Source organism: Nycticebus coucang, chromosome 21 (genome assembly GCF_027406575.1).
Source record: "Nycticebus coucang isolate mNycCou1 chromosome 21, mNycCou1.pri, whole genome shotgun sequence".
NCBI classification, from domain to species: Eukaryota; Metazoa; Chordata; class Mammalia; order Primates; family Lorisidae; genus Nycticebus; species Nycticebus coucang.
The window spans coordinates 52,116,250-52,253,016 of NC_069800.1; the positions used below are offsets into that span (position 1 = coordinate 52,116,250).

At 47.2% G+C, this 136,767-nt stretch overlaps 11 protein-coding genes across 21 annotated transcripts in view; 6 read left to right on the plus strand and 5 right to left on the minus strand.

The window, feature by feature from the left end:
- Positions 1 to 17,252: 17,252 nt before the first annotated feature.
- Positions 17,253 to 27,440, minus strand: WFDC3 (WAP four-disulfide core domain 3). The gene is made up of 6 exons (XM_053573996.1): positions 27,359 to 27,440; positions 26,779 to 26,910; positions 25,868 to 26,011; positions 19,464 to 19,601; positions 18,155 to 18,340; positions 17,253 to 17,577 (listed from the first exon to the last, which is right to left on the minus strand). Exons 1-6 carry the CDS (start codon positions 27,438 to 27,440, stop codon positions 17,561 to 17,563), a joined length of 699 nt encoding a protein of 232 aa, XP_053429971.1. The 3' UTR covers positions 17,253 to 17,560.
- Positions 27,441 to 30,090: 2,650 nt separating this feature from the next.
- DNTTIP1 (deoxynucleotidyltransferase terminal interacting protein 1) lies at positions 30,091 to 57,563 on the plus strand. Of its 2 annotated transcripts, none has more exons than XM_053573990.1 (13): positions 30,091 to 30,254; positions 30,815 to 30,885; positions 31,974 to 32,070; positions 36,587 to 36,685; positions 44,532 to 44,600; positions 44,862 to 44,918; positions 45,164 to 45,222; positions 48,461 to 48,509; positions 51,717 to 51,775; positions 51,876 to 51,936; positions 54,778 to 54,849; positions 57,045 to 57,100; positions 57,208 to 57,563. In XM_053573990.1, the coding sequence occupies exons 1-13, from the start codon at positions 30,150 to 30,152 to the stop codon at positions 57,344 to 57,346; spliced, it is 993 nt and encodes a 330-aa protein (XP_053429965.1). In that variant the 5' UTR covers positions 30,091 to 30,149; the 3' UTR covers positions 57,347 to 57,563. The 2 variants fall into 2 exon arrangements, with proteins under 2 accessions (XP_053429965.1, XP_053429966.1); XM_053573991.1 differs by having other exon boundaries at positions 48,464 to 48,509.
- Positions 57,564 to 58,414: 851 nt separating this feature from the next.
- Positions 58,415 to 62,906, plus strand: UBE2C (ubiquitin conjugating enzyme E2 C). Of its 2 annotated transcripts, none has more exons than XM_053573997.1 (6): positions 58,415 to 58,603; positions 59,472 to 59,499; positions 60,577 to 60,663; positions 61,661 to 61,865; positions 61,950 to 62,009; positions 62,657 to 62,906. In XM_053573997.1, exons 1-6 carry the CDS (start codon positions 58,503 to 58,505, stop codon positions 62,713 to 62,715), a joined length of 540 nt encoding a protein of 179 aa, XP_053429972.1. In that variant the 5' UTR covers positions 58,415 to 58,502; the 3' UTR covers positions 62,716 to 62,906. The 2 variants fall into 2 exon arrangements, with proteins under 2 accessions (XP_053429972.1, XP_053429973.1); XM_053573998.1 differs by lacking the exon at positions 58,415 to 58,603 and adding an exon at positions 59,044 to 59,053.
- Positions 62,907 to 71,619: 8,713 nt separating this feature from the next.
- TNNC2 (troponin C2, fast skeletal type) lies at positions 71,620 to 74,354 on the minus strand. Its single transcript, XM_053573999.1, has 6 exons — positions 74,258 to 74,354; positions 72,774 to 72,834; positions 72,515 to 72,658; positions 72,310 to 72,424; positions 72,038 to 72,174; positions 71,620 to 71,792 (listed from the first exon to the last, which is right to left on the minus strand). The coding sequence occupies exons 1-6, from the start codon at positions 74,258 to 74,260 to the stop codon at positions 71,761 to 71,763; spliced, it is 492 nt and encodes a 163-aa protein (XP_053429974.1). The 5' UTR covers positions 74,261 to 74,354; the 3' UTR covers positions 71,620 to 71,760.
- Positions 74,355 to 80,497: 6,143 nt separating this feature from the next.
- On the plus strand, positions 80,498 to 87,727 carry SNX21 (sorting nexin family member 21). Of its 6 annotated transcripts, XM_053573986.1 has the most exons (5): positions 80,498 to 80,749; positions 81,007 to 81,280; positions 81,771 to 81,928; positions 85,839 to 85,849; positions 86,009 to 86,477. In XM_053573986.1, exons 1-5 carry the CDS (start codon positions 80,729 to 80,731, stop codon positions 86,025 to 86,027), a joined length of 483 nt encoding a protein of 160 aa, XP_053429961.1. In that variant the 5' UTR covers positions 80,498 to 80,728; the 3' UTR covers positions 86,028 to 86,477. The 6 variants fall into 6 exon arrangements, with proteins under 6 accessions (XP_053429961.1, XP_053429963.1, XP_053429957.1 ...); XM_053573988.1 differs by lacking the exon at positions 85,839 to 85,849 and having other exon boundaries at positions 80,500 to 80,749; positions 81,771 to 81,921; positions 86,009 to 86,446; XM_053573982.1 differs by lacking the exon at positions 85,839 to 85,849 and having other exon boundaries at positions 80,504 to 80,749; positions 80,977 to 81,280; positions 86,009 to 87,727.
- ACOT8 (acyl-CoA thioesterase 8) lies at positions 87,152 to 103,441 on the minus strand. The gene is made up of 6 exons (XM_053573992.1): positions 103,224 to 103,441; positions 100,796 to 100,932; positions 92,034 to 92,259; positions 89,508 to 89,665; positions 88,811 to 89,005; positions 87,152 to 87,378 (listed from the first exon to the last, which is right to left on the minus strand). Exons 1-6 carry the CDS (start codon positions 103,349 to 103,351, stop codon positions 87,260 to 87,262), a joined length of 963 nt encoding a protein of 320 aa, XP_053429967.1. The 5' UTR covers positions 103,352 to 103,441; the 3' UTR covers positions 87,152 to 87,259.
- A 199-nt stretch (positions 103,442 to 103,640) lies between these two features.
- ZSWIM3 (zinc finger SWIM-type containing 3) lies at positions 103,641 to 121,370 on the plus strand. 2 transcript variants are annotated; one of them, XM_053573976.1, is made up of 2 exons: positions 103,641 to 104,029; positions 118,979 to 121,370. In XM_053573976.1, exons 1-2 carry the CDS (start codon positions 103,875 to 103,877, stop codon positions 120,939 to 120,941), a joined length of 2,118 nt encoding a protein of 705 aa, XP_053429951.1. In that variant the 5' UTR covers positions 103,641 to 103,874; the 3' UTR covers positions 120,942 to 121,370. The 2 variants fall into 2 exon arrangements, with proteins under 2 accessions (XP_053429951.1, XP_053429952.1); XM_053573977.1 differs by lacking the exon at positions 103,641 to 104,029 and adding an exon at positions 116,148 to 116,267.
- Positions 121,371 to 122,945: 1,575 nt separating this feature from the next.
- ZSWIM1 (zinc finger SWIM-type containing 1) lies at positions 122,946 to 126,095 on the plus strand. Of its 3 annotated transcripts, none has more exons than XM_053573981.1 (2): positions 122,946 to 123,232; positions 123,947 to 126,095. In XM_053573981.1, the coding sequence occupies exon 2, from the start codon at positions 124,093 to 124,095 to the stop codon at positions 125,461 to 125,463; it is 1,371 nt and encodes a 456-aa protein (XP_053429956.1). In that variant the 5' UTR covers positions 122,946 to 123,232; positions 123,947 to 124,092; the 3' UTR covers positions 125,464 to 126,095. The 3 variants fall into 3 exon arrangements, with proteins under 3 accessions (XP_053429956.1, XP_053429954.1, XP_053429955.1); XM_053573979.1 differs by having other exon boundaries at positions 122,946 to 123,131; XM_053573980.1 differs by having other exon boundaries at positions 122,952 to 123,083.
- Positions 126,096 to 126,696: 601 nt separating this feature from the next.
- SPATA25 (spermatogenesis associated 25) lies at positions 126,697 to 127,846 on the minus strand. The gene is made up of 2 exons (XM_053573994.1): positions 127,707 to 127,846; positions 126,697 to 127,333 (listed from the first exon to the last, which is right to left on the minus strand). Exons 1-2 carry the CDS (start codon positions 127,759 to 127,761, stop codon positions 126,711 to 126,713), a joined length of 678 nt encoding a protein of 225 aa, XP_053429969.1. The 5' UTR covers positions 127,762 to 127,846; the 3' UTR covers positions 126,697 to 126,710.
- A 1,986-nt stretch (positions 127,847 to 129,832) lies between these two features.
- NEURL2 (neuralized E3 ubiquitin protein ligase 2) lies at positions 129,833 to 133,464 on the minus strand. Its single transcript, XM_053573993.1, has 2 exons — positions 132,714 to 133,464; positions 129,833 to 130,075 (listed from the first exon to the last, which is right to left on the minus strand). Exons 1-2 carry the CDS (start codon positions 133,453 to 133,455, stop codon positions 129,960 to 129,962), a joined length of 858 nt encoding a protein of 285 aa, XP_053429968.1. The 5' UTR covers positions 133,456 to 133,464; the 3' UTR covers positions 129,833 to 129,959.
- A 260-nt stretch (positions 133,465 to 133,724) lies between these two features.
- The window catches only part of CTSA (cathepsin A), a 7,569-nt gene continuing 4,526 nt past the window's right edge, over positions 133,725 to 136,767 (plus strand). Inside the window, exons 1-8 of the mRNA XM_053573978.1 lie at positions 133,725 to 133,855; positions 134,044 to 134,225; positions 134,387 to 134,498; positions 134,764 to 134,814; positions 134,904 to 134,990; positions 135,226 to 135,381; positions 135,711 to 135,802; positions 136,456 to 136,540. Of these exons, the coding sequence (XP_053429953.1) occupies positions 134,044 to 134,225; positions 134,387 to 134,498; positions 134,764 to 134,814; positions 134,904 to 134,990; positions 135,226 to 135,381; positions 135,711 to 135,802; positions 136,456 to 136,540 (765 nt within the window). The 5' untranslated portion in view covers positions 133,725 to 133,855. The remainder of the gene's footprint in view (positions 133,856 to 134,043; positions 134,226 to 134,386; positions 134,499 to 134,763; positions 134,815 to 134,903; positions 134,991 to 135,225; positions 135,382 to 135,710; positions 135,803 to 136,455; positions 136,541 to 136,767) is intronic.

A 136,767-nucleotide genomic window follows, 5' to 3' on the forward strand; every position in this document is an offset into this window, starting at 1 on the left:
CAAACAACAATGACAGTTGCAACCAAAAAATAGCCAGGCGTTGTGGCAGGCTATTTGGTAGTAGTCCCAGCTACTTGGGAGGCAGAGGCAGGAGAATCACTTGAGCCCAGGAGTTGGAGGTTGCTGTGAGCTGTGATGCCGTAGCACTCTACCCAGGGTGACAGCTTGAGGCTCTGTCTCAAAAAAAAAAAAAAAAAAAAATCCATATATATGATATCTATAAGAGACACACTTTAAATTCAAGGTAAAAGGATAGAAAATATATATATATTTTTAAACCTCCCTAGGAGGCTGGGTGCCTATAGCTCAGTGGCTAGGACACCAGCGACTACACTGGAGCTGGTGGGTTCAAACCCAGCCCTGGCCTGCCAAACAACAATGACAACTACAACCAAAAAATAGCCGGGCATTGTGGCAGGCGCCTTTAGTCCCCGCTACTTGGGAGGCTGAGGCAAGAGAATCACTTAAGCCCAAGAGTTGGAGGTTGCTGTGAGCTGTGATGCTACAACACTCTACTGAGGGTGACATAGTGAGACTCTGTCTCAGGGAAGAGAAAAAACCCAACTCCCTAGGAGATTCTAATGTGCAGCCAAGGTTTGAAATTCATTAATTAAAACAACCCCACTTTGTGTATCTTAAAAATATAACATAAAATTGCCATTTTAACCATTTTTTCAGTGGTTTTTTAAACCACTTAATGTGGCATTAAGTGTAATGCCTTTACATGGTTGTGTAAACATCACCCTCCATCTCCAGAATTTTATTTTCCCAATTCATATTCTGTCCTCATTACATACAACTCCCTGATCACTCTTCCCCCCAACACCTGGCAGCCACCATTCTGCTTTTCATTTCTGTGAATTTGACCTCTCTGGGTGCCTCATGTAAGTGGACTCCTACAGTATTTGTCCTTTGTGTCTGGATTATGTCACTTAGTATAATCTTCAAGGTTTATCCGTGTTATAGCATGTGTTAATATTTCCATCATTTTAAGGCTGAATAATATCCCATTGTATGTAGGTACCACATTTTATTTATCCATTGATCCATTCATGGACCCTTCGGTTGTTTCCAAAAGGATCGAAAATATATACCATACAAGGAGTAGCCAAAAATTTAAACTACAGTTGCTATATCAGGCAAAGTAGATTGTGGTGGTTAATTTGATGTGTCAACTTGGTTATGTCATGGTGCCCAGATTTGCAAACACTAGTCTTGATGTTTCTGTCAAGGTATCTTTTATATGTGATTAATATTTAATCTGACTCTGAATAAATCAGATAACTCTCCATATTGTAAATAGAACTCCTCCAATCACCTGAAGGCCTTATGAAGAAAAAGACAGAGGTCTCCAAGAGGAAAAAGGGATTCTACCTCCAGACTGCCTTTGAAGTCAACTCTTCACTGAGTCTCTAGCTGGCTGGCATATCCTGAAAATTTTAGACTTGCAAGTCTCCATGATCAAATGAGCCAGTTCCCTAAGATTAGTTTTGTTTTATTGGTTCTGTTTCTCGAGAGAACTGTGACTAATACATAAACTTTAAGACAAAAGTGTTTACTACAAGGACAGTTAATAGTGATAAAAGAATTAATTTAAGGAAGATATAAAAACTGTAAGCCCATATGTACCTAATAACAGTCTCAAAATACATGAAGCAAAACCAAGAGAAATTAAGAGAAAAATAGATAATTTAAGAAAATTTTTTAAAAATAAAAAAAAGGAAAAAGAACTGGAGACTGCAATACTCCACAGTCTGATAACGGACAGAATGACAGAGAAGATCAACAAAGAAATAGAAAACTGGAACAGTGTAAACCAATTAGACCTACTAAACATCTACGGAATTCTTCATCCATCAATGACAGAAGAAGGTACATTCATCTCAAGCACACAAGAAACATTCTTCAGGATAGACAATATGTTAGGCCAAGAAACTAACTTCCATAAAATTTTAAGAATTGAAATCATACGAAGTATGTCCTGTAACCACATTAGAATGAAATTAGAAATCAATAACAGAAGGGGGCAGGCGCCAGCCACATATGCCTGAGCTGGCGGGTTTGAGTCCAGCCCGGGCCCACGAAACAATGACGACTGCAAGCAAAAATTAACCGGGCGTTGTGGCAGGTGCCTGTAGTCCCAGCTACTTGGGAGGCGGAGGCAAGAGAACTGCTTGAGCCCAGGAGTTGGAGGTTGCTGTGAGCTGTGATGCCACAGCACTCTACTCAGGGCAACAGCTTGAGGCTCTGTCTCAAAAAGAAAAGAAAAGAAATAAGTGGGATATCTGAACAGACTGATAAAAAGTAGAGATTGAATCAATAATTAAGAAACATTCCACAGGGCGGCACCTGTGGCTCAAAGAAGAAGGGCGCCAGCCCCATATGCCAGAGGTGGCGGGTTCAAACCCAGCCCTGGCCAAAAATTGCAAAAAAAAAGAAACATTCCACAGAGAAAAGTCCAAGGCCAGATGAATTCTTTGATAGCAAAATCTATAAAACTTTTACAGAATTAGTATCAATCATTAACTCTTCCAAAATACTGAAGAGGATGGAACATTTTCCAACTCATTATCAAATCAGGCAAAGATCATAAGAAAATTACAGACCAATATTCCTTATGAATATAAGCACAAGAATCCCCCCAAAAATAGTGAAAATGGGGTGGCACCTGTGGTTCAAAGGAGTAGGGCGCCAGTCCTATGCCAGAGGTGGTGTGTTCAAACCCAGCCCTGGCCAAAAACTGCCAAAAAAAAAAAAAAAAGAAATAGTGAAAATGTTCAGCAACATACAAAAAATATTACATACCAACCAGTGGCATTTATCCCCGGAATGCAAGATTATTTGAGCATTTACATCAACGTAATCCACCACATTCATATAAATAAGGACGTAACCAGCAGAGTCAACCCCATAGACATAGCAAAGCATGTGACAAAAATACTATCATCCATTTGAGTGGTGCATGTGGCTCAAGGAGTAGAGTGCCAGCCCCATAAACCAGGGGTGGCGGGTTCAAATCCAACCTGGGCCAAAACTGAAAAAAAAAAAAAAAGCAACCTTTTATAATAAAAACACTCATTGAACTAGGAATAGAAAGGAACTTCCTCAACCTAAAAAAGGGCATCCATGAAAAATCCAGATAACATAAAACTTAGTGGTGGAAAACTGAAAAATTTCACCCTAAAATCAGGATCAGGACTATTCTTGGCATATCTATATCTATCTATCTATATCTATATCTATCTATCTATATACATATATATATATATATTTTTTTTTTTTTTTGGCCGGGGCTGGGTTTGAACCCACCACCTCCAGCATGTGGGGCCAGCGCCCTACTCCTTTGAGCCACAGGCACCACCCTTCTTGGTAAATTTTTTATCTCTTCCATGTGTGAGTTCTATCCTTATTGATGAAGATTTATTTCATCTGTTTTTCTCAGCCATTCTTAGCAGAATTTTGTCTATTTTAGTGCTTTTTTAAAGTGCACTTTTTTGTTATTAAATCATAGCTGTGTACATTAACGCAATCATGGGGCACCATACACTGGTTTTATAGACCGTTTATAAAGTACACATTTTTAATTTTATTCGGCAATTTTAGTGGATTTTTTTCCAATCCATTAATTTTAACTACTGTCTTCATCAGTTCTTCTGCCTCCATTCTCTTGACTTCTTTTGCTGGTTTTGTTCCAGTTCCTTAGATTCAAATCTCAATAAAATTACTTTCATATTTCTATAGTAAAGTGTTAATAATAATTTCTTTGCAACTTTTCATTCTAGAGATGTTGATGACCTTCATTGTTGAGGAAAGAGGGGAGGCTGTGGCTCATCATTAGAACTCTGACAAACCATGGTCTTTAAAGCTACACGGCTGGGTACCCAAGAACTCACTGTCCTGCTCACTCGACTGATTCTGGATGCACCAGAAACCTGCCAAGCATTGAGGCCTGCAGAGATAATATCACAGATATGGGTTCAACTCCTCAAAAGAGAAGGAGCTCCGTCCCCAAGATACATTAATAGTCTCAGCCCAGACCAGGACTCTGCTACCTGCTATCTGCAACACCATGAAGCCTGAATGGACCCACTTTTCTCTGTGGCTCCTCATCTTCTCCATGCTGCCCCACACACTTTCAGGAAACTTATTTCCTGAGCATCTCAAGAAAGAATTGTGTGAAAGTGGATATCTTGGAAGTAAGGCAAAATAGGAAGGGCAAACCAGTAGGACGCTATGAAAGAGAAGGAGCTCTTGGCTGCTTGGGTGGTGTTGCTGTCAATAACCAGGATCGAATCCCCTTCTTATTCCAAACCATTCGGTTCTTCCCTTCATGGATTGGAGAAGGGGGAAGACAGAAAGTAGAAGACTTAAGTTTCCATCAAGAGATATCAACACCAGAGGAGCAGGGATTATGTAAATTGGATTCATGTCAGAGATGTCCAAGAAATTCCTTTGTCGGGGTGTGTATTTGTGTGAGAGAGAGAGAGAGAGAGAGAGAAAGAGTGAGTATTAGATGAGTTTCAGTTCTACTCAAAACATATGTATAGGACCACTGTTATATTCCACCCATACAGAGATGCAGAGACCACCATTCACACCTCTAGGGCATGCCAATTCTGTTTATTTAAATTAATTTGCTCTTGATTCAAATGATAATGAGGATAAGGATTGTAGTTGGACTTCAAGAAGACTGACAGTATCTCCCAATTTGCCTCCACTTGGTCATCGTGGCTCCTGCTTTAACCACCTACCTCCACGTTCTCAGTAAAACCACGTGAGTCTGGATGGGTAGGCAAAAGGGGGGCTGGCTGTAGGCATTTTAAGCCTATTCTTGGTGGTGGGGGTAGGTGTCGAAGGTGAAAGATCTTTTATAGTTTGCATGTTTGCAGACACTCTGGCTGGGGGAAAGGTGGGGAGTGAAAACAAGGGTCCTGAACTGTGTCCTTGGGGGAGCAAATGAGATGTTCCATTTCAGTAACATATGGAGAGGTAGGAAATGGGACGTATTTACAGTGAAGGAGAAAGACTGTGAAGGATGGAGGGAGCCTCTTTCAGCTTTCAGTTCTAAGGCAGAACAGATACCTTATTGTCCTTCTCCAAGGATTTCTCTGTGGAGTAGACTGAGGCTATCGTCTAGAATCATTGCTCCATATCACATAGACGTGTACAGTGAAATTTATGCTCAGGGAATTCTATCTTGTTCCCCAGTGACTGAAGCAGGTGGATTTACTTGGGCTGATGATCTTCAGTAGTGTGAGCCCAACAGGGCATAAAGAAAATCTAACTCTGGCATTCTTGTGCACAGAATACTGCAACTATCCTCCAGAGAGCGGGTCCTGTAAGTTATTTTTGACCAGATTCTACTACAACACTTTGACATTTTTATGCGAGCCCTTCATCTTCTCTGGCTGTGGAGGCAACAGAAACAACTTTAAACAAAAATATCTCTGTGAAAAATACTGTGTTGCTGAAGCGTAAGTCTCTCAGTACCTCACCCTAAACCCAATGACACCAAAAACTAAGGGGTGTCATTTTTCAATAAAGTAATAGGCTAGGGGAAATGGGCAAGGAGGCTAGAAATTATACTTAGCTGAGGGATAGTCAGTCAGAGGCATAAATTTTAGTGTCTTGTGTGACTTAGACTTCAACAAAACTCTTTTGAAATTAAAAAACAAAATCTACAACTCATCCAGGCACAGTAGTGTACACCTGTAGTCGCAGCTACTCTAGAAGATGAGATGGAAGGATTGCTTGAGCCGGAATTTGAGATCAGCCTGGGAAACATAGCAAGAGTCTCATTTCAAATTAAAAATTCAAGGTCGTGGCTCCGTGCCCGTAGCTTAGTCATTAGGGCGCTGGCCACATACACCGAGGCTGGCAGGTTCAAACCTGGCCTAGGCCAGCTAAACAACAGTGACAACTGCAACAAGAAAAATATCCGGGAATTGTGGTGGGCGCCTGTCGTCCCAGCTACTTGGAAGGCTGAGGCAAGAGAATCATTTGACCAGTGGTTCTCAACCTTCCTAATGCCGCAACCCTTTAATACAGTTCCTCGTGTCGTGGTGACCCCCAACCACAAAATTATTTTCATGAAGTAGCAACGAAAATAATTTTATGGTTGGGGGTCACCACGACACGAGGAACTGTTTGAAAGGGTCGAGGCATTAGGAAGGTTGGTTCTCAAGCCCAAGAGTTTGAGGTTGCTGTGAGCTGTGATGCCACCGCACTCTACTGAGGGCGACATAATGAGACTCTGTCTCAAAAATAAATAAATAAATAAATAAAATTAAAAGTTAAGGCCAGGCACAGTGACTCACACATATAATCCTAGCACTCTGGGAGGCCGAGGCAGGTGGATAACTTGAGCTCAGGAGTTCTAGACCAGCCTGAGCAAAGTGAGACCCTTTCTGTACTAAAAAAAAAAATAACCCAGGCATTGTGGTGGGCGCCTATACTCCCAGATATTCAGGAGGCTGAGACAAAAGATCACTTGAGCCCAAGAGTTTAAGGCATTGTGGTGGGGCCTGTAGCTCACTCGGCAAAGCGCTGCCCACATACACCTAGGGTGGCGGGTTCAAACCTGGCCCTGGCCTCCTAAGCAACAATGATGGCTGCAACCAAACAGCCGAGCGTTGTGACAGGTGCCTGTAGTCCCAGCTACTTGGGAGGCTGAGGCAAGAGAATTGCTTAAGTCCAAGAGTTTGAAGTTGCTGTGAGCTATGATGCCACAGCACTCTACCCAGGGTAACAGTTTGAGACTCTGTTTCAAAAAAACAAACAAAAAAAAGAGTTTGAGGTTGCTTTGAGCTACGATGACATGGCACTCAACCCCAGGCAGACTGAGTGAGACTCTGTCTCAAAAAGAAAAAATCTTAAAAATTCAAACTCAGAAAAAAAAAAATTCAAACTCAGGGAGACTAATGACTAGTCAACATTTACTCAGCAGAGGGACGTAGATCCTAGCACTCTTTTTTTTTTTTTTTTGAGACAGAGCCTCAAGCTATCACCCTGGATAGAATGCTGTGGCATCACAGCTCACAGCAACCTCCAACTCCTGGGCTCAAGTGATTCTCCTGCCTCTGCCTCCCAAGTAGCTGGACCTACAGGCACCTGCCACAGTGCCCAGCTATTTTTTGGTTGCAGCCATCACAGTTGTTTGGTGCACCCAGGCTGGATTCGAACCCGCCAGCTCAGGTGTATGTGGCTGGTGCCTTAGCCGCTTGAGCCACAGGCATGGAGCCCCTAGCTCTCCACTACTATCTCAGTACTACCATGATGGCCTCAGCTCTTTGAGATCCTGCCCAAAATTTTATTGTTTAACAGTCCAAAGAAAAGCTATGAGAATGTCAGGAGAGCAGGTGAGGACAAGGATCATGGATTGGAATCTATAGGGAATAGCTAAACAATGGTTTTATACTCAAGAGCAGAAACATCACTTTTTTTTTTGCAGTTTTTGGCCGGGGCTGGGTTTGAACCCAACACCTCCCACATATGAGGCCAGCGCCCTACTCCTTTAAGCCACAGGGACCACCCCATCACTTTTTTTTTAATTTTTTTTTTTTTAATTTCAACTTCCTTGTTCATTCTTCTTCATTTGAAGTACTCTTTTTTTGTCTTCCTCTGGCAATGTTCTTGATGTTAGTAGGGACGGGATCTTACTCTGGCTCACTGCTGTTCATACAGGTCTCGAACCTCTGAGCTCAGGCAATCCACCCGCCTCAGCCTCCCACAGCGCTGGGACTACAGGCGTGAGCCAGCACACCCGGCCCCCATCACTTTATTATTAATAATTTGTATATTCTCAGAGTCTGGCACTGTACTTGCTCATTAATATTTTATAAACAGATTTATGGATCTAGAGGGATATTAGCATTAAAGACAGCTGTGAAGTTATGCTGAGATGTTAAGGACCCATTGATTGTTAGTCTTTAACCATACCAATGAACATAGTAATCACTAAATTTTATGTATTAAACAGTGACAGAGATACTTGAAGACTGGACGCTTACTGTGGCAGAAGGAGGAAAAAAGGAGTATTCTCTATGAAAAATTATGCCAAAGTCATCTTGAGTAAATAAGATATTTCTAGAACACTTTTCTTTTTTTTTTTATTGTTGGGAATTTGATCTAGAACACTTTTCAATTGAGAATTCTCACTAATTTCCTTTCAAGTTTACCTTTCACATGGAATCATAAATTTTTACTAAAAATTTCCTGTATGGTCAGCTCTGGTCTGAATTCATTCATCTCTCCCAACCTAGATTCTTCCTACATAAACTACACATGACCTCTCTGCAGGCACCAACCTATCCATGTACTGAGTCAGTTTGCATGAAGTTTTATTAATGATATCTCCTTGGCATGACTTGCCCAAACTGAGTTCTTTCTGCATTTTGTCACTGATCCCAGTGAATTTCTATGTAAGAAGTGGTACCAAAATAATCATCATGAAATTCTTTCATTTGGCCAGGCGTGGTGGCTCATACCTGTAATTCCAGCACTCTTGGAGCTCAGGAGTTCAAGACCAGCCTGAGCAAGAGCAAGACCCCATCTCTACTAAAAATGAGCACAGTGGCTCACACCTATAATCCTAGCACTCTGGGAGGCTGAGACAGGTGGATTGCTTGAACTCAGGAGTTTGTAACCAGCCTAAGCAAGAGACCCCATCTCATTTAAAAATTAAAAAAACAGCCAAGTGTTGTGGCAGCTTCCGATAGTCCCCGCTACTTGGGAGGCTAAGGCAGGAGAATCGCTTGAACCCAGGAGTTTGAGGTTGCTGTGAGCTATGACGCCACAGCACTCTACCCAGGGTAACAGAGTGAGACTCTGTCTAAATAAATAAATAAAGCAGAATAAAAATAGAAAAATTAGCCAGGCATCATGGCAGGCATCTGTAGTCTCAGCTACTTGGGAGGCTGAGGCAGGAAGATCCCTTGAACCCAGGAGTTTAAGATTGCTGTGAGTGAGGCTGAGGCACAGCATCCAGCCTGGGTGACAGAGTGAGACTCTGCTTAAAAAACAAACAAAAAAAACCAACAGGCATTCAACCCCAACAAGGCTTGTATTCTAGAAAAATGTCTCTGGTGTCCCAGGTGCCAACAGATAGGTTGGTTGCAGGCACCAACCTATTCTGTAACGAGTCAGTTTGTGTAAAGGTTTATTATTGATACCTCCTTGGCATGACTTGAAATTCTTTCAAAACTATATTCTAGTCCAAAGAATTACTATAAGTAAAATACTCTCTGGAGACAAAGAACTGGAGACACTGACAACCCAAAGTTCATCCCAGCTTCAAGTTCTCATATTACTTCTGGGTGCCCAAGTTTTCTTCTCACTCAATCCTGAATTGGCCTCTAAAAAAAGGTATGTGTGTGCTGTCTGTGGTGCTGAAGCAGGATTTTCACAAATCCCTACAAAGATCAGTAAAAAGGCACAAAGCCATATGTGGTCTGCAGGCCTTCACACAGAACTACACACCCAAGGGCCAACACAGGACATAAGTCCACAAGAAGCTCAAGAGGGTTTCACATTAAATTCAAGTGGGAAGCTTTGTAGAGACTGTCACTCATAAAAGAGGAGCATGTAAAACCAAGTCTTAAGGTACATACCAAAGGCACAACACCGACCTTCTACCTTCCCTGAAATTAGTTTATGAAAGACAGAAAAAATAAAAGTGGTTTAAGAATGATTCTTTGGGCTCAGCGCCTGTAGCTCAAACAGCTAAAGCGCCAGCCACATACACCAGAGCTGGCGGGTTCAAATCCAGCCCGGGCCCCCGAAACAATGATAGCTACAACCAAAAAATGGCCAAGCAGTGTGGCAGGCGCCTGTAGTCCCAGCTACTTGGGAGGCTGAGGCAAGAGAATGGCTTGAGCCCAGGAGTTTGGAGGTTGCTGTGAGCTGTGATGCCACGGCACTCTACCCACGGCGACAGCTTGAGGCTCTGTCTCAAAAAAAAAAGAAAAAAAAAGATTCTTTGGGGCCAGGCGCAGTGGCTCACGTGTGTAATCCTAGCACTCTGGGAAGCCAAGGCGAGTGAATTGCCTGAGCTCACGGGTTCGAGACCAGCATGAGCAAGAGTGAGCTGCCTCTAAAAACAGCTGGGCATTGTGGCCATCACCTGTAGTCTCAGCTACTCGGGAGGCTGAGGTAAGAGAATCAGTGGAGCCCCAAAATTTGAAGTTGCTGTGAGCTATGACTTCACAGTACTATACTGAGGGTGACAAGTGAGACTCTGTCTCCAAAAAAAAAAAAAAAAAAGAATGATTCTTTGGTGTTCCAAGAGAAAGAATTTGGTGAAGCAGGCCATGGAATGTGGCACAAAGTTTGGCTGTCATTCGAGGGATACACAATGCATTTTGCCCTCGCATCTGGGTACAGAGCAGGTTCTGAGAAAAGACAGAAAGACGGAAAAATCCCACGATCAGCCTAAGACTGGTATCTTCCCCACTAACACTTGCGTTCCATCTCTTCTTGGGGGATTAACATATTAGGAGAAAGCCTCTAATCCTTCCCCAATCGGACCTTCCACGGCTCTGGTGGGTCACGCCCTCCTCATCATTTCCACTCCTACCTCCCTGAGACCAGTTCCATCTTCTCACCAGACTCCTTCATGACATGACCATTTCCAAACCTCCTTCATCTACCTGCTGTTCCTGGAATAATTGTACTCAAGTGCCATTTCTATTTGGGGGTCTGTGATCTAGGGCATGCAGTGTCCATGGATAAAATCTTAATTCTACACAATGTTCAAATTTCTCACATCTGTCTCACATTATTACTCATACTATAGTTTTAGCTCCACTTCACCAATCTTTTTGTCAGTATTATGGATGAAAGTGACCGAAAAGTTCATCTAGTCCAACTCTGACCTAAAAAAAGACAGTTTCAAAAAGGAGAATAATGTTTTTTGGGTTTTGGGTTTTTTTTTTTGTTTTTTTTTTTTGAGACAAAGTCTCATTTTGCACCCTTGGTAGAGTGCCATGGCATCATAGCTCACAGCAATCTCAAACTCTTGACCTCAAGTGATTCTCTTGCCTCAGCCACCCACGTAGCTGGAACTATAGGCACCCACAACAACGCCCAGCTAGTTTTTTTAGAGACTGGATCTTGCTCTTGCTCAGGCTGGTCTCGAACCCATGAGCTCAGGCAATCCACCCATCTCAGCCTCTCAGAGTGCTACGATTATAGGTGTGAGCCACCATGTCTAGCCCCCTAAGAATGTTTTTAAAGGGCCATTCAAAGAATTATGGTTCTGGTAATGGCACAATAGTTTATATTAGAACAACTATTTCACAAGTAAAAATTATATTATTTCAACAAAATGTGAAAACTGTCTTAAGGCATTAGACTAGCCTGAGCAAGAGAGAGACCCTGTCTCTACTAAAAATAGAAAAATTAAAGCTGGGCACGGTGGCTAACGCCTGTGATTGTAGCACTCTGGGAGGCCGAAGGGAGTGGATTGCTGAGCTCAGGAGTTCAAGACTAGGCTGAGCAAAAGTGAGACTCTGTCTCTAAAAATAGCAGGGCATTTTGGCAGGCACCTGCAGTCCCAACTACTAGAGAGATTGGGGCAAGAGAATCGCTTGAGCCCAAGAGTTTGAAGTTGCTGTGAGCTGTGATGCCGTGGCACTCTGCCAAGAGGAACAGAGTGAGATTCTATCTTAAAAAATAAGAGAGATGGGTGGCACCTGTGGCTCAAAGGGGTAGGGTGCCAGCCACATGTGCCAGAAGTGGCAGGTTCAAACCCAGCCCTGGCCAAAAACTGCAAATAAATAAATAAGAGAGAGAGAGAGAAATTAAAGAATTAACTGGGCACAGTGGCATCAGCCTATAGTTCCAGCTACTGGGAAGGTTGAGACAAGAGTATCACTTGAGCTGAAGAATATGAGGTTGCTGTGAGCTATGAGGATACCATGGCACTCTACCCAGGGCAAAAGAGAGAGACTAGGTCTCGAAAAAAAAAAAAAAAGATTCACTCGTGTTGTAGGGTGTATTAGTATTTTACTCCAATATTCTATTGCATGGAAAGATAACCTTTTGTTTACCCATTCATCAGTTGATAGGTATGTGGGTTGATTCCACCTTTTGACTATTGTAAATAGTGTTTCTCTGGACATTTGTGAATGAGTTTTTGTTTGAACACCTATTTTCAATTCTTATGAGTATATGCCTGAGAATGGAATTGCCGGGACTTATGGTAATTCTACATTTAACTTTTTGAGGAACCAACTTTTTACTTTTTTAATATGGCTACTAGAAAATTTGAAATTACATACATGACTCACATCCTATTTCTACTGGAGAGTGCCACTCTAGATGTTTCTTTCTGCTCAAGAATTCTGCTGGGGTGAACCTCTCATTTATCTTTACCCTCACCTTTTTCCAAACAGAATTCAGGGAGCTTAATACTATAAAATAGATTATATGGGCTTGGCACCTGTAGCTCAGCAGCAACAGCACCAGCCACACATACTGGAGCTGGCCAGTTTGAACCCCGCCTGGGCCAGCCAAACAACAATGACAACCAAAAAAAAAAAGTCAGGTGTTATAGCAAGAGCCTGTAGTCCCAGCTTCTTGGGAGGCTGAAGCAAGAGAATTGCTTAAGCCCAAGAGTTCAAGGTTGCTGTGAGCTGTGACACCATGAGCTATGACACCATAGCACTCTACTGAGGGCGACAGAGTCAGACTCTGTCACAAAAATAAATAAATAAATAAAATAGAGTATATGAAATTGAAAATTAGTGAACCAGTAGTGAAAAAGAACAGAGTCAAATAATAAAAGGAGGTAGCAGGAAGAGATTTTGTCAGAGTAACTGAACATTTTTTCCGTGTTTATTTTGTGCCAGGCGCTGTACTAAGAGTTTCCTTTATACGCTGACTTTTCACAGCAATACTGGGAGGTAGGTAGTGTGATTAGCCCCATTTTGCAGAGAGGTAATTAGCACCAGAAGAGTTTAGATTCAAACCCAGGCCTCACACCAACTCCCGGGCTCTTGATATATTGACAGCCAATGCCAAGGTGAAACCATCAGCTCTACAAAGCACCTGCCACAGAGGCTGGCAAGACTAGTGATACTCAACAAGTTATCTCCCTGCCTGTTCTCAGGTTAGCTCACAAAGAGAGAACTTTTTCCCAATTTTGAGTTTCACAAGGAACTTGACCCCTTGGCCTTGTGAGAGCAACGTTGATACATCATGATGAATAATTCCCTACTCCGAGATAAATGTTATCAGAAATGAAGAAGCATGCCACATCAAGTGAAAAAGGAAGGTGTAATGTTAGGTCTTAATTTATTAAGTACAATTCACCAGGGACCCAGGAATTCAGACAATAGATAGTAAATCTTTCCTTTAACAACTTCTAGAATGTTATTTTATAGACTTCTGCTGCCCTCTGGTGGCTCTGAGAATAAAGTGCCCAGCAAAGAGTTCCCACTCACTCACAAGGGAGCTTCTTCATGCTTGTATTTGTGAATCTGTGTGAAGCTGATCTTCTGTGCACCAATCCCCTTAACAAGAGTAGTGGACTTGGTAGTGAAGGGAAGACAGTCCTCAACTCAAAAGCGAACCCCCTGCCAGGCTACGTGCTGAGCCTCCCACCCTTCTCACATCACATACTTCAGTTACCAGTGACATTCATGCCCCACCGGAGAGAGCGGTGAGATCCAGAACAGCAGCAGGGAGAAGCTGCAGGTCCCAGGGTATTGCTGAAGCTAGAGGCACATATGGGGTCAGAGATTTCTACAACTTCGTGGTCAAGGGCAGGAGCTGCAAAACCCCCTTGGCTCTGACTAAAGAACAGGTCCTTGTGGGTCCATGCTAGAGAATGGCAGCGCCCCAGACATTCCAGCCACTGTGAGGAAACTGAGGATCAGGGAAGCGGAGGAGTGTGGCTGTTCAGCCTGGTCAGAGGCTAATTTCAGGATGTCAGGTTAAAGAGTACGACCAGGGTCTGCTGAGATCTGCTCCCTAGAGCTAAGGCTGAAATGGACTTAAACTCTGAGGAAGGAAAGGTTCTGAAGCCTTCTTTGGTTCGAGTGCAACTGTAGAGAAAGCTGCTCAGCAAGGCCTGAAGGTAGGGGCAAAACCTAGAATTTGGCCCCACCTCAACCCTTGACTGTCAGCTGCAACACAACCCCCCATTCAAATGTAATATTTCTACATTCTGTCTCTCCTCGTGTGTTCTCAATGTCACTACCTGTAAGCAGGTCAGCAGTGCCCACCTGATGGGGTGGGCTGCCCTGGATGGGAAGGGAAGTTCTAACGGGAGCCTCTCTCCCCTTGCCCAGCCTCTTTTTCCTGTGCCCAAGTTTCACACCTTCCTCTGCACCCTGGTAGAAAGTCATCCAATTTTTATTTTTTAAATAAACAATAAAATGATAAGCAAAACAGTGGCGGGGGGAGCTGCCAAAATGTTCAGCAGCACATCACTCCAACACCAGCGCTTCCCAACAACATGAGCCTGGAATGGCCACTGGGAGGGGCATGCCAGCCACTGTTTTCCAGGCAACACTGACATAGCTGCTCTACTCAAAGAGATGACTGTTCTGAACCAACAGAATCCAGAATTTCCCAGGCCAGTGTGAAATCACAGGCAAAGAAGGGGGAAGGGTACAAAAACAAAATAGTCACAGGAAATGGGGGAAGGGAGTTGTTTTAAAGTTATACTTCAGGGCAGCGCCTGTGGCTCAGTGGGTAGGGCACCGGCCCCATATACCAGGGGTGACAGGTTCGAACCCGGCCCTGGCCCAACTGCAACAAAAAATAGCCGAGCATTGTGGAAGGCACCTGTAGTCCCAGCTACTCAGGAGGCTGAGGCAAGAGAATCGCCTACGCCCAGGAGTTGGAGGTTGCTGTGAGCCGTGATGTCACTGCAGTCTATCGAGGGCAATAAAGTAAGACTCTGTCTCTAAAAAATAAATAAATAAATAAAATAAAGTTATACTTCACCTTTTTCCATTAAAGTGGGTTATTACCAAAGCATTTTTGTGATTTTCAGGTGAACACTGGCATCTTCTTTTTTCCTTATTATAAAATTTGGATTGAGATTGCTAGCGAGATAGCAATCTTGATCCAAATTTTAAATGCACAAGCCCTTTGAGCCAACATGGCACATACTATTTATTGCCTATCTACCCCAAAAACATTCTTTCCATTTTCCTTATTAATAGAACCTCAATTTTTATGTCCAAGTAGGCCCCTCCCCCAGCCCCAGGGATGAAACATGATTAATCTAAGTCAGGTTTTTCCATCTCCTTTTGTAGATATTTGCTTTCCCAGCCACTCTGAGGCAACTTCTGGGAGAAAAATCATCAAAAGAGAGTGCCATTTGAAGTCAAGGCCTTTTGCCACTGCCCACTACACACAGCTTCTTCCTGCAGTGACAGAGCTGCAGCAACCATCCTGTACCTGTGGGTGAATAGTACAAGGACGAAAGCCAACATCTTGAAGCTGAGGAAGAAGGAAGGAGTGAGCCTGGTGGCTGGGGTCATGGCTAAGCTACTCACCCAGCTTCATACCGCTTCTCTCACACTCCAATGTGAGAAAATTAAATGTCTTTGTTGGCTAAACCACCAGTTAGGTTTCCTATCACTTGTGAGCTCCTATCACAGCTCAGCAATTATTTAATTGATACATTAAGAAATTACAGTCATTCCTTCATTCATTCAACAAATATTTATTGAGAGGCTCTTTTTCTCTAGGCTCTACTTAAGAAACTGGACTTCTCCTAAAACTTTACCCAGATTCACCTGCAAATATAGGCCAAGATATATGTGTACAAAGATATGACTATCCAACAGGGCCAGCCATGGTAGCTCATACCTATAATCTCAGAACTTGGGGAGGCCAATGCAAGGGGATCACTTGAGGCCAAGAATTCAACACCAGGCCAGGCATAGTGGCTCATGCCTGTAATCCTAGCACTCAGGGAGGCCCAGGCAGAGGCCTGAACTCAGGAGTTCATGACTAATTTGAGCAAAAGTGAGAACCCGTCTCTACTAAAAATAGAAAAATTGAGGCCAGAGGATCGCTTGAGTTGGAGGTTGGAGGTTGATGTGAGCTATGACAACACAGCACTCTACCCAGAGTGGCAGCTTGAGACTTTGATTCAAAAAAAATAAAAATAACTCTTCGCCAGCCTGGACAACATAGCAAGACCTCATTTCTAAAAAAAAAATTGTTTTTCTTTAACCAGATGTGGCACATATCTGTAGTTTCAGCTACTGAGGAGGCTGATGTGGGAGGATCATTTGAACCCAGAAGTTCAAGGCTGCAATGAGCTATGATCATGCCACTACACTTCATTCTGGGTCACAGAACAAGACCCTGTCGCTAAAAAAAAATAATTTTAATAAAAATAAAAAAAATGTTTAAATGTCCAGCATGTAGGTAAATAAATTAGTCATTTCATGGAGTTACATTAAAAGAGTATGTATGTAGGGCCGTACCTATAGCTCAGTGAGTAGGGCGCGGGTCCCATATACCAAGGGTGGTGGGTTCAAACCCGGCCCCAGCCAAACTACAACAAAAAATAGCTAGGCGTTGTGGCGGGTGCCTGTAGTCCCAGCTACTGGGGAGTCTAAGGCAAGAGCTGGAGGTTGCTGTGAGCTGTGGTGCCACAACACTCTACCAAGGGTGACAAAGTAGGACTCTGTCTCTAAAAAAAAAAAAAGAATGAGATTGAGGTAGACAACATTTTTAAATAAATATTTAAAAGCATATATGTGATATCATGGAAGATCTCTAAGATATAGAATATCATCCATTTTATATGCATAAAAAATATATTTTTTAATTACCTTGATCCCAAGAACCTAGGGACATCCCTTCCCTGTAGTAAAGATACCTGGAAGGGACAAATTGCTTGTCTTCTCACCAAGGGCAGGCCCTCAAGGGAAAAAGTCCAAGATGGGAACCTTCCAGCAACCTACTCCTATTCCACTCCCAACCCATGTTCTCCAATAAAAGAAGGAGGTTCTGGGCAGCGCCTGTGGCTCAAAGGAGTAGGGTGCTGGCCCCATATGCCGGAGGTGGTGAATTCAAACCCAGCCCCGGCCAAAAACTGAAAAAAAAAGAAGAAAGTTCAGGAGGCCCAGAAAGAAAGATGATAGACTCCCACCCCCACCCCTGGAGCTTGAGAAAGACATCTATGGCAAGTCGCCCTCAGTTTAGCTTCCACCCATCTCCCTGAGCCACATCTCACCAACACCTATTTTCAGTGTTCTCAGAAAGAAGGGGTTACCCCTCCTTCCTAAATATGTTAGTCTCCAAATTCTACTGTCACACTCAGACACCCTAGTTCTCCTTTGTCATCTGAGTCCTCAAACAGCACGGATCAGAGGGAGAGTACCAGCCTTTATTGGGGAAGAGAAGCACCACACACCCACTGCCCAATCCCAGGGCTGTCCTGTGCTGCAGGCAGCAGCAGGAGGAGAAACAGAGAAGGAAGGGCCATGAGTGCTCCTGGGAGTGTCACAAGCCCCAGCATGTCACCCTCTCTCGGTCACTAAGACAAGCCCCTGGTGTTACCAAAGATGCTCCGGACAAATCAGTATAGCTAGGGCACTGGGTTTTCTGCAAGAAAAGAAATATCAAGTCAGCTGTGCTCTCCTCGCTCCAGCTACTCAACATGTTTTCTTTCCCCTCCACCCTACAGAAGCTTGTATATTGCTCTCAAAAGTCTTAAATGGCTCCCTTCTTCCTAGATAATTCAATCCAAACAGGCATTGAAGATTCTCATCCAGTTGTCAACCTTATACCTCCTTTGATAAAAAAAAAAAAAAAAAGAGGAGAGATGTCTGTTCCTTTATCCACCTTTCGCTGACTTCCCACCCCTCAAACATTCCCACCCTCTGTGCCCTTGCAGATTACCTGTCTGGAATGTTCTCTGTGCAGTCCTCACTTTGACAATCTGCCTAACCTTAGGGGCTAGATCAAATCCCATCTCTCCCAGACTTCCCAGGGAGCCGCACCCACTCTGAACTTCTTTAAGCCATCCTGTTTGTATGAGCATTCTGCTCTGTGATGTAGGATCTTTCTCTCCAACTAGATGCCTGTTAAACCTTCAAAAGTCCCCTTCCCAGCACCTAAGCCAGTGGTTTGCACATAGCAGTTAAGTCTATCATTGTTGATAACAATGGACTATACTCACCTAAACCAGAATCAGAACTGGTGGTCCAGTTAGGGTTCAATATCACTTTGAACTGCCGGACCGGTGTGACACAAAAGCGGCTACAGCCTGACTTACAACACTTTTCTCTAGCTGGGCAGTTCTCATCCAGGATGCAGTTGGTAATGCACATGCCAACCAGAATATTTGGACAGTAACCACCCCGCCCTGCAGGTATAGAGACAGGGTGTTGGCCCCACTGTCTCCAAGTTCCTATCTACAGAACTTAGACACAGAGGCTACAGGTAAATCAACCCCTGACCCTAACTAGGCATTATTAGCCAAACTAGGAGGGAAACCATGAAGCTGGAGGAGCAAAGAATCTGTAGAGACCAAAGAGACCTCTAAGGCAAGAGTTTTCAGTGTCCCAAAGGGAGTTCACTAGAGGTAACTCAGGGGTTAACAGCCCTGCAGGTTGTGGGGTGGGGCTGGGTGCAGTACAGAATGGGCAAGGGTCCCAGACCACCACCTTCTCCCACTATGCTCAAGCTTCATAGAGTCACTTCCTCAAGGCAGGCCTTCTCTGCCACCATGCATGAGGTTGGGTGCCTGAGCTTGGTACACCTGGGGCACCCTGTATGCCTCCTTTCATCCAACTTTGTCACAATTCATCATTGAATTGTCTATCTCCCCTGATAAGCTAAAGTTACATAAAGACAGGAGTATGTATCCAGCACCTTGAGCATTGCCTTGGAATCTAAATGGGGACTAAGACAATATCTAGATCAACAATTCTTTAATGGAGTTCCACAGTGCCTGGCACAAAAGGAATGCTCAAAAATATTTTTTTAATTGAAGAAACAAGGGAATCAGAATGGAAATGCTTTTATCTGTTTTATTTATGTTGCTTCCAACTAAGATTTCGTTTAGGGAAGGGAGGAAGCTTTGGGTAAAAAAAAACTAGATCTGAAAACTAGTGATCTTGGGCAACTGCTTCATTTTACAGATGAAGAAACTTGTTCTCAAAAAGAAAGATTGGTTCATTCAAGATCACAGAGCAAATCTGCAGCAAAATCAAGACTAGAAGTCACACTGCCTGCCGCCCAGCCTAGGGGTTTCTCACACTACCTCCCCTCCCTCCCCTTTCCCCCAGTTCTTTTAATGCCAACATGGGCTCCTTGGCCCTGCTGGGAGGCTGTTGTTTTGGGGGGTGGGGGATTAGAGAAACAGGAAGAATGAGAATTCTGGCTCCTCCCAGGAAGGGAAAGAAGGCCTCCACAGGTGGCTCCCATCCAAATCAACTCTGGGACTCAGGAAGTACTCAAGGATTTCATCCCCCAATGAAACATACCTCCCGGAATGTCTCCACGGCAGACATAGCCACAGCCGGTGCTGCAGCATTTATGCCCCAGGGGACAGGATGTGTCCCCATCACACAACTTCTGACATGGAAGGGGGTCAGCAGGACATCTGCCATAAAATTCTGCCATAGAATCAAAGCATTAGAGCCCAGAAGTGCTCCAGAATATGAAATGCATCTTTCATTGTGCCCATGTGTATGTAAATACATATATTTTAAGCATATATTTATGTGTATCATGTACACGTAATGTACCCAAATATGTTCCATTTCTCCTTTCCTAATGGTAAACTGATTGTGTGGCAAACATACAAATTGCCAACTCCATATTCATTCTCTCTTCTTTCTTCTTATGGTGGACATTTACAGTTATCGGCCCCCAGTGAACTACACCGCTGGGATTCATGCCCTTGGGTAGTTAGTTCCCTTCCATACTGACTCTGGGTTTGGCCACATGACTAACTTTGACTGGTTTTACTTCCATTGCTTAGATGAGCACTGTCTAATAGAAATGCAAGGCAATCCACATGTGATTTCCTAATAGCTATTTCATTGGTAATCAGTGAGATTTCATAACAGCCACAAATTCTCACTGACCACAATGTCTACCTAGAACTCCTTGCAAATGTGCTGTGCCTATCTAGCTCACATTGTAAACCTGGGTTGCTAATAACCAGCGGGTTTGCGTGGAGTGCGGTTAACTCCGGGAGGCCGGCTCTAGGACTCACTTATAATTCATAGATGATCTGAAAATGTAAAGTTACATGTACATGATTGTTATGTAGGAATGATAGGACAACTAGGGAGTAAGCATATTGAGAAGGGCTATCTTGAAGATAAATCTTGACTCTGTTGAAGAACTAAGGTGACCTTGGTAGAAAGTGAAAGGAATCACATGTAAAATTCCTTGAATAAAAACTTGTTGACTTTAACTAATTTTACTTAATTTACACATAATTTTTGAACTCTTTTTTGTGTGTTTTTTTACATTTTTTGAACTCTTTACACTGTGAAGAAAAGGAAAAAAAGAAAAATGAAATAGCTTCATCCCTGTTAGTATCATGGAGCCACCATACCAGCCCTGGTACCTAGTTCAGGACTTCTTGTTACGTGAGAAAAACAACTCCTCATATAGCAAACTTCCTGTTGTGCTCAGCCAGACACATTTCCTTTTTTTTACAGACAGAGTCTCACTTTGCCGCCCTCGGTAGAGTGCTGTGGCGTCACAGCTCACAGCAACCTCCAGCTCTTGGGCTTAGGTGATTCTCTTGTCTCAGCCTTCCAAGTAGCTGGGACTACAGGCGCCCGCCAAAACTCCTGGATATTTTTTTGTTGCAGTTTGGCCAGGGCCGGGTTCGAACCTGCCACCCTTGGTATATGGGGTCGGTGCCCTACCCACTGAGCCAGAGGCACAGCCCAAGACACATTCCTAATGTGCCCCTTCGTCAGCCTTATGAAGATAATGAAACTCAAAAGAGAGAAGGATCTTGCCCACAACTACAAAGCAAGTTGGGCCAAAGCAGAACAAAACTCAGCCTCTTGGTTTGCAATGAAGTAGTCTTTCTACTACATCAACCTTAAAACATGCAGGCAGCTGGCCAGGCCCGCAGGAGCAGGCACACCCAGAGAAGGCCACATCTATCCAAACCAACTCACCATGACTCATTGGTCCCCGTGTTTATTTCAAGTTTTTTTAAATGGAGAGAAATGTGACAGGCAATTAAAGGCTTTGTAGAAAACCAAAGCAGGACTGGCCCAGTGCCTCCAAGAAGGAAGAGTTAAGTTTGATTGCATACAGCTGGCTCCGGGAATGCTGCCATCATGGAAAAAGCAAGTGTGAGACTCCAAGAAAAACATATGCAGCTAAACAACTGAGGCATAATAACTTTGCATCTTGGGTCTTTCCTTAGCAGCCCCTATTTTAAGTATTCTATGCTATTGTGAGAGCACATCAAAACCACGTGTCTTGATTTTTGATTCAGAAAAGTTGGTCTCTGTAACCACCAGATGCATCTCCCTGCACCTCCCCACCTGCTTGACAAACACTGAAATTCACTTAACAAAGAACAACAACAACAAAAAAACGAAGGCTTGTATCCCACAACTGAGAAGACTGGCTTAAAATCACCTGATGGAAAAAAAACAGCAACATAAACGTCTCATGGAGTTACACTATGTACCCTTGAAAGTGGGGACTGAGAACAGCACCATACTTCCCAGATTTCACCATTTTGCTGAGCCTGGCCCTGAAGTGGGGCCAGCAGCACTGCGCTACTCTCTGCCCTCATCTCTAGAACCAGACACAGGGACCTTACCTCTGTTCTCTTTGGGTCTCACCAAAGTTTCAGAGCAATGAAGGGATTCTCTGGGGATAGGCTGAGGCCCTGAAGGTCAGAGCACAGCCCTTTTGGTCAGTGCCCAGGACGACCTCCCAGTTCAACACCCTATCTCATGCCTGAATCCCTGCTAAACAATCGCCCTCTCTCAGCTTGAATATCTGGAAGTAATGGGGCCTCACTACCTCCAAGTCAGATTATGCAATCCTTCTATGTAGGTTAGACAGCCTTCATATTCCATTATATTCACCTGAAATCTGGTTCTCTAGTTCTAGCCAATCATCTTTTTTTTTTGAGACAGAGTCTCAAGCTTTCACCCTGGGTAGAGTGCCATGGCATCATAGCTTTCAACAACCTCCAACTCAGGCTCGAGCGATCCTCTTACCTCAGTTTTTCTATTTTTAGTAGAGATGGGTCTCGCTTTTGCTCAGGGTGGTCTCGAACCCATGAGCTCAAGCAATCCACCAGCCTCAGCCTCCCAGAGTGCTACGACCAATAATTTTTTCTTATTTGCAGAGACCTTGAAAAAACCTGGTTCATACCACCCCTCATGCCAGGATCCTCTGCTTTCAGAGTTTCACTTTGTCACCCTCAGTCGAGTGCCGTGGCGTCAAGCTCACAGCAACCTCAAACTCTTGGGCTCAAACAATTCTCTTGCCTCAGCCTTCCAAGTAACTGGGACAACAGGTGCCCACCCCAACGCTTGGCTAATTTTTAGAGACGGTGTTTCACTCTTGCTCAGGCTGGTCTCGAACTCCTGAGCTCAGGCAATTCACCCACCTCAGCCTCCAGAGTGCTGAGATTATAGGTGTGAGGCCATAAAGCAAGCAAGCAGAAGAGCCAGGATTCCAGCCCACGTTGAGACCAGGACTGCCTCATGACAACAAGTCCCAGGGTCTCCCCTATGCCCTGTGCGATCTGACTGCCTGTCCACCTTGCTGAAAAGACCAGCACTGGCTTTGACAATGTCAGAGCTTTTAAAAAGCAGGAATTTTTCATAGCCCAGGAAGGAGAGCTTCCTGTGGAATTAGGTATAGGAACCAGACCCACAACATTTTACTAGGTCCTTCAAGCCAGCAGTGAGTGACCCGCCTGAGACAGACTCCCAGGCTTTGGTTCCAGAGCTGAGCTTCTAGGGTCCTGACAAGGAGTATAACCTTCTATTCTCCCTTATGGGCTGGCTGCCCAAGGCAGCTGCATGAGTGTGACACAGACAAACCCAGTGGGTACCGGGAAGGGACCTGCTACCTAGGTAAGTTTATGTGGAAGGAAAAAGATTGTCACATTTCAAGGTCTCAGAGAGGAATTGATCAGAGAGAAGAAAACTATCCTGGTTCTAGATAAAAGGAAATGATTAGAAATTGTACTCCTGGGCGGCACCTGTGGCTCAGTGAGTAGGGCGCCGGCCCCATATACCGAGGGTGGAAGGTTCAAACCCAGCCCAAGCCAAATTGCAACAAAAAAATAGCCGGGCGTTGTGCCGGGCGCCTGTAGTCCCAGCTATTTGGGAGGCTGAGGCAAGAGAATCCCTTAAGCCCAGGAGTTGGAAGTTGCTGTGAGCTGTGTGAGGCCATGGCACTCTACTGAGGGCAATAAAGTGAGACTCTGTCTCTACAAAAAAAAAAGAAAGAAAAAAGAAATTGTACTCCTCTAACCTAGCCCACTTTAGGAGGCAAAAGGAAGGAAGCTAATGTAACCGGGGGCCATATACTTTATATACTTTCAATCATTACAACAATCCTCTGGGGTTTATTCTTCCCATCTTACATGGAAGGGTAGAGAGGCTCAGAGAAGCAGAAGAGACTTTCCCAGGGAACTGCTGAATCTCAGGCTTGAAAACAGATCTCTAATAACCCAAACCTAGGTTTTCCAATCTGACACTCTGCCACACACACTCAGATGAGAGAATCGTTCCCATTCCTTTAGAGGACACAATAAAAGACCTCATTGAAGATAGCAGAAAGGAAAATATCTAGGTGTGTTTACAGAGAAATATTTTAAAACTATAAAACACCTGGAAATATTTTTTTTTTTTTTTGTAGAGACAGAGTCTCACTGTACCGCCCTCGGGTAGAGTGCCGTGGCGTCACACGGCTCACAGCAACCTCTTAACTCTTGGGCTTACGCGATTCTCCTGCCTCAGCCTCCCCAGCAGCTGGGACTACAGGCGCCCGCCACAACGCCCGGCTATTCTTTGGTTGCAGTTTGGCCGGGGCTGGGCTCGAACCCGCCACCCTCGGCATATGGGGCTGGCGCCCCACTCACTGAGCCACAGGCGCCGCCCACACCTGGAAATATTTTTCAAGTACACTTGAACGATGGAAAGACATAAAGATTCAATATTAAAATAATGGCAGCTCCCCCTAAGTTAATTTATATATCTAATATCACGCCAGTAAAATAGACAATGATAATAAAATACTTTTGAAAGCACAAATAAGCAAAAGCAGCCATCAAAATCCTGAAATGAGAGGAAAAATAAGAAAGGGCTAGACAGAGAATGTACACCGTCAGTTTCTAATGCCTTTTAGGAGTCTCTTGCGGAAATGAGGAAGGAGGCGAGAAGTACAACAGAAATTTCTATTACTCGGGCGGCGCCTGGGGCTCAGTGAGTAGGGCGCCGGCCCCATATGCCGAGGGTGGTGGGTTCAAACCCAGCCCCGGCCAAACTGCAACCAAAAAATAGCCGGGCGTCGTGGCGGGCGCCTGTAGTCCCAGCTGCTCAGGAGGCTGAGGCAGGAGAATCGCGTAAGCCCAAGAGTTGGAGGTTGCTGTGAGCTGTGTGAGGCCACGGCACTCTACCGAGGGCGGTACAGTGAGACTCTGTCTCTACAAAGAAAAAAGAAATTTCTGTTACTTCTAACCTCCCAATTCTCAATTGTGTCACCTTTCTCCCTTCCTACTGCCGCCTCCCCAGTCTCACTGGTCTCCATCCTCACCTGGCTTCATTGTCCCCCTTCTGCCTCTAACTATACCGATTTTCTTTCAGTTTCTCAAATTTGCAAGCTCCTTGTCATCTTACGCCCCGCACCCCTGGTTCTCTCCTCCTGGAATGTCTATCACGCCCTCCCCCTGACTAACGTCAGCTCCTCCTCCAGGTTACAGTGTGACTGTCAGCAGCCCAGACGTGCCATCTTTACCCCCCCAGTACAGAGGGAGTGTCCTCATCACTCTGTCTCTCAGCACCCTTTAATTTTCCTTTGCTATCCTTATCACAGTTTGAAATTATATATTTACGTTTATTTATTAAACTTCTTTCTCCCCTATTAGACCGTGAGCTACATGAAGGCAGGGATGGGATCGACTTTGTCATCATAATGTACCAAGATTCCACTTCTTGATCTAACAAATAATAAATATTTCTTTTTAATTTTTTTTTTTTTTTTTAGCGACAGAATTTCACTTTATCACCCCCGGTAGAGTGCTGTGGCATCACAGCTCAGAGCAACCTCCAACTCCTGGGCTACAAATAATAAATATTCAAGAAATATTTATCAAAGAAATGAATGTATAAATAGAGATTAGGTCATGGAAACTCTGCAAGAGGGAAAAAGAGTCCCTCTCAAATACCCCTTTGCCAGAACCCAGAATAAAAGAGAGTCCATTTCCGACAAGAGACGGCCAACGTGTGTATGTACAGAGGGGACACCGAGTCTCAGAAGCGAGTGAGGAAATGTGTTCTGCCTTCTACATGGGTATCAAGATTCAATTTTCCTATCTTTGCAGATTCTTGGGCTAAGATTTAACAGAGAATATCTCAGCTGACAATGGGAGTTAGGAATTACCCAACACTCAAATTTGCCTACAAACGAGGACATGCCAAGATTGCCCTCTTGACACCCTCCTCTGCCTACCTCAGCCACATACCACAAATCATCACGCCTTGGGTGCCCTTTGCATATCTTTTTTTTTTTTTTTTTTTTAGTTCTCAGAATACAGCAGGCACTTATTGTGTTTCAAAGTGAAGTAAAACCAACAACAAAATGATATGTGTATATTTGAGAAAGAAACAAGCAAGTCAAAAAGACCAAAGGGTACAGGGATGGGGTTCCTTACCCTGCTTCTGTTTAAAGTTTGGGACTACACAGCTCTTTTTGCAGCCCATCTTACAGCATTTCTTTATATTTGGACAGTTCTCATCAGTGTCGCAAGTTGATACACAGGTTCGTTTCCAAACAACCCTAGGACAATCTCCTTTCCTCCCTGTAGCAAAAAGGGAAATAACAACAGAAAGGAGGTAACAGTGCCTAGTGACACTGACAGGCATAGCTGAAGGAAAAAACAGAGGAAAGAATCCCTGAGCTTCACTTAAGCCTATCAACCCTGCTGCTAAAGCGAAGAGACAGTAACAGTAACACTAATAGCTAGTATTTACTGTCACATTTACTGATGTCTACCTTGTACCAGGAACATATCATTCGATACTCAGGACTATCCCCATATTACAGATGGGGAAACTTAGCCTAAAAACTTAAGATTTAAAAAGAGCTGTCTATTGGGGACAAGACATGATTGTAAGAGGGACTTTAGTTAATAAATGCAATCAGTGTAAGCTGGTTTCTTGTACCCTCAATGAATCCCCAACAATAAAAAATAAATAAATAAATAAAAAGAGCTGTTTAAGGCTTATGGAAGGTTTAAAAAGACCTGCCTAGCTCCAAGGCCTACTGTACTCTTAATCACTATGTTAAATAGGCTTCCCTTCACAACTCTGCCCTCCAGCCTTTTCAGGAACTCTAAGTCCAAAGTAAAAAACGTAGATAATCAGTGATGTGTTCTTTCCCGATAGGAGGCAAAAAACGGGGGGCACCGAATGATTAAAGAAGGGACCCCAAAAGAATAAAGAAGATGTGCTTTAGGCAATCCAGATTTCAAGAGCCAACCTAGGAAGTAGGAAGCTCTCTGGTTCTATCTGTCCCAGAGGCAAGGTCAGAGCGTACCCTGGGATTTTGCCCCACATGCCAACATACCCTTAGGAATGTCTCCTCGGCAGATCCGACCACAGCCTGTGGTGCAGCACTTATGCCCAGGTGGACATGATGCATCGCCTTGGCACAGGTCTTTACATGGGTTCCTATCAGGAGGGCATTCTCCCTCTTTCACTGCAAAACACAGCATGCGAGCGGGGGTGACTGGCCAGGCCCCAAGAAATGGGGAATGGAGGCCAAATGTACTTCAAGGACCTTCAGCACTCCCCCCACCAAAACATTCCTATCTGAAATCTCTGCAACCACCTTCCCCTCCTACCACACAGCTACTAAAGAACTAGCCAGGCTGCAGATACAGCAATCCCATTCTCATTTAAGGAGCTCTAGGGAAAAGCTAGAGCCTCTAGTAAACCCAACTGGAAGTCCTATCTCTTGTCCAGAGAGGGTAAAGAAACCCAGGAAGATCTACCCTGGCTGTACTGAGAATCTATTCATCCAGTCCTTTCCTACAGAGAGGATCATTTCCACAAACGAGCACCTTGCTCTGGGAGAAGGCAAGAGATGACTTCTCCTCTAGTCACTTTCTGTTACTGTTAGCCAGGGATCCCAAATGATAGCTCACCATAGTTATCTGCAGATACCCAGGATGCCAGGGACCCAAGAGCAAGAAGTGCCTTCAGAAGGAAGAGGCAGCTTAACATCATGATGATGCTGAGAATCGAGATGAGAGCTCAGTTCAGGTCAGAGGTATACTCCTTGCCCAGAGTATCAACCAAGAAAAGGGAATGACTAGGGAATTCCCCTAAACTCATTCCCCAAATCTTCCCTTCCACAATATTGTCCAAGAATATCTTCTAATAAGAAGAGAGATTGGCTGCTGCTACATGGGAAAATTCTTACCACTACCAAAGGGCACATGTGATGGGGTGATCTAACTCTGTAACGGGATATACACAACACTCCTGGACAACAATGAGGAATCTGTTGGGTAACTGGGAAAATGGAGGGATGACCATTGAATAAAGGATCAAAAAGAGCCCTGAAGGGCACTGGAAGGATATAGCTACAGCTTAAATAACAAAGGGAAGGACCAGAGACATGTCTTAAGAAGATAGCCAAGGTTAATAAAATAACCAAAGTATGATAACAGTGGTTCTTGTTTATCCTAGCAACCTGGAAATGACAGAATGGAACAGACTACTCAGAAAATATGAAAACTATTGAAAAACAATATTTCAGTTTGTTCAAAACTAATACAAATGCACCAAAAACCTACATCTTAGCACCTCTAGCCCACATGGGCCAGCTGACAGAACCCAAGAGAACACTTGCTATGACTCAAGTAGTCTTGCCAATATATTCCCTCTTTATTTATCTTTTTTCTGTTTTTTATTTTTATCTTTCCTGCTCGTGTCTTTAATCAGCTGTCATACATAATAGTGTCCACTGGCACTGCTTAGCCCTGTGTGATTAAAGGGCAGGGGATATTCAAGGCATAAGGTAAAAATTTCCTTTACAAGGCCAAAGAGTTTGGTGCCAGGAAGTTGCCCTTATTGTCATAAGGATGATGATGGTGAATGAAGATGATTCACATTTGTTGATGTCCTAATATGTGCTTTGTATACATTATTTTAATCCTTACAATAATCTTCTAGAGGTTAAAAAAAACTGATACATGCCAAGCATGGTGGCTCACACCTGTAGTCTTAGCACTCTGGGAGGTCGAGGAGGCAGGATCCCTTTTGCTCAGGAGTCTGAGACAAACCTGAGCAAAGGGAGACCCTGTCTCTACTAAAAAAAGAAAAATTACCTGGGAGTTGTGGTGGGTGCCTGTAGTACCAGCTGAGGAGGCTGAGGCAGGGGGATCACTTGAACCCAGGAGTTTGAGATTGTTGTCATGTAGGCAGAGGCCATGGCACTCTAGCCTGGGCAAAAGAGGAAGACTGCCTCAAAAGAAAAAAAGAAACTGATTCACAAGGGCTGAGAAAAAATGCCCATAAGTGGTGGCCACTGGAACTTCATAATAGTAAGGACAGATAGTGATGGTTGAGGGTTTACTTGTGCCACAGTTTTAAGCACTTTACCCGAATTAACTCACTTAATACTCATGGCAACCCTATAAACTTGGTGCTATTATCCCCATTTTATCATCAGGGAACCTAAGCCACAGAAAGTTTAAGAAATGTGGTTACATAGCTAGTAAGTGGTACAACAAAGGCAAGCAATCCATTTCCATAGTCAGCGTTCTTAACCATGACACCATACTGCATTTGAACCCAGATCTTTCTAACTGCAAGACTCATACACTTTCTACTACTCCATATTGTGACCTGGTAAGAGTAATGTACTCTGGCTCCATCCAATTCCATTGAGAGATGTCTTATCTCTGAGACATAACTAAAAGGACATCTAGGGAACTCGACATTTGTTAAGCACCTGCACCTCTCAGCCCATCCCAGAATCATCCGTCTGGGGAGGAAGGCTGAGCGTTCTGGGGCTAGCAAAGTCCACCAGCAAGACTCAACCTTCATTCTGATGCCTTCAGACACACGAGACAGCCCATGGGGTCAAACGGAGGCGAGACGTGAGTGTTTGGGACGGCCAGACTCCTCACTCCCTTTGCTGGGGTTCCCAGTTCTGGCAGTAGGCCTGCTCCCAACTCCGGGGACGAGGGCCGGGCATATTAGAATCTACAGTTTTCTGTTGGAGACAGAGTCTCACTCTGTCACCCTGGGTATAGTGCCACGGCGTCATCATAGCTCACAGTAACCTCAAACTCTTGGGCTTTAGCAATCCTCTTGCCTTAGCCTCCCAAGTAGCTGGGACTAGAGGTGCCCGCCACCACTTTCGGCCAGATTTTCTATTTTTAATAGAGATGGAGTCTTGTTCTTGCTAAGGCTGGTGTCGAACTCCTGAGCTCAAACAATCCAGCCCCTCAGCCTCCCAGAGTGTAATCCTCCCACAGGATTACAGGAGTGAGCCACCGCGCCTGGCCAAAATCTAGGGTTTTCAAAGACTGAACTTCTGGCGCCACTGTACGAAACCGCCCCCTCTGCTCCTCAGCCCCAGCCTGTGAAAACCTGCTGCTCTGCTTCTACCCTGCACTTATCCCCGGGCTTTGGTTCAGCCGGGAAGGGCCCATGACTGAACCGCCACTGAACACCTACACCGCACAACCGAGACTCCGCCTTCCCGGGGGGCAGGGTGGGGGGCAGGGTGGGGAGCCCCACCACCCCCACCACCCCCACACAGAGGGCGGAACCGGCGGTTAGCAGCGTTCCGGTTCCCATGGTAACCTCTTTGCTCTCCGCGTCGCACTTCCGGACCAGTAGACGACGCGCTCTGATAACGTCACGGAGCCACTTTCCGGCCGGTGGCAGAGTCCGGGTGAAGTTGTAGCGGTCGGGGACGCCATGGGGGCTACTGGCGACGCGGAGCAACCGCGGGGACCCGTCGGAGCCGAGCGGGGCGGCCTCGAGCTAGGGGATGCGGGCGCAGCGGGGCAGCTGGTTCTCACGGTGAGGGCGCCTTCGGTGAGGCCTGGGCTCGGGCCGGCAGGGCCTCGGGCTCCCGGGACCCTGGCCCGCGGGCGAGAGAACTCCGCGGCTAGTACTGCCCCGGGGGTTGGCAGTTTGACGACCTGGCTTCAAATTCAGGTGCCGCTCTCCAGCTGGGTGACCTGGGCCAGTTCCGTCAACCCCCTGAGCTCCGATTTCTCTCCTATAAAGTGGGGATAATTAGTACCTGCCTCAAGTTGTTGTGGAAATGGGATGATAAAGCGGCTAAAGAGCCCAGTACAACACCTGCCACTGAGTAGACCCTCTGTAGACACTAATTCCCTTAGTCCTGCCGTTCCAGAAGAGGTGGGGCTGGGACTTTTAAGGCAGGAAACTTCCTCATTCCTCGTCCCTGGTAGGGCGGTCCAACCAACCGCTCTCCCCTCCGACCCCAAGGTGGAAGCAGTGGTGGAAGGATCTGAGAACAGGGATGTCTAGGTTTAAATTCATACCCACCCTCCATCTCCACCCCACCCCAGTGTCGCAGGCCTCAGTGATGTTTACTCCCTTCGTCCCCACAGAACCCTTGGAACATAATGATAAAGCACCGACAGGTGCAGCGAAGGGGCCGACGCTCACAGATGACAACAAGGTAAGGCTGTCCTGTCCCTGGGTGGGACTTAATCTAAGCGCTGGCTTTGAGATCCTATCCACAAACCAACTGCACAAGACTGAGGAGATCTGCAGACTAGAAAGAGCAGGATTGAGAAGAGGAAACTCAGCTTCTGTAACTCTTAGTGTGACCTTGAGCAAGTCACATACCCTTTGAGCTCGTGTACAAAATGGAGAGGGAAAAGAGATGGGTTGTGGATTAAACAGTACCTAAGATCCTTAGCATTCACCAGCTTTGTGGTTCAGGGGTCTAAAGAGGTCATATAGCCAGTAAGTTAAGAGCACTGGCTCTCAGTCTGACAACTGTGTTCTTTGTTTTGTTTTGTTTTGTTTTTCAGACAGAGTCTCACTCTGTTGCACTCGGTAGAGTGCAGTGGCATCACAGCTCACAGCAACCTCAAACTCTTGGGCTCAAGTTAATTCTCTTGCCTCAAGCCTAATTCTCTTGCCTACAGGGGCCTATCTGCCACAACGCAGGACTATTTTTAGAGACTGGTCTTGCTCTTACTCAAGCTGATCTCCCAACTCCTGAGCTCAGGCAATTCCACCCACCTAGGTCCCCCAAACTGTAGGATTATAGGCATTAGCTACCTCTCCCACCCCAAACAACTGTGTTCTAATGCAGACACTGACATCTGTTAACTGAAAGACCTTGGAAAAGCCACTTAGCCTCTCTGTGCCTTTGTTTTCTCAACTGTAAAGTGGGATTGATAGTATCCATCTCAGGAAAGGGAGAGAACACAAGGTGTGCCATTGGGGTGCTGATTGTATATTTTGATCTGGTTAGTGATGAAAGGAATAATCACTATTTGTTCACGTATTTAGACTTTTCTATGTAAATATTATATTTTGTAAAACACTTTGAAAATACGCACTTCATAGAGTTATTACAAGAATGCAATAAAATAATGCATTAGTATGATTTGCACAGATTCTAAGCATCTTCTCAGTTTCTAATAAAACCTGTCTAGTATTGTTGTGAAAGGATTCTATGTCAATAATGGGGCATACTGGGAAAGAATATTTTGGGGACATGCCCCCTGACTCTTGTCTCCCTCCTGAATGTAGTTTCACAGATCCTGCTATCTCTATGGATCTCCTCCGAGCTGTCCTGCAGCCTAGCATCAATGAGGAGATCCAGACTGTCTTCAACAAATACATGAAGGTGAGAAGGATGCATGACAATAAAAAACAGGGAAAAAGACTCATGGGCAGCCTAGTGTGCTTCTCTCTTCCCTACATCACAAATCTCTCTCTCTCTGTCTCTCTCTCTCTCTGTCTCTCTCTCTCTCTCACACACACACACACACACACGAGATACCTGAAATTTCCCAATCCTGAACCTCCCAAGAATTGTTTCTTCTCTTTGGGGGTAATTTGAATATCTTCTTTGCTGAGGCTATTGTAAGGATAAAGTAACTTACATGTAATATGCTTGGAACATAACAAGTGGTCAACAAGTGTTTTTATTACTTGTTTAATAATATCACAAGTATTGTTATTTAAAAATTCTTTTCAGCCTTAAGTAAACTTCTACATGGCTCTGCCTGAATGTCCCATGGGTGTTTCAAGCTCTACATATTCAGAACTGAACTCTCTTTTTCTTCCTAAACCTCCTCCAATTTGATCTATGCATTTATTCAAGAAGGATCTATTCTTCCCCTCTTTCAATCCACCCTCTATACCGCTGCCTAAGTGACCTCTAAAATGTAAATAAATACAATGGTATCTCTCCTCTATTTAAAATCCTTTACTTCACTGGCAAAGCTGCATGAAAAAATTAAATTAAATCCCTTAATGACTTTCCATTGTCTTCTGGGTACAATCTAAATTCCTTAATACGGTTCACGTGGCCCATTATGAGACTCAGCCATATTTCCCTATATACAGTGGTTTTTACTACCACTCATTTTTGCACATCTGAGAAGGTACCATGACTCTCACACCTCCATACCTTTACATATGGAGAAATTAAGAGAGAAAGCCAGTAGGGAAAGGGTAGACCAGGATTCTTGCCACCAGAGCTCTTTATTGCTTCCTAATCATGGATATCATGATTCAGGAAATGTCTCTCCTGCTAGAGAAACACAGTTTGTGGCTTTGGGGTTCCCTCTTATATAGTCTAATAAGATACCTTTCGCTTAACCAATCATATCAAAGGAGTGGGGCACTGACCCCATATGCCGGAGGTAACGGGTTCAAACCCAGCCCTGGCGAAAAACTGCAAAAAAAAAAGATACCTTCTTACCATACTTGTTTTCTGACAAGGTACAAATGACTTGATTGTACCACAGCTTCAGATAAGTTCACACTCTTGAGTGGCCTTATCTGATCACTTTGACAATGTTCCCAAATCTCAGCTACCCGTTTTCTTGAAAATTTTTAGAAGAATAGACTCTAGGCATTGGGTATTAGATGTTTATTAAATAATTTTTTCCAATTTTCTATATATGTAAAATGTTTAATAAAATATTGGGGGAAAATACAGATATTTTAAAAATAAAAGCCAAAAGTCAATAAAACTCCTTCCCAGAGATACTAAACTGTTAACAGTGACAGTATAGTCTCCCAGCTTTACGTGTGTGTATCCACATGTGGTTTGGGTTTAAGTATCATTTTCCACACACTGTTCTACAATTTATTTAATACTTTTGGTCACGTTTCTAAGTCAGCGCATAATAGCTCACCCTGATGCTGTTGTAATAATTGTAGAGTATTCCTTTTTTTTTTATTTGTTGTTATTTGGTTTTTTGGGTTTTTTAGAGACAGAGTCTCACTTTTTTGCCCTCAGTAGAGTGCTGTGGCATCACAGCTCACAGCAACCTTCAGTTCTTGGGTTTAGGTGATTCTCTTGCCTCAGTCTCCCAAGTAGCTGGGACTACAGGTGCCCGCCACAACGCCTAGCTATTTTGTTGTCATTGTTGTTGTTGCAGTTTGGCTGGGGCCAGGTTCAAACCCACCACCCTCAGTATATGGGACTGGCGCCCTACTCACTGAGCCACAGATGTCACCCCTAGAGTATGCTATTTTACAGATCTACTATAACTTAATTGGAACATTCAGATTGTTTCCAGATTTTCTCTGTTACAAACAATACTACAAGGAACACTTTGTATGTACATCTTTGTTGACTTGTAAGAGTGTTTCTGGGGATAACTCTGGCAGGCCGAAGTGAGTGGATTGCCTGAGTTCGAGACCAGCCTGAGCAAGAGTAAGACCCATCTCTAAAAATAGCGGGGCGTTGTAGTGGGCGCCTGTAATCCTGGCTACTTGGGAGGCTGAGGCAAGAGAATCACTTGAGCCCAAGAGTATGAGGTTGCTGTGAGCTATGACACCATAGTAGTCTATCGAGGGCAGCAAAGCAAGACTCTGTCTCAAAAAAATTAATTAATTAAAAAAAAAAAGAGTATTTCTGGGGATAAATCTATAGAAATGGAATTGGTAGATAAGGGGAAAACATTTTTCTACAAAAAACTTGCTCTCTTAAAAGGTTGTGCCATTTTGCATTTCTAGCAACAGTGTTGGAAAATGCCTCATTTGTGATCTGATTTCATCCTTGGATCCAGAGGTAGCTTACATTCACCCCTATATTTCCTTTATGCTGCCCACCTCAAGGCTGGTTATAAAATATCCAAACTGGTTTTCGCTTAACCAATAGTATCAAACACCAGTATTCATCTCTAGTTTTTAGCTTTTTACTTTAAATTCAAACTCATCTGATCATTTAATTTGTCCCAAAGAATTCCTCCTAAAGTCTTGAGTTTTCTAATTAGAACCTTTTGCACTTTTCTCCTTCATTTGATGTTAAATATAAAATGACAGTATATCCCCATAGTTGTCTCCCACAGTAGGAGCATTGGTTATAGGTTCCAGAATTTTCTTTTTCTTTCTTTTTTTTTTTTTTTTTTGAGACAGAACTTCAAGCTGTCACCCTCAGTAGAGTGCTATGGCATCACAGCTCACAGCAACCTCAAACTCCTGGGCTCAAGCAATTCTCCTGCCTCCACCTCCCGAGTAGCTGGAACTATAGGCGCCCACCACAACTCCTGGCTATTTTTTGGTTGCAGCTGTTGTTTGGCAGGCCCAGGCTGGATTCGCCAGCTCAGGTGTATGTGGCTGGCACCTTAGCCACTTGAGCCACAGGCACCGAGCCAGGTTCCCGAATTTTCCTATACCCGACACTTTTTTCTAGACATGACTTGGATGTCTTTATAAATATGTTCCTAGATGTGTCTGTGGCCTCCATCACCTTGTCTCCTGGTGTGTTCAGACTTAACCTCTCTTTTTTACTCAATAAAGGAACCTTCTGCCTTCCCTTTCCCCAGCCAGTTGAACTGCTGGTATCCTGGGGCTCTTGTCAGGTCTCACAGCTCCCCATCCCACATGTGTTTCTTTCAGATTGGGTAGTCATAATCCAAAATTCAATTAGCACTGTCTGCTACCTTGATCTTTTCTAGCCTATGTACCTCAGGCACAGCCATTCTTTTTTTCTTGTACAGAAGTAATAAAATGTACGTTATAAAAATTGGGAGTATGTAGATAAGCCAAGAGAAGAAAGCAATCATTCATAACATTACCACTGTTACCTTTTTTTTTTTTTTTTTTGGTAAGAGAGTCTCACTCTGTTGCCCTCACAGCAACCTCAAACTCGTGGGCTTGAGCAATCCTCTTGCCTCAGCCTCCCGAGTAACCTGAGACTATAGGCATGTGCCACTAAGCCCAGCTGGTTTTTCTGTTTTTAGTAGAGACAGGGCTTGCTCTTGTTCAGGCTGGTCTTGAACTACTGAGCTCAATCAGTCTACCTGCCTCAGCCTCCCAGAGTGCTAGGATTACAGGCATGAACTACTACGCCTGGCTATAACACTGTAACTTTAATAGGTATCTTCTCTCTAGTATCTAAAGAGTGTGAAAAATAAATAACAAGAAATATACAGACCTTAAAAAAGAAAAGATAAAATATATCTTTATAGTTCTATTGTCTCTGTGTGTTCACTTTTTGCTGTTTTCCATAAACAGCCTCACATTGTTTTGAAAAATATGAATGCTTTTCAGGTCAAAATTATATTTTCCTATATCATCCTTACAGGGATTTTTAATATTTGCACAGTATTTCATGGTATGGATATAGCTGTACTTAGACATTTAGGTTATTCTTTGATTTTGTGCTGTTTACGTATTGATCCTTTGGACACCTCCATGATTATATTCATAAGAAAGGGAATCCAGGGAGGAGGTAGAGTCTGGAATACGAATATAAATCTGTCTGATTCCATAGCCATGCTCATTATCACTTTTTCTTTCCCTTCCATATCAGGACAGACTAAAAGCTTCTATTTTTATTCATTTTCCTTCAGGTTGATGCAAATTAGCAGGACTTCTCATATTGTCTTTTTTTTTTTTTTTTTTTTGTAGAGACAGAGTCTTACTTTATGGCCCTCTGTAGAGTGCCGTGGCCTCATACAGCTCACAGCAACCTCCAATTCTTGGGGTAAAGCAATTCTCTTGCCTCAGCCTCCCGAGCAGCTGGGACTACAGGCGCCCGCCACAACGCCCGGCTATTTTTTGGTTGCAGTTTGGCCGGGGCCGGGTTTGAACCCGCCACCCTCGGTATATGGGGCCGGCGCCTTACCTACTGAGCCACAGGCGCCGCCCATACATTGTCTTTTTTTCTACTCCCCTAGTTCTTCCAGAAAGCAGCACTGAATGTGCGAGACAATGTCGGGGAAGAGGTGGACGCAGAGCAGCTGATCCAGGAGGCCTGTCGGAGCTGCCTGGAGCAGGTGAGACCAGTGGGAACAAGAGATGTAGGCACAAGGTTTAGTTCTTGGCCTCTGCTGAGAAATGTGATCCTGGACGGCGCTTGTGGCTCAAAGGAGTAGGGCACCGACCCCATATGCCAGAGGTGGCAGGTTCAAACCCAGCCCCAGCCAAAAAAGAAAGAAAGAAATGTGATCCTATTGTTAGTGATATCCAGATACAGCTTGGAGCTGTTGCTGACAAGGGAAGGGAAGTAGCTACTGTATACCAGGTACTGTGATGGATGCGTTATTTCATTTTGTCTCGGAAGAAACCCTATACAGAAGATATTTTTTCATCCCTATTTTACAGATGAAGAAATTGTGGCTTAGTAAACTCATAGAAGCAGAGAATGGAATGTTGCTGGAGGGTGGGAAGAATGGGAAATATTGGTCAAAGGGCACAAACTTTCAATTATAACATGAATAAATTCTGGGAATCTAATGTACAGCATGGTAACTATAATTAATAATGCTCTATTGTTTACCTGAAATTTGCTGAGAGAGTAGATGTTAAGTGTCCTCACATAACACACACAATGGTAACTATGTAGCAACAGATTGTTGATTAATTGTGGTATTCATTTCACAATGCTCATATATGTGTATCAATTCGTCACATTGTATCCCTTGAGTATATACAATTTATATTTACCAATTATACATCAATAGACCTGGAAAAAATAAAAATTAAAAAGGCAAACCAAAAACAGAAAAAGAAATTGTAGCTTAGGACATGAATTGAGTGTAGCTAAGATCTGTCTCACCTCTGCCCAGTATTAGGATCACCTTCAAATAGTCACTGCCTCTTTTGGTATTATGGGGACTAGCATCCTTGCTACCTCCTTGTCTCTCAGATGTGGTCAGGAGGCATGACATTAGGTCTGTAAATGACTGTTACAGGTAGTAGAGAACCTGTTTACGTGTATCAGCTGCTATTATTAATAGGAGTTGTTGGCATCACTCAGATTGTGTTTAACTTTGAAACCATGGAAAAATGGAAATTTCTTCATAATAACCATAAAGACTTAGTTCTAGGCAGCACCTGTGGCTCAGTAGGTAGGGCGCCAGCCCCATATATTGAGAGTGGCGGGTTCAAACCCAGCCCCAGCCAAACTGCAACAAAAAAATAGCCAGGCGTTGTGGCGGGCGCCTGTAGTCCCAGCTGCTCGGGAGGCTGAGGCAAGAGAATCGCTTAAGCCCAGGTGCTGGAGGTTGCTGTGAGCTGTGTGACACCACAGCACTCTACCGAGGGCGATAAAATGAAACTCTGTCTCTACAAAAAAAAAAAAAAAGACTCAGTACTATGAGGGTAATTGTAGTGAGACTGGGTAGAAATGTCTTTTTATTTGTTTTTTCCAATTTTTTTTTTTTTTACTTTTGCTTTCAATTTCAGCTGGCTTGTTCACTCTTCTTAGTTTGAAGGGTTTTTTTTTGTTGTTGTTTGTTTTTCTTATTTTTTTTTTTTCTGTTCTTTAGCCTGGCTTTTTTATTTTTATTTTTTTTGGTAGAGACGGGGTTTCACTCTGGCTCACTCCTGCTCATACTGGTCTTGAACCTCTGAGCTCAGGCAATCCACCTGCCTTGGCCTCCCACAGCGCTGGGACTACAGGCGCCCACCACAACGAATGTGAGCCACCACACCTGGCCAGAAATGTCTTTTTGGGAGGCTGGCTGGCTAGCTACTCAAGCAGTTTTAGAAAGGACCAAGACCAGGACCTGGGCCTCAGCTTCGAAAGGGCAAGAACTCCTTCCCATCAGTGCAGTGAAAGCTGATTTGGTTCTCATAGACTGTTAAATTTAATCTAACCAATCCTTTTTTTTTTTTTTGGAGACAGAGTCTCACTAAGTTGCCCTCAGTAGAGTGCTGTAGTGTAACAGCTCACAGCAACCTCAAACTCTTGGGCTTAAGCAATTCTCTTGCCTCAGCCTCCCAAGTAGCTGGAACTACAGGTGCCTGCCACAACATCCTGCTATTTTTTTTGTTGTTGTTGCAGTTGTCATTGTTGTTTAGCTGTCCTGGGCCAGGTTCAAACCCACCAGCCTCGGTATATGTGACTGACGCCCTACCCACTGGTGCCGCCAAAACTAACCAAATTCTTAAGAGGCCAATTTATTAATTCATTCTAGGAATGTGTGTGTTATAATTCTAGTGTGTTATAATCAGTTATATTTGCTAATAATAAAACAAGTCTGTTAACAATCTTACAAGTTGCTATTAAAGCATTTAGATCAGTATAAAGACTCAGTAAAAGTCACCTGCTGTTGATGTTAGATTAAAATTGAAAATATAAATTATGACTAGGTGTGGTGGCTCCTTCCTGTAATCCCAGAACTTTGCAGGGCTGAGGTGGGAGGATTGCTTGAAGCCAGGAGTTTGAGAACAGCCTGAGCAGCATAGCTAGACCCTCTCCCTACAAAAAGAATTTAAAAATTAGCTAGGCATTGTGTCATGTGCCTATAACTCCAGCTACTCAGGGAGCTGAGGCAGGGCAATCATTTAAGCCCAGAAATTTGAGGTTACAGTCAGCTATAATGATGCCATTCCACTTTAGCCAGGGTGACAGAATAAGACTGTCTCAAAATAAAAAAGAAGAAAAGATAAATTATAATGAAGAAAATTAAAAGTTTTCATAATCTCGGGCGGCGCCTATGGCTCAGTTGGTAAGGCGCCGGCCCCATATACCGAGGGTGGCGGGTTCAAACCCGGCCCCGGCCAAACTGCAACCAAAGAATGGCTGGGCATTGTGGCGGGCGCCTGTAGTCCCAGCTGCTTGGGGGGCTGAGGCAAGAGAATCGCTTAAGCCCAGGAGTTGGAGGTTGCTGTGAGCTGTGTGAGACCATGGCACTCTACCGAGGGCCATAAAGTGAGACTCTGTCTCTACAAAAAAAAAAAAGTTTTCATAATCTCACTGTCTAGCAATAACTTCTATTAACATTTATTGTGCTTCCTTCCAGTCATTTTCCTGTGTGTGTAATTGTTTTCATGCATTGGGAATATGAAGGTGAACAAAAGGAGGCCTCTTTTGAGCCCTCACTCCCCTTAGCTGCCACACTATTTCTCTGTTTCTTTTATGGAAAGGTTTTGATAATCACTGGGTCATTTTCTCACCTCCCACTCTTTCTGTCCACTTTGTTTTGTGAAGCACCTCCACTGCTTCATTGGAACCCCTCTTCTCAGGGTCACTACTGACTTTCATGTTATCAGACCCTAACTGTCCTAAGTTTACTCAGCTTTTCTTTTTTTTCTTTTTTTTTTTTTTTTTGAGACAGTTTCAAGCTATTGCCCTGAGTAGAGTGCTGTGGTGTCCTAGCTCACAGCAACCTCCAACTCTTGGTCTCAAGCGATCCTCTTGCCTCAGTTTTTCTATTTTTAGTAGAGACAGGTTCTCACTTTTGCCCAGGCTGATCTCGAACTCATGAGCTCAAGCTATCCACCCACCTTGACCTCCCAGAGTGCTAGGATTATAGGCGTGAGCCACCGCACCCAACCCACTCAGCTTTTCTGTGGCATTTGTCACAGTGGATTATTTCACGTTCCTGGAACACTCCTCTCTTGTCTCCAGTGCCTTGAGTGTGCTCCAACCTCATTGACTCCTTATCAACTTTCTTGGCTAGCTCATCTTCTCTCACCAACTTCTGACTGTGGTGCATCCTTAAGTTCAGGCCTCAGACCCCTTCTGTGGCTTACTCTCTTATGAGGAGATTTCAACTAGTCCCCTGGCTTTGAAGCCAACGTAACTGCTAATAATTCACACACTCGTATGTCAGCCCTGAACTATAGCCACTCTTAGTCCCAATTTATCTTTCTCACAGCAACCAGACTGGTCTTTATAAAATTGAATCAGACTGTGTCACTCATCTCTTTTAATCCCTTTAGTGACTTCCCATCTTAGGCAGAAAAAAACGATAATGCCTTGGCTGGGTATGGTGGCTCATGCCTGTATTACCAGCACTTTGGAAGGCTGAGGCAAAAGGATCACTTGAGGCCCAGCGTCCGTACCCCAGTGGTTATGGCACCAGTCACATACACCGAGGGTGGCGGGTTCAAACCAGCCTGGGCCTGCTAGATAGCAATGACAACTGCAACAAAAAATAACCAGGCAGCTTGGAACCCATAGTACAGTGGTCACGGTGCCAGCCACATACACCAAGGATGGCGGGTTCAAACCCGGCCCAGGCCAACTAAACAACAATGACAACTGCAACAAAAACATGGCCAGGCATTGTAGCAGGCGCCTGTAGTCCCAGCTGCTTGGGAAGCTGAGGCAAGAGAATCGCTTGAGCCCGGGAGTTTGAGGTTACTGTGAGCTGTGACACCACAGTACTCTACTGAGGGTGAGACTCAGTCTCAAAAAAAAAAAAAAAAAATCAACTCAACCTGCAGCGCTCCCCACCTGCTCCGTGCTGATTTTATTGCTCGTATGTACTCCCTTGTGTGCTTCCCCCTGCTCCAACCCACACCAACCTTACAATGTAACCTAGCAGATCTTTGGGGGACCTATTCCTGGGGTCCGATCCGAAGAGTGGACATTGTTAAATTCTACTCAGGGGATACACCCTTAAAAAAAAAAAAAAATGCTTGGTGTTGTGGCAGGTACCTGTAGTTCCAGCTACTTGGGAGGCTGAGGCAAGAGAATCACTTGAGCCCAGGAGTTTGAGGTTTCTGTGAGCTGTGACTCCACAGCACCCTACCAAAGGCGACATAGTTGAGACTCTATCTCAAAAAAAAAAAAGAAAGGACCACTTGAGGCCAGGAGCTAAAAACCAACCTAGGCAACATTGAAAGACTCTGTCTCTACCAAAACAAAAAATAAAAATTAGCTGGGCTTGATGGCACGTAACTGCATTCCTAGCTACTTGGGAGGCTAAGGCAGAAGAATAGCTTAAGCCCAGGAGTTTGAGGCTATAACAAGCTGTAATAGTGCCAGGGCAACAGAGAGAGACCTTGTCTCAAAAAATAAATTCTAGGGCCAGGCGCGGTGGCTCATGCCTGTAATCCTAGCGCTCTGGGAGGCCAAAGCAGATAGATTGCCTGAGCTCACAGGTTTGAGACTAGCCTGAGCAAGAGCAAGACCCCATCTCTAAAAATAGCCAGGCATTGTGGCGGCTGCCTGTAGTCCCAGCTATTTGGGAGGCTGAGACAAGAGAATCGCTTAAGCCCAAGAATTTAAGGTTAGTGTAAGCTATGACGCCACAGCACTCTACTGAGGGTGACAAAATGAGACTCTGTCTCAAAAAAATAAATTCTAATGTCTGACCATAACCAGCAGAGCCCTACCTGAACCACCTCCTGCCTGTTTCTTTATTTCATCCCACCTACCCCTTTCCGGCTGTACTCCAGTCTTTCTGGACTGATGCCTGCTCCTCCAGCACACCAAGCTTACGTCCTTTTCACCTGCTGTTTTTACTGCCTTGCATGCTCCCTCCTTAACTCTTTATGTAGCTGGCTCCTTCTTTTCTTCAGATCTTGGTTTAGATATCACCCTGTCAGAGGGGGCCTTCCTCCATCTAATGTAGCCCATGTTCCTCACTGCTTTCCTCCAACTTCATTTACTATCACTTTATTTGTTTCCATTTATTTCAGTCTGAAATTATCATGTGCATTTGTATATTCTCTGCCTCCCTCCCAGTCTCACCTCTTCCTCTCCTAAAATCTTGAGCTTTACAAAAGTGGAGGCTGATTTTATTTTACCACTGTAGTCCCAGCCCTAGAAGATAGCTCTTAGTATGTGTACAGTGTTTGCCAGATGAGCAAATTGATTAATGAACAAACAACCCTTCTATTCTCGTAGAACTTACAGCCTAGTTAAGCAGACAGGTATGAATTAAATTACCACACAAACATGTGCATAATTACACACTGAGACTTACGTACTGTCACTGAAAAGGGATAAAGTTTGAAAGAGAAGACCAGGAATCCAATTATGGGCTTGGCAAATTTGAGCCATCCATACATAGACATGGAGCAAAGTGTGTGATACATAAATGTAGAGCTCAAAGGATAATCTTTCTCAAAGGAGAGCCTTTCAATTACAGCTGAAGATTTAAACAATATTGGACTCATGGCTTTATAGATGTTAATTGAAGCTGTGGTCACAGATGAGAGCAGATAGAATAGCTACTGAAAGGATAGAGTGGAAAGAACCACACACCGGAGGAAACCTAGCAAAGAAGTTTAAGAAAGTGGCCAGAAAAAAAAAAAAGAAAGAAAGTGGCCAGAGAAGTAGGAGGAACACAGGGAAGGTGGCCGCAGGACTTGTAAGAAAGAGTGTTTCTGGAAAGGGAGTGCTCTTCACTGTCAGATTCCACTCCCATTGGTCACATGAACCTAACCCTTCACCTGGCCTGCGAGGCACCTGCCAACTTTCTGCCCATTATTCGCCACGTCATCTTTTTTTTTTTTGCAGTTTTTGGCAAGGGCCGGGTTTGAACCTGCCACTTCTGGTATATGGGGCTGGCACCCTACTCCTTTGAGCCACAGACGCTACCCCTTTGTTTTTTTTTGTTTGTTTGTTTTTGTTTTTTTGCAGTTTTGGGCCAGGGCTGGGTTTAAACCTGCACCTCTGGCATATGGGGCCAGCGCCCTACTCCTTTGAGCCACAGGCGCTGCCCAACCACGTCATCTTTTTCTTCCTCAAACAAACCAAGTCTTCTTGCCTTAGGATGTTTGCACCCCTCCCTGCTGCTGAAACACACTTCTGCTTGGCTGTTCTTACAGCCTCCTTCATAGCTCAGAGGCTGCCCCCTCATCAAGGCCTTCCCTGCCCAGCCCTGTTCAGGCCCTGTCCTCTGGTGATCCTCTGTCACGTTTGTCTGGGTTTTTCCTTCACAGTATCTATCATGATCCGCAGTTCCTCATTTATGTTTGTTTCCTTGCTTATCATCCACATCACCCACCGAATATACTCTCCACAAGGATTTTTCCTACTTACTACTGTGGCCTGGGTACTCAATATTTTATTTAAAGGAAAAACAGCCATTTACTGAGAAATATGTATTATAGTAATGTATTTAGTTAGAAAAATACATACTATATATTTACATGGAAAAAGTGAGGAAGAAATGATATCAAAACATTAGCAGGGGCGACGCCTGTGGCTCAAGGAGTAGGGTGCCCACCCCATATGCTGGAGGTGGCAGGTTCAAACTGGCCAAAAACTGAAAAAAAAAAAAAAAAATTAGTTTTCTGTGGGTAATGAAATTATAGATTTAACTTTTTACTTTGCTTATTTATGTTTGTAATGATCCTTAATTACTCAAGTTTTTTTTTTTTATTGTTGGGGATTCATTGAGGGTACAATAAGCCAGTTACACTGATTGCAATTGTTAGGTAAAGTCCCTCTTGCAATCATGTCTTGCCCCCATAAAGTGTGACACACACTAAGGCCCCACCCCCCTCCCTCCATCCCTCTTTCTGCTTCCCACCCCATAACCTTAATTGTCATTAATTATCCTTATATCAAGATTGAGTACATAGGATTCATGCTTCTCCATTCTTGTGATGCTTTACTAAGAATAATGTCTTCCACTTCCATCCAGGTTAATACGAAGGATGTAAAGTCTCCATTTTTTTTAATGGCTGAGTAGTATTCCATGGTATACATATACCACAGCTTGTTAATCCATTCCTTGGTTGGTGGGCATTTATTACTCAAGTTTTTAAAAAACTAGGTATCATGCATATAAAGGTACATTTATGTATTTGTGTCTTTGTATTGAGCATGGATGAGTTTTAACCTGGCTTAAGGTTGCGTCTATAAAAATAGTGGCAGGGTGTGCTTACCCACCAAAAGAGTGACTGTTAACAATTTAGTCTTTTCCCCTTCAGGCCAAGCTACTGTTTTCAGATGGAGAAAAAGTAGTGCCCAGATTGACCCATGAGCTTCCGGGGATAAAGGTCAGAGTTACTATGTCCTGTAGTATTAGAGGGAGAGACCAATCAGGTTGGGAGGCAGCTGAAATATGTGGGCCCGGGGAGGTTTCAGTACCACTCATTTGTAGGACCAGGTCCAAGTAGCATCATGTGGAATGAGCTTCTGAAGCCTTGGTCAGGGTGGAGCTGGAGGGCTGTAGTCTGGGGCTCTGTCTTCTGCAATCCTGGGGGACCTGCAGCTCCCAGGCACTGGCCTGACCCTGACTCCCTTTCTTTTTCATCCAGCGTGCCCGGCAGGCAGAAGAGGAATGTGCCCATCGAGGAAGCCCCATTCCTAAAAAGGTAAACCATTTCCTCATTTCATTTTCTGGCTAGGAGGAGGCTCTTGAGCTCCAGAGGAAGGATTGGGCTTTCTCAGTGCACCTTTGGGCCTTCCTGAGCATGAGAGACAGTCGTTCTCCCTGTACCTCTCAAGCATCATTTGATCTCTTTGGAAAACCATCTCTAACAAGTGACCCTGGACTTGCCCATTGGGGAGGTGGGAGTAACCACAGGGACAAACCTCTGACAGCTGTTCTTTGTGGCAGAGGAAAGGACGGCCTCCTGGACACATCCTGTCAAATGACCGGGCAGGCACCGGCATGGTGTGAGTAGTGTGGTGAGAGCTGAAGGGAGCAGAGGGAGAGAGAGGCCCTGGAGGAAAGAGGCCAGAGTTCTGTGCCTGGTGAAATCAAACTCACAAGCTTAAGTCCCCATAGAGGAGGGTTCACCCTGCCTTGAGGGATGAGGAAGAAGGGTTATGAGGAGGACGTTTTTTTAAATCCTGTTTTTGCCCCAGAACAGTTCAGCCCAGCTTGATAAACGCCAGAGTTCTTCATTATTAGTATATACACAATTAAGTGTGTATAACCAGTCTAAATACCTTACATACTTTTGTTTTTTTTGTTTTCTTTTTGAAACACAATCTCACTTCGTCACCCTTGGTAGAGTGCCGTGGCATCACAGGTCACAGCAACCTCAAACTCCTTGGCCGAAGCAATCCTTTACCTTAGCCTCACAAGTAGCTGCAACTACCAGTGCCCTCCACAATGCCTGGCTAATTTTTTTATTTTTGTAGAGATAGGATCTCACTCTTGCTCAGACTAGTCTCAAACTCCTGAGCTCAAGCACTCACCTCAGCCTTCCGAAGTGCTAGGATTATAACTGAGCCACCATGCCTAGCCCATACTTTACTTTTTAATCCTTACATCCACCATCTAAAGAAGATGTACTTAATTTTGCAGATAAAGAAACAGACTCAGAAAATTACTTACCCAAGGTCAAACAATCAACATTGATATTGATGGTTGTTTTCAAAGATTTTTTTTTTTTTTTGTCCCAAGACAGAGTCTCACTCTTTTGCCTTGGGTAGAGTGCCATGGTGTCATCATAGCTCACAGCAACCTCAAACTCTAGGGCTCAAGCAAGTCTCTTGCCTCAGTTTCCCCATTTTTTTTTTTTTTTTTAATTTGGCCAGGGCTGGGTTTGAACCCGCCACCTCCAGCATATGGGACCGGCACCCTACCCGCTGAGCCACAGGCGCCGCCCAGTTTCCCCATTTTTAGTAGAGACGGGGTTTTATTCTTGGGTCAGGTTGTCTTAAACTCCTGAGTTCGAGCAATCCTCCCATCTCAGCCTCTCAGGGAGCTAGGATTATAGGCATGAGCCACTGCACCTAGCCTGTTTTAAAAGATTTTTTTTTTCCAGTTTTTGGCCGGGGCTGGGTTTGAACCTGCCACCTCTCGCATATGGGGCCAGCGCCCTACTCCTTTGAGCCACAGGCGCTGCCCTAAAAGATTATTTTTTAAGAATTAATTTTTTTTTTTTTTTTTTTTTTTTTTTTGAGACAGAGCCTCAAGCTGTCACCCTGGGTAGAGTGCTGTGGCATCACAGCTCACAGCAACCTCTTAACTCCTGGGCTTATGTGATTCTCTTGCCTCAGCCTCCCAAGTAGCTGGGACTACAGGTACCTGCCACAATGCCCGCTATTTTTTGGTTATAGTTGTCATTGTTGTTTGGCAAGCCCAGGCTGGATTCGAACCTGCCAACTCTGGTGTATGTGTCTGGCACCTTAGCGGCTTGAGCTACAGGTGCCTCTTTTTTTGTTTTTGAGACAGAGTCTCAATATGTTGCCCTTGGTAGAGTGCCATGGCATCACAGCTCACAGCAACCTCAAACTCCCGAGCTTAAGTGATTCTTTTGGCTCAGCCTCCCAAGTAGCTGGGACTATAGGCATCTGCCACAACACCCAGCTATTTTTTGATTGTAGTTGTCATTGTCATTTGGCGGCCCAGGCTGGATTTGAACCTGTCAGCTCCAGTGTATGTGGCTGGCGCTCTAGCCGCTGAGCTATAAGCGCCGAGCCTAAGAATTAATTTTTTAAATTCCCAGTAATAAAGGAAAATTTAAAAAAAAAATTAATTTTTTTATTATTTTTTGTGAGAAACACAGGTTCTCGAGAAGCATAATTGTGAGGAAGATATGGAGATATCCCATATACTCCCTGCCCCCACATATGCTCAGCCTCCCCCTTATCAGTATCCAACACCAGATGTTATCACAGCTGATGAAGCTACTCTGACACATTATAGCCCAGAGGTCACAGTTTTGTTTTTTTTGGTTTTTTGGGTCTTTTTGAGGGAAAGTCTCAAGCTGTCGCCCTGGGTAGAGTGCTGTGGCATCATAGCTCACAGCAACCTCAAACCCTTGGAATTAAGCATTTCTCTTGCTCAACCTCCCAAGTAGCTGGAAATACAGGGACCCGCCAGAACACCTGGCCGTTTTTTAGTTGTAATTGTCATTGTTTGGCAGGCCCCGCTGGATTAGAACCCTCCAGCTCCGGTGTATGTGGCCGGCGCCCTAACCGCTGAGCTACAGACACCAAGCCCAGAGGTCAGAGTTTTATATTAGGATTCACTTTTGGTATTGTACATTCTGTGAGTTTGGACAAATATATAGTGGCATGTGCTCGCCATGATAGTATCATATGAAGTTTTTCCACTGCCCTTAAAAATCTTCCGTTTTCCACCTTATTCATCTCTGACCCTCCCCCCCCCAATTCCATTCTCAAAGAATTTCAAAACAGCAGAAAGTTTTTTCAAACAAAACTATTTACACAAAAGCCTAATATACTACATATAAATCAGATAAAGCCACACTGGTCTGGCTAAGTGATAGTTTGAAACCACTGTCTTAGGAGATGGTATCAACCATCAGACCTCCCATTTGATTTGCCTCCCATTTAAAGCAATCGTGTTCCTCACAAAGACAAATAGGCAGGGCAGTTGCTATCATCTCCTTTTGACAGATGAGAAAACTGTCTCATTGTCCAGGCACGGTGGCTCACACCTATAATCCCAGCACTCTAGGAGGCTGAGGTGGGTGGATCACCTGAGATCACGAGTTCGAGACCAGCCTGAGCTAGAGGGAGACCCTGTCTAAAAATAGCTGGGTGTTGTGGCAAGAGCCTGTAATCCCAGCTACTTGGGAAGCTGAGGCAAGAGAATCACTTGAGCCCAGGAGTCTGATGCTGTGAGCTATGATGCCAGGCCATGGCACTTACCAGGGGCAACAAAGTGAGACTCTGTCTCAAAAAAAAAAGAACACAAGTTCAAGAAAACTGCGATTCAGAGGTTCCTGAAGTTGCCCACATGGCGATGTAAAATGAGAGCTAGTACTAGAGTGTTCTAGTCCCATACTTTTTCCTTTGTTCCTTCTCTAATGGGTTACCATGAGGGAGGGCACTCAGGGCAAAATGGGAGTATGTGAGGAACTACCACCACCAGCAGGTTTTCTCCCAGTTCTACACCTCACTTTGAAAAATTCACTTTTCTTTTCCTCCCAAGCAGATGGAAACCGAAATCCTGTGAACCAATTCGCCGGGAAGGCCCCAAGGTACGATTATGTCAGCATGGCAGTGACTGCTGTCCCAGGCAGACTTACCCAAGGCTTGGGAGCTTACCATGATGAAAGGGGCCAAGAGATGGTAAAGGATGTGTGCACACCCTTCCACAGCCATCTTCCCCACCTCCTTCTCCGGCCACACTGGCCTCCCGAGAAGATCCCATGTAGAAACTGGAATTAGAGGTGAAAGAAAAAGGGAGCTTGAGTCTTAATTGAAGGATCCTCCCTGTAATAGTGCTCACTAATATGTATTCAATACTTAATATTGAATCTTTTGTATGGATTATCTCATTTATTCTTTATAGCAAACCTATTCAGTATATTCTATTACCATTCTATAGTTGAGGAGCTTCCTTTCCTGCCAAGTCCCCTATGGACATAATTTTTTTTAGCTACTTATTTTATACATTTAATGCCCTTGAGACTTGCCCAAAGTCGCGTAGCTAGTAAGTGATAGAGCCACATCTCAAATCCAAGGTCTATAGATCCTGAAATCTGTGCTCTGAACCAGTAGCCTCTGTTAACTTCTATTTCTTTGGGGGTTTTTTTGTTTGTTTTGTTTTGTTTTTGTTTTTGTTTTTGTTTTGTTTTGTTTTTTGACCAGGGCTAGGTTTGAACCCGCCATCTCCGGCATATGGGACTGGCGCTCTAATCCTTGAGCCACATGTGCCGCCCGCCTCTGTTAACTTCTTTTTTTTTTTTTTTTTTTTTTTGTAGAGACAGAGTCTGACTTTATCACCCTCGGTAGAGTGCCATGGTATCACACAGCTCACAGCAACCTCCAACTCCTGGGCTTAAGCGATTCTCTTGCCCGAGCCTCCCGAGTAGCTGGGACTACAGGCACCTGCCACAATGCCCAGCTATTTTTTGGTTTGCAGTTCAGCCGGGGCCGGGTCTGAACCCGCCACCCTCGGTATATGGGGCCGGTGCCTTACCGACTGAGCCACAGGCGCCGCCCTAACTTCTAAAACAGTTGTTCACAAGCTCTTTTAGAATCAGATTCTTTACTTATTTTTTTTCAGATCCTTTATTTAAATAAAATCATAAAAAGCACCCCAGTCCTCATTGAAGCTGTGTCCAGTAGATATTGTCCTCTTTTTTTTTTTTTTTGAGACAGAACCTTAAGCTGTCACCCTGGGTAGAGTGCCGTGGCATCACAGCTCACAGCAACCTCCAACTCCTGGGTTTAAGCGATTTTTTTGCCTCAGCCTCCCAGGTAGCTGGGACCACAGGTGCCCGCCACAACACTGGCTGTTTTTTTGGTTGTAATTGTCATTGTTGTTTGGCGGGCCTGGGCTGGATTTGAACCCACCATCTCTGGTGTATGTGGCCAGCGCCTTAGCCTCTTGAGCTACAGGCGCTGAGCCGATATTGTCCTCTTATCTCTGGCCCACCCTGCTTTCACACTGGTGATCATGCCATTTTCTGAAATTCCCCAATTAGAGCTGATGATTCTGCCTTCTGAATCTTTCTGTTCTCCAAACATCCTTTTTCTCTCATGAATTCCACCTCAGCAAGGACCATATAAATGGGTGTTCTCTCCTTGGCCCACTTCTCCACCTTAAGTTTCTCTCTGGGTGATGTAAATCACCTACTCTAAGGGTTTCAGAGATTGCCACAGGCTAAAACTCCCATACCTCTTTGTTCCTCCCATGCTTCTCTTACTTTAAAACTTGTTTATCAGCTCGGCGCCTGTGGCTCAAGTGGCTAAGGCGCCAGGCACATACACCTGAGCTGGCAGGTTCGAATCCAGCCCGGGCCCACCAAACAACAATGATGGCTGCAACCAAAAAAATAGCCGGGCGTTGTGGCCGGTGCCCGTGGTCCCAGCTACTTGGGAGGCGGAGGCAGGAGAATCGCTTGAGCCCAGGAGTTGGAGATTGTTGTGAGCTGTGATGCCACAGCACTCTACCCAGGGTGACAGCTTGAGGTGTCTCAAAAAAAAAAAAAAAAAAACGTGTTTATGCTACTCTCTGCTAGACCTCTCTGCCTGGAAGTTCCGTAGGCATTTCATACTCAGCATCTTCACAATTGAAATCAGGCTCTTTGCTTACAAACCTTCTTTTACATTCTTTACCTTAATCATCTCTTTGCCTCTTCCTTTTCCTCACCTCCCTACATCCAAGCCCTGGATGATTCTTCTAAATATCTTGCAGTTCTTATCCCTTCCTCTTCATCCTTACTGCTGCCCTAGCTCAGGCCGTCTTCTTTCAAAACTACTTTTTTACAACAGTCTCTAAACTGCTCTCCCTGCCTAGAGTCTTGCCCCTTCAAATCTACTGTCTACATTGCTGGAAGAATGAGATATCTTTAAAGTCAGGCCTCTTCCTGTCCAGAGGCCTTCCGTGACTCCCCATTGACCTACAGAAGAAATAAAATGCACGCCTGTAGTCCCAGCTACTCGGGAGGCTGAGGCAAGAGAATCGCTTAAGCCCAGGAGTTGGAGGTTGCTGTGAGCTGTGTGAGGCCACGGTACTCTACCGAGGGCCATAAAGTGAGACTCTGTCTCTACAAAAAAAAAAAAAAAGAAAGAAAATGCAAACCTTGAATGTAGCTTTCTGTGCCCTCCAGCTCTTCCGTGTGTCTCTCTCTCTCCAGCCCCATCAATTGCCACTTCCTAATTTGTGCTCTCTCTCCACTTGCAGTACAGAATTGCTTATAGTTCTCCAGTACGCCAAGCTCTGACCTGCCCATATTCATGCTGCCTTCTGTCTGGAATGCCCTTCTTCCTCCCCTCTACCCTGTCTGACTTACATTCATCCTTTCATAATTAACTTGGGAATTGGCTCTTTAAGGAAGCCTTCCTGGCTATACCTTCCCCTTTTGCACCCCTCTTTGTCACTGCCCTATCGCATAATGATGTCAGTATCTCTGTTTGTCTATACCTGTGCCTCCTGGAGGATGGAGACTGTATCTTATTCACTTCTTTGTCCCCAGCATCTAGCACAGGGCCTGGCATATTGTATGCATTCAGTTTCTTTTCTTTTTATGTTTTTTTGGCTGGGGCTGGGTTTGAACCCGCCATCTCTAGTATATGGGGCCAGCACCCTACTCCTTGAGCCACAGGCGCCGCCCAGGATTCAGTTTCTTGAATGATGGGTAAGGGTGATAGTTAGAAAAGGGCAGGAGGAAGAATATTTCTGTCTTGCCCACTGGATTATACCTTACCCTCACCAGCTTCTCTGTTTTTTTGCATAGTGGGACCCGGCTCGCCTAAATGAATCTACCACCTTTGTTTTGGGATCTCGAGCCAACAAGTAAGTGTAAGAGCTTTGGCACTGACAGGAGGGACATCTCAAGGATCCACACCTGGAGCTGTACCCTCTAAATGCTTCATCATTCTCTCTTACTTTTCAGGGCCCTGGGGATGGGGGGAACCAGAGGGAGAATCTACATCAAGCATCCACACCTCTTTAAGGTAGGTGAGGGCTGGGAAGTAGGCCATTGCATTGGCAGTCGGTGACATTGAGAGCTCTACAAGACACAGAGAAGCTTGGAACAAACACTGATCTGAGAATCAGGATACCTGGGTTCTAGTTGCCTCTCTACCAATCACCTTCACCTTTTGTGATTTACTTAACAACTCTGCGCCTCAGTAATAGCAGATATTTTCCTTGCATTTTTATTGGATGTCAAATACAGTTTTAAATGCTACACTTATCAGGCACACTGGCTCATGCTTGTAATTCCAACACTTTGGGAGGCCAAGGTGGGGTGATCACTCGAGGCCAGGAGTTTGAGACCAGCCTGGACAGAATAGTGAGATCTCTTGTCTACAATAAATTAAAAAAAGGGCGGCGCCTGTGGCTCAGTGAGTAGGGCGCCGGCCCCATATGCCGAGGGTGGCGCGTTCAAACCCAGCCCTGGCCAAACCGCAACAACAACAACAAAAAAAAATAGCCGGGCATGGTGGCGGGCGCCTGTAGTCCCAGCTGCTCGGGAGGCTGAGGCAAGAGAATCGCTTAAGCCCAAGAATTAGAGGTTGCTGTGAGCCGTGTGACGCCACGGCACTCTACCCGAGGGCGATACAGTGAAACTCTGTCTCTACAAAAAAAAAAAATATATATGCAAAATAAATAAAAAAAAAAAAAAATAGTGTTGGCTGGATGCTCACGCCTATAATCCTAGCACTCGGGGAGGTTGAGGCCTGTGGATTGCCTGAACGCACAGGTTCAAGACCAGTCTAAGAACAAGAACTCATCTCTAAAAATAGCCAGGCGTCATGGCGGGCACCTGTAGTCCCAGTTACTTGTGAGGCTGAGGTAAGAGAATTGCTTGAGCCCAAGAGTTTGAGGTTCTGTGAGCTGTGACACTATAGCACTCTATTGAGGGCAACAAAGTGAGACTATGTCTCAAAAAAAAAAAAATAGGCATGATGATACACGCCTATAGTCCCAGCTTCTCAGGAGGCTAATACAGGACAATCACTTGAGCTCAGGAGTCCCAAAGCTGCAGTTAGCTATGATTGCACCACTGCCCTCTAGCCTGGGTGGCAGAGCAAGACCCTGTCTCTAAAATAGATACATAACATACATACTTACTGACATTATCTTTATTTTATAAATTTGAAAAAAGCAGAGATTGAGAAAGTCTGAATGACTTGCCCAGAGTTCTTAGCTAGTAAATGCTGAGTGAAGATTCAAATCCCGTCTTCATCTAAGCCTGAGTTCTTAACTACAAACTACTTCATTCAGTTATCTGTAAAATAGACTGTAGCAAGACAGGGTGACAGGGGGCTACTGCTTTTCAAATGCTTCTCTCCGGAGAGCAGCTATATATTGGTCCTTGCTGTTTCCTGACACCTAAACAGTTTGACCTACTGGCTGCTTCTTCATTTTCCTCTTTTTATGTCTTTACTCCTGCCGTTCCTTTTACCAGGATGACCTTCCTTCTCCACCCTTATCTGACTATTTAAGCTCTGCCTCCTCCAAGAGCCTTATTTATGTCATTCCCAAGATAGATATGCTCTCTTGGACCTACTTTGAATTCCCATTGCACAATAGTTAACAGTATGATTTCAGGCCTGGTCCCATACTTACTAGCTATGTAAACTTGAACAAGTGGCTGCACATTTCTGAGTCTGTTTTATCATGTATAAAAATGGGAACAATATGGGGTAGCGCCTGTGGCTCAGTGAGCAGGGCGCCGGCCCCCATATACCGAGGGTGGCGGGTTCAAACCCAGCCCTGGCCAAACTGCAACAACAAAAAAAAAATAGCCGGGTGTTGTGGCGGGCGCCTGTAGTCCCAGCTACTCGGGAGGCTGAGGCAGGAGAATCACCTAAGCCCAGGAGTTGGGGGTTGCTGTGAGCTGTGTGACGCCACGGCACTCTACTGAGGGCAATAAAGTGAAACTCTGTCTCTACAAAAAAAAAAAAAAAATGGGAACAATATTAGACAACCTCTTAGGATTAATTAAGAGAGAGTGCCTGGAATATAGTAAGGGCTCAATAAATATTAATCATTATTATTAGCATAGTTTCCCAATTCTAAGATCCATTATTTTTAATACACTCCCAACCCACACTCTCATTACCAGTAGATGTTATCTCTAAATCTTTCCAGTCTAATAAGTGGAAGATAAATTTTGTTGTTTTGCTTTATAATTCCATATTAGTGATTATAAGCATCTTTTCAGTCATTTAAGATCTGTTTGTGGCCAGACCTGGCAGCTCACACCCATACTCCCAGCACTTTGGGAAGTCAAGGTAGGAGGATGGCTTAAGGCCTAGAGATCAAGACCTGCCTGGGCAACAGAGCAAGACCCTATCTTTACAAAAACTAAGAAAAATTAGCCGGGTTTGGTAACACTTGCCTGTCGTCCCAGCTACTCAGGAGGCTGGGTAAGGAAGATCACTTGAGCCCAGTAGTTTGAGGTTGAAGTGAGCTATGATCATTCCAGCCTGAGTGACAGAGGGAGACCATGTCTCTAAAAATAGTAATAATAATAAAATAATTTAATAAAGAAAGAAAAATAAAATAATAGTCACTAGTCCCACCCGTTGCCAGGGATGCTATGTTTTAAGAAGGGAGTAAGGAATAGAATTAATACTAAGTCTCTGGGAACTAGGTCCCATGCCCTGGCCTCCTGGGCTTGGCTCAGCTTGCTGTAAAGAGGATAGTGAGTCCTCTACATCCACCAGGCTAGGACAATGTCTTATTGGTGAGAACTTTTCAGGGGCCAAGTTCTGCTCTGGGGCCAGATGAAAAGAGCCTTCACACTAGGCTAATGTCTCCTCCTGTAACTCTATCCTACACAGTATGCAGCTGACCCCCAGGACAAGCACTGGCTGGCTGAGCAGCATCACATGCGGGCAACAGGGGGAAAGATGGTAAGCATTGTTCATACATCCCATTGCCAAAGACCCACCCAGCCCAGGAACCAGGATTCCAGCTGTTGGTGACAACTCACCTCCAAATCTAGGAGACTCCCAAAGCCTGAGGAATATATGCTGAATATAGCCCATTCCTCATAATAAAGAGCAGATTGTAATCCCTGCGTTCCTTTCCCTATCCCTCAGTTCCACTCTGCCCCCAAACCCTTCTGCCCTGTCCCTTTAAGACCATGTGTTTGAATCATATTAGCTGTGCACAGGAATGGCAGGTATAAGACACACCTAATACTACTTTTCCCTTATGTGCCCATTAATAGGTTTCACTCATTGACTACAACACTCTTCCATAAGACACAGCTATCAAATCTTTTCTTAACATAGTACTCCAGGCCGCACCCCTTGTCAATAGGAGTTAGCACGTGCAGTGAAATGTGTTTGCCACACCTGGCAGCCTCTTCCAGCTCACCTCTACTTAAAAGAGTTCTCAGATCATATCAAGCAATAACCATAGGAAAATCATTGTTGCATATGTTCTAAAACTATTATGGAAGGCTTTGTCCATCATATGCAGTGTCCCCATGTGAAGATTCACTTAGTCCCACTGCTGGTACTGCTCCTGTTAGAATCTAATGGTTTTAATAGCCGGGCATTGTGGCAGGTGCCTGTAGTCCCAGCTACTTGGGAGGTGGAGACAGGAGACTTGCTTGAGCCCAGGAGTTTGAGGTTGCTGTGAGCTGTGATGCCATGGCACTCTAACCAGGGCGACAGCTTGAGGCTGTCTCAAAAAAAAACAAAAAACTAATGGTCTTGCAAACTGGTATGCTGCCTACTTTCTGGCAGTAAAAGCTACCTTTTATTTTACTGCTCAGTGTATGCCCACACTTTATTTCAAAAAATATTTTAGGGTGCTTACCACTGATACATCAAATGCAACATAACATAAATAAGAAATACATGGGAGTAGAGGAAAGACAGGACCGAAAATTAAGCCACTAACAAGTTCTGTAAAAAGTTGTGGTTTTTTAGAGTAGCGCCTGTGGCTCAAAGGAGTAGGGTGCCAGCCCCATATAGCAGAGGTGGTGGGTTCAAACCCAGCCCCGGCCAAAAACTGCAAAAAAAAAGTTGTGGTTTTTTAATTGCTGACCTGGGAGACCTGTGCACTTCTATAGAGATGTTTGCAAATTCAGTTCTGAGCCCCTTTCAAGGACTCTTGATCTGTTATAGAGTTCATGATGTCCATAAGATGAAGACAGTAAAATTACTCAAGTGATACACAGTTATTCCTGACCCTAAGACTAGAAAGAAAGTCTCCCATAGAGGACTTTCTAACGTGATAAGCATGTCCTATATAGGAAGCTCTCAAGAGAGCCAGCCTACTGCAGACCATGGTATTATACCCAAGCAGTTCTACAGGCCCTAGGACAATACAACCCACTTACTAGACAGCTGTGCAGTTTATCATGTTTTCCCTTTTGCCCCAAAGCTCAAAGCCAAGTTATCTTAGTCTCCACAGTTAGCATATGGCTTCCTCTTCCTGATTTCTTGTTCCCATGTTTTCTTTTGCTAGTCTCATGCCACTTTGTCATTAGCCACCTTGGGTCCTTTTTTAAGAGGAGGAAGCTGTAAATAAATTAGTCACCAGTCCCTACTCTTCCCATAAAGTTTCAGAGTAAAAGATTGTCTCAAGAACCATTCCCTGGCCGGCTGTGGTGGCTCACGCCTGTAATCCTAGCACCCTGGGAGCCCGAGGCGGGTGGATTACCCTGAGCTCAGAGGTTCAAGACCAGCGTGAACCAGAGTGAGACCCCAATCTCTACCAAAAAAAAGCCAGGCGTTCTGGCAGGCGCCTCTAGTCCCAGCTACTTGGGAGGCTGAGGCAAGAGAATCATTGCTTAACCCTAGGAGATGGAGGTTGCTATGAGCTATGACCCCACGGTACTCTACTGAAGGCCGCAAACTGAGACTCTGTCTCAATAAAAAAGAAAGAAAGAAAAAAAGAAAATTTAAAAAAAAAAAAAAACATTCCCTAGTCTCTCTCCCAGCTTATTCTTCCCTACTAAATTGCAAACTTTGCTCCCCTCTCTTTCAGCTAGTAAAAGGCCTTCCTTTGAGCAGATGTTTAATAAAGTGTTAACTCAATTGGAGTGAAATGAATCAAACCTAATGACCACTCTCCCTTGCTCCTTCTGTAGGCTTACCTTCTCATAGAGGAGGACATCCGGGACCTTGCTGCCAGTGATGACTACAGGTAAAAGTAGTGGGTATCCTGCCCAGTACCCTCCCCTCTGCCTCAAAGTAGCCCCTGGATGGTTCAGGCTCACTTGCCTCAATTCTTCTCCTCAATATCTGTTCCAGAGGATGCCTAGACCTGAAGTTAGAGGAACTGAAATCCTTTGTCCTACCCTCCTGGATGGTTGAAAAGATGCGGAAGTACATGGAGACACTACGGACAGAGAATGAGCATCGTTCTGTTGAAGTACCTCCACAGACCTGAGGCCAGGTCCCCTGGCTACAACATTTGGGCAGCCTGCCTCGGAGGCCTTCTCCACATGGCTGAGGCCACTACTGGGACTGCTCCTGGATGGATCTCAGCGGCATTAAGCTGTGCCTGGGCTAGTTTATAGTGACTCACTGTAGAGCACCTCCAGACCGGCATGTGGTTCTATATTTGTAAAGTTATTGTAGTAATTAAACAGTTTGTAATAAACACAGATGGTGAGTTGTGCGATCTGCCTTGTAGGGCTAACAGAATATCAAGGGTTCCAAAAGAAGTGGGTGCAGGAAAAAAAGGACCCCATACCTCTCTCCCATCTCAATACAAAGTAGACCCAGACTTGATGAGACCAACTTGGGAACACCATACAGCCTCCCAATCTTCCCTGTCCCTCTATTTCTTGCTTCTTCACCCAACTAATACCAGAATATGGCAGAATGTAAAGCCCCCTGAGGGCTTGATGACAGACCAAGTTGGAAATACATTGTTGGCCTTTATTATTCCCATTTTACAAGTTAAGACGCTAAAGGATCAGCCCAAGGTCGAGGCAAACCAGCTGGAGATGCAGGATATGAACCTGTGTTTTCAAATATGGAGCTTGTTCTAACCTTCAGTCTCTAGTTATTAGGCTCACTAGGACTTTCAGATACTTGGGACTCCAACGAATGTGCCCAGGACTTTACAGTGGGGGGAGGAGCAAGGCTTTCTGGTTTGGGGAAAGGGTTTCCGCGCTACCAGGTTGGAGACACTCCTCTGCCCCGAGACTGGATCGAGGATGGGCACGCCTCACTTAATCAGGCGTTTGACCTTAAAGGGTTCGTCCCACGTGGACGTTTACTTGGCCATTTAATGGTCGGCGTTTTCCAAAGACCACCAATCCACTACAGATTCGTTACTTAATGGCAGCCCCTCCAGCCAATCGGCCGTCAGAAGCATGATTCCTGTCGCCCAATAGTAGTTTGCTGGTGGAGGGGTGTAACAGTTGCGCAGCGACAGAGCTCTGTGGCGCGTTCCATTGGCTGGATCAAACTCAAGCGAGCCGCTGATTGGCCGACGCTGCCGGAGGGTTACAATTCAAACGCGGGCGGGCGGGCCCGCAGCCCTGCAGTTGCAGCGGTGTTTTCCGAGTTTCTGTTTCCCTCCCATTGCCGCCGGGATGGCTTCCCAAAACCGCGACCCAGCCGCCGCCAGCGTCGCGGCGGCCCGTAAAGGAGCAGAGCCCAGTGGGGGCGCCTCCCGGGGCCCCGTGGGCAAAAGGTGAGTGATGCAGAGGTAACGCTTGCCGGGCCTGACATGCCCTGGGCACTGGGACTCAGACTTCTGCCACCCCTCGCCTCCTTGAGCGGACATGTTAGGTCCTTCCAGCACCTAACATGCTCTGGGCACTGGGGCCAAGGGCGGAGACTTCTGGGACCCCCCGCCTCCTGGAGATTGGGGAGGTAGGAGGGCACGCAATGAATTCACTCTGTTCTTTGAAACCCTCTTGAAAGAGGTCAGAAAGATAGGGACGCTGCCAGGCTACTCCGCGGGTGAGCCAGGACGAAGATGCGCTGGGACCCTATTACTTAGCAGGGACAGGAGACTGGAGAAATTTAGATCTTTCCCGGGGAGAGATGCCAAAACAGTGAGGATTAAGAACACGCTAGAATAATCCTGCGGAGAGCCTGTAATTAAGGAGTGAAGAAGGGGGGCGGCGCCTATGGCTCAGTGAGTAGGGCGCCGGCCCCATATGCCGAGGGTGGTGGGTTCAAACCCAGCCCCGGCCAAACTGCAACAACAAAAAAATAGCCGGGCGTTGTGGCGGGCGCCTGTAGTCCCAGCTGCTCGGGAGGCTGAGGCAAGAGAATCACATAAGCCCAAGAGCTGGAGGTTGCTGTGAGCCGTGTAACGCCACGGCACTCTACCGAGGGCAGTAAAGTGAGACTCTGTCTCTACAAAAAAAAAAAAAAAGGAGTGAAGAAGGACTCATTAGGATAGCTCTTTGGAACTAGTACCTGAGCTGAGTCTGACCTTAGGGGAGCCGGTCTTCCATGATAGCTCCTCAGGAGGGGCTCAGATGGAAGTGCATCACCTGGAGCCCTGGCACATCCATACTCCCAAGTAACCCTAAATGCTCTTTTTGCAGGCTACAGCAGGAGCTGATGACCCTCATGGTGAGTGACCAAGTCCCCAGATCCTCAGCCCATTGGTATCTTCCAACTCCTACCCAATATACAGTAGCCCCCTTTCCTACGTCAGCTAGACACAGGGGCAAAAAGATAAGTATAACTTACTCTTCTTTTGAGAAGTTCATCGACATCTTTTCCAGCAGTCTCCTCCCAATTCCATTTCCTTACAATGAAATTGTCTAAGGCACAGTTTCTTGAAGCCATATAAGACATTCCGTATCCAGCCCCAAGTTTTACCCACACCCAACTCTCCACCCTCCTTGGGGTTTCTAGTCCTGTCATATTTAAGGAATACACTCCCTCTGCCAGGGGTAGTGGCTCACACCTATAATCCCAGGCTGAGGCGGGTGGATTGCCTGAGCTCACAGGTTCAAGACCAGCCTAAGCCAGAGCAAGACCCCGTCTCTAAAAACAGCCAGGCATTGTAGAGAGTGCCTGTAGTCCCAGCTACTTGGGAGAGTGAGGCAAGAGAATCACTTAAGCCTAGGGGTTTGAGGTTTCTGTGAGCTATGACACCATGGCACTCTACCAAGGGTGACAAAGTGAAACTGGGCGCGGTACCTGTAGTTCAAAGGAGTAAGGCGATGGCCCCATATACCAGAGGTGACGGGTTTGAACCCGGCCCCAGCCAAAAAAAAACTCTGTCTCAAAAAAGAAAAGAAATACTCCCTACTTAGATGTCTTTTTCTGTTAACCCTGAATATTCAACTCATATCCTTCAATTCTTATATATCTCCCTAGCCTGTAAATAGTCTCTGGGCTTTGTATATAACCAGCACTTAAATAGCAGGCTTACCTGAATTCCCAGCAGCCAAGAAGATAGTCCCTTCTTCCCTGTACAGCCCTCCTTCCTTGACCAGGTGATGAATCTTTATAAGCCCAATACTCCTTCACAGAAGAGTATGTTCAGCCCCAGGACTTAATGGCTTCTTCAGAAAAGCTAATCAGTTCCCTTTGGATCAGAGTGAAATGAAATTAAGGGAAAGAAGCTCACCCATTGACCTCTTGCTATGCCCAAAAGTAATACTCTTTGATCCAGCAAATGTCATTTTTCCTCCCCAGATGTCTGGTGACAAAGGAATTTCTGCTTTCCCTGAATCAGACAACCTTTTCAAATGGGTAGGGACCATCCATGGAGCAGCTGGCACAGTAAGTGTAGGAGTGGGATGGGTGGGTGCGGCTTTACTGAGATGGGTAAGATGGGAGGTGAAATCCAAGTGCCAGGCCTACTTAAACGTTTACCTAGGCAAAACACTCCTCGCACCTCTTAATGTACTCTGGGCCTTGTGGCCTTATTTTCTCCCTCTATATGATAAAAGGGTGGCTTTATAATAGGGCTGTCTCTCTTAGATGTTTATGGGGGGCCAGGTAGCAAGAAAATCAGTGGAGTGAGAACTTTGGCTCATGTAAAGGTACAAGTCTCAGTAAGGCAGTTTCTCATCGCTGCAGATCTGGTTTAAAACAAATCAGAAATTAAGATCTGTGTCAAAATCCTAATTCTTACATGTTAGCAACTAATCTATTTGGATTAATAAAGCACAGCTGTGATCACCCTCAGACTGCCTGTTTATAGCCCTTAAGCCAAAGGATCACTTTCTCCACCAGATAAAAAGAAAGCTGTGCGGTGACTCATACCTGTAATCCTAGCATTCTGGGAGGCTAAGGTGTGTGTATTACATGAGCTCAAGAGTTAAGTACAGCCTGAGCAAGAGTGAGACCCCATCTCTTAATGTAAAAAAAGGCAATAGAGGCTTAGTGCCTGTAGCTCAGTAGCTAGGGTGCTGGCCACAGGCACCAGGGCTGGTGGATTTGAACCCAGCTAGGGCCTGCTAAAACAATGACAACAATAACAAAAAAATAGCCGGGCATTGTGGCAGGTGCCTATAGTCCCAGCTACATGGGAGGCTGAGGCAAGAGAATCACTTAAGCCCAAGAGTTTGAGGTTGCTCTTGAGTTGTGATGCCACAGCACTCTACCAACATAGACTGTCTCCAAAAAAGGAAAAAAAGGCACCAGAACCAGTCTATTGCTTTGTCTACTATCCAGTCCCAGACAGAATCACAAAAAGTCCTTGTGTAGGGGCTTGGATTGGGATATGAGGCTCAGGTGGGAAAGCTCGCTCCTTGTCTGTTTCTCCAAATGCCAGGTATATGAAGACCTGAGGTATAAGCTCTCCCTAGAGTTCCCCAGTGGCTACCCTTACAATGCACCCACGGTGAAGTTCCTCACACCCTGCTACCACCCCAATGTGGACACCCAGGGTAACATCTGCCTGGACATCCTGAAGGACAAGTGGTCTGCCCTGTATGATGTCAGGACCATCCTGCTTTCCATTCAGAGCCTGCTAGGAGGTAATTTGAAAACCCTGTCGGGAAGCCTCTGTGTTGGTATCTTCTATCCCTTTGACCCTTCATTCTCTTTCTCTCCACCCACAGAACCCAACATTGATAGCCCTTTGAACACACATGCTGCTGAGCTCTGGAAAAACCCCACAGGTGTGTCCTTTCTTCTCTAGGACAGGGTGATTGCTCCCCAATCATAAAAGCCTCCCTCAAACAAAAGGATCCCAATGACGTGGGACTAGGTTGGACCAGAAAGGGGTGGGGGTCAGTCCACCTCTGCCTCTGCCCTGGTGTTCCTGTTTGGTATTAAAAAATGGATTAACGCAGGCTCAGGCGGCTAAGGCGCCAGCCATGTACACCCAAGTTGGCGGGTTCAAACACAGCCCAGGCCTGCCAAACAACAATGATGGCTGCAGTCAAAAAATAGCCAGGCATTGTGGCAAGCACCTGTAGTCCCAGCTACTTGGGAGGCCGAGGCAGGAGAATCACTTGAGCCCAGGGGCTGGAGGTTGCTGTGAGTTGTGATGCCACTACACTCTACCTAGGGGGAAAGCTTGAGGCTCTGTCTCAAAAAAAATGGATTCATGCAGATTGAAGGGCTTTTTAATAGAATGTTTTGCTGTGCCCTTCCAGTCTCAGCGGAAGCAAGTCCTTCCAGGAGAGCTGACTGGGTGGCTGGGAAACCAGCCCCTCCCCCACATCCTCCCATCTTTGCATCCCTGGCCAAGCTACCCCCTTGCCCACCTTTATTAACTACTTCTGTCCCCCATCACTCACTGCGCCTGCCTGTTCTCTTTCAGCTTTCAAGAAGTACCTGCAAGAAACCTACTCAAAGCAGGTATCCAGCCAGGAGCCCTGACATAGGCTAGCCAGCCTCTTCCTATATTGTGTTTTTATTTTTTCCTTCAATGGTCTGTCCTTTCCTTGATTTCTGTATAGGACTCTCTATCTTGAGCTGTGGTGGTATTTTTGTTTTGTTTGTTTTTTAAATTAAGTCTCTTGTTGAGCCCTTGTGATGTATATTAAATAAATACATTCTGGTTGGTTTTTTTGTACGAGTTGCTCCTTGTAGTTACCCTAGGGTTGGAGGTGCCTGGGGTAGGCAGCGGTCAGGCAGGTTTAAGGTCTGGGTTCTTGGCCTATCACTCCTGGGGTGAGCACATCTGCTAGGCTGCAGGCCCAGCAGTGGGGTAACTAGGACTTGTTCCCTTGTGACCTTGGCTATTTTACACTCTATATCTATTTAGCTATAAAGTGATTGTCACAGGAATGCCTGTGTCTGTGGAGTTCTGACATGTACCAGGAATATTAGTGAATACCAGTGCTACCCCACCTATGTTGCACTTGAGGCTAGACAGGACCTTAGACTGAAATCCCTATAGCTCTAGAAGGAGCAAGTGTGTGAACTGTTGGGGAAGACTAGCCACTCACTTTCTGACAGATGTCTGGCCCTGAAAAAGAAAGCCCAGGTCACCCTACAGCTGGAGAAAAAGCCACATCCCTGGCAGGCCTCTCAGGGCTGAGCTTGCAACTTTGGGTCCTGGCCCCTGTGAATAGATGTACACTCCAAGGGGACACGTTCACTGCCTGCTTCATACCCACCAGCAGGTCCTCAGGTGCTGCACCCACAGGCCCAGACCACCAACCCCATGGGTTACCTTTCTGCTGGCCTGCTGCAGGCTCTGGCCTTAGGCCCCAAGGAGGAAACACCCGTGCTGATCAGTTGGGTCCCAGCATAGGAAAGGGCAGGCTAAGGTGATGGTCTAGCCCCAAGTCCTACAGGAAGATCTCCAAGGGGGATAAATAGCACCCAGTTGCCCTCAACTTCTGCACCCAACCCCTTCAGCTCTGCTAGCAGATGGTTGGTACAGGCCTGAGGGGAAGGGAAGGAGACAGCAGGAGGCCTGTCAGCAAGATTCTCAGCCACCCCTTCCTCACTCCTGCTAATGTAGGCCCCTCTCTTCCCTGTGCCCCAGCCAAGCAGCTACCTGTGAAGAGTTGGGAGTTGTCAGGACTGGGATTGAAACTTAGCCCTCATGCCTAACGCTGCTCTAACCTCTCTTGAGGGGCTTAGAACAGTGCTTCTCAATCTACTGTGCAAACAAATCCACCAGGGATTTTTTTTTTTTAATTGAGACAGAGTCTCACTCTGGTGCCCAGGATAGAGTTCCTTGGCATCAGCCTAGCTCACAGCAACTTCAAACTCTTGGGCTCAAGCGATCGATCCTCCTGCCTCAGCCTCCCATGTAGCTGCAACTATAGGAAAGTGCCACTATGCCCAGCTAATTTTTCTTTTCTTTTCTTTTCTTTTTTTTTTTTTGTAGAGACAGTTTCACTTTATGGCCCTCGGTAGAGTGCCGTGGCATCACACAGCTCACAGCAACCTCCAACTCCTGGGCTTAGGCAATTCCACCTCAGCCTCCCAAGTAGCTGGGACTACAGGCGCCCGCCCCAATGCCGGGCTATTTTTTTGTTGCAGTTTGGCCCGGGGCTGGGTTTGAACCCGCCACCCTTGGTATATGGGGCCGGCGCCCTGCTCACTGAGCCACAGGCGCTGCCCTAATTTTTCATTTTTAGTAGGAACAGGGTCTCGCTCTTGGTCAGGCTGGTCTTGAACTCTTGAGCTCAAGCAATCCTTCCACTTAGGCTTCCCAGACTGCTAGGATTACAGGCATGGGATCCCTGCTTCCACCTGGGATCTTGTTAAAATGCAAATTTTGACTCCATGTCTGGTGGGACCTGAGGTTCACTTTCTTTTTTTTTTTTTTATTTTTGTAGAGACAGAGTCTCACTTTACCACCCTTGGTAGAGTGCCACAATGTCACAGGACTCACAGCAACCTCCAGCTCTTGGGCTTTCGCAATTCTGCCTCAGCCTCCCGAGCAGCTGAGACTATAGGCGCCTGCCACAACGCTTGGCTATTTTTTGGTTGCAGTTCAGCTGGGGCTGGGTTTGAACCCACCACCCTCGGTATATGGGGCCGGCGCCCTACTCACTGAGCCACAGGCACTAGAAAGTGAGGTTCACTTTCTAACGAGTTTCCAGGTGATGGCTGTGCTCTGGTTAAGAAGCAGACTTAGACACAGTATTCTCAAAATGTGATCCTTCCAGCAGCATGGCATCACCTGGAACTTGTTAGGCAAATTCTCAGCCTTAACAGCTCTAAGTCTGAAAATCAAATTAGAGGATGCCTGAGAAAAACAGCTCAGATCTTAATACATGCTAAGTGTGGGTGGCACCCAAAGCTTGATGGGTAGGGCACTGGTCACATACACCCAGGCTGGAGGGTTCAAACCCGGCCTGGGCCAGCTACAACGACAACTGCAACAAAAAAAAAATAGCCGGACACGGTGGCTCACGCCTGTAATCCCAGACTATGGGAGACTGCGGAGGGAGAATTGCTTGAGCTCAGGAGTTTGAGACTTGGCTGAGCGACAGTGAGACCCTGAATCATGAAAAAAATGGAAAAACCCAGCCGGGTGCCTTGGCGAGCACCTGTAATCCCAGCGGCTTCCAGAGGCTAAGGCAGCGGGGTGCCCGCAGCCAGAGTCTGAGGTTGCAGTGAGCTACCCTGTCCACTGCACTCTGCTTAGGGGCATAGGGTGGGATCCTGACTGAAAAAAAATAAAGAAATAAAAATTAAGCAACAAAATAAAAAAGCCCTAAAAAATGAAACAAACAAAAAAATAGCTAAGCATTGTGGCAGGCACCTGTAGACCCAGCTACTTGGGAGGCCGAGGCAAGAGAATCACTTAAGCCCAAGAGTTAGAGGTTGCTGTGAGCTGTGATGTCATAGCACTCTACGCAGGGTGACAGCTTGAGACTCTGTCTCAAAAAAATAAATAAATGTTAGCCAGGCATTGTGGCAGGCGCCTGTAGTCCCAGCTACTCAGGAAGCTAAAGCAAAAGAATTGCCTAAGCCCAAGAGCTGGAGGTTGCTGTGAGCTGTGATGCCATAGCAGTCTACTGAGGGCGACAAAGTGAGACTGTCTCTGAAAATAAATAAATAAATGTTAAGTGTGGTGGACATATTTTTGTCTGCTTTGGGGAAGCCTCTCCATGTTCTTGATCATGGTGTTTGGTCCCCTACCCTGTGTTAGTTTGAGAGACCCAACTCTAAGCTATAGTTCAGAACCAGAGTGTTCTCTGGGATTAATTAATAGCGGAGACAGAATAATACTGTTTTACTAATGGGGTTGCTAAAAAAGGAGCTAGTCAGTCTAGGCTGCTGGTGGAGACAGCTGCAGATGGAAGAAAGCCAAGCAGAAACAAATAGCTGGGAGTTGGAGAGAGATGACATTGAAACTCTGGCCTCCAGTTCATACTGTGAACCAACAAATTCCTTTTTGGTTTAGCTCAGTTTGATTTAGATTTCTGACACTTGGAACAAAAAGAGGTCAAACACAAGAAGTTTCAGAATTTATGAGTATTGGTATTCTCATCACTTTATTATTTTTTTTTTTTGTAGAGACAGAGTCTCACTGTACTGCCCTCTGCTCACAGCAACCTCTAACTCTTGGGCTTACGCGATTCTCTTGCCTCAGCCTCCCGAGCAGCTGGGACTACAGAGGCCCGCCACAACGCCCGGCTATTTTTTGGTTGCAGTTTGGCCGGGGCAGGGTTTGAACCCACCACCCTCGGCATATGGGGCCGGCGCCCTACTCACTGAGCCACAGGCGCCGCCTTCTCATCACTTTACACAATTTTTTTTTATTTTTTATTTTTAGAGGCAGAGTCTTAATTTGTCACCCTTGGTAGAGTACTATGGTGTTACAGCTCACAGCAACTTCCAGCTCTTGGGCTTAGGTGATTCTTTTGCCTCAGCCTCCTGAGTAGCTGGGACTACAGGCACCTGCCACATTCCCAGCCATATATATATATATATATATATTTTTTTTTTTTTTTTTTTTTTTTTTTTTTTTTGCAGTTTTTGGCCAGGGCTGGGTTTGAACTCGCCACCTCTGGCATACTCCTTTGAGCCACAGGCGCCACCCCCAGCTATTTTTTTTGTTAAAGTTTGACCAGTTTCGAACTCACCACCCTCATTATATGGGGCCGATGCCTTACTCACTGAGCCACAGGCTCCACCTACTCTACACAATTATTGAAGCCTGCAAGGTAAAAGCCCTCTGCTACAAGCTGAGAATAAAAGAATAGGACACAGCCCTGCCTTCAGAGAAACGAGTTTAGGAGGTAGACAGGCTTATCAACAGGGTAGAATTAGTAAGTAACATGCAGAGCATAATTAAGAGCTCAGAACAGGTAGATAGACAGACTAACAGTATCAGAATCCATTGGTGGCTCCCATATTGTGGGTAGGGTGCTGTCCACATACACAGAGGCTGGTGGGTTCGAACCCAGCCCGGGCTAGCTAAAACAATGATAACTGCAACAAAAAAAAATAGCCAGGCCTTGTGGTGGGCACTGTAGTCCCAGCTACTTGTGAGGCTGAAGCACGAGAATTGCTTATGCCCAAGAGTTTGAGGTTGCTGTGAGCTGTGATGCCATGGCACTCTACCTAGAGTGACAGCTTAAAACTCTGTCTAAAAAAAAAAAGAAAAAATAGAATCCAAGTTCCACCCCCATGTTGTTCGTATACACTTGGGCAGTTAGACTTAAGTCCTTGGTAAACTGAAAATAATGTTAGCACCTACCTCATAGGCTAGTTGAAGGATCTTAGGACAGTGCCTGGCACATCATCCTTTTGTTGATATCTGTATAGGACTCTATCTTGAGCTGTGATATTGGGTGGACTAGGCTCACATGTTGCTATGAAAGCTTAGAGGGTGCCTAAGGGTGCCTGATGAAGAAGAGGGTTAGGGAAGATCTTCTGGAGAAGGAGATTAATCCCTGAAGGAGATGCTTTGGGTGGTACCTGTGGCTCAGTGAGTAGGGCGCCGGCCCCATATACCGAGGGTGGCAGGTTCAAACCCAGCCCCGGCTGAACTGCAACCAAAAAATAGCCGGGTGTTGTGGCAGGCGCCTGTAATCCCAGCTGCTCAGGAGGCTGAGGCAGGAGAATCGCGGAAGCCCAAAAGCTAGAGGTTGCTGTGAGTCCTGTGACATGGCACTCTACTGAAGGCGGTAAAATGAGATTCTGTCTCTACAAAAAAAAAAGAAAACACATTCTTTGGACTGCAACAAGTTCAAAGGTCTGGTGAGAAGGGGATGAAGACAGGCTGGTGAAGTAACAGGGATGTCAGAGTACCATGGCCTAGTAAGGCCATATGAAAATGCTTGGGCTTTATCTTGAAAGCAATGGAAAAGTAATGAAGCTTTGAGCAGGGTGATGACATGACCAGATTTGTCTTTAGAAAGATCTCACTGGCCATCTAGAAAGTGAATGGCAGGGAGGAGGTTGACTATTGTTACCAAGAGCTAGGCAAGCAATGGTGGTGGCATAAGTGATGGCGCTGAGGGGGGCGGCGCCTGTGGCTCAAAGGAGTAGGGCGGTGGCCCCATATGACGGAGGTGGTGGGTTCAAACCCAGCCCCGGCCAAAAACTGCAAAAAAAAAAAAAGAAAGAAAGAAAGAAAGCAGCAGGACATAGTGAGTAATCAGAGGTGGAAAAGGAGCACCAGAATTCTCAACACAGGCCCCATCCCCTGAGATGGGGAATACAGGAGGACAAGATAGACAGGGACTCGTCAGTTTAGGACAGGGTCAGTTTGAAGTGTTTGAGATATCCAAGCAGAACTGTCACCGGAATATGCTGTCACTGTTGAGAGTCTTGCTCCTGTGCTCAGCACATAGCAATATTCTAGATTATCTGTGTGCCCGTGTCCTTTACCTCACCATGCCTTAGTATCCTCATCTGTAAGATGGGGATGATAGCAGCATCTGCCTGTTGGGGTGTTGTGTGGGTGAATGAGACAATGCCTGCAAGGCACAGGGCACAGCATGCAGTAGGCACTCAATAAATAATGATGATTACTAAACCCCAGCAGTGATCCTGGCTGGAAATAAAAACTAGGAAACATGCAAATAGTACAAAAAGAGAAGAGAACAAGGGGCAGCACCTGTGGCTCAGTCGGTAAGGTGCCGGCCCCATATACCGAGGGTGGCGGGTTCAAACCCGGCCCCGGCCAAACTGCAACCAAAAAATAGCCGGGCGTTGTGGCGGGCGCCTGTAGTCCCAGCTACTCGGGAGGCCGAGGCAGGAGAATCGCTTAAGCCCAGGAGTTGGAGGTTGCTGTGAGCCGTGTGAGGCCACGGCACTCTACCGAGGGCCATAAAGTGAGACTCTGTCTCTACAAAAAAAAAAAAAAAGAGAGAGAAGAGAACAAGACAGGGATGGAGAGGAAGAACTATAGCAATGGATATGCCAACGGGCAGAGTTCAGAGTTTAAAGAATGGTGAATAATGACAATGTCCATCAACCAATGAGCGGATACAGAAAATGTGGTATTGGCGACACCCATTGCTCAGTGGGTAGGGTGCCGGCCACATGCACCCAGACTGGCAGGTTCGAACCCAGCCTGGGCCAGCTAAAACAACAATAACAAAAAACAGCTGGGCGTTGTGGCCGGCACCTGTGGTCCCAGCTACTTGGGAGGCTGAAGCAAGAGAATTGCTTAAGCCCAAGAGTTGGAGTTTGCTGTGAACTGTGACACCACGGCACTCTACCCAGGGCAACAGCTTGAGATTCTGTATCCAAAAAAAAAAAAAAAAAGTGGTATTTATACACCATGAAGTACTACTCAGCCATAAAAAAAAAGAATGAAATAGGTTCAGTACCGTAGCAAAATGGTGTAACAGTGCAAGCCACATGCACTGAGGTTGGCAGGTTCAAACCCAGACTGGGCTTGCTAAACAACAATGACCACTGCAACAAAAAATATCTGGGCTCTGTGGTGGGCGCCTGTAGTCCCAGCTATTTGGGAGGCTGAGGCAAGAGAATTGCTTAAGCTCAAGAGTTTGAGCTGTGAGCTGAGTTTTGCTGTTAGCTGTGAGACTCTGTCTGGAAAAAAAAAAAAAAAGAATGAAATAAAGTCTTTTGCAGCAACTTGGATGGAACTGGAGGCCATTATCCTAGGTGAATTAACTCGGGAATGGAAAATCAAATATCCCATGTTCTCACTTATTAGAGGGAGCTAAGCTATGGGTACACTTGGCCATAATGGAAGAACAGACATTGCAGACCCCCAAAAGTGGGAGGCAGGTGAGGATGAAAAATTATATATTATGGGCCCGTTGCAGTGGCTCACACCTGTAATCCAAGCACTCTGCGAGGCCAAGGCTGGTAGATTGCTTAAGCTCAGGAGTCTGAGACCAGCCTGAGCAAGAGTGAGACCCTGTCTCTAAAAAAAATAGCCAAGCATTGTGGCGGGCACTTGTAGTCCCAGCTACTCTGAAAGCTGAGGCAAGGGAATGGCTTGAGCTCAAGAGTTTGAGGTTGCCATAAGCCATGACACCATGGCACTCTTACACAGGGCACAGAGACTATCTAAAAACAAACAAAAAAAAATTACATATTAGTACAATGTATACCCTTCAGGTGTTGGGTACATTAAAAGCCCAGACCTTACTGCTACACAATATATCTATGTAACAAAACTTCACTTGTAACCTCTAAATATATAGAAAGAAGGCTTTTGAGACAAAGTCTCAAGCTGTCATTCTTACAGCAACCTCTCACTCCTGGTCTTAAGCGATTCTCTTGCCTCAGCTTCCCAAGTAGCTGGGACTACAGGCCCCGCCCAACACCGGGCTATTTTTTGGTTGTAGTTGTCGTTGTTGTTTGGCAGACCCAGGCTGGATTTGAACCCAACAGCTCCAGTGCATGTGGCTGGCGCCCTAGCCACTGACCGACAGGCGCCGAGCCTATGATAATGATTTTAATAATAGCTAGCATTTATTAATGGCTTGCTATGTGCCAAACACTGTTCTAAGCACTTTGTACACATTAATTCATTCTCACAACCTGTAAAGACTATCATAATCCCTATTTTACAGATGAGGAAACTGAGGCACAGAATGGTTTAATTTGTCACAGCAGTGAGGATTCAAACTCAGACAACCTGATTCTAAACTACCACTACACCTAATTAGGTATGATCTGACACCTGTTGTATACAAAGGGCTATGGGAGCTAGATCTGCAGACCGTGGGGGCAGGGATCAAGGGGGAGATGGTATCTGAACTGGGAAGAATTTACTCTAGGCTTATAGGAAGGGCAAACAATATGTGCAAAGGCCCAAGAGCTTGAAATGCACTCAAGGTCCACATCAGGAATAAACTGCCCAGTGTGGCTGGAGCCTGGCCAGGACTGCCGGAAGAAAGGGAGGGAGAGAGGGAGTGGAAGGAATTCGGATTTGATTCTAGAAGCAATGGGGCGCCTTGAAGGACTTTCAGAAGCGGAGTGGCAAGGACAGATTTTATCTCAGCTAGCTACTAACAGCCCTGTCTTGAGCACACTGAAGAGGATGAAGGCAGGGATGCCAAGTCGAGAGATTGTGATCAAAATCTCCTTTGTAGTTGTGTGCCTCCACCCACCCCTATCGTCGCCAGTACCCAGCGCCTAGTGAGCTCTGGGAAGAAGAGACCAAGTGAGGGTCAGTCGGTAGAAACAATGCTGCCTTACAGGAGCGGACACCGGCTCCTCCTCCCGCAGCCCAGTCGCCTGCAGAAGGTGGTCCCAAGATCCAGAGGTTCCAGAAAAGGATGGTGGGGAAATGAGGGAGCGTCAACTTTCTGCCGGGTTCTAGCTTCCTGCCGCCCCCTCTCCCTATCCGCGGTCCCGGGTACCCTCAGTCAGGCCAAAAGCTTTGCAAGGTTTACATTTATTCCTTCCAGACCCAGACCCAGAAGGGGCCGCGCCTCCCTGGAGAGGCAGGAACCGACTCCGGGGCGGAGCCGCCCACGCTCCAGGGACGCGCGATCTCGGTGGAGCGACGGCCCCCTCTTACTGCACACCCTCCATCATCTTCAGGAACTCTGCAGGGAAAGGGGGGAGGGGATCAGAGGACGCCCTCTGAGGACGCCGAGGCTGGTGGGGGCGCCCACTCATTAACTGAAAAATCGCACAAGCTGCCCGGAGCTCCCTACCGCCCGTGGGAGGCGTGGGGAGGAAGTAGGTGGAGAGGAACTTGATCGGGCTACGCCCAGTCCCACCCGCAAGGCCAAGGCCACCGCGCGGCAGCCCCCGACGCTCCGCGGGGCCCGGCTCCGGCGGCCCTCACCGTCGAAGTCAATGCGGCCGTCGTTGTTCTTGTCTCCGTCTTTCATCAGAGATTCGATCTCCTCGTCCGTCACGTGCTCCCCGGAAGCCCTGAAAATCTCAGCCAGCTCCTCGGCATCGATGTAGCCATCTGCATTCCTGCGGGCCGAAGTAAAGGGCAGGGCAGGGCTCAGGGCCCAGGCCCCCGCCGCACTCCCAGCCCGGGACCTTCCTGGCCCGCCCGCCTGGCTCGGACGGCTCAGCCCCTGCCTCGGCTCCCAGGCCCCAACGCACTTGTCGAAGATGCGGAAACACTCGGCCAGCTCCTCCTCGCTCTTCCCCTTGGCGTCCTCTTTCATCTGGCGCACCATCATGACCAAGAACTCCTCGAAGTCGATGGTGCCGCTGCCTGAGGGGCGCAGGCGGGCGACTGAGCCTGAGCCTGAGCCCAGACGCCGCCTCTCCCCGCCACCCCGGCCTCGGAAGGCCTCCTGCTCACCGTCCTCATCCACCTCCTCGATGATGGCGTCCAGCTCCTCTTTGGTGGGAGTCTGGCCCAGCATCCTCATCACGGTGCCCAACTCCTTGACGCTGATGTCGCCACCACCATCAGCGTCAAACATGTCAAACGCAGCCTTGAACTCTGCCAGGGTGCAGGAGGAGAGGAGAGGGCTGAGGTGAGACCGGTGACCAGCCAGCCTCACACCTGCTCTGTCGCCCTGCTCAACACCACCCCAGCCTGCCCTGGCCTCACGCACCAGCGATCATCTCCTCGCTGAGGTAGGACCGGGCCTCAACCTGCTGGTCAGTCTGTGTCGGCTGCAGGAGACACACACAGAGTCAGTGCTGATGGGATAGCCCTGAAGTTAATTCTCCCCTTATCCCCATTCTCCTCCACCCTACTTTTGTAAGTGTCCCTTCCTCCAGAAGAACAGCTCCAAACTTACAAGGCACCCACCCCCAGTGTTGAGAACAAAAGAGGAAACACAAATTATGCCCAAGGACTTACCACTTGGAGGGCAAGTCAGGAACCCCCCCTCCCCCTCCCCCAGTGACACTGGGCAACTCACTTAGTATGCTTGCATTTCAATGGCTTTTCAGGGATGACATGAACTCGTGTAACATGGGGGGACCATTCTTGCATGATTTTCCAGGTTTCCCTAGCACCTGGTGTTGTCTGGTACTTTAAAAGTTGTTCAATAAATGGTTGTTTGCAAGTAAATAATAATTCAATGTAAAGTTACTGAGCACCTGCTAAGTGTCAGGCCATGGACCAGACGCTGGGACCACCAAGCAGAGATGGACACATCATCCCTCCCCACACAGAATTTGCATAAATGGAGATTTTAAGCTTCCTTCTATGATTCCATCGTTGGAGTAAAGACCTCTCATGCTGGATAGAATGTGATGGAGACCAGTAAGATTTCTGTAGGGGGTTCCAGGTCACAGTCAAGCCAGGCCATCTGGGTCAACAGCTTTAGACTGAGGCTGGCAGTGAGGAAGGGGTGGGACATCCAAGGAGTTCTTCAGCTGACTGGCTGCTGGCCCTTCCTTCTCCACCTCCCTCCTCCCTTCCTCTTTCTCCAAGCCAGGAGGGCAGGCTATTTTTAGTCAGGCATGGACAACAGCAGCTGGCCTCTGGGGTCTAGTTACTCCTTGAAGTAAAGTAGGGAGGGGGAATCTCAAAAGAAAATGACAGCCACATGTCAGATCCCTCTCTGAGAGGCTGGGGTCTCTACCTCTGGTCTATCATCTTCTGCTCCTCCTCATCAGCCTTTGGCTCTTGGAGACCTGCACCTGAGCTGGCTACAGAACCTGCAGCCTCCCGCCTTCTAGAAGGACTTTCAGTGACAGCAGGAAGGTTTGGCTGGGCTTCTAGCCCACTTCTGCCACTGGCCCGTGGGGTAACTCACTCTGGCCCTCAGAGTCCCCATTTCTACTATGAAGGAAACGAGCTAAGAGCCCCTCACAGCTCTGTGAATGGCATTGCTGGAAGGCTCAGTAGGTGGGTGGGAAATCCTCAAGCCTTGAGCTTCAATCTCTGAAACACACCAGCCCTCCCCTTGCAAGAGAAGTTAAAGGCCTTTTTCCTCAGCCTCCTCCAAGATGCCTGGGTTCCAGGAACCTTCATGTTCCAATTTCAAGCATCAAAATCACTGCCCTACAGAGCACCCAGGTCTGGTTTGAAAGAAGCCCAGAATATGCTAGCGAGTGAAGGTGCAAAGTCTCTTCTTGTCCTTACCATGGTTGCTGTCACTGGGACTCCTCTGCTGTGGACTACCTCCTCTGCCCTCCAGCACCCGAAGATGCCCTTACCCACCCCAGCCCCCGAGATTTATGGGAGCATCCTCTCCTCCCACCTCCCTGCTCCCCAGCACAGGATACCCTGCCCAATCAGATCCTGGGGTCAGTGGGCCCCACCCCTCCCAGAATCCTAGCCCATTACCTAATTTAGCCAAGTGCCCTTGCAAAGAAATTTAAACCTCTGAGCAGGTGGCAGGACTTGACGTCCTAGATTCTTATGAGGAGGGCCTCCCTGCCCTACCGCCATAGAAAGCACCCCCTGCCAGGAAGCACACTGGTTCCAAGATGGGTAAGGACGATCAGTATAGTGAAAAGTAAGGCAGCATGGTGGAATGGGAAGAGCCAGGATCCGGGGCCTGCCTCAGATGGTGATGCTGCTCAGAGCCTAGTTTCCCCCTGTGTGAGATGCACTTCTTTGGGGGAGTCTCTTTCAGAGAGACCATGACAAATAAAAGCCCAGTATAAGTCAGCTATCTTGTGCCAGGTACATAGCATTGGTGCTTAGCACGTGGAATGTCCTTTCTTTGAACCATGATAAGGAGCAAGGGACAGAAGTGGGAGAAAGTGATAGCTAGGCTACCATTTATTGAACCTCTTCGAAGTGCCACGTACTGTGCTAAGCATTTTAACCACATGATCACATCTAGTCCTCATCCTTTAAGACAGCAACTATTAATTACCTCTCTTTGACAGCAGAGCTTTGTAAATCACAAAGGTGATTAACAGTTATGTTGGTGATTTTTTTTTTTTTTGAGACAGAGTCTCACTATGTCACCCTAGGTAGAGTGCTGTGGTGTCATACCTCACAGCAACCTCAAACTCTTGGTCTCGAGTGATTCTCTTGCCTCAGCCTCCCAAGTAGCTGGGACTACAGGCGCCCACCACAATGCCCAGCTTTTTTTTAGAGACGGGGTCTTGCTCTCACTCAGGCCGGTCTCCTGAGCTCAAGCAATCCGCTCACCTCGGCCTCCCAGAGTGCTAGGATTACAGGCATAAACCACTGTACCTGGCCCCCATGTTGGTGATTTTTTATCATAAATCCTATCTAGGAAAACATTGAGACAGACAGTCCTTAGGGGAACCTGTCCAGAAAGAGACTGCATGGATGGATGGAAGGGGGGGGGGGTGTGCATTTGGAGAAGAAATAGTCTTTGAAATCAAAGATTCTTCTCTCAGAGTTACCTTCTCCAGAGAAAAGGTGTTTGGGATTCATTTTGGGGCAGGGGAGTAGGCAGGGGAAGGTTTTTGGGGGAGTTTTTGAGACGGAGTCTCACTCTGTGGCCCTCGGTAGAGTGTCGTGGCCTCACAGCTCACAGCTCTCGGGCTTAAGCAATTCTCTTGCCTCAGCCTCCCAAGTAGCTGGGACTACAGGCACAGGAGAAGGTTCTTTAAGTGATAAAGGGGTGGGCATCACCTTCCTGGATAGAGCTCAGTGAGAAAATCTGAAGGAGAAAAAAAAAAAAGAAAGAAAGAAAATCCGAAGGAGGTAAGCGGGTGGTCTAAAAGGTAGTATTGGGCAGACTAAGCGTACCCTGAGAATCCACAAGGTCCAGGGTGGGTGCTGGGGAAGAGGCAGGGCTCATGGATGGTAGCTGAGTGACAGAAAGAGCCCTGAAACAACTGAGAACAGGATCTGGGGCCAGGAAAGGGGGACTGGACATCAAGGAAGACAGATGGACAGTGGCAACTGGGCTGCCCCCTTCTCCTATATATAGACATTCCCAAGGAAAACTCAGCAGGGCCAGGCCAGGCTAAGTAAGGCCTACTGGTCCAGGCCGAAGGCCAAGGGGCCATACCCAAGGGTTCCAATTTAGACACAAACACTGGAACCAGGCTCGGCTACCATAGCACAGTGGTTACGGCGCCAGCCACGCATGTACGCCAAGGCTGGAGGGTTCAAACCCAGCCGGGGCCAGCTAAACAACAACTGCAACAAAAAATAGCCAGGCATTGGGGTGGGCACCTGTAGCCCCAGCTACCTGGCAGGCTGAGGCAAGAGCATTGCTTAAGCCCAAGAGTTTGAGGTTGCTGTGAGCTGTGACGCCATTACACTCTACCAAGGGTGACATAGTGAGACTCTGTCTCAAAACGAACAACCAACCAACACTGGAACCACTCAGCCCCTTTGGAATAGAGGATGTAGAACCCTCAGCCATCCCTTGTTCATTCATTTGTTCTTTTGTTTAAGGAAATAGACAAGGTCCAAACTCCTTCGGATGTCCAAGCAAAGTCCCACCAGCCCTTTTAATCTATATTCTATATAGTATCTATATGGTATCTATATAGTATCAAATACTATATTCTAAGTAAGAATAACTGAACTGAATTGCATTTTGTTCAATATAAGGAGGAACTTCCTAATAGTCACCGTTGAACAATAATGGGAACAAGTGGCCTCATTGCTGGTAAGAAGCTCCCTGTCACTGAGTATATACAAGCAGGAGACAGATAACCATCTTTCAGGTAGGTCATAGGGAAATATCTATATGGAGTTTAAGGGTGGTGACGATTACAAGACATCAAGGGATCTGACCTTATTTGTGTGACCCAGCCTAAGTCCCTTCCCCTCACTAAGCCTCAGATATCTATCTGCAAAATGAAAGTGATCAGATTTCTGACCCTCCAATCCATGGTTTTATGAAGACTTGTATCCAGATTTGCAAGGCATATACCAAAGGACAAGTTAAATCCAGCCAGTGATTGGTGAATGAATGAATATTGAACAAATGAATGGTGGGGTTTTTTTCCAAATGGTGTCTTTTTTGCCCCAACACCCTGCCTATAAGTCCAGTAAAGATTAATTAGTGGCCAGGCACAGTGGCTTACGCCTGTAATCCCAGCACTTGGGAGGCTGAGGCTGTGGATTGCCTGAGCTCACAGGTTCAGGACCAGCCTAAGCCAGAGCAAGACCTCATCTCTAAAAAAACAGCAGGGCAAGAGGCAGCACTTGTGGGTCAAAGGAGTAGGGCACCATCCCCATATACTGGAGGTGGGGTGTTCAAACCCAGCCCTGGCCAAAAACTGCAAAAAAAAAACCAAACAGCTTGGTGCCTGTACCTCAATGGCTAGGGCGCGGGCCACATGCACCAGGGCTAGCGGGTTCAAACCCTACCCAGGCCTGCCAAACAACAACAACAAAAATAGCTAGGTGTTGGGCGGCACCTGTGGCTCAGTCAGTAAGGCGCCGGCCCCATATACAGAGGGTGGTGGGTTCAAACCCAGCCTCGGCCAAACTGCAACCAAAAAATAGCCGGGTGTTGTGGCGGGCGCCTGTAGTCCCAGCTACTCGGGAGGCTGAGGCAAGAGAATCGCTTAAGCCCAGGAGTTGGAGGTTGCTGTGAGCTGTGTGAGGCCACGGCACTCTATCGAGGGCCATAAAGTGAGACTCTGTCTCTACAAAAAAAAAAAAAAAAAAATAGCTAGGTGTTGTGCCAGGCACCTGTAGTCCCAGCTACTTGGGAGGCTTGAGGCAAGAAGATCACTTGAACCCAAGAGTTTGAGGTTGCTGTAAGCTAAGACGCCATCGCACTCTACTGAGGGTGACCAAGTGAGACTCTGTCTCAAAAAAAAAAAAAAAAAAAGAGTAACTAGTGCTTTGGAATTGTACAAATTTGAGCTTAAATCCCAGCTCCCCTATTTCCCAGATGCAGATCTTGAGGAAGTCAGTTTGCCTCAGTTTATTAATCTTGAAAATGGCCTGTTATTGCCCAGTTTAATAGTCTCTTCCCCAGGATGTTGTGAGGGTGAGATGTGACAATATGTAAAATACCTATAGCAGGACGAAGGACATGATGGACCCTTGAGGGCCTAGCCCTTCTGCTCACATGGAGGGCTAGGAGTAGAAATGCCTTCTGTTCATTCAAAGGTATGTCCCCCATACCCCTTCCTGCCCCTCTCTCCTGTGCCACTCAAAAAGGGCAGGAGCTACCATCAGAGAGATTTTGATTTTGTTTGCTTTTGTTTTGCCCTTTCTTTTTGTTTGTTTGTTTTGTTTTTTGCAGTTTTTTTTTTCTTTTTTGGCCTGGGCTGGGTTTGAACCGGCTACCTCTGGCATATGGGGCCAGTGCCCTACCCCTTTGAGCCACAGGCACCGCCCCTCTCCCTTTTTTTTTTTTAAACAGAATCTCACTTTGTCACCCTTGGTAGAGTGCTGTGGCGTCACAACTCACAGCAACCTCAAACTCTTTTTTTTTTTTTTTTCCGTAGAGACAGAGTCTTACTTTATGGCCCTTGGTAGAGTGCTGTGGCCTCACACAGCTCACAGCAACCTCCAACTCCTGGGCTTAAGCAATTCTCTTGCCTCAGCCTCCCGAGTAGCTGGGACTATAGGCGCCCACCACAACGCCCGGCTATTTTTTGGTTGCAGTTTGGCCAGGGCTGGGTTTGAACCCGCCACCCTTGGTATATGGGGCCGGTGCCTTACCAACTGAGCCACAGGCGCCACCCAGCAACCTCAAACTCTTGGGCTTAAGTCATTCTCTTGCCTCAACCTCCCAAGTTGCTGAGACTACAGGTACCTGCCACAAAGCTGGGCTATTTTTAGAGATGAGGTCTCTGGCTCAGGGTGGTCTCAAATTCATGAACTCAGGCAATCCACCCACCTTGGTCTCCCAGAGTGCTAGGATTAAGATGTGAGCCACCATGCCCAGCCTTTGTTTTCCTTTTTGATAGAGTCTCCCTCTGTTGCCACATTAGAGTGCCATGGCCTCAACCTAGCTCACGGCACCCTCAAATCTCCTTCCTCAGCCTCCCAAATAGCTGGAAGTACAGGAGCCCACCACAATGCCTGGCTAATTTTTCTATTTTTAGTACAGATGGGTCTTGCTCTTGCTCAGGCTGGTCTCAAACTCCTGACTTCAAGAGATCCTCCTGCCTTGGCCTCCCAGAGTGCTAGGATTACAGGCACGAGCCACAGAGCCTGGACTTTGATTTTGTTTTTATCATACAACTATCAAAATCTGCCCTGCTAAGGACTAATAGCCAGGCCTCTGACAGGAAACCACAATAAATTCTTTTTGACCTATTGCTGCTCTGAGGATAAAAGATAAAATGGAGAGCTACTGAAATTACCAGGCCTGCTGGGTAGGGAAAGAGCAGTGTGCAGAACTCAGGGCACCGGGACTCCATACTCAGAAACCTCTGGCAAGCTGTGTGACTTTGGCAAAGTAACTCAGCCTCTGAGTCTCAGTTTCCCCATTCTCATACTTCCCATGTGTTAAGATTCAAATGAGATTGCACAAGCCTATGAACACTGTAGAAACAATAATCATCATGTAACTGATCATTTCAACATTCCCTGCTCTGTACCAGACAGAGAGGTGTTTGGGTTTTGTTGTTTGAGATAGAATCTGGCTGTGTCCCCTTGACTAGAATGCAGTGGGGTCATCGTAGCTCACTGCAACCTCAAACTCCTGCATACAGGGGATTCTCCTACCTCCACCACTCCTGGCTAGTTCTTCCTATTATTAGTGGAAATGGGGTCCCTTTTGCCCGGGCTGGTCTCAAATTCCTGAGCTCAAGCAATCCCCCCTGCCTTGGCCTCAAGGTACGAGCCACCGCGCCTGGACTGAACTAGGGTTCTTATAAGAGTGGAAAAATTAGTATTATAATTCCTGTTTTACTAATGAGTGAACCTAGGCTCAGCGAGGTCAGATTTCAGACCAATCACGCTTCTTCTCTTCGCCTCATTTTTTTTTTTCCTCTTTTTACCGAAGAAATGGGCTCACTGGCTCGGCGCCTGTGGCTCGAGCAGCTAAGGCGCCAGTTACATACACCTGAGGTGGTGGGTTCGAATCCAGCCCGGGGGCCCGACAGACAACAATGAAGGCTGCAACCAAAAAATAGTCGGGCGTTGTGGCGAGCGCCTGTAGTCCCAGCTACTTGGGAGGCGGAGACAGTAGAATCGCTTGAGCCCAGGAGTTGGAGGTTGCTGTGAGCTGTGATGCCACAGCACTCTACCCAGGGCGACAGCTTGAGGCTCTGTCTCAAAAAAAAAAAAAAGAAAGAAGAAAGAAATGGGCTCACTAATGTCACATTACCACTTTGTAAAATTGAGCGCTGCGTGGAAATTAAGGAAATAGATTGGGCTGACTTGGGTTTTCGGGAGGGCTGGGAGGAGTCAAGGAGCGTACGCGCCTGGGCGGGATTGTGGATAATTCCGCAGGAGGCCTGGGCCTCCTTTTGGCAGAGCCAGGATTTACCGAGTCCCTCCTGCTGCGAAGGGCCCGGGATTCTCGGGATTCTCGGGCGGCCCGGAGAGCGGGCGGGGCAGGAGGCGGGGCGGCGGCAGGAAGAGGCCTGAGCGATGCTCCCAGCTGCCAGGGCCTGGCGGAGCCGGGCAGAAACCGTCCGTCCTTGGTGAGCCGCGGGGAGGTTGCACTGGAACCCCAGGGTAGAAGCGTGCCCCTGAATGCACCGCGGGACACAGCAGGTAGAGCGCGGAGGGGGTGTGAAAGAGACGTGGGGAGTGTCCCAAACCCCTCCTGGGAAGAATGCGGCCCTAAACTGTGTGTGGGTGGAGGGACAGCGACGTGAGCTTAGTCTCCAGCTGGCGGGACCTCTAGCAGGCAGGGGCGTGGCCTCAGCCGCACCCCTCCCCCTCTCCCCTGGCCCCGCCCCTCCACCTCTAGCTGGGAGCTGGGATCTCCTCTTCCCCAGCCCAGGACCCAGCTTCAGCGCTCCCCCCAGGGTGCCATGGCCTCGCGGCTCTTGCACCGGCTGCGGCACGCATTGGCCGGCGACGGCCCCGGGGAGGCGGCAGTCGGTCCCGAGGCCGAGCAGTTCCCAGAGAGCTCAGAGCTGGAGGATGACGACGCCGAGGGCCTGTCCTCCCGCCTCAGCGGCACCCTCAGCTTCACCAGCGCCGAGGACGACGAGGACGACGAGGACGAGGAAGAGGACGAAGAGGAGGCTGGCCCCGACCTGCTGCCTCCCGGGGACGAGGCGTCTGGAGAAGACGCAGGCGAGTGCGGGAGGACAGAGGCGGGAACCCTGGGGCTCGATTAGGCCTCCATCCCGCTTCTTCGCGAGAACATCTTGGGCGCCCTGAGTGGATCTACCTGAAACTCCCACACTTCTTAAAGCGTCCTCAGCCACCTCTGGGCTCTGTGACCTTGAGAGAGTCACAACAGGTCTCTAAGCCAAGTTTTCCCTTATGTCAAATGGGAGAAATCACTCCTAACTCAGAGTTATTGCTGGCATTAAAGGTACAGGGCCTGGGACACTAATGATTATGATGTGCTGGCAAAGTTTGGGGATGGTGATATTAATTAGCCCCTATCTTCCAGGTATGGTGTTTAGCTCTTGGGCCCTCTCTGGCCCTTGGTTTCCATTTCTGTAAAATGGGGATAATCCTATCTTACATTGGAAGGATGAGTGAGGTCATGACACATGGTTTATGTTGACCCTGGTGCCCTAGGCCTGTAGATATGACTGGTCATGTGCTTGTGCAGAACGGAGCCCCCCATCTGATGGGCAGCGGGGCAGTCAGCTCCTGGCCCGGCAGCTGCAGGATTTCTGGAAGAAGTCCCGGAACACCCTGGTACCCCAGAGGCTGCTCTTCGAAGTGACCAGCGCCAACGTTGTCAAGGACCCACCCTCCAAGTACGTGGTGAGTGAAAGTCCAGGAACTCCTGGGCTAGAGGTATAGCTAAGAGAGTAGGGAAGACTTCCTGAGGGATCTGACTGAGTAGTTATAAATGGCTGTCTCATTTCATAGAGGGAGAAATTGAGGCCAGAAAGAAGAGGTAACTTGAGCAAGTCCTCAGGCAAATGGCTTAGTTTTCTTGACACTGAGTAAAGTGGAAATTAAGGACCTGCCTTATATCTCTTGTCACTACACCAGGCTGATTTTTCCAATTTTTTAGTAGAAATGGTGTCTCACTGTTGCTCAGGCTGCTCTCAAACTCCTGACCTTAAGCAGTCCCCAGCCTCCCCAAGTGCTAGATACATGCATAAGCCACTGTCTTTATTCTGTTTTTGTTTGTTTGTTTTTGAGACAGAGTCTCATTATGTCACCCTCAGTAGAGTGCCGTGGCATCACAGCTCACAGCAAACCTCAAACTCTTGCCTCAGCCTCCCAAGTAGCTGGGACTACAGGTGCCCACCACAACACCTGGCTATTTTTTTGTTGTTGCATTTGTCATTGTTGTTTTAGCTGGCCTGGGCCAGGTTCAAACGTGCCAACCTCGCTGTATGTGGCGGGCACTTTACCACTGAACTATGGGCGCTGCCCCTTTATCCTGATTTTGAGACTAAAAGAACTGGAGTATGTTCTTCCTGATCCCGCCCACAGCGTTTTTGCAAACTGTAGCAAGATACAAGATACAGAGGGAAGGATATTATCTGGGTCAGATGTGAGACAAAAGTTACATGGGTAGTGGTGAAGGAAATGGGCTTTGGATCCAGACCAACCTTGATTCACATCCCACCGGTTGTTGACTTTGTGTGAGATGTGTAACCTTGATGACCCTTGTGTCATCTGAGTAGTGGGGATAGTGCAGAAGATTACAGCAGGAGTTAAGTGAGACAGTGCACAAAAAGTCCTTAGCATTGTGCCTGGCATTAGGTGGTGCTCAATAAAACGGTAGCTATGTTATTTAACTTTGGATTGAAAACGCCTGTGGCCTCCTTGTAACCCAGGTGAATCAATTCTCAAGGACCATCCTGTACAGAATAATTTTGTCCTAAGGGTCTAGAAGACTTTGGGGATTAGAAGGGGTTGGAGTGGAGAGCAGTGTAGAGGATCTTGCTGTGGAGAAGAGAGACTGACATGGAGAAAAAGGACCATGTCAGGTCCTGCCTTCAGCCAGTCTTGAAACACAGCTGAGCTGGCTGCTCCTGACAATGGCAGCTCTCCGCCTTACACTCTTCTCCTCTTCTCCACCCTCCTCTACCTCTGACTCAGCAGGAAGGGGGCCTGGAGTCCTGCCCCACATCTGGGCCTCTGCATCTCTCTGTTGTTGTTAGTAAATGAGGGCCACACCCATGGGGTGACTGCTCCAGTTCCAGCAGGGTTTAACTCTGACAATTGAGGTTTAAGTGCAAATGTCCCAGAGCTCTAGGTGGACAAGGGGTCATACACAGGAAGGGGACACTAACGATCAGTCACCAAGGAGCAGCTCAGAGGCAGGGGGGAATGAGGTGACTTTGGGTACCCAGATGGGAAAAGAATGACAAGACAGAGCAGGATGGCCAAGTTTGCCCTGGCCCATGTCTGGAGAACCAAGTCATCTTCTCTGTACAATGGAAACCCTAAGTCTTCATATATCTTTTAGAAGTGAAGAGCACAGGCTTTGGAATCAGATTGGCCTGGATTGAATCCCACCTAGGCCATTTACCAGCTGCAACTTAGGGCAATGTGTGAGTCCTTTCTCTTTGAGCCTGCTTCCTTGCAGTGCTGCCGTGAGGATTAAATGAAAGCATAGATGTAAAAGCGCATGGTACAGCATGAGGCACAAAGTAAGTGCTCAGTTAATGGAACTATCATTATTACCCATGTTGGTTGGACATTACAAGGATCAGATGAAATAATGGATATAAAATGGGGGGTGGGAGGGCTCCAAAAAATTAACAATAAAAAAAAAAGCTAGATGAACATAAGAGGTTATTTATAGAACAGTAAATAACAGAGCTCAGGGCGGCGCCTGTGGCTCAGTCGGTAAGGTGCCGGCCCCATATACCGAGGGTGGCAGGTTCAAACCTGGCCTCGGCTGAACTGCAACCAAAAAATAGCTGGGTGTTGTGGCGGGTGCCTGTAGTCCCAGCTACTTGGGAGGCTGAGGCAAGAGAATCACTTAAGCCCAGGAGTTGGAGGTTGCTGTGAGCTGTGTGATGCCATGGCACTCTACCGAGGGCCATAAAGTGAGACTCTGTCTCTACAAAAAAAAAAAAACAGAGCTCAGTGGTTAGGGTCCTGGCTACATGCACCAGGCCTGGCAGGTTTGAACCTGGCTCAGGCTTGCTAAACAACGACAACTACAAAAAAAAAAGAAAGAAAGAAAGAAAGAAAGAAATAGCTGGGCATTGTGGGGGGTGCCTGTAGTCCCAGCTACTTGGAAGGCTGAGGCAAGAGAATCACTTAAGCCCAAGAGTTTAAGGTTGCTTTGAGCTGTGACGCCACGGCACTCTACCAAGGGCGACATAGTGAGACTCTGTCTCCCCCCCCCAAAAAAAAAAAAAAATGGTTAGTCAAAGAAAATTGGTTTCCTGAAATGTGTCCTGCAGAAAACTGGTTTCCTAGAATGTTAATAACTGTTCCAAAATGAATAAATAAATAAAATTTTACAAGCAGTATGTTTTGGGAATGCAGAGTTGAATGAGAATAAAATAGATTTCTTTTGAAGTTTAACATCAGTGTACCTAGTGAATCTTCAAGTACAGAGTGGACAAACCTGACTAAGGGTGGCTGAGATACTGTCAGTTCCACAGGACAAGTTTGAGAGAAGAATCTGGGTTCAGTGTTAGTCTGTTTTTAACTTCTAATGCTTGCTAACTGCCCTTTTAAACCTGCTGGCTCAGTGTTATTATCGATTAATCCACTTTTAGGTTCTCAGACCTGGGGTGGTGAAGGTGGGGGGTTTAGTAGTCACCTTGTTCAGTGTTTCCCAAACATGGGTCATTCCAGTACCGCCTTCATGATTCTTGCCCTAAAAAGGCTACTTGTACCATTCTTTGCTTAACATTTTTCTTTAAATGAACCTATCTTTTTTCTTAAATCAGTTTAAAACCCAATTCTATGTGCAAAGTCTCACTTGCCATAAAAGAGAAGCTAGCCATAAAAATAAAAGCAATGAAAATGAAACAATGTTGTTAAATCCTGCCTAGTTTCTGTTGCCTGAAAAAGGCCCTGACCTGAGATTCGCTTTCTGGCTCTTTTTAAAAAAAATAGAGATGAAGTGTTAAGAGAAGTGCTTTACAAAAACCAAACTGAGAGCTTCTCAATTTGTAGTCAGATTAAAGAACCTGAATGATTCGCATTAATGTACACAGCTATGATTCAATAATAATAATAATAATTATAAAAAACCTGAATGAAGGAGGAATCACCTCCTTTCTCTGATGGAGTGTTACTCTAGAATGTGCCACCTAAAAAACTCAGGTGCCAGCACTTGTGCAGGTCCCATTCTTGATTAAACAGGACAGAAGTGGACCCAGAGTGGGACTGCCTTTCCTGAGGGAGGGAGCAGTGACCTGGGATTACAGCCTGAGTCCTAGTTCATTATACTTCTCTCAGTTATCACAATTGGGACTATCTGAAGATGTGTCCTCTGGGTATACTTTGGCAGAGTCTGGCCAGGGATGTGGGGGCCAGTTGTCCAGAGTGAAACACAACTCCAAGTTGGTCCTCAACATTGGCTCAGAGGCCTGGAGATCGCCTGGTTTTCCAGAGGGGCTGTCAAAAGAACTGACTGCCCTATAGGACGGGAGCGTCCCAGAGGGGTAAAACGGCAGCAGCCAGGCACTGAAGCTCATCTCTTGTCTTTCTTTCCCTGTGCTGCCTTGGGCCTGGGTCATTTCAGACAAGCCTCAGGTAAGAGGGAACTGGGCTCCCTAGCAGCTCCTACCATCCTGGGGCCAGTCCCAGGGACAAGGGGAATAGGTGGGGGAGCAGAATTGGGAGTGTGAAGGGTGGGGAGGGAAGGGACTTGTGGATACCTTGCACCTGCCCTGACACCCACCCTCCCGGCAGCTCTACACCCTCGCCGTGATGGGCCCGGGGCTGCCAGATCACCAGCCAGCCCACATCTCTCGCCGCTACTCGGACTTTGAACGTTTGCACCGTAACCTGCAGCGGCAGTTCCGGGGCACTATGGCTGCCATCTCCTTCCCACGTAAGCGCCTGCGCCGGAATTTTACTGCAGAGACCATTGCCCGCCGTAGCCGGGCCTTTGAGCAGTATTTGGGCCACCTACATGCGGTACCTGAGCTGCGCCATGCCTCAGACCTACAGGACTTCTTCGTGCTACCAGAGCTACGGCGGGCACAGAGCCTCACCTGTACTGGCCTCTATCGTGAGGCTCTGGCGCTCTGGGCCAATGCCTGGCAGCTGCAGGCCCAGCTGGGCACCCCCTCTGGCCCAGACCGTCCCCTACTGACCCTGGCTGGGCTGGCTGTGTGCCACCAGGAGCTGGAAGACCCCATGGAGGCCCGGGCATGCTGTGAGAGGGCCCTGCAGCTGCTGGGGGACAAACGCCTCCACCCTCTGCTGGCACCCTTTCTGGAGGCCCATGTCCGGCTCTCTTGGCGTCTGGGTCTGGACAAACGCCAAACAGAGGCCCGACTTCAGGCCCTGCAGGAGGCAGGCCTTACCCCTACCCCACCCCCTAGTCTCAAAGAATTGCTCATCAAGGAGGTGCTGGATTAACCCTTGCCTCAATTTATGGCCACTATAGGGGGGAAGGGCTGCTCCAGGATGGGGGGGAAGGCCCTGTTAGGACATAGAGAGCAGCTGGTAGGCGGTAAGGCAGTGGCCCTTTAATATAGTTCCTGTGGACCACGACTGTGGGTAAAGAACTGCTGCTGTAGAGGGTGCTGGGAGCCCCTAGAAGTTTCACAAAGAGAATGTGCAGCAGATTAAGGAGACTAACTTCTGTTGAGCTATGCTCAGGATAAACTATGGCTGGGGTTGCCCTGGGGTGATACAGGGGAGAAGTCTGACACAGTTTCTCCAGCTGATAAACAGTTAGGGTCAGTGTTACCTTGTCCATGGGCCTACAAGCCAGTGAGGCAGCCTGGCTGAGGGGCCAAGGACTCTGCCCATGGAGTCCTGGAGTTGAGGAATGAAAGGAGGGCTGCTGTTCCAGCCCAGGGGAATTAAGGCCAGCCACTCCAGTGGTATCAGTCTCTTTATTGGATTTGAGAGCCAGAGGACTGTCCTTCTGCCTTACAAGTGGTGGTAGAAGTAAGGTACTTGAAGCTCCAGGTCACATGGTGCCTCTGGTTATAATTTGCTTTCTAAGACCCGGGGCTTTACTCGGATCACACCTTCCTGGGCACAGGACACAGCCAGGACTCCGTCCTGACGCCACAGCCGCCCATGGACCAGCCCCCGAGAGCCACCTGTGGGTGAGGGGATGGGTGAGAATGATCTTCTCTCTGCTTCAGCACAGACCAACATGCTTCTTGAAGAGAGTTTGGCCAGGGGAGGGCTGTTCCACACAAGGGCACACCCAGTGCTCCAAATCTCTAAGCGACACTTTCTGAGCCTGTGTTACAGATAGTTGTTGGGTGACTCCTCCCATGGGAAGCCACTTGACAGTTAAAAAGCACTTTCATGTAGATGCTGGCTTCCTCAAAAAGATCAGAGGGAGGAACTCTGAGAATAGTCTCCTTCCATAGCTTGGCCAGGATCTGCCATACCTCTGGCCACTTGTGTTCCCTTTACAATAAATGAAGCCAAGCCCTCCAAGTGGTAATTCATTAGAAAATAACACCACTGCCACCACCAAGGGGAAGAAGGGCCCCAGGGAGAGGACCTGGGGCCTCAGGTCTGGCCTCTCCTCCCTCCCCTTCTGGAGATTCTTTTTCCCTTGCTCTGTTTGGGCTTGAGTCTAACATTTATAATGAATTGCTGAGCTCCCTACATATAGCAGAGCTCACTTGGTTCTCACAGAGCCAGATGAAGCAGGCATTTGTTGTCCCACTTTCCAGACAATGGCATTGTAGTCCAGAGAGGCTCAGGAACTTGGCCCCAGGATCAGACTAACCCTCAACCTAAGTATCCTAACTTTAGGACTGTTTAATCTTTTATTGTGATGCCATTAGTACTTGAAAGTACCCCTTTTCTGAGTATTAAGAATTCTCAAGTTTTGTCCCTGTTTTATAAAGCCAGATTTTTCTTCATTTGAAATATACTTCCTTGGAAAGGAAGCTAGAGTTCTGGAGCTAGACATGAGACATTAATGAGTCAGCTGGGGTTTCTCTCTATCCCCTATAAGGAGTGTCTAAATATTGAGGCCCTTAGAGACCACTGAGTGCCCTGACCCCCAGCCAACTTAGCAGAATCATTTAGAGAGCTGTTTAACAACTCATCCAAGACCTGAGTTGGAATCTGCGGGTAGAATCAGAATCTACTTTGAAAAAGCTCCCCCAAGTGGCAGTCTGATAGCCTACCAGTTTGGATACTACTGCTCTAATGTAACCCTCTTTGATGGGGAAACTGAGCCTCAGATGGGAAATAGGATTTACCTAAGTTCATCCAGAGAATCTGAAATGGTTCTGGGACTAGAACGTGGTCTCTGAGATAAAGTGAATTATGTTCCTAGCATGTTTTAGAGATTTAGAGCTGAGCAGGTGTCCCAGCTCAAGTCTCACCCTATCATTTTGAAGATGAGAATGCCAGAGCCTGGCGGGCAGGAGAGGAAGTGACCTATGCAGTGCCCCACAGGAGGCTGGGGGAGGCAGCATTACCGAAGAAAGCGAGCCCCATGCCACTACCCCTCTACCTCCCAACCCCACCCCGCCAAGGTCAGCGTCCTTATCCCACACTTACCAGCCCAGGGGCTTGTGCATTCATAAAGCATCCAGTGGTCAGCTCGGAAGGGGGCGTGGAACCACATAGAGTGGTCTAGCGAGACCATGAAGTGAGCCTTATACTGCCACCAGTAGGGCAACAATGCAGTGCCCAGGAAGGCATAGTCTGAGATATAGGCGGCCACACAGCAGTGCATCTTGATGTCTCCCTCCCCTGCAACAGGTCCCGGCCCCCATCAGCCCTGGGCTCCTGGGCTTTCCAGCTCAGGACCTGCAGGGAGGTGAAGGAGAAAGAGACTCCCACGCGTGGATGTGCAGATCAGTTATTGCACAGGACATCTGGCTGGAAGTGATGGGATGAGGGAGGTGGGAGGGATAAGGGATAAATTTCAGTCCTCACCCCCAAGTCTCCCACACTGGACCCTGAAAGGGGTATCTTCTTCCAGTTTGCACAAAGTCACCTTAAGGTTAGCAGTGGACCTGGATAAGGACCTCAGAGAGGTACTTTGCTTTCCCCAGAAAGGTCCCACGTTGGGATTATAGTCACCTCCCCATTCTCCCCCATGCAAAGGGCTGAGAGGGCCCAACTTGCCCATCAAGCACATAAGGAAATAGGCACAGAGAGGGAAAGTAATGTGCCCAAGGCTACATGGCTAATGAGGGGCAGGCCTAGACCCCTAGAGAGTGTTTTCCTCTAGTCCATGGAGTCCTCTTACCAATATGGCCCCGGGCTCGCACCCAGAACATCTGTTTAGGCTCCATTCTCTGCAGCTGGCTCAAAGTGGGTATCTTTACTGGCTTGATCTCAATGGGTACCTCCCGGGCAGCATTTCGGCTCAACAACAGTGGGTACTTCTCTTGGAGATGATGGTCCCTGGAAGGAAAAAAGAGAGCATGGGAATTCCCAGGGAGAAGGGGCACCCTCATCTGCACTGCCTCTTCTGCCCCCCCCCCCATTCTTCCACAGGAATGGTTTATCCCCAAAGCTCCCATCCTTTGCAGCAAGCAGGACAGTATAGCGTCTGAATCCCTTCTTTGCCACAAATGGGCCACATGGCCTTGTGCTACTTTAGAATCTCTCTGAGTTTATTTTCCTATCTGTAAAATGTAGATAATGGTTACCTACCTCAGAACAAACACTGTGGAGAAAGCAAGTTGATGCACACACAAGCAACACATCATAGTGATAAGACATGCCCTGTCGGCTTGATGCCTGTGGCTCAAGTGGCGAAGGCGCCAGCTCGAACCTGAGCTGGCGGGTTCGAATCCAGCCTGGGCCTGCCAAACAACAATGACAGCTGCAACCAAAAAAAGACATGCCCTGTCATATGCGCTATTCTAAGCATTGCGCATACAGTAACACTCCTCCCAACAACCCTGTGAGGTAGGTACTGTTACCAACCCCGTTTGGTAAGTGAAATAAGCACAGCGGATCCAAGTAGATTGCTCAGAAATTGGAGAAGGCAGGATTTGGATTCAGGCAATCTGGCTCCACAGTTTGTACTCTTTTTTGTTGTTGTTGAGACAGTCTCACTGTATCGCCCTCAGAGTGCCGTGGCATCACAGCTCACAGCAACCTCAAACTCCTGGGCTCAAGTGATTCTCTTGCCTCAGCCTCACAAGTAGCTGGGACTACAGGTGCCCACCACTGTGCCCGGCTATTTTTTGTTGCCATTGTCATTGTTGTTTAGCTGGCCTGGGTCGGATTTGAACCCACCACCCTCGGTGTATGTGACTGACACTGTAACCACTGTGCTATGGGCGCCAAGCCCACAGTTTGTACTCTTAACTATTTCATTATTCTAAACATTCAAGAAATAGGTTGCCTGACTTGGACTGAGTTACATAGTCCCAAGTAGTAGGGAACATTGTATCTTCCCAGGGAAGGAACCCATTTCCAGGAAGCCCCTTTCGAAACAGTAACAACCACCCACAATGCTTTTCACAGGTACTGCCTTGTTCACCCCTATCCTCCAGTGCTGTCCAACAGAACCTTCTGTGATAATGAATGTCCACTGTGGTAGCAAATGTGGCTAATGCAACTGAGGAACAGAATTGTTAATTCAACTTAATGCAAATTAATACATGGCTATTGATTACCTTATTGAATAGCCCAGCTTTAAATTCAGGGTCCTCTAACAATATCTTCCTTTCATTTCAGCAATCATTTATTAAGTTGCAACCACAAACCAGGCCCCATGCTTTTTTCTCTTGGTTAACAGTGATAAAACTACAATTTACTGACCATCTACTAAGTGCCTTATGTCTTTTATCTCAATCATCACAGCAGCATTATGAGGTAGGAATTATGATTAGCACCATTTTATAATAGGGTATGGGCTCAGAGTGGGAAAGCAATTTACCCAAACTCACACAGCTGGGAAGGACAGAGTTTAGATTTGAACCCAGGCCTTTCAGACTCCCAAACCCACATCTATCCCATCATACCCTGCTGCCTCCCCACAAGATACAGCATCTGGGAATGAGGGCAGAAATCACCATTCACATTTTTTAGATGAAGAAGCTAGGGCCACAAGAGGCTGGGGAGTTAGGCAAAGTCACACAACAGGTGAGCACTGATAGAGACCCAGCCCTGGCCAGAATCCATGTGTCTGAACCCCAGAGCCCTTTCCCTTGAACCAGCATTTTTCAAATGTTATTAGCTGTGATCCAAATAAATATATTTTATTTACTAGATATTCAAAATATTTAACATGCACTGAGTCAGTGACCCATCAAACATGGACTATATCTCTGCAGACTGCTGGACACTCATCCCCTGCCACACGTTAACTCCTAAACTGCTGGATCATGGGCCTGAAGGAGGAGAGAGGATCCTTCTGGGGGCTGGGGAGATAGATCCACTCAAGGATCCTATGATCCACAAACAGCAACCACAGTTTAGTTTTGTTTTTGTTTGTTTTGCAAAGTCTCACTCTGTTGACCCAGTCTAGAGTGCATTAGTCTAGCTCACAGCAACCTCAAACTCCTGAACTCAAGCAGTCCTCCTGCCTCAGCCTTCCAAGTAGCTGGGACTATAGGCGCCCATCACTACACTTAGCTAATTTTTCTATTTTTAGTAGAGACAGGGGTCTTACTCTTGCTCAGGCTGTTCTTGAACGCCTAAACTCAAGCAATCTTCCTGCTTTGGCCTCCCAGAGTGCTAGGATTACAGGTGTGAGCCACAGAGCCTGGCCACAACCATAGTTTGGAAAACTTCCCTGGAGCCTCCAGGTTCTCACCTTAAATACTGTTCAATGAAGACCTCGTAGTCAAGCAGCTCTTCTGGTGGTGGCACAGTGGGCATGGAGAACTGGTGCTGCACGGGGCTGGGCTGAGTGTGCTGGAAGGAGGCCTGGCATATGAAGATGGGCTTGCCATGTTGCACAGCCTTCACAGAGCGCACTGAGAAGCTTGACCCTGTTCGTGTCCGCTCCACCTGGTATAGCACTGGCACCTTCGGGTCCCCTACAGTGGGCATAGGGACATGGTGAGCCTGAGTGAACCCCATGGGCCCTGACATCATCACAGTACCTGCACAGTGCTCCATTCCATTTCTGCTCAGTAGCTACTGTTGGAGGCTCACTGAGCCCCAGATCCTGAGGATACAGAAAGAACCCAGGCCCATGGGCGGCGCCTATGGCTCAGTCGGTAGGGCGCCGGCCCCATATACCGAGGGTGGCGGGTTCAAACCCGGCCTCGGGGGCGGTGCCCGTGGCTCAAGGAGTAGGGCGCCGGTCCCATATGCCTGAGGTGGCGGGTTCAAACCCAGCCCTGGCCAAAAACCACAAAAAAAAAAAAAAAAAAAAAAAGACCCGGCCTCAGCCAAACTGCAACCAAAAAATAGCCGGGCATTGTGGTGGGCGCCAGTAGTCCCAGCTACTCAGGAGGCTGAGGCAAGAGAATCGCTTAAGCCCAGGAGTTGGAGGTTGCTGTTAGCTGTGTGAGGCCACGGCACTCTACCGAGGGCCATAAAGTGAGACTCTGTCTCTACAAAAAAAAAAAAAAAGAACACCAGGCCCTGTTCTCAGGCTGCTCCCAGAGCAGGTGGAGCTTCTCTCTGATAGAACAGAACAGCAGGGTCACTGCCACAGTCCCTGTATCCAAGTCCCAGTGTTCTATTGACCAGCTTTATGACCCTGGGAGTCACTTAACTTCTCTGAGCAGTGTGCTCATTTGTAAAGGGGGATCATTGTAGTGCTTACACTGAACAAGATGTTAATGAGTTCTGTGAAATGGGAAGTAGGGGGGAAGAGAATGAATTGTAATGAGAGGGCAGCGCCTGTAGCTCAGTGGGTAGGGCGCTGGTCACATACACGGAGGCTGGTGGGTTCGAGCCTGGGCGGGGCTGCTTAACAACAATGACAACTGCAACAACAACAAAAAATAGCCGGGTGTTGTGGCAGGCACATGTAGTCCCAGTACTGGAGAGGCTGAGGCAAGAGAATCGCTTAAGCCCAAGAGTTTGAGGTTGCTGTAAGCTGTGGCACTACAGGACTCTACTGAAGGTGACATAGTGAGCTCTGTCTCAAAAAAAAAAAAAATTGTAATGAGAAATGGGTTCATATTGCAAAGTGTTTAAAATAATATGCACATGGTAAGTGTTCTATAAGTGTCTGTTAAAGAAAATGTTTATGGTTGGCGCCTGTGGTTCAGTGAGTAGGGTGCCAGCCCCATATACCGAGGGTGGTGGGTTCAAACCCAGCTCCAGCCAAACTGCAACAAAAAAATAGCCGGGTGTTGTGGTGGGCGCCTGTAGTCCCAGCTACTCTGGAGGCTGAGGCAAGAGAATCACCTAGGCCCAGGAGTTGGAGGTTGCTATGAACTGTGAGCTGTGTGACGCCATGGCACTCTACAGAGGGTGATAGAGTGGGACTCTGTCTCTACAAAAAAAAATTATATGTATATATTTAGCAAGCTTTTGTCTTGCTACATCTGTGCTTGAGATCTTGTCATGAGTCCCCAAACATTACTCTAGATCCGGCGTCAGCACATATAGCCTGCCACCTATTTTCTTTGTTGTCTTTTTTTTTTTCCTTTTGAGAACAAATAGATTTATTCAGAGTTGTGTTGCTATAGCAGGGGGTCATTTGTTGTTGTTTTTTTTTTTTCTGTTTGTTTGTTGTAGAAATAATCTCGCTCTTCACCCAGTCTAGAGTACAGTGGTTGCTATCATAGCTCACTGCAGCCTTGAATTCCTGGGATCAAGTGATCCTCCTAACCCCCCAAATTGAGAATATTACAGGCATGCATGATAATGCCCTGCTAGTTTTTTTTTTGTTTGTTTGTTTATTTTTTGAGATAAAGTCTCACTATGTCACCCTGGATAGAATGCCATGGTGTCACAGCTCACAGCAACCTCAAACTCTTGGGTTTAAGCGATTTTCTTGCCTCAGCCTCCCAAGTAACTGAAACTACAGGCACCCACCACAACGCCCGGCTATTTTTTGGTTGCAGTTGTCATTGTTGTTTGGCAGGCCCAGACTGGATTCGAACCCGCCAGCTCCAGTGTATGTGGCTGGCACCCCAGCCACTGAGCTATAGGTGCCAAGACTGCCCTGCTAGTTTTTAAGTTTTATTTTTATTAGAGATGGGGGAGTCTCATTATGTTTCCCAGGCTGGTCTTGAACTCCTGGTCTCAAGCAATCCTTCTGCCTCAGCCTCCCATAAGTCCTGGGATTACAGGAGTGAGCCACCATACTTGGCCATTTGCTTTGGACAGAGATGCAAAAGCAGGCATCGGAGTGGGAAAGCTCTACAGTGGGGAGAAAAAAAGAAGGCTTCAGGCCCTATTGGAGATTGTTGGCCCGCGGAAGCTGCAGGTGGGTTAAACAGAAATGGGAAATCCTATATATTTATAATTGGTTAGAGTTACATATTTGGCTTTCTCTAGTTGACCCTAAGCTGGAAACAGGGGCAAAAATTAAGGAAGCTGTCAGTTATTAATCAAACCCAGCTGTTTGGGACTTGTGCTTACAGGGAGTAATTGGCTTCCTGAACTGGTTGCTGGAGATAGTGGTCTGCCTTCCGACAAGTCTGACTTGTAGATAGCTGGCTGGCTTCCTGTGCTGCCTGCTGCTGACTTTGGATCAGGGTTCCACACTTATGTATAGTCTGGCCATTGTCTGTTTACATATTCATTCTCTCTTGGGAAAGCCTGACAGTTACTTCATCCCTGATGTAATTGGAAGCCACTTGGTCCTTCGCCTTCTGGTATCTGTGCTCTAAAGCAGAGTGAAAGGCATTGGCCTGGGATAAGAGCTATTGGCCATCAACAAACAGGTGAGGGAGGAACTTTTGTGTGTGTGAGACAGTCTCCCTTTGTTACCCTCGGTATCTGGATTCTTGGTAAGCTGTCCCAAAGGCTATTGGCCTTGGTGAGCTCCCATTCTGATAAAAGTGCTTTTTGTGGCAATGCCTGATTACAGACAGCTGAGCAACCCAGCTGGCTTCAGCTCGTAGGTGTCCCCGAAGCTCTCACTTTGTCTTGGATCAGGCTGGCCTTGGGAAACCACGGTATTTGGGCTGTGAGACATCTTGGGGATGATTTTCTTTTCTGTTTTTTTTGGGGGGGGGTTGGGGAGACAGTCTCAAGTTGTTGCCCTGGGTAGAGTGCCGTGGCATCACAGCTCACAGCAACCTCCAACTTGGGTTCAAGTGATACTCTTGGCTCAGTTTTTTTATTTTTAGTAGAGACGGGGGGTCTCGCTTTTGCTCAGGCTGGTCTCAAATTCATGAGCTCAAGCAATCCACCTGCCTCGGCCTCCCAGAGTGCTAGGATTATAGCATGAGCCACAGTGCCTGGCCTTGGGGACGATTTTCAACTTTCAGATTAAAGGAGGTCTGGATAAATTTTGCCTCCTCCACCCATATCCAAATGGAGAGCCAACCAGGCACCAAGACTCTCTCAACACCAGCAAACATCACTTTCTGAAGCCAGCTGGGTTGCTGAGCTGTTATCAGGCATTGCCACAGGAAGCACTTTTATCAGAATGGGAGCTCACCAAGGCCAATAGCCTTTGGGACGGCTTACCAAGAATCCAGATACCCAGGGCAGGGCGACAAAGTGAGATCTGTCTCACAAAAATAAATAAATTAATTAAATTAAAATTTCAGATTAACATGACACAAACCATTAGGTTATATAACTTACACATGTAAGGTTAAAGTCAGAGTTGTAACTGTGTCCTATACTCAGGGAGCATGCCATATATCCAGGCACTGTACCCGAGTTCCCAATCTGTTGTTGGAATTTTTTTTTTTTTTTTTTTTTTTTGAGACAGAGACTATGTCGCCCTTACTAGAGTGCCATGACGTCACAACTCTCGGCAACCTCAAACTCTTGGGCTTAAGCAATTCTTTTGCCTCAGCCTCCCAAGTAGCCAGGACTACAGGCGCCCACCACAATGCCCAGCTATTTTTTGTTGCAGTTGTCATTGTTGTTTTCGCTGGCCCCAGCCAGGTTTGAATCCGCCAGCCTCGGTGTATGTGGCTGGCACCGTAACCACTGTGTTATGGGCACCAAGCCCCAGTTATTTTTTTGTCATTGTTGTTTAGCAGGCCCAGGCCAGGTTTGAATCTGCCAGTCTTGGTGTATGTGGCCGGCGCCCTACCCACTGAGCTACGGGCGCCGCCTATTGTTGGAAATTTTTACTGGAACAGAGAAGGTAGGCCCTGAAGCTTACTGAAGGAGCTAAAGGTTATGGGGTAAGTGGTAGGTGCCAGACAACATCGGATCAGGGTATATTTTCTCATGTTGGCCTCACAATAACTATGTAGGGGGCGGGGGTCTTATCCCAATTGTGTAGATGAGGAAGCTAATGCTTAAAATTTTTTGTAATCTCTGTACTCATTTTTTATGTACTTTCTATATCATCAATAGTTGCTTTTACTGGCAAAACCTAAAATATTTTCTATCTGGCCCTTTATGGAATATTTGCTGACTCCAGCTCTGGATTCTTTAATCTCTAAATTTATACTAAGTTAGATCATCTCTGTATTACTTTTTTTTTTTTGAAACAGAGTCTCACTCTGTTGCCCTGAGTAGAGTGTCGTGGTGTCAACACAGCTCACAGCCACCTCAAACTCCTGGGTTCAAGTGATCCTCTTGCCTTAGCCTCCGGAGTAGCTGGAACTACAGGCACTCTCTATAACACCTGGGTAATTTTTCTGTTTTTTTTAGTAGAGATGGGGTCTTGCTCTTGTTCAGGCTGATCTTGAGCTCAAGCAATCCTCCCTCCTCTGCCTCCCAGAGTGCTGGGATTATAGGGGTGAGCCACCGGGCCTGGCTATGCTGCATGCTTTCACCTCTATAGAAAAAAACTAAAAACAAAACAAAAACCCAACTGATTAACATTCTCTCCTGGACTTTTAGAAAAAGGACTAATATGATAAATGGCCAAGAACCAACACCCCCACCCCCATCTATCTTTTATAATAGTTGATGTATCCCACAGAGAGTCAATCACAAACTGATTATAGAAGAGTTTCCTTTTTTGCCTTGCTGCCAGGAAGCTCAAAACTATATTTTGGGTTGGGGGTGGGTGGCATTTTTAGACAGAGCCTCACTCTGTCGCCCTAGGATTGAGTGCCATGACATCATCATAGTTCACAGCAACCTCAAACTCTTGGGCTCAAGTGATTCCCTTGCCTCAGCCTCCCCTATAGCTGGGCTACAGGTGCCCTGCTAGTTTTTTCTATGTGTATTTAGTAGGGTCTTGCTCTTACCCAGGCTGGTCTTGAACTCCTGAGTTCAAGTAATCCACCGGCTTCGACCTCGCACAGTGCTAGGATTATAGGTGTGAACTACCTTATCTGGTGCAAAACTAAATTTTGTATAAAATTCCAGCTCATCTCTACCAAAAATAGAAAATATTTGCAGGTGTGGTGGCATGCGTTTATAGTTCCAACTACTCGGGAGGCAGGGGCAGGAGGATTACTTGAGCCCAAGAGTTTGAAGTTGAGATAAGCCGTGATGACGCCATAGCACTCTACCCAGTGCCACAGAGAAAGACCCTATTTCAAAAAAAAAAAAAATTGTATAGAACTGCATCCTTAGTGGAGCGTTTTGACACAATAATTTCACCCAAATCCCATTAATACTAGCCTGCTATCCTTTGACTTTTTTTTTTCTTTTTTTTGAGACAGAGTGTCACTATGTCACCCTTGGTAGAGTGCCATGGCATCACAACTCATAGCAACCTCAAAGTCTTGGCTTAAGCAATTCTCTTGCCTCAGCTTCCCAAGTAGCTGGGACTACAGGCACCTGCCACAGCACCTGGTTTTTTGTTGCAATTGTCGTTGTTTTAGCAGGCCCAGGCTGGATTCAAACCCACCAACCTCGGTGTATGTGGCTGGAGCCTTAAGCACTGAGCTACAGGCATTGCCTATCCTTTGACTTTTAATAGTCCTATAATAGCTGCCAATTATTTTAAACTATTTTTCAGACTTTCAAGGAGTAGGGAGGGGCTGGACGTGGTGGCTTATGCCTGTAATTCCAGCACTTTGAAGAGGCCAAGTTAGGATACCTTGAGGCCAGGAGTTCAAGGTTGCAGTAAGCTATGATCACGTCACTGGACTCCAGACTCCAGCCTGGGTGACAGAGTGAGACCTTGTCTCTATCAAAAAAAAAAAAAAAAAAAAAAAAGGAGCAGCAGCCACACAGGGATATAACTCATTGATGATTAATTTTGAAATGGTAGCTTGGGCCTGGCTTATTTCACACTGCTCCTGGATGGAGAATTTCCAAGAAAGAGATTTCCCCTAGAACCTGAGATGGTACCCGGCAGCTCTCCCATAATTTGGAATTATCTTCCAAGGTTGTTAGAAGCAAAGAAACAAGAAAGAGTCTGGCACTCTGAGACACACAAACCATGGCTCTGTTTCCCTGAGCACTATGGGAGCTGGTTACAAAACCTCTTCATGTTCTATTTTCCTTAGGTAAGAATGGAATGCCCACTGCTCCTGTTTATTTATGAAGAATAACCAGGACAATGTATAAGGCTGTATTCTGTATAATGCAAAAAAAAAAAAAAAAAAAAATTTTTTTTTTTTTTTAGAGAGTTTCACATTGTCATAGCTCACAGCAACCTCAAACTCTTGGGCTCAAGTAATCCTCTTGCCTCAGCCTCCTGAGTAGCTTGCATTACAGCTGGCCACAATGCCTGGCTATTTTTAGAGGTGGGGTCTTGCTCTTGCTTAGGCAGGTCTGGAACTTCTGAGTTCAAGCAATCTACCTGCCTCAGCCTCCCAGAGTGCTTGGATTATGGGGTGTGAGCCACCATGCCCAGCCCATATCACGCAAATTTTAACTATTTCCATAAGTTCATTATCAAAGGTAATGATAGTTTATCAAGTATGGAAAACTAGCAACATGCCAGGCCTTGCACTAGATACTTTATCTGCAAAGACTCATAGAATTCTTTGATCACAGGATGAAGAAAGAGATTCAGAGGGATCAAGTAATGCCCCTACAAAACAAAACAAAACAGCCAGGTATCTCACTAGTCTAGAAAGATTACAATATCAAAAGGCTAGCACTTTTGGAGCCTTACAACCAAAATAAAGAAATAAAGCAACCTGGCTGGGCTCACAGTAAGTATTCAAATACTTTGTAGCAAGGACAGAGAGGGAGGGAGGAGAAAGAAAAGGATGAGGAATGAGGGATATGGGATAGTGTGGAAAACTGTATTCACTATTACAGGGATAACTTCTAAATTTGTAAAATGAAGGGGGAAACACCCACTAATATTTGCTTACTACAAATCACATAGTGTAAAGTCCCACAAACTCTTCTCAGCTGGAGGGTCTTTGCAGAAGATAATCTTTTTTTTTTTTTTTTTTAGAGCAGAGTCTCACTGTACCGCCCTTGGTAGAGTGCCGTGGCGTCACACGGCTCACAGCAACCTCTAACTCTTGGGCTTACGCGATTCTCTTGCCTCAGCCTCCCGAGTAGCTGGGACTACAGGCGCCCGCCACAACGCCCGGCTATTTTTTTTGTTGTTGTTGTTGCAGTTTGGCCGGGGCCGGGTTTGAACCCGCCACCCTCGGCATATGGGGCCGGCGCCCTACTCACTGAGCCACAGGCGCCGCCCTGCAGAAGATAATCTTAAAATTGGGGGCAGCTGCCCTAAGGTTGAGAGGGAAGAAGAGAAAGCAAATGAGATTTGATTTTCTTTTTTAAAAAGAGCATTGATTTCAAATTACAAGTATTTTCTTTATTTGATATTGGAGCTGTAAACAGCTGTAGAGATCATCCCACCAAAACGCCCCTGGTCCTGCCCCTCCTCCATTTTACAGATAAAGTAAATCAAGCCTCAGGGTAGGCAGGTAACATCACTGAAGGTGTAGGGCAAGTTCTTGGCGAAGCTGGGACCTAGCCCTAGATTTCTTGACTCTTAGGCCAGTGTTTCCTTTTTCTTTTTTGAGACAGAGTCTCACTATGATACCCTTGGTAGAGTGCGGTGGAGTCACAGCTCACAGCAACCTCAAACTCTTGGGCTTAAGTGATTCTCTTGGCTCAGCCTGTAGGCGCCCACCACAACGCCTGGCTATTTTTTGTTGAAGCTGGCCCCGGCCAGATTCAAACCCGCTACCCCTGGCTGGCGCCATAACAACTTTGCTATAGGCACTGAGCTCAGTGTTTCCTTTTCTAACCCAAGCTGCCTAACTCCAATCCCCTAGCAGAGGTTACAGGACCCCTCTGACCTGACCTTATAAAGAATGAAGAACAAAAGGCCCATTGGGTGCAGTTGAGTAACAAAGTCTGGCATCATTATGGGCCAGATGACAAATACCAATGAGTCTCAGCAGGCTTGAGGTGCAAGACTCCACCTTAGCCCCAGACCCTGTTCCTCCTCAGGCACCTCTCAGCCGCTCTTCCTCCCTTGGCTTCCCTTCCCTCTGGGTCTCCTTCTCTACCCCTTTCTCCTCAGTCAGCCCCCAAGGCTAGAAATGGCTTCTGGGCCAGCATGGCTGGGTTGGGGGCAGCAAGTGGGGAGTTTACCTGCACGAACAAAATAGCAGTGCAGGGAGTGCACGTGGATGTCTTCACTCACAGACTTGGCTGCAGCCACCAAGGCCTGGCCCACAATCTGACCCCCAAACAGCCGCTTGCTGGTGGGCACCCAGTAATGCCTTCCTCTGTGGGGAGAGGGGTAAAGAAGGAAAGACTTAGAGGCTGGGCCATATTCTACCCTCAATGAGCCTCTAGTGCAGTGTTTTTCAACCTTTTTTTTTTTTTTTTGAGACAGGGCCTCAAGCTGTCACCCTAGGTAGAGTGCTGTAGCATCACAGCTCACAGCAACCTCAAACTCCTGGGCTCAAGCAATTCTCCTGCCTCCGTCTCTCAAGTAGCTGGGACTACAGGCACCTGCCACAACGCGCGGCTCTTTTTAAGTTGCAGCCGTCGTTGTTTGGCAGCCCGGGCTGAAGGGTTGGATTTGAACCCACCAGCTCAGGTGTATGTGGCTGGAGCCCTAGCGGCTTGAGCCACAGGTGCCGAGCCAGTTTTTCAACCTTTTCTATCTCACGGCACTCTTGAACCTATAGTTAAACTTCTGTGGCACACTTAAATTATGTTGATCAAAAAAAAGTAAAAATAAAGAATATACTTACTGTGCTTTGAAAATAATTTAATTAATGATCTTTAAAAATTCACGTGGCACCCTGAGATCCTCTGACAACACACCAGTTGAAAATCACTGCTTTGGTGCCTGATCTCTTAACCTTACTGGAGTTTGAGATCCTTTTGAGAATATGGTGAAAGCCATGGACCCTTTTTCCAGGCAAATATCCTTACATCACTCTGCATAAAATTTCACAGCCTTGATTTCATAAGCTCATATGTGATTCTGGTTAAGGATAACAAGCTAACCTTATTTTATACAAAGAGATCAGGGACAAACAGTGACTTGAGCAAGGTCACACAGCTTAAATATTGCCATTGTGGGCAGTAACCAGGTCTCCTGACTTAAAAGTCCAATGTTTCATCCACGTCATACCAGGGTAAGGCCTTCAATGGACCAAGAGCTGAAGTGGGGTAGCCTCCATTAAGGCCTCCCATTTACACTGCTCATCCACAGCCCAATTCTTTTTTTTTTTTTTTTTTTTTGTAGAGACAGAGTCTCACTGTACCGCCCTCGGGTAGAGTGCCGTGGCGTCACACAGCTCACAGCAACCTCTAACTCTTGGGCTTCCGCGATTCTCCTGCCTCAGCCTCCCGAGCAGCTGGGACTACAGGCGCCCGCCACAACGCCCGGCTATTTTTTGGTTGCAGTTTGGCCGGGGCTGGGTTTGAACCCGCCACCCTCGGCATATGGGGCCAGCGCCCTACTCACTGAGCCACAGGCGCCGCCCAACACAGCCCAATTCTTCTAAGAACTAGACTCAGAGATAGAAGGGCCCCCAGACATCAAGTTTTACTCCTTTAGTATACATGAGGAAACTGTTGCCTGGCCTCAGAGATGAAAAGGCTTGCCCTGTGTATGAGCCCTGTGAAGGATCTGTGTCTCCAGCCTCCCACCGGCAGCCATTTAGCATTTTACATAAAAAATGCATTGCAACGGCTAGGCGCCTGTGGCTCAAGTGGCTAAGGCGCCAGCCACACACACCTGAGCTGGTGGGTTCGAATCCAGCCCAGCTGGCCAAACAACAATGATGGCTGCAACCAAAAAATAGCCGGGCATTGTGGAGGGCGCCTGTAGGCCCAGCTACTTGGGAGGTAGAGGCAGGAGAATCGCTTGAGCCTAGGAGTTAGTTGCTGTGAGCTGGGATGCCACAGCACTCTACCCAGAGCAAAAGCTTGAGGCTCTGTCTCAAAAAACAAACAAACAAACAAAAAAAGCATTGCAAATAGCTCTCTAGGAAGTTATTTATAACTCCCTAAGTGGAAGAAAGGAAGGTAGAAGCCGTGGAGGTCAAAGCTGTTACAAACCTCTATAGCAGTGGAGAACTTAGGATGCTGGGAAGGAAACTAGCTCAAGCTTCAGGGTGAGAAATGAGCTACCAGACCCACCAAAAGGTGCTGGGGATGGGTATTGTAAGAGAAACGGATAATGAAGATGCAAGGAGCTGCCAGATCAGGAAGAGACCGATCAGTTGTGTGCCCGTGAGCAAATCACTGTCCTCCCTACGGTGGCTCCCCAGGAGAGGTTAAGGACAGGCTACCGAGAAGAGTGTTATCAGGCCACCATTTATTTACGCAGGTCGCCTGGACCTCCTAGGGGTGGGGCTCCGCAGACCCCGCGCGGAGAAGACGGAAGACAAAGTAGCGAGGGCAGCTCGGTCAGGGACAAATTCTCTCAAAGAGCTTGCATCCCACGCACAGTCATCCTAGCCCCGGAGCTAGGGGCCTAGGGCGGCGGCTGTCGAGATTCAGAATCTCTTGTCCTAAAAGGGGGGGGGGGGGTGGCAGACCGGGTGCAGCTGGCTACCTGAAGAGATCCTCGTCTAGCGGCTCGAGGTCGAGCACGCTGGTGACCAGGACGCTACGGAGGTCGCCGGGTGGATCACCGCGGTCGCCCCTGCTCTGCTCCTCTTCTGAGACCTTCGAGGATGACATCTCGTTCACTCGCTGGGGGCCGGGGGGTCACTGAGCTGGGCGGGACACCGAGAGATCTACAAGGAATCTGCTGGCGTTTCCGGCCGATTGTTCCAGTGACCGGAAGTCACCTGCGGACCCCAGAGCAAGCCGGGTGCAGGCTATGATTGGTCAGTACTCCTGTCAGTCTTCTGGTGGGTGTGGCTACCTTTCTCTAGCAATTGGAGAAAAAGAGTGCCAATCTGAGTATCTTGTGTGTGATTGGATCTGACAGTGGGGGGGGGCAGATCCTCAGGACTGGTTAATAACGACTGAGTGTCTTTTTCCTTCTGTCAGATAGCGAAGACGCCCCCCAGCCTCTTATAATCCCTATCAAGCTTAGAGCTTCTCCTCAGCTCCGTGATGGGCCATCTAATTGGGGCGGTCCCTTAAGGCGTTCTGGGCCCACGCCAGCCTGTAAACCCACATTGGGTGCCCTCTGACCCTTAGCGTGATCTTAGGAACGGGCTGGGACCAACCCCTAGTGTGAGCTGAGGGGGCGGCCATGGAACTGGGCAGCTGCTTCAAGACCTATGAGGACTTCAAGGAGTGCTTCAGCGCCTACAAAAGGGAGAACAGGTGCTCCTTCATTCTCAGGGACTGCGTCTCTGTACGCTTCCACAACCTCAACCATGGCACCGCCATCCGCGAGGACATCCTGTAAGGGCGGGGCAGAGCGGGGCTGGAGGGTGGGGAGGGGGGCCTAGAGGAGGAGGGAATGAACTTGGGCCCTGCTCTGTTGTCTACGTAGCCACTCATTCAACAGGCACTCATTTAGCACCTGCTGCGTGCCTTGCGTTTTGACCACCCACCCATCACTTTCACTCCACAAGCTTTACTGGAATTTATAGTAATTGTCATTTCTCCTTTTTTTTGAGCCCCTGCAGTAACCCAGGTACAAGTATAGCCTTCACAAAATGGATAGAAACGCCTTGGCGATAATCTCCTTCATCAGCTCCTCTTTACAAAGCAGTAACATGGCTATCTGTTGGTTAGTTCGTTCATTCATTCATTCATTCATTCATTCATTTTGTAAATGGTTTTTGAGTTCTTGATATTAACAGCCGTTTTTCAGACACTTTCCATGTCCCAGGCGGCGTTCTCTCCTTTATGCATGCTTTTACCCTGGAGGGCTTTTTTCAGAATTATAGGTAGATATTCTTTTTCCCACTTGACCTATGAGAAAACCGTCTTGGAGGCTAAGACAGGGAGGGATAGAAAACTCAAGCGCCTTCAGGGCTCAGGTGAAACAACCCAGTGTAAGAATTTCACTTTTCACCCTTAGAAGAAGAAGGATGAAACTGAAATAACTGACACCAGGACTTTGTGTTAAGACAAGAGAAGTGTAAACTGGGAAAAAATGGAGAAACAGGTGCCATCTAATCAACTCCAGCCAATGGCTGCCACATGAAAAGAAAGACAAGGTGTTGCTAGAATTTTGGGCAAGAACTGTCAGAAATGCAGAATTTGTCCGAATTTATCCATTTTTAAAAGTTGGATATGGGGGCAGCGCTGGTCCCATATGCCGGAGGTGGCGGGTTCAAACCCAGCCCCGGCCAAAAATCACAAAAAAAAAAAAAAAGTTGGATATGAATTCAAAATTTAACACATAGCATGTGGTCCAACTTGGAGAGTTTAAGCAAATCTGAGTTTGAGACCTGTATCGAGATGTTTAGCCAAAGCTCCCCAACCAGGGTGCCAAGCTATATTCTTTTTCCTTCTCTGAAGTCCATCTATATTCTGTGCCAGGTATAGATGACATAAAGATGAATAGGTATCCAAACTACCACCTAGAGCTTAAGGTAGGATAGACTTAGACTCAGGAGAGCTAACTAGCATGTGATACTTTTTTTTTTTTTTTGTAGAAACAGAATCTCACTTTATCGCCCTCCGTAGAGTTCCATGGCATCACACTGCTCACAGGAACCTCCAACTAACTGCTGGGTTTACGTGATTCTCTTGCCTCAGCCTCCTGAGTAGCTGGCACTACAGGCGCCCGCCACAATGCCCAGCTATTTTTTTGTTGCAGTTCGGCAGGGGCCGGGTTTGAACCCACCACCCTTGGTATATGGGGCTGTTGCCCTACCCACTAAGCCACAGGCGCCGCCCTAAATACTTTCTTTAAAAATGATGTTGCAGATAAAGATGGACAAATGCCCGGGAGGTAGGGAAAGGCTTACGCTGGAATGAATGGCTTTTCTGGGCTATAAATGAATGCAGAGTACTAGGGTAAATCTATGATTAATTACTCAAAAGCATAGAGGAGTTTGACCAGAAGAACCTGTGCAAATTAGCCAGGCATTGGGGTGGGCAGCTGTAGTCCCAGCTACTTTGGAGGCTGAGGCAAGAGAATCACTTAAGCCCAAGAGCTGGAGGTTGCTATGAGCTGTAACGCCTTAGCACTCTACCGAGGGCAACATAACAAGACTCTGTCTCAAAAAAAAAAAAAGCAGTAGCAGTAACTGTGCAGAAGGGAGCAAGACACAGATATATGAAAGAAAGTGGCACATTAGAAAAACAGTGTGGGACGCTATGCTTGGCAGAAGATAAAAGTCACCTGCAGTCTATCTAAAGTTTCTTTTTCTTTTTTTTTTGAGACAGAGTCTCGCTTTAACAACCTTGGTAAAGTACCATGGTGTCATAGCTCACAGCAACCTCAGACTCTTGGGCTCAAGTGATTCTCTTGCCTCAGCCTCCCAAGTAGCTGGGACTACAGGTGTCCACCACAATGCCCAACTATTTTTTAGAGATGGAGTCTTACTCTTGCTGAGGATGGTCTTGAACTCCTGAGCTCAAGCAATCTACCCATCTCAGCCTCCCAGAGTGCTAGGATCATAGGCCACCACACCTGGCCTATCTGAAGGCTTTTTAGATACTATTGTGAGGTATTTGGATTTTGTCCTATGTGGACAGCACCTTGCTAAGCAATGAAAAGAATACAAAAAAATTACAATTGCCCCTAAACACCTTTCTGAAATACCACCCCCAGTGTCTAGCACAGAGCATGGCCCATAAAAGGCATTAAATAATTGCTTTTGTTTTGGTTTTGAAGACATTGGATCTTGCTGTGTTGCCCAGGCTGGTCTCAAGCTTCTGGGTTTAAGTGATCCTCCCACCTTAACCTCCTGAGTAGTTGGGATTACAGGCAACAAGCCAGTGTGCCTGGCTCAAGCATTAAATAACTGTTGGATGAGTGAGTTATCAACTACTAAACATGTGATCCAGGCAAATGGGTGCTGCAGGAACTCAGAAGAGAAAAATCACTGTGGGCTACAGAAGTAAGAGAAAGGGAGACTTGAGCTCATCCCTCAAAGACGGGAGGCATCAGGCGGTATATTGGTTTTCTATTTCCAGCTCTAACAAATTACCACAAGTTTAATGGCTTAAAATAACACAAATTTATTATCTTAAAGTTCTCTAGGTTAGAAGTCAGACACAGACCTCACTGTGCTATTAAGGTGTGTGGAGGGCTGTATTTCTTTCTGGAGTCCCTTGGGAAGAATTCATTTCCTTCCCTTTGCCAGAGGCTGCCATTGTTCCTTGATTTACAGCTCCCTTCTCCCATCCTCAAAGCCAGTAATGGCAGGTTGAGTCTGACCTTGCTTCTGTTGTCATATCTTTGTCCCTGACTTCTGTCTGCTGCCTCCCTTTTCTACTTTTAAGGATCCTTGTGATTATGTTGTGCCCACCCAGATAATCTAGAATAAATTCCCTATTTTCAAGTCAGCTGATAGCAACTTTAATTTTCCTTTGCTGTGTAAGCCAACATATTTACAGGTCCTAAGAGTAGAACAGAGACATATTTGGGGGGCCATTCTGCTTACTACAGGAGGATTAACATCCTGGAGGAAGAAATGATGCGAGTTGGTGCAGATGTTAACATGATGTGCTTCTATTAGAAAGCACATCATAGTGATGTAAGTTTGCACATACAAAGCAGTAAAGAGACCTGCTTAGCTAAAAGGATGGATTTATGCTGTAACAATAGGAAGGAAAATTGGAGGAAACAAAATAAACAGATTGGAGGGCTCAAATTAGTTTCATTCTTTTTTTTGTATCCGTTTCTGTAGCATGCCATGGTGTCACACAGTTCACAGCAACCTCCAACTCCTGGGCTTAGGGGATTCTCTTGCCTCAGCCTCCCGAGTAGCTAGGACTACAGGCGCCTGCCACAATGCCTGGCTATTTTTTTGTTGCAATTCAGCCGGGGCCAGGTTTGAATCTGCCACCCTCAGTATATGGGGCCAGCACCCTACCCACTGAGCCACAGGCGCCGGCCCATTTATTTTTATTTTTATTTTTAAAAATGCATTTGGTTTTTGCTGTTTTTGATGCAGGGTGTCACTGTGTTGGCTGGGATAGAGAGTGCAGATCATAACTCACTGCAATCTGCAACTCCTGGGGTCCAGCGATCCTCCTGCCTTAGCCGCCTGTGTAGCTGGGACTACAGCCATGCTCCATCGCCCCTGGCTAATTTTTTTTTTTTTTTTTTTTTTTTTTGAGACAGAGTCTCACTATGTTGCCCTTGGTAGAGTGCTGTGGTGTCACATCTCACAGCAACCTTCAACTCTTGGGGTTAAGTGATCCTCTTCGCTCAGCCTCCCAAGTAGCTGGGACTATGGGTACCTGCCACAGTACCTGGCTATTTTTTTGTTGCAGTTGTTTAGTTGGCCTGGGCTGGGTTCGAATCCGTCACCATTGGTGTATGTGGCTGGCGCCATAACCACTGTGCTACTGGAGCGAGTCAATTTTTCTAGATCTCACTCTTTTTTATTTATTTATTTTATATATTTTATTTTTTTTGAGACAGAGTTCCACTCTGTCACCCTTGGTAGAGTGCTGTGGTGTCACAGCAGCTCACAGCAACCTCCAACTCCTGGGCTTAGGCAATTCCCTTGCCTCAGCCTCCCGAGTAGCTGGGACTATAGGCGCCCGCCACAATGCCCGGCTTTTTTTTGTTGCAATTTGGCCGGGGTTTGAACCTACTACCCTCAGTATATGGGGCCGGCGCCCTACCCACTGAGCCACAGGTGCCACCCGATGAGGTCTTACTCTTACTCAGGCTGGTCTCAAACTCCTGAGCTCCAGCAATCTTCCTGCCTCAGCATCCCAGAGTATAGGATTACAGGATGAGCTACCATGCCTGGCCTTGTTTTTGAGGAGTTAAAAAATTGTTTTCAAACAGTACAGAAAGGCCTCAAAAGGTCACTTCCACTGTGTTTGTAGAAGGAACCAGGTTTACCTTCCTGAGAGAAAGTGGGCCTGAACAAACGTATCTTGTATGTGTATATGTTTGTTTGCTTTTTTAACACTAATAGCAGCATGCTATTCATTCATATCCTCCTGTACCTGGCTTTTCTCACTTATCAGTATATATTGGGTGATTATTCCATTGTATGGACAGTTTGATTTGATTTCATTGATTTTTACAGTTGTTTACTTAACACTCACTCCATACGTGTGTCTGAAGATACGTTGAAAAAGATAAATTCAGCTCCGTGCCTGTAGCTCAGCAGCTAGGGTACCAGCCACATACACGAGAGCTGGTGGATTAGAACCCAGCCTGGGCCTGCCAAACAACAATGACAACTATAACAAAAAAATAGCCAGGCATTGTGGCGGGCGCCTGTAGTCCCAGCTACTCAGGAGGCTGAGGCAAGAGAATCGCTTAAACCCAAGAGTTTGAGGTTGCTGTGAGCTGTGACTACATGGCACTCTATGGAGGGCAACACAGTGACTCTGTCTCAAAAAAAAAAAAAAAGCTCGGCGCCTGTGGCTCAAGCAGCTAAGGCGCCAGCCACATACACCTGAACTGGCAGGTTTGAATCCAGCCCGGGCCCGCCAAACAACAATGACGGCTGCAACCAAAAAATAGCCGGGCATTGTGGTGTGCGCCTGTAGTCCCAGCAGCTTGGGAGGCAAAGGCTGGAGACTTGCATGAGCCCAGGAGTTGGAGGTTGCTGTGAGCTGTGATGCTACGGCACTCTACCCAGGTCGACAGCTTGAGGCTCTGTCTCAGAAAAAAAAAAGAAAAGATAAATTGGTCCTAGCACTCTGAGAGGCCAAGGCGGGTAGATTGCCTGAGCTCGTGGGCTCCAGACCAGCAAGACCCTGTCTCTAAAAAAGAAATAGCCGGGGTTAGCACCTGTGGCTCAAGGGGGTAGGGTGCCAGCCCCATATGCCAGAGGTGGTGGGTTCAAACCCAGCCCCGGCCAGAAACTGCAAAAAAAAAAAAAAAAATAGCCAGGCAGGGTGGCACCTATAGATCAGCGAGTAGGGCGCCGGCCCCATATACCAAGGGTGGCAGGTTCGAACCTGGCCCCGGCCAAACTGCAACAAAAAAATAGCCGGGCATTGTGGCAGGCACCTGTATAAAGCTGTAGTCCCAGCTACTCAGGAGGCTGAGGCAAGAGAATTGCTTAAGCCCAAGAGTTAGAGTTGCTGTGAGCTCTGATGCTACGGCACTCTACCAAGGTTGACAAAGTAAGACTCTGTCTCTAAAAAAAAATAGCCGGGCTTTGTGATGGGTGGCTATAATCCCAGCTACTCGGGAGACCGAGGCAAGAGAACCGCTTGAGCCCAAGAGTCTGAGGTTGCTGTGAGCCATGACACCATAGCACTCTACCAAGGGTGACAAAGTGAGACTCTCTCTCAAAAAAAAGATAAATTTTGACTCTGCCCTCATGGAACTGCCTCTCTAATCAGAAAGACATTATGTTAAACTATCATCACAGAAATAATTATTTCCTTAAATGGTAGTAAGGTCTTCAAAGGAAAAGTCCAAGGTGCTGAGTAGTAGAATGATGGAGAAACTTAATCTGGTTGGCAGGAGTCAGGTGTGGGTGCTGATTAACACTTGATACCAGTGCAGCCTCTTGATCAGAAAAAAGGCTGCCATCCCTGACATTTTGCCATGACAGCGTATAAAGCACACCTACCTGATCCTCTGAGACATCAGAGGCAAGTGTTGTTATTCCCATTAAATGAATGAGTACATGTAAAGTGTTTACAATAGTGCCTAATTCATAGAATGTTTTCTATAAATTGAACATCATCATTGTTATTATTGTGCAGATGGAGAAATAGAGCCAGGAGAAGTCAAACATTAAGAGACTAATAGTCTCTATTTCCGTGCTTTACCTTGAGACTCAGAGTTTAATTACCTCATTCTTTGTTTGATTGGGTTTCTTTTTTTTTTCCTGACAGGGTCTTGCTTTGTTGCCCAAGCTGGAGTGCAGTGGCTGGATCTTGGCTCACTACAGCCTTGAACTCCTGGGCTCAAGAAATCCTCCAGCCTCTACCTCCAAAAGTGCTGGGATTACAGACATGAGCCGCCACCCCCAGCCTTGATTATCTAATTCTTTGAAGGCTGAACTTCTCAAGAGTTGCACATGCTTGAGAAAAAGGGAGAAGGAAAGATTAGAATAGGCGGTGCCTGTGGCTCAAGGAGTAGGGCGCCGGTCCCATATGCCGGAGGTGGTGGGTTCAAACCCAGCCCTGGCCAAAAAAAAAAAAAAAACAAACAAACAAAAAAAGAAAGATTAGAATAGATATAGTGCAGGGGAGGGCAGGAGCAGGGACTAAGGCTGAGGGAAATAATAAGAGAATCTGTGATAAAAAGGACCCTCAGGCCGGGCTCAGCGGCTCATGCCTATAATCCCAGCACTTGGGAGGCCAAGGCTAGTGGATTGTTTGAGCTCACAAGTTGGAGACCAGCCTGAGCAAGAGCAAGACCCTCGTTTCTAAAGATAGCTGAGTGTTGTGGCAGGCACCTGCAGTCCCAGCTACTTGGGAGGCTGAGGCAAAAGGATTGCTTGAGCCCAAGTTTCAGGTTGCAGTGAGCTAAGATGCCTCAACACTACCCAGGGTGATCAATTGAGACTCTGTCTCAAAAAAAACAAAACAAGGGCAGCGCCTGTGGCTCAGTCGGTAAGGCACCGGCCCCATATGCCGAGGGTGGCGGGTTCAAACCCAGCCCCGGCCAAACTGCAACCAAAAAAAAAATAGCCGGGCGTTGTGGCGGGCGCCTGTAGTCCCAGCTACTCGGGAGGCTGAGGCAAGAGAATCACTTAAGCCCAGGAGTTGGAGGTTGCTGTGAGCTGTGTGAAGCCACGGCACTCTATTGAGGGCCATAAAGTGAGACTCTGTCTCTACAAAAAAAAAAAAAAAGAGAGAACCTCACCTTAAAACCACCTGAGTGTGAGTCAGGAAAGTCTGGATTTGGTACAATGAAAGCCAGAAAAAAACAGGAAGAGGTAGAAAGGAAGGGGTTAAGTCAGAATAGGGAGTAGGGTGAGATTTCAAGAAACTATAACAGCACATAGGTGTTAAAAACTGAAGAATAGACCCAGCCTATTCTTTTTTTTTTTTTTGCAGTTTTTGGCTGTGGCTGGGTTTCAACCTGCCACCTCCAGCATATGGGGTTGGCACCTTACTCCTTTGAGCTACAGGCGCCACCCATTGCTAGACCTCTTAACTGCTGTCCTTAACGACTGGGCTTTGATAGCTTTTAATGTCACTTGTTAATTTATTCCTTCAATAAACTTCTAGTAAAAGGCTGTTTACCTTGGACCAAGCATTGAGCTGAGGTACAAAGATCAATAAGTTGCGGGCTCTGCCCTTGAGGACGATAATAGACTTACACTAGTTTAGGAGGTGTAAATTCATGAGCAGTACAGACCTTTTGCAGAGACAAGCTGACTCCTGGTTGAGATATTGTGAAGGATATTCTTGCGTCATTTATTGCACATTGTGTTGGGCTTTTTGAGTGATACCTGGCACACATATGCTTTGGTATGTGTGCCACTCTTGAGAAATGCTTTTAAGAGGTAATTTTCTAGCTGTTTCCGCAGCCAAATATGCATACTATATGGTAGTCAGGTGAGATGATTTAAATAAGAGTTGATTTCAGCTCTTACTCCACTAAGCGCTCTGGGGTAAGAGAGACTATGATTTCAATAGTAAGCTCTTATTATTAATATTAGACATAATATTTAGACATAAAGTTCCTTGCTAGAGTAAAGCAAGTAAAATAATTTGAAGGAAACCATTTGCTCTTTTTTTTTTTTTTTTGGTAGAGACAGAGTCTCACTTTATCACCCTCGGTAGAGTGCTGTGACGTCACACAGCTCACAGTAATCTCCAACTCCTGGGCTTAGGCGATTCTCTTGCCTCAGCCTCCCGAATAGCTGGGACTACAGGCACCCGCCACAATGCCCAGCTATTTTTTTGTTGCAGTTTGGCTGGAGCTGGGTTTGAACCTGCCACCCTCAGTATATGGGGCCAGCGCCCTAGCCACTGAGCCACAGGTGCCGCCCAAAGCCTAAATTTTGACCTTTGTGATTTCCTGTTATACATTAACATTCTGTTTATAGCAAGTAGAGCTATTGAAACTGTTTTGTCCATAGCTGATTCATTTAATTTCACTAAATTATGCTGACAAGGGCGCAAAGCCTTTGTGTTTCATTTATGATTAGAGCTAGCATTCAGAGAAATCAAGATACCTTAAATTTTGGCTATGTGCCTTGGGTGTATCTAAACTGTGGCCTCTACTTTTTTTTATTTGTTTATTTATTTATTTTTAGAGACAGAGTCTCACTTTATCACCCTCAGTAGAGTGCTATGACATCACAGCTCACAGCAACCTCCAAGTCCTGAGTTTAGGCGATTCTCTTGCCTCAGCCTCCCAAGTAGCTGGGACTATAGGCACCTGCCATGACGCCCGGCTATTTTTTTGTTGCAGTTTGGCTGGGGCTGGGTTTGAACACACCACCATCAGTATATGGGGCTGGCACCATGCTCACTGAGCCACAGGTGCTGTCCTTATTTTTTATTTGATATCCTTATCAACTGGGAAGCATCCATGATCTTATTCCAGGTTCCCCTCTCATATTTTTATGATTGTTGTGTTTTTCTTTTGGTTATGGTTTTTGGGGAATTGATGTTCTTGAAACAGTCTGTGAAGTATTTTGATGTCTCTCTCCATTGCTATTCAACTACCATTTTTTTTTTTTTTTTTTTGTAGAGACAGAGTCTCACTGTACCGCCCTCGGGTAGAGTGCCGTGGCGTCACACGGCTCACAGCAACCTCTAACTCTTGGGCTTAAGCGATTCTCTTGCCTCAGCCTCCCAAGCAGCTGGGACTACAGGCACCCGCCACAACGCCCGGCTATTTTTTTGTTGCAGTTTGGCGGGGGCTGGGTTTGAACCCGCCACCCTCGGCATATGGGGCCGGCGCCCTACTCACTGAGCCACAGGCGCCGCCCAACTACCATTTTTTTAACACTTGTTTGTAGCTTTTCTTAGTTTTGGCTAAAAAAAAGAAAAGAAAAGAAAAATCCAAACATTTGTTTGGAACTCATTCCAGATACTCTGCTAGGAACTACACAGGCATTGTCTGATTTAATCCTTACCACAACTTTTGGCTAGATCCTGATTACAGTTTTCATTAAACAAAGCCATGTAGGAAAGCAAAAATCATGACACAGAAATCTTTCTAATAAAAGTACTTATTAAACTAGTCACTATCGAACCATTCTTTCCTGCTTATCCCTGCCAATCCCATCAGTATGTTTGGTATGCTGGGCATGGGGGCTCACGTCTATAATCCTAGCATGCTGGGAGGCCAAGGCAGGTGGATTGTCTGAGCTCAGGACTTTGAGACCAGCCGGAGCCAGAGTGGGACGCTATCTCTAAAAATAGCCAGGCCTTGTAGGCACCTGTAGCCCCAGCTACATGGCAGGCTGAGGCAAGAGAATCACTGGAGCCCAGCAGTTTGAGGTTGCTGTGTGCTATGATGCCACAGCACTCTGCCGAGGTCGACAAATCAAAACTCTGTCTCAAAAAATACACACACACACACACACATATATAGTCAGTTTCTGGCTGAAGAATAGCTATGGCAAACATCAAGGTAATACAATGCAAATAAAACCAAGTGCAAAGTGAAATCGCACATTTCCTAAGAGTTCTAGGACTGGCTGAAGTCCTTGAAAGTCAATAGAGAGCTTCCAGCCTTATACCAGTTAAATAAAGAAGGGAAATCAACAAGGATGATGAGACCATAGAAATTTGAAAAGCAGAGTATTTGCATAGCAAATAATTAAATTAAGCCCTTAAGAAATTCGATGAATCTCAGGAATATTTTAGCAACATGGACCTTTTTATTTTTTTTTGGAGACAGAGTCTCAAGCTGTTGCCCTGAGTAGAGTGCTTTGGCGTCATAGCTCACAGCAACCTCCAACTCTTGGACACAAGTGATCCTCTTGCCTCAGTTTTTTTCTATTTTTAGTAAAGAAAGGGTCTTGCTTTTGCTAAGGCTGGTCTCAAACTCAAGTGAGCTCAAGCAATCCACCCGCCTTGGCTTCCCAAAGTGCTAGGATTACAGGTGTGAGCTATCTCTGGCCGCAAAACTGACCTTTGTGTATTGCAAAAGTGAAACAGGAAATGAAGTATTAAAAGTGTTTGGGAAAATTATACCTATACTAGGAAAAAAAACAGTTGATGCTCTAAGTGGTTCTTTCATTGTGCTAAGAATTGGCATATAGAAAAAAGAAAAGAATTGTCATATAACCTCCTTTTACCAAATATAATAATAACTTCATAATTTTGTCCCTTATTTTTTGAGACAGAGTCTCACTATGTCACTCTCAGTAGAGTGCTGTGGCGTCACAGCTCACAGCAACCTCAAACTCTTGGGCTTAAGCGATTCTCTTGCCTCAGCCTCCCAAGTAGCTGGGACTACAGGTGCCCACCACAACACCCGGCTATTTTTTTGTTGAAGTTGTCATTGTTGTTTAGCTAGCCTGTGCCGGGTTCAGACCCACCAGCCTGGGTGTATGTGGTCAGTGCCCCACCCACCCTTTTGTCCCATTTTTAAAGGTAAACTTCCACCCAAATGTTGTTTTCCACTATTTACTATAAAGTGTTGCTGGGAATATTTTCAGCTGTAATTAACTGAAGACCCTGACTCAAAAGGGCTTATTAGTTGCCAATATTTAGAAGCCCAGAGATGGGCCTCCATAGGTGATTGTTTCAGTGCTGGGGCCCTTCACAGCTTTTCATTCTGCCATCCTTATGTTTCAGCTTTGTCCTGAGGATGGCTTCCCCCCATCAAATAAATGCAGGAGTTATATCCATAAGAAAAAGCCTTCCTTGATTTCCTACAGATTTCCTATCATGTTTCTTTGTCCAGAATTGGGCCAATACCCATGCCTATTTCTAATGAGGCTACGTCACTTGCCGTAGACTAGCCCTGAAGCACTGTAGCTATGGGGGGGTTGGGGGGGGTGGAGGTGGCAACCTGAATGAATCCTTGAGAACTTCTTTAAGCCTGTTAAATGCAAAATATAGATGATAATAGAACTCTTTTTCCTAGAGTAAAATGATAAGCTCCTGGATATCAGGGGCTTAATATAGCCTGGTATATCACAAATCCTCAATACATGTAGCAGTGGTAGAGAAGAATTAAAAGACTTAACATATTAGATGTAGGCAAGGAGGAATTCAAAAGAATGCCCAGGTTCCTACCCTAAGAAATGCAGACATTAGTAGAGCTAAATGGTTGGCAGTGACCAACATCTTTTTTTGGAATAGCTCAACAAACATTCACTAAGTACATATTAAGTCAATATACTTTCAGGTGCTAGTTAGGTAGGTTAAGATGTTGAGCCAGCAGAAAGGTCGGATCCTATCTACAGGCTTAAGGAAAGCTTTCTAGAAAAGAGAATGGCTGCATGTAGTCCTGAAAGATGAGTTAGCTTTGAGATGAAGAAAAGATGGTGAAGGGTGAAAATCAAGACTGGATAGAGAAGGCAGAGGACACACAGTGATCACACCTCACTAGCCTTTTCATGCTACTGGACAGATGGCAACTGTCCCTGCACTGTGCACACAACAGGTACAGACATTCTCAGCCCCAGGCCCCTCCACCCTGTTATTATGGGTCTGTCATATCCTGTTTTCCTAAGCTTGCCCCACTGGGTAACCAAACAGGACCAGCTGGATTAGAGTGTTTGGAAATGTGTGGGTAGAGCTTCCATGATATGCCGAGTCAAGACAGGGGCTGAGATTTTTTTCCTCTCCACTGGTCTTTGGGGTGGGACACTCCCTGAGGAGGCAGGGGAGTGACCTGACCCACTCATCCGTGATTCATGACTCATTTGTCCAGTATATCATTGATGAGCATCACTGAAGGAATAGCATTGTGTTAGGTACTTGGAGTAACTTAGTCCTGACATTTGATTGTCATCCCCCATCTGACTGATGGGAAGGGCACTGCATAAATATCCAGCAGAATGTCACAAGGCATAGGAGCTGTACTGACAATAGTAGCTAACTTTTATTTAGCATAAATAAAAGGCAGAACCAGGCTCTGGGCTAAATATTTTGCCAGTGGCTCATTTAATCATCATTAAGAACTCTAATGAGCTTGCCTCATTTTCTAACGAGAAAACTGCACACAACACAGTGTGAAATGACTTGCCCAAGGTTGAACAGCTTCTGAGTGGCAGAGCTAGGATTCAAATCCAGGCAGTCAGCCAGTAGTGTCCCTCATTTTTAATCACTAAGTATACTGCCATTTGGTGAATCTGGTAAGCCTTTTAGGTTAGTGCTATGAATTCAGAAACAAGAATAATCACTGTCGGCTCAGCACCCATAGCACAGTGGTTGTGGCACCACATACACCCAGGGTGGCGGGTTTGAACCCAACTCAGGTTAGCTAAACAATGATAACTACAACAAAAAATAGCCAGGCATTATGGCAGGCACCTGTAGTCCCAGCTACTTGGGAGGCTGAGGCAAGAGAATTGCTTAAACCCAGGAGTTTGAATTTGCTGTGAGCTGTGATACCACAGCACTCTACCAAGGGCAACATAGTGAGACTGTCTCAAAAAACAAGAATAATCACTGTAGCGTATTAAGTATCCACAAAGGATTTCCAGAGAAGGTGGGACCTGGTTTGGGGCTTGAAGCATGGGTTGAATGGGGGCGGGAAAAGAAAATGAAGAAATATTCAATTTAATTATTCTTCTTGTTTGAATATTTTCAGCTTAGAGACTAGTAAGGACCCTAAATATTATCTAGCCCATGTTTATCAAACATTTTTAGCGCCAGGTGCAGTGGCTCACGCCTGTAATCCTGGCACTCTGGGGGCTGGGGTGAGTGGATTGCTTGAGCTCAGGAGTTCCAGACCAGCCTGGGCAAGAGTGAGACCCCAATCTCTACTAAAAGTAGAAGAACAAACTGTATGGTGGTTTGTACCTGTAGTCCCAGCTATTTGGGAGGCTGAGGCAGGAGGATCACTTGAGCCCAAGACTTTGAGTTTGCTGTGAGTTATGACACCATGGCACTCTACCCAAGACAATGGAATGAGATTCGTCTCAAAATATAAAATAAAAAACAAAAAGAAAGATAAACTGAATTCTCCCTAAATGCTCTCTAATCCTAAAGGACCCTGAGAGCTCAGCTGAGAACCACTGATCCAGCCCAGTACACTCAATCCTTGATTTTAAACTTGCTTTCCACCTCTGGAGGAGGAAGAGAAGGGAGTAGCTTCCAAAGGACAGAAGTGACCCAGACTTTTTTTTTTTTTTTTTTTTTGAGACAGAGTTTTACTGTATTGCCCTCCAGCTCACAGCAACCTCAAACTCTTGGGCTCATGTGATCCTCTTGCCTCAGCCTCCCAAGTAGCTGGGAGTACAGGCACCTGCCACAATGCCCGGCTAATGTTTCTATTTTTAGTAGAGAACGGGGTCTTGTTCTTGCTCAAGCTGTTCTCAAACTCCTGAGCTCAGGCAGGCCATCTTCCCTGGCCTCCCAGAGTGCTAGGATTACAGGTGTGAGAGAGGGACATTTTAAACAGAGGGTAACCAGCTCTGACTCTGCTGCTACCTCTTGTCTAATTTCTCTTGTATCCTGTCTCTGAATTGTTGGCAGCTACAGATGGCAACAGAGAGAATTAAAGGAGTTGAGGCTAAGAATTGCTGTGGAGGAGCAATTCTTTTTTTTTTTTTTTTTTGTAGAGACAGAGTCTCACTGTACCGCCCTCAGTAGAGTGCCATGAGGTCACACGGCTCACAGCAACCTCTAACTCTTGGGCTTACGCGATTCTCTTGCCTCAGCCTCCCAAGCAGCTGGGAAAGAGGAGCAATTCTTTTTTTTTTTTTTTTTTTTGTAGAGACAGAGTCTCACTTTATGGCCCTCGGTAGAGTGCCGTGGCCTCACACAGCTCACAGCAACCTCCAACTCCTGGGCTTAAGCGATTCTCTTGCCTCAGCCTCCTGAGTAGCTGGGACTACAGGCTCCCGCCACAACACCCGGCTATTTTTTGGTTGCAGTTTGGCCAGGGCTGGGTTTGAACCCGCCACCCTCGGTATATGGGGCTGGCGCCTTACCCACTGAGCCACAGGCGCTGCCCAAGAGGAGCAATTCTTAATGAAAGAGCAGGATACTCTGGGATCAGAAAGAGGATATAAATCTTCCATCCTTAATTCTATACTACATTGTTGTTTCCAGGAAACATTAGTCAATATAAATCCCTACAGGATTTTATCTTTATGGGGGAAGTGGTCAGCACCTTTCTTATATTGTCATTTCTACCTTCCCTAGATATGTGCAGGTGAAGTTTGTCTGTATTCGGACCCAGTCAAACAGGAAGAGAACACGGGAGGCGGACGTATGCCCAGCATATGTGCTCCTGCAGTACAACGAGAGATTGGATAGACTATTCATCAGTGAACTGAACACCCAGCACATGCATGGTAACTCCAAAACTGCTGGTGCTGGAGGAGACGCTGCTGGCAAATGTCAAAAGGAAATGTGCCTACAGAAACTTCAGCCTGTCCAACCCACAATCATTAAAGACCTTGACACTGGAAAGTCCCCTGCTGAAACACTGTTTTGTCTAGAGAAGGTACAAGTGCCCTCGAAGCCAGAGCAGGAAGGCATCACTGCTTCTGACCTGGCCAAGATAGCAAAAGTGATGAAGAACTTTCTTAAAGTAGATGAGGGTTCCATGGCTTCCTTCAGTGTGGGTGACAGCCAAGACCTGGACCGCCTCAGCTTCCAGAGCAGCAAAATGAGTGACTTGTTCATCCGCTTCCCAGAGAATCTCTTGCTACACAGGGTGGAGAATGCCCAGGGCCATATCCTCTATGCTTTCTTGGTGGAGAACAAGGAACGAGAAGGTCGAGTGGTACACTTTGCTGTGCTCAAGGCAGAGACAGCCACCTCCGTGGCCAAGATGCTGAGCATCTTCACCGAGTTCAACTCTGATTGGCCCAAAGTCAAGGTGGTCTTTGTGGACCCTTCATTCCCTCACCGGGCCATCCTGCAAGAGATCTTCCCTGCTGCCCGCATCCTCCTTTCCATCTACCACACCACCCGACTCTTGGAGAAGAAGTTGCATCGTAGTTCTGCAAATCCATCTTTTAAAAGGCTCATGAAGGAAGCCCTGCGGGAGGCTGTGTTTATCACCTCTGATGCCAGCCTGAAAAATCTCTGTCAGATGTCCCAGGTCCTGTTAGATGAGGAACTCTTCAACTTCCTGCAGACCCACTGGTTCACCTGTGAACTGCTGTGGTACATGCATGTCAGGAAGGGCCTGCACGCCTGTAACACCTACATGGACAGCCTAGACATTGTCACCAGCAAGGTGTCAAGCCTCTTCCGGGAACAGCAGTCCCTGCTGGACTGCATCCTCTGCTTTGTAGATTACATCGACTTCTTTAATACCAAAGGCTTGAAGAACTTGCCCATGGCTCCTCCCAAGTTAAAGAGAGCTCGGCCAGCAAGCATGGGACCAAAGTGTAAGAAGGCTTTTAGAATCTGTGCTGGGACCCTCACCAGAGTCCCTGTGGAAGAGACAAAACCGAACACACAGCAGGTGCTGCTGGAGCAGCAGCCACAGGTGCAGCCCCCCCAGGCTGGCATGCTAGACACCTTGCACCAGAGTGGCTCCGAACTAGCTTATAAGCTGTGCCACCATGAGTGGGAGGTGGTACGGAACTCCACCCACCTGGTGGAAATGGCTGGCTCCTCGGTGGATGTGCAGCTGCTAGAGGACTCTCACCAGGTTAGCAAAGATGGCTGTAGCTGCAGCTGTTACTTTCAGCAATGGTACCACCTGCCATGCCGGCACATTTTGGCCCTGCTGCACACCAGCCAGCAGCCGGTTGATGAAGCCATGGTGTGTCACCGGTGGCAGAAGAAGTACCAGCACCTCCTTGGGCCCAGTGGAGAGTTGCAGGACCATGGTGTGGTCCCAGACACAAGCCAGCCTGAGAGGCAAGGGCGACACAACATGATTCAGGACCTAAGCAGGGAGCTGGCAAACCTGCTAATGCAGACTGAGGGGCCAGAGCTGGAGGAACGCTGTTCCACCCTGCGCAAGATTGTGGACATCTGGGCTGACCCCTGTCAGCCACCTGAGTCCAGTCAGCAGCCAGGAGATTTCAAGGACGTGGGCTGCCTTCCTTTCCTCTGGGGAAAACAAGAGGAAGGGGAAGGACTTCCTCCTGCTGCAGCCATGATTCACGATGCACTAATACATGGGACCAAAAATCCCTCTTAAAAGTTTGAGTGTTGAAAGTGGGCAGGACAGGCTAGGGGTCTGCATTTTAGCTATTCCCTTCCTAGGTAGGGCTGGGAAGACTTACAATAGGGGGGGAAAGACCCCCACTCTGTGTCAGTCCTTTCAATCCTACCTTTGGATTCCTTGGGACCCTCATTCAATGTTCAAGGCCAAAGTTATCTCCATGCTGAAAGGTCACCCATCTGTCTCCACCAACCCCTGAGATCAGATCTTATTCACCTAACGAAGATGAACCCCTACCCCAAGATAGGGTGATACACAATGGGTCTGGTAAAAGGGCCTATTTTCAGGGACAGAGGGAAGGAGGAGGGTGATCTTTGGCTGTTGCTGCTGTTTATGAAAAGTCTGTTATTACTATTTTTATTTATATTAAAGTTTTGTTTCATTTTTTAAATAAAATCAAATAAGCAGGGGAAGTGTGTTTTGCTTGATTGGGAAGGAAGAGGAATGGCAGAGCAGACTTCTGACTTCACTGTCAGGAAATGGGTGCTCTAGTGTGGATTGATTTTTGTTGTTATTGCAGTTTTGGCCCAGGCTGGGCTTGAACCTGCCACCCTCCGTATATGGGACTGGCACCCTACTCACTGAGCCACTGGCGCTGCCCCTGGATTGATTAATTTTTGAGCCAAGGTATCACTGTCACCCAGGCTGGAGTGCAGTCACGGTTCCTATAACTCAAACTCCTGGGCTCAAGGGATTCTCCTGCCACAGACTCCCAAGTATCGGGGACTATATGTGCCCACCACAATACGCAGCTAATTTTTCTTTTCTTTTTTTGCAGTTTTTGGCCAGGGCTGGGTTTGAACCTGCCACCTCCCACATATGGGGCCGGCGCCCTACCCCTTTGAGCCACAGGCAGCGCCCACAGCTAATTTTTCTACTTGGTAGAGACAGGGTCTTACTCTTGCTCAGGCTGGTCTCAAACTTCTGAGCTCAAGGGATTGCAGGAAGACAAAGCCCAGTGGAGAGGAAGAGCACCCAAACACCATGTTCATAAGAGGAAGAACTTTATTTCAGTCAGAAGAACAAATGGCATAGAACAATTCAAAATGGCCAGGATTCCTGGACTGGTTTGGTCTTTCCTTTTTATCTCCAGTCAAAAAGTTCCAACCCACGGGTACCTTTCTCATTGGTCAGTTTGAATCAAGTGGGAGAAGCTATTCCAGCCTCTACAGAACTACAGGACTTCACAGAAGCGGAAATTTCCAGGTCCCAGGAAGTTAAGCCTATAAATTCCTAAGAGCTGAGTCACCATGGAGAGGACCCTGCAGGTGTATCCTTGGGTTTTCCTTGAGAAGACCTCTGTTCTAAAACTCACCCTTCCCAGGTATCCTTTCTCAAAAAGATCCTCCCACCTCAGCCTCCTAGAATGCTAAGATTACAGGCTGCTACTTGGTAATCTTACTTATCTAAAGCCTGATAGCTACCCAGCTTTCTAGGTCTGCTATCTTCAGGGAAACTGAGGACAAACGATGGCAGCCAATCCACTCTTACACTACAGGTAGTTCACCAGGACTTTAAACAAATCACAGCACCAATCTGCACCTATTTGACTTGTAAAGTACTGAAGGGAGTTGGGCTGAACCAGCAAGATTTGGCTTGGTCAAGGTTATCTGGATTTCCCCAGCTCCTGACCCTTTAACTTGAGGCCTGGGCCTCCATTTTTCCGTAAGGTGGAATACACAATACAACTACACCCTCTCCGAACCTCCAGCGGCTTTGGAGTTTAACACATTCACAAAAAAAAAAAAAAAAATCTGTAAAATACTTCTATTTATTTTCATTTTCGGTCTTTGAGGGAGTTTCCATAATAACGTGCCCTTCCCGTTATCTAGCCCGAAGGGAGGCTCAGAGTTCCAGCCTCCGGGCTCAGACTCACTTAGATGCAAGTGTCCTCATGCTTTGATTGGTTATCGTCAGCCAAGCCCCTCGTAACCCTGGCAACAATACCCGCCCACAAATCGTCGGACCATGATTGGTCTGTAGACTAAAGACTGAACGCGAACTCCTCAGGCCATTGGTCTGTGTCACAGCGAAGCTGACGCTGTGATTGGTAAATCTGACGTCACTCAGAGTCGGCAGGGTCAAATAGGGAGAAATGGCGACGGATCCAGGCTGTGGGTGAGTGATTTCTGGAGGGGTGGAGGTGTGAAGCAGCTGATCACTGCGGTAAGCTATTACACAGCTCCCAAAGGGGTGGGAGGTTGACTTCTCATCTGGCTTCAGCCTTACTCCGAACGAGCATGGCACATCTCCCACCCAGGTTAAAGGTGAGAGGTCGAAGGCCATATTCCTTATCTGTTCCTGGTTTTTGGACCCCACGTGTGGAAAGCGGTCAGGATCCCCAGCCCAAGATTCGGCTTCCAGCTACTTTCAGGGTAATGGTAGGCAAGTCACTTAACTTCTTTGAGCCTTAGTTTCTGACCTGTAAAATGGGGATAATAGCCCCGTTTAGGGCCAAATAGAGAGGAAACATTGGAATAGAGCGTTGCAGTTAGTAGGGGCTATGCACGTTTGTTAGCCCCATTTTATGTTGGAAAGAATTGAGGCTCAGAGAAGGTCACTGACTTGCCCAAGATCACACAGCAAGTTTGGGGCAATTGCAGTTCTCTTATATATACCAGGACCAGAGGACAGAATGGATGCCAAAAAGTAATTTGTAAATATAAAGTGCTATACACATATTTAGAATGCAATCATTTAGGTCTCAGCTCCAACGTCATTCTCCTCCCCCTACCCAGAGAGGCAGTCTTTGTCATCTTAACTAAAGTGTCCCTCCCTTCCCCAACTTGCTCTCTGACTACTCAGTTTTGTTGTCTTTGTACCTTCATTATCCAATATATCCTTGCTTATTTGTTTACATGTTTAGTGTGTATCTCTCCCTAAAATGGTGCTGACACATAGTAAGTGTTCAACAAGTGTCATCTGGATGAATAAAGAGGCAAGTCCCTACTGTCCCTTTAAACCTCTGTTCCTCTCCACAGGCCCATTTTTGGGAAAACATCTGGGAACTGCAGTCTAGCCTCAAGCCTCAGCTTACTTGAAGCTTGAGAGACTCAAAGCCTCCTGGACAGCAGCCTCACAGAGAAAGTATTTTGATCTCAGCATTTAGCCATCTCCCATCTCCCCCATGTCCCTGACAATGATGAATGGGCTTCTGATTAAGAACTCAAGCCCACCTGTGCTGCTACATCAGGTTACCAAGACTGCCCAGTTAGATACCTTTAACTTCCAGAGCTGCTTTATGCAGGGTGTCTTTGCCCATTTCCCTGAGATCTTATTTATTCACCGGACCTATAACCCAAGGGGAAAGGTGTTATATACCTTCCTGGTGGATGGACCTCGGGTACAGCTAGAGGGTCATCTTGCCCGGGCAGTCTACTTTGCCATCCCTACCAAGGAGGATGCTGAAGGCCTGGCCCAGATGTTCCAGGTGTTCAAGAAGTTTAACCCAGCATGGGAAAGAGTCTGTACTATCCTGGTGGATCCCTACTTTCTACCCCTGCCAACCCTAGCCATGGAGTTCCCCACAGCTGAGGTCCTGCTCTCAGCCTTCCACATTTGTAAGTTCCTCCAGGGCAAGTTCTATCAACTATCTCTTGATCGGCCTGTGGAAAGGGTGCTCCTGACTTCACTGCAGAGCACGATGTGCTCAGCCACAGCAGACAACCTGAGAAAGCTGTATGCACTCATGAGCGACTGCATCCCCCCGGCCAAGCTGCCTGAGCTCCATGCACACTGGCTGCTCAATGACCGCATCTGGCTGGCCCACCGCTGGAGAAGCCGAGCTGAGAGCAGCCACTACTTTCATAGCCTGGAGGTCACCACCCGCATCCTCAGTCAATTCTTTGGCACCACCCCATCTGAGAAACAAGGCTTGGCCTCTCTGTTCCGATACATGCAGCAGAACTCTGGAGACAAGGGAAGCTTTAACGTGGGCCTGAGCCCCCAGGACGGTCTTACCCCTTCAGACACCAGCCCTGAGAGCCCCAAAATGGAGCAGTTAGTAGAATCCCTCATCCAGCACTCCCTCAATGCCATCTGCACAGCACCAGCAGCCCAGCTCTGCCTGGGTGAGCTTGCTGTGGTCCAGAAATCCACACATCTCATCGGCTCTGGCTCAGAAAAGATGAATATTCAGATCCTGGAAGACACTCACAAGGTGCAACCCCAGCCCCCGGCCAGCTGCAGCTGCTACTTTAACCAAGCCTTCCACCTGCCCTGCCGCCACATCCTAGCCATGCTCAGTGCCCGCCACCAGGTGCTCCAGCCCGACATGCTGCCCGCTCAATGGGCGATAGGCTGTGCCACCGGTTTAGACAGCATCCTGGGCAGCAAGTGGAATGAGACTCTGGACAAGCACTTGGCAGTGACTCACCTCACCGAGGAGGTGGGTCGGCTCTTGCAGCACTGCAGCAAGGAGGAGTTTGAGCGGAGGTATAGTACCCTGCGGGAACTGGCCGACAGCTGGATCGGCCCTTATGAGCAGGTCCAACTCTGATTACTCTCCACACCCAGAGGTGCACATGCATGTGTACACACTCACATCCACCCTTACACACACACCCTCACACTAGTGTATTTCTGTGGGTCCTCTTTCAGAATAATAAGGACCAAGGGTCTTCTAAACTACCATAGCCTGCTACCTAGAAGGTGCCTAGCTCCCTAAGACAGAAATCAGCAAATCTTTTCTGTGAATGGCCCCTAACCAAGTAATTCCTGGTCTAAGATAAGGGATTGGGTGGCAAGATTGAGGGCTGGGGCTTGGTGACAGCTGCCTCAGTCATAAGATGACTCACCTGACCCATCTTCCTTGAGTGAGCTGGCCTGGGAGCCTTCCCACAAAGGAAGAGGACCCTCTGGGGAGTTGGCTCAGCCAGGCTCCCAGCATTTTCCCCCCTCTCCCATTCTGGAATCAATAAAATTGAATGTTGCACATTCCAGCACTTGTCTAGCTTTTTTGTTCGGTTGAAGGCAGTTTTGGGAGTATGACACTACACGTGAATCCTGGTTCTGCCTTTTACTAGTTATAGGACTTTGGCCATATCCCTTCTCAAGCTTCAATTTGATTTGACTATCTATACAAATGGGGCTTCCCACAGGGTCAGTAAGACACACCTGGTTGAGTATTCAACTAAGTATTAATTTTCCTTGCTTGCTTACAGTCCTGTGACCTGCCTCCAACATGCTGAGAAATTTAAGGCAAGAGGGGAATTCACATAGCCTAGGATTTTGTACAAGAAATTTTGATCAACTACTCAGGAGGCTGAGGCAAGAGAATTCCAAAGAGTTTGCGGTTGCTGTGAGCTGTGATGCTACGGCACTCTACCAAGGATGACAAAGTGAGACTCTGTCTCAAAGAAAAAAAATTTTTGAACAAGTCCTTAAAACAATATAAAGCAGGGCGGCGCCTGTGGCTCAAGGAGTAGGGCGCCGGTCCCATATGCCGGAGGTGGCGGGTTCAAACCCAGCCCCGGCCAAAAAAAAAACAAAAACAACAATATAAAGCAGCCTTGACTCTCCAAACAAGCCCCATACCTCATATCTCTCTGACAAGACCTATCTCCTGTCTTAGTGGTATCTTGAGAAACTTCCTAGGGTCTGGAAGTCCCTAATGAAGGACTGAAATTTGTCAAAATGGCTCAACCACCCACCCTATTGTCATCCTTGCCATAGGCGCTCCCAACGCTGGCTGCCCAAGAACCATACGGAAAAGCCACCCTATGTGTCTAGTGCTATTTCATCCAGCTACAAGCAGGAGCCAGGAGGCTGGCCCCTCCTGGATCTCACTAGGGGCATCTGCCCAGAGGCTGTGTGGGGGTGTGCCTGCTCCCACCGGGCACCCTCCACAGCTCCCTCTGGCTCCGGATGGGCCGTCATGAAAGCTTGAGCAGCCCGGATCAGGTCCTCTTCCCGCAGGCCTGGGACAGGCACGGTGGGGATGCCAGCGATCATCATAGCCAGGGTAAGGATGCAGATGTCGGGCTGGGAGCCAGCCTCCTTCCCTCCTGCTTCAGGGGGCGTTGGCAGAACTCCCGGTGACAGCCCACACAGCAGCAGGGGCCCAGGCCTGCTGGGGCCACCCAGGTAGGGAGCTCTGTTTCTGGAGCAGCCATCCTCCCAGCCCAAGCTCTCTGGCTGCCTCACGTGGGGGAATTTGTGGCAGTATCGGCTGTACTCCTTTCTCCGCAGTGTCTCCCAGCTAGCCCCCCCAGGGCAGCCCCTGGCTTCTGGCATTGCCAGGGCTGGGCCCCAGGCCTGGGCAACAGGTGCCACCTGCTCAGCTTTCTGGCCTAGTCCACCAGAGGCCACCACCACTGGCTCTACAGGACTATAGAGGCCAAGGGATGAGCCTGGAGAAGCAGCCCCACCTGCAGAGACAAGAATGAGATGGAATGTTATTCTTGGTCTCTTTGAGGAGTAGGCCCTGAGGGGCAGGGCACAGGACCAGAGCTTGGGAGCAGAAGCAATTAAGACTAGCCCAAGAGGACTGTGTAGAGATTGGGAATGAGGCATTACTCATAGCCATACTCCAGTCCCCAACACTGAGTAGGTGATTGGTGAAATGTTTGTTGAATGAATGAGTAAGCAAGTGGGAATTTATTCCTTGGCAAGGACCTTTGGAATGGCTTTTTTTCTAAGAGAATTGACTCTGGGCCAGCACCCAAATGCCAGCAGAGCCTCCACCTCCCCAGAGCAAGAAAGCAAATTCTCAAGGGAAGTTGTGGTGCACACCCCCCTCACCTTGACCAGAAGGCAGAAGACCTGGATGAGTCTGTGGAGACACGAAGTAGGACATGGCTGCTCCAAAGCTCCTGTTTGTGAGGGAATAGTCCTCTCTTCTCTACCCTTCTGGAATGTTACCTCATAGTCCCTCCCCTTTACACCTGGAACCCACCTCACAGCATTGACCTGTTAATTCTAGAATCCATACATGTCAATAGGATGGGGTTAAAAGAGCCCTGGACCAGAACCTAGGTGTTCTAGGTTCTTGCCCTTACCTTGAGCAAGTCACCTGGATAGTTTTGTTCCTGATCTCTTTATCTGTAAAGTGAGAGTAACTACCCACTACCTCAATAAGAGTCATAAGGATGAAATGAGATCACTTGTAAGGAAGTAAATGATCAAAGATGGAAATAAAGGAGGCGAGTGCTTTGTGCCTGGTAGTGTGTGTCCCAGGGTCAGGCCCAGATAGCAATCTTTTTCAAAGTTCCTGGAGTGATTATAGTATGTGCCAAATATGTGCCAATATAATAGAATCTCTCTTTTAGGAAAATGCTTCTCAACTCTGGTTGTACATTACAATCTCCAGGGAAACTTTTACAAAAAACAAGGTCTAGGCCTTTAATCTCCCAACAAATCAAATGAGAATCTCAAGGGATGGGGTGCAGGACATCAACATTCTACATCCCAGTGACTCTTAACAAGTAGCCAGGCTAGGAACCACTGGTAGATGATGTCTAAAATGCTCTCCCAGCCGGGCATGGTGGCTCACACCTATAACCCTAGCACTCTGGGAGGCTGAGGCAGGCACCTATAGTCCCAGCTATTCCAGAGGCTGAGGCAAGGGAATCACTTGAGCCCAGGATTTGAGGTTGCTGTGAGCTATGATGCCACAGCACTCTACCAAGGGTGACAAAATGAGACCCCCGTCTCAAAAAAATAAAATAGGGTGGGCGGTGCCTGTGGCTCAGTGAGTAGGGCGCTGGCCCCATATGCCAAGGGTGGCGGGTTCAAACCCAGCCCCGGCCAAACTGCAACAAAAAAATAGCCGGGCGTTGTGGCGGGCGCCTGTAGTCCCAGCTGCTCGGGAGGCTGAGGCAAGAGAATCGCGTAAGCCCAAGAGTTAGAGGCTGCTGTGAGCCGTGTGATGCCATGGCACTCTCCCCGAGGGCAGTACAGTGTGACTCTGTCTGTACAAAAAAAAAAAAAATAGGGTGGCCCCTATGGCTCAGTGATTAGGACACTGACCCCATATACCGAGGGTGGTGGGCTCAAACCAGGCCCTGGCCAAACTGCAACAACAACAACAAAAATAGCCAGGCATAGTGGCAGACACCTGTAGTCCTAGCTATTTGGGAGGCTAAGGCAAGAGAATTCCCTAAGCCCAAGAGCTAGAGGTTGCTATGAGCTGTGATGCCACAGCACTCTATGGAGGGTGACATAGTGAGACTCTGTCTCTAAAATAAATAAATAAAATAAGTAAAATAAAATAAAATGCTCTCTCTTGCTCTGACCTGCTCACCCAGAGTGATTCTTTTTTTCTTTTTTTGAGACAGAGCCTCAAGCTGTCACCCTGGGGAGAGTGCCATAGCAGCACAGCTCACAGCAACCTCCAACTCCGGGGCTCAAGCGAGTCTCCTGCCTCCACCTCCCAAGTAGCTGGGACTACAGGCGCCTGCCACAACGCCCGGCTATTTTTTGGTTGCAGTTGTCATTGTTGTTTGGTGGGCCCGGGCTGGATTCAAACCTGCCAGCTCAGGTGTATGTGGCCGGGCGCCTTAGCCGCTTGAGCCACAGGCGCTGAGCTGCCCAGAATGATTCTAAAAGAAGTGCCTCTCAGGCGGCGCCTGTGGCTCAGTCGGTAGGGCGCCGGCCCCATATACTGAGGGTGGCGGGTTCAAACCCGGCCCCAGCTGAACTGCAACCAAAAAATAGCCGGGCGTTGTGGCGGGCACCTGTAGTCCCAGTTACTCAGGAGACTGAGGCAAGAGAATCGCTTAAGCCCAGGAGTTGGAGGTTGCTGTGAGCTGTGTGAGGCCATGGCACTCTACCAAGGGCCATAAAGTGAGACTCTGTCTCCACAAAAAAAAAAAAAAGAAAAAGAAGTGCCTCTCACACGCTGTAGGGACAAGGACACTTTCCAGTGATCAGAGTGTCAACAATAGCTGTGTTTATTTCTGGTTCTGCCTGGCAGCAGTGTGGCCAGTTTCAGACCAGCCCCAGCTCTGGGGCCAGGATGCATTCCTGTGTCCTGCTCCAGGGGACTGCAGACCTTCACTCATACTTGCAGAAATCCTTAAGTCCTTTGGGCAGGTGGAGCCCATCAATGGCCAGCCGGTGCACCACGCTCCTCTGGATCACTAGGCGGCACAGAGTCTGCAGGGATGGCACTGTGGGAAGAAGGTTGTCAAAGGCAAACAAAACTGAAGAATGGGTCTAAGGCCAAGACCCAGAAGATCTAGATCTTGGCCTCTACTTTGCCATCAACCTAGCAAAGTCTTTTTGCCTCTGGGCCCAGCCTGATTCATGGGGCTGTTTATGGGGCTGAAATAAGCACCTCTTCCTGAGAACTATCACAGTGCCTCAGCCTTGTTCCAATCCTAGCACTCAGCATTTAGCTTTTGGGGGCAGGGTAGTGCCTGATTTGTCTGTGCAACCACAGCCTCCAGCACAGGCCCAGCAAAGTGGGTTCTAGTTCACTGAATCCGAGAAACATGAGCAAAGTTATAAATAAAATGCTTAAAGGGCTATAACGATTTATAAGCAAAGTTATAAATAAAATGCTTAAAGGGCTATAAACCTCAGGATTAAGAAGCTCTCAGTCTGAGGTCTATAATGCCTCTAAACCAATGTGCCCAAATCTATTAGCATTTTTCTTTCTTTTTTTTTTTTTTTTTTGAGGCAGAGTCTCACTATGTTGCCCTCAGTAGAGTGCCATGGCATCATAGCTCCCAGCAACCTCATTCTCTTGGGCTCAAGTGATTCTCTTGCTTCAGCCTCCCAAGTAGCTGGGGCTATAGTCACCCACCACAGCACCTGACTATTTTTTTAGAGATGGGGGGGGGGTCTCCCTCTAGCTCAGGTTGGTCTCGAACCTGTGAGCTCAGGCAATCCACCCACCTCAGCTTCCCAGAGTGCTAGGATTACAGGTGTGAGCCACTGCCCCTTACCTGGCCATATAAGCATTTTTCTAATAAAAGAGTACACCATTCTCAAAAAGGCCAGATCTAAACTTAATTTAGGACCAGGTATGGTGGCTCACGCCTGTAATCATAGCACTCTGGGAAGCCAAGGCTGGGTGGACTGCTTGAGCTCAGGAATTTGAGTCCAGCCTGAGCTACAGCAAGACATTGTCTCTAAAAAATAGCCAGGCATTGTGGCAGGCGCCTATAGTCCCAAATACTTGGGAGTCTGAGGTAAGAGGATCATTTGAGCCCAAGCATGACAAAGTAAGACTGTCTCAAAACAAAACAAAAAACCCTTAAGTTAGAATCCCTGCTCTGGCTGCGGGCAATGACTCATGCCTCCTGTAAATCTAGCACTCTGGGAGGCCTAGGGGGAGGGATTGCCTGAGCTCAGGAGTTCCAGATCAGCCTGAGCAAGGAAGAGACCCCATCTCTCCCATCTCTAAAAACTAGCCAGGCATTGTGGTGGGCACCTGTAGTCCCAACTACTTGGGAGGCTGAGGCAAGAAGATGGCTTTAGCTCAAGAGTTTGAGGTTGCTGTGAGCTATAACATCATAGCACTCTACCAGGGTAACAAAGTGAGACTCTGGCTCGGCCCCTAATCCAGTGGTTAGGGTGCAGGCCACATACACGGGGCGGGCTTGGGCCTGCTAAACAACAATGACAACTACAACAACAACAAAACAGCCAGGTGTTGTGCTGGATGCCTATAGTCCCAGCTACTTGGGAGTCTAAGGCAAGGGAATTGCTTAAGCCCAAGAGTTTGAGATTGCTGTGAGCATGACACCATGGCACTCTGACCATCTGACGAGGGCGACATAGTGAGACTCTGTCTCAATAAATAAATAAATAAATAAATATTAAAAGCTGGCCTTTTGGGTGGCGCCTGTGGCTCAAGGAGTAGGGCGCCGGTCCCATACGCGGGAGATGGTGGGTTCAAACCCAGCCCCGGCCAAAAACCACCAAAAAAAAAAAAAGAATATTTAGGGCGGCGCCTGTGGCTCAGTGAGTAGGGCGCCGGCCCCATATGCCGAGGGTAGCGGGTTCCGACCCAGCCCCGGCCAAACTGCAACAGAAAAATAGCCGGGCGTTGTGGCGCGCACCTGTAGTCCCAGCTGCTCTGGAGGCTGAGGCAGGAGAATCGCGTAAGCCCAGGAGTTAGAGGTTGCTGTGAGCGGTGTGATGCCACGGCACTCTACCGAGGGCGGTACAGTGAGACTCTAGTCTCTACAAAAAAAAAAAAAAAAAAAAACCTGGCCTTTTTCCACAGAATCATCTTGGCACCTTTATGGAAGAAAAAAAAAAAAGAATCCCTGCCCTAGGAACAAAAAGGGAGAACTTGTAAGGGCATCTTTTTTTTTTTTTTTTTGGTAGAGACAGAGTTTCACTTTATGGCCCTAGGTAGAGTGCCATGGCATCACACAGCTCACAAGCTCACAGCAACCTCCAACTCCTGGGCTTAAGCGGTTCTCTCACCTCAGCCTCCCAAGTAGCTGGGACTACAGGCGCCCGCCACAACACCCAGCTATTTTTTTGTTGTTGTTGCAGTTTGGCGGGGGCCGGGTTTGAACTCACCACCTTCGGTATATAGGGCCGGCACCTTACCGACTGAGCCACAGGTGCCGCCCCGTAAGGGCATCTTAACAAGGTGACTATGCTGAGGCCCAGAACCAAGTAGTGACTTGTGCAAGATCACAGACGGAGATGTATTTTAAGCCAGATTCTCGCACTTTTAAAATAGTGCTGGACAGACAAGGCCTAGTTAGCTGTCCAGGGAGTCCTAGCAGGTTCCCGTCCCCACACTGGACAGGAGGGGTCACTGCCCACCGGCGAGATACCTACATCCGTACTCGAGCTGGACCAGGCGCACGCTCTTGGTGGAGGCAAATACGTCCACCACTGCGTAGAGGGGCTGGGCAGCTGGCAGCCCTTTTGCACTTGGGCCCATGTCCTCGCCGTTGATGACGATGTGCATGTCAGCAGTGCCATCCGGGTGCGGACAGAAGAGGACGCCCAGGCGGCTACGGCGCGCGGTCGGAGGCAGCACGTTCAGCTCATAGAGCTGGTCCAAGAGGTGGCTGTAGAGCCCTGGGCGGCTGCGGCCCACCAGGCGATCCCGGGGAATGCGAAACTGCTCAATGCACAGATATGGTTCCACCATCAGGGCCGGGGGCCGGCTGGGGACCGCTGCCTCTGTCTCCGGGTGGCCCTCCTGGGGCACACGGTTGTGGTGGCGCGTGATAGCGAAGACCCAGGTGTGGCCGAGGCTGGCCAGGTCGGGTAGCGAAAACTCTGGCACGGCGGCCAGACTGGCGGGGTCCAGCGCAGTCAGACCGAGGCGTAGATGCCCGCACCAGCCGAGCTCTTTCTCCTCGATCTCGACCAGGAATAACTGACCCGGGGCCAGAGGCTCGCTGCTGAAGCATAAGCCGTGAGCGAAGCTCTCCACGCGTGTGGCCCGTGTTCTAGTGGAGTCCACGCGGATGTTGGCACCGTGCACGCGATGGAAGCGAGTGGGAGGGGGTTCTGAAAGTGCAGGCCCCCGGGGCGCACCCAGCCCCACGGGGTCGGAGGGAGCAGCCATGTCCCAGCCATGAGGCTGGCCAGCAAGTGCCAGGAGCTATTTTGGGCAGCGGGCTCAGACAGTGACCAGGAGGGGACCATGTAAGGCATTTCCCCCGCCGACTCCCTTCCCCAAGTCTCTGTCCAGGGGTCCTAATGCCGCTTGCTCAGCCTTCCCGCCTAGCATGCAGCGAGGCTGGGGAACGTGGCAGTCTACACCAGGATCGCGGGCGCCGGGGCTATGACCTGCGAGGCCCGCAGACCTTGACCCGGCATTGACTGCACCGCCCCACCAGGCCTTCGGGAACCAAAGAGGGGCCAAAAGGCTACTGTCACGTGACGCCAGAGCCCACGTGACTCAGAGTACACATGACTTCCAGTCCCCGGACATCTACAGGAGATCGAGGACGCGGGGAACGGAGGTGAGAGGATTCGGAGGCTGGAAGGGATCTCTGAGCCCTCGGCCTGTACGCAGCGGAGGAGGCTCAGCGGGTGGCGACTGGGCCTGGAGGGGGGCTTCCCGCACCTCTGCGCAGCCAGCTCCTCCCAGGGGCGGCTGCACGCAAGAGCTGAGCAAGTAAACCGCCGAACCCTCCGCTGCTTCCCGCAGATGGTTCCAGCCGCGCTGTTGCCGCTGTTCCTGCTGCTGCTGCTCGGATCCTGGGCGCCCCGAGGCGAGGCTGTCCCTGCCCAGGACGAGATCCAATTCCTCCCTGGACTGACCAAGCAGCCTTCTTTCCGCCAGTTCTCCGGCTACCTCAAGGGCTCCGGCTCCAAGCGCCTCCACTACTGGTCGGCCGCCCGGCGCGGAGTTGGGAGGGAGCACAGAGAAGCTCACTGGGAGCAAATGGGGGGTGGGGAGAGTTCCGAAGTCCCCTGAAGCTGCCTGGGGGCTGGCAGGGTTAAAAGGTGCCTCTTCACTGGTGCCAACACTGCCCCCATCCCGCTCCCAGGTTTGTGGAGTCCCAGAAGGATCCCGAACACAGTCCTGTGGTGCTTTGGCTCAATGGGGGTCCCGGCTGCAGCTCCCTGGATGGGTTGCTCACCGAGCACGGCCCCTTCCTGGTGAGTGGACAGCTGCTCTTTCCTTCCACATGACCCACGAAAGAGAGAGGAAAGGGATAGATTTGAAAGGGATAGGCCGGGAAGAGCACTGATTTTCTGAAAATGTTTTCTTCCTCCTGAGCCTCAGTTTGTTTATCTATCCCATTGGCTTGACCACCAGTGCCTCTCAGGGGGGTCACCCAACAGAAAAGGGCCTAGCATGGTGGCTCTTCCCCTCCACCTTCCTGATCCTTGGGACTTACTGGGCCATCTCTTTCCTCCTCAGGTCCAGCCTGATGGTGTCACCCTGGAGTATAACCCCTATTCTTGGAACCTGGTATGGCAGAGGCTGTGGGTCCTGTGGGGGCGTCTGGCACCTGGATGGGGCTGCAGATCCTCTTTAGCTCATTTCCTCCTCCTTTCTAGATTGCCAATGTGTTGTACCTCGAGTCCCCAGCTGGGGTGGGCTTCTCCTACTCCGATGATAAATCTTACGCAACCAATGACACTGAGGTGAGGTGCCTGCCCATCTGGCCCAGGCTGCTGGGTTCTGTAAAAGTGGCATAATTGGGGAAAAGAGAGCAATGGCCTCGACATCTAGTTTTGGCTCTGTTACATGGTATGTAGAGCGGTTGTGGCCAAGTCACTTCCTCTTGCACAAATGGGGTGGGTTGATGTCATTATCTCTGAGGTTCTTTTCAGCTTAAATACCAGGGCCTCCAGATCCCCTCCATTCTGCTTTCCCCAGGTCGCCCAGAGCAATTTCGAGGCCCTTAAAGATTTCTTCTGCCTCTTCCCTGAGTACAAGGACAACCCGCTTTTCTTGACTGGAGAGAGCTATGCTGGCATCTACATCCCCACCCTGGCTGTGCTGGTCATGCAGGACCCCAGCATGAACCTCCAGGTGCAAGGCTTCTGCAGGAGGGAAGGGGGCCACCTTGTGGCCTTGGCCTTGTGGTTAGTTAGGTCAGACTGGTCTTGTCCTCACTTAACCCAGCCTCCTTCAGAACCTTCCTGCCCTTTCCTTTGTCTGCTTGCAGGCCTCCCACAACAGGCAGCTCACCTGTCAGGCTGCCAGCCCTTTTCTTTATGTTGAGTGATCTATCCCATCCATCCAGCCCCACAAGCCACCCTGGGTTTCAGCTACCACACTGCTGAAGGTCTAGGTGTAGGTCAAGAGAGGCTCCTCCTCTTCACCCTCCAGGTGAACTAAGCACCCTGGGTGTTTCACAGGGGATTGCTGTGGGCAATGGACTCTCCTCCTATGAGCAGAATGACAACTCCCTGGTCTATTTTGCCTACTACCATGGCCTTCTGGGGAACAGGTATGAAAGAGGGGCAGTTGGGCAACCTCTAAGGTGGGGCAGGTCATGAGATCTCAGGTCTATCCACAAGGCACATGATACCCCCAGGCCCTGCCCTGGTTTATGAGCAGCACATGGGGAGTGGGGTTGCTTAAAGGGATTGGTGCTGAAAGCGCAAAAAGTAGAGATAAGATTTAAAGAGACTAAGGAGGGGCTGGGCACAGTGGCTCACACCTGTAACCTTAGTACTCTGGGAGGCTGAGATGGGTGGATTGCCTGAATTCAGGAGTTCTAGAGCAGCCTGAGCAAGAGGGAGACCCCCTCCCCTTAAAAATAGCCGGGCATTGTGGCCGGTTCCTGTGGTTCCAGATATTTGGGAGGTTGAGGCAAGAGAATCACTTGAGCCCAAGAGTTTGAGGTTGCTGTGAGCTGTGACCGCAAAGCACTCTACCAAGGGTAACAAAGTGAGACTCTGTCTCAAAAAAAATTAAAGAGACTAAGAAGGGCTGCCTCTATGACCTGAGGCAGCTTGGGGACTGAGTTTGGCGCTGTCAACACCCTATGCTATCTTTCCTAGTCAGGTCCTGATGGGAAGTTGGGGGGATGATGAGGGGTGGGGTGCTCACCTCCTGCCCACCATGGGCTGACACATTTTCCACTCCAATCTCCTATAGGCTCTGGTCTTCCCTCCAGACTCACTGCTGCTCTCAAAACAAATGTAACTTCTATGACAACAAAGACCCAGAATGCGTGACCAATGTGAGATTCTGCCCCTACTCTGCCTCAGCCCTGCCACCCTTAATCCTGAGAATGGGACTGCAACCCCTCCCTGTCCCCCATCCCCAATGTTTTCTATCTGCACCTTTAAGCAGTTCGGTGTTCCCTGGGACACATGTGTGTATTCCCACCATCACCACCTGCTGTGACTTCCAAGGCAAAGACGTCCTCATATTTGTCATATGTGTGTGATGTGCCAGACATTGTGC

Excerpts from the sequence above, each read along its gene's own strand:
- UBE2C (XM_053573997.1), top strand. The coding sequence starts at position 58,503 with ATGGCTTCCCAAAACCGCGACCCAGCCGCCGCCAGCGTCGCGGCGGCC. Across the intron at positions 58,604-59,471 it reads CGGGGCCCCGTGGGCAAAAG|GCTACAGCAGGAGCTGATGA; the intron begins GTGAGTGATGCA and ends CTCTTTTTGCAG. Across the intron at positions 62,010-62,656 it reads GCTCTGGAAAAACCCCACAG|CTTTCAAGAAGTACCTGCAA; the intron begins GTGTGTCCTTTC and ends GTTCTCTTTCAG.
- SPATA25 (XM_053573994.1), bottom strand. The coding sequence starts at position 127,761 with ATGTCCTACTTCGTGTCTCCACAGACTCATCCAGGTCTTCTGCCTTCT. Across the intron at positions 127,334-127,706 it reads TCTTCTGCCTTCTGGTCAAG|GTGGGGCTGCTTCTCCAGGC; the intron begins GTGAGGGGGGTG and ends TTGTCTCTGCAG.
- DNTTIP1 (XM_053573990.1), top strand. The coding sequence starts at position 30,150 with ATGGGGGCTACTGGCGACGCGGAGCAACCGCGGGGACCCGTCGGAGCC. Across the intron at positions 30,255-30,814 it reads CGGGGCAGCTGGTTCTCACG|AACCCTTGGAACATAATGAT; the intron begins GTGAGGGCGCCT and ends TCGTCCCCACAG. Across the intron at positions 45,223-48,460 it reads CGGGCAGGCACCGGCATGGT|CAGATGGAAACCGAAATCCT; the intron begins GTGAGTAGTGTG and ends TTTCCTCCCAAG.
- SNX21 (XM_053573982.1), top strand. The coding sequence starts at position 80,729 with ATGCACCGCGGGACACAGCAG. Across the intron at positions 81,281-81,770 it reads GGCGTCTGGAGAAGACGCAG|AACGGAGCCCCCCATCTGAT; the intron begins GCGAGTGCGGGA and ends GTGCTTGTGCAG. Across the intron at positions 81,929-86,008 it reads ACCCACCCTCCAAGTACGTG|CTCTACACCCTCGCCGTGAT; the intron begins GTGAGTGAAAGT and ends CCCTCCCGGCAG.
- ZSWIM1 (XM_053573981.1), top strand. The coding sequence starts at position 124,093 with ATGTCCCTGACAATGATGAATGGGCTTCTGATTAAGAACTCAAGCCCA.
- ACOT8 (XM_053573992.1), bottom strand. The coding sequence starts at position 103,351 with ATGTCATCCTCGAAGGTCTCAGAAGAGGAGCAGAGCAGGGGCGACCGC. Across the intron at positions 89,666-92,033 it reads TTCATTGAACAGTATTTAAG|GGACCATCATCTCCAAGAGA; the intron begins GTGAGAACCTGG and ends TTTTCCTTCCAG. Across the intron at positions 89,006-89,507 it reads GCGAGCCCGGGGCCATATTG|GGGAGGGAGACATCAAGATG; the intron begins GTAAGAGGACTC and ends GACCTGTTGCAG.
- ZSWIM3 (XM_053573976.1), top strand. The coding sequence starts at position 103,875 with ATGGAACTGGGCAGCTGCTTCAAGACCTATGAGGACTTCAAGGAGTGC. Across the intron at positions 104,030-118,978 it reads GCCATCCGCGAGGACATCCT|ATATGTGCAGGTGAAGTTTG; the intron begins GTAAGGGCGGGG and ends TACCTTCCCTAG.
- WFDC3 (XM_053573996.1), bottom strand. The coding sequence starts at position 27,440 with ATGATGTTAAGCTGCCTCTTCCTTCTGAAGGCACTTCTTGCTCTTGGG. Across the intron at positions 26,911-27,358 it reads GGTATCTGCAGATAACTATG|TGAAAGAGGGAGAATGCCCT; the intron begins GTGAGCTATCAT and ends TGTGTTTTGCAG. Across the intron at positions 19,602-25,867 it reads CCCAAACTTTAAACAGAAGC|TGGCAGAATTTTATGGCAGA; the intron begins AGGGTAAGGAAC and ends GCTTTGATTCTA.
- TNNC2 (XM_053573999.1), bottom strand. Across the intron at positions 72,425-72,514 it reads CGAGGAGGTGGATGAGGACG|GCAGCGGCACCATCGACTTC; the intron begins GTGAGCAGGAGG and ends TGCGCCCCTCAG. Across the intron at positions 72,175-72,309 it reads TGTTTCCGCATCTTCGACAA|GAATGCAGATGGCTACATCG; the intron begins GTGCGTTGGGGC and ends TTCGGCCCGCAG.
- NEURL2 (XM_053573993.1), bottom strand. The coding sequence starts at position 133,455 with ATGGCTGCTCCCTCCGACCCCGTGGGGCTGGGTGCGCCCCGGGGGCCT. Across the intron at positions 130,076-132,713 it reads GGTCCAGCTCGAGTACGGAT|TGCCATCCCTGCAGACTCTG; the intron begins GTAGGTATCTCG and ends TTCTTCCCACAG.